The following is a 144179-nucleotide window of genomic DNA, read 5'->3' as shown; positions in this document are numbered from 1 at the left end:
CCTGACTGTATACCACGATGCTACCATCTCTGATGGGTCTGTTCTGCCAGTGGGACAGGGCATACCCAGGGATTGTGACTGAGCAGTCTGGGACCTTGGCTGCAAGGTATGACTCGGTGAGTATGACTACGTCAGGCTGTTACTTGACTATTCTGTGTGACAGCTCTCCCAATTTTGCCACAAGTCCCCAGACATTGGTGAGGAGAACGTTGCAGGGTCATCTGGGCTGGGTGTGCCATTGTCTCGTCCACTGCCTAGGTTGTTGCCAGGTGGTCAGTCTGGTTTTCTTATTTGACTTTCTTGTAGTGGTTTGATACAACTGAGTGGCTTGCTGGTGCATTTCAGACAGCAGTTAACACTCAACCTCACTACTGTGGGTCTGGAGTCACATTGGCCAGATCGGTTAAAGACAGATTTCCTTCAAGGAAATTAGTGAACCTGATGTTTTATTTTTACGATAACTCTGTGGTTTCATGGTCACCATTACCGATACTAGCTTTTATTCCAGCTTTATTTAATTAACTGAATTTAAATTCTCCAGCTGCCATGGTGTGATCTGGAGTCATGTCTCTGGTTCATTAGTCCAGGCCTCTGGATTACTTGTTCAGTAACATAACCACTATATTACTGTTCACTTACCAAAAAAAACTGATTGTGGCATCGCAAAGAACTCTACTTTCTGGGTCCCCTTTTTGGTTTCTTATACCTTTCATAAAGCTATTTACATAAAGTAAACAAAGCTTTTCCTGACATTATCTGATGATAAAGTACATTTAGCTCTCTAACAGGTTTGGTCATTATTCTATTACGATTGAAACATTTTAATTGAGCAACTTGAGCTTTTAGTCAAAACTATATTCAAATGCAATTGATCATATCTAACACAATATCAACAAACTGATTCTGCGCCCTGGTAAGAGCCTCTGTATGTGCTTCCAACAGCTGACTGAAGAACACTGCAAGATTTTGAAAGGCCATGCAACTGAATGTCAATATTACGATAATTCAAAATAATTTGCATCAGACCATAAACACAGGATAAAACCATTTTACTGATGCATCTTTATTTTTTTTAAATTTTGGAGCAACAAAAGAAATAAACGCTAAATACTACTTACCGTGGGCTAGCATCGTTGATTTATATATGCAAAGATAACTGCCATTGGAAGCTGCAGAATGGAATATAAGCCTTGAAAGGATAAAAACATTGTTATATCAATATTTATTAAACAAGATGTGCTCACACTTTCTCCTCTAATTATATATAATCGTGATGAAAATACATGCATTAGATTAACTGTTTACTGGATCCCCAAATTAGATCCACCTTTAATGAGGTGATTATTTGTGAATATATTTACCAAAGTAAAATTTTTATTCAGTTTATTTTTTAAACCCTTTATCCACTTTGCAGCAACAGTCCACCATTGCAGAAATATCAATGTGTGGTGCTCTGTAAAAATACTCAAAGTAAATAGATACGTGCAGAAATTTATTTGACCAATTCCCTTTGTGTATGCTCCAACTGCATGAATAGCACATGCAAGAACTACCTAGGTACAAAAAAGCCTAGCATTTGCTGAACTAGCAAATGGAAAACTTAAATACGAATGTGCATACAGATCAGGAGCAGGAGTAGACCAGTCAGCCCCTCAAACCTACTCTGCCATTTGTCCTCAATGGTGAAATTAATCACCTTGTGAACACATATTAGCTTTCATTAGTACTTCCTATGTTGTCAGCAACAAAGTCACTATTCTGGTGAGTCCGAGTAGATATTTTTCACTGAGAATTTCCCCTGCTGTGATATAATAATTGAGAGGAATGGGAGTTCAGCAGTCCACAAGGTTGGCACCCTGCCACTAGACTCAGTATCTAGCCACTCCACCACTAGTACACCCAATGGCTGCAGTATGTACTATTTATAGGTGCTGTGCAGCAACTCAACAAGCTAATTTCAACAGTACCTCACAGGGCCTCTACCATCAAAATGTACCAGATCAAATAACAGCAGAAATATTATGGGAAAGGCATTATCAATGAGTTACAGACCGACTTGGATAGAATTGTCATTCTTTAATCATCGCTGAATCAAAATCCTGGAATCTGCTACTATACTCCAATGTAGGAGCACCACTACCACAAGGTCTGCTGTCGTTCAAGTACCCCCATCTTCTCCAGGTAAATCGCCAATAAAGCAGCTGTGTCAACATTGCATACAAACCACGAACTAGTATCTTTTTTAAATTTGGGAGGTGGAAATACTCCTTGCAATGTTACATACTGAAAATAACAATTAAATTCTTCTCTGCAAAGCAACCATGCTAATACTATTAGGAAAGCTCCCAGTTTGTGATCTTTTGATAAATCCAACTGTCTTGTGCTGGGTACTTCTTTTCCATTCATCACTTACATGTGTGATTACTGGAGTTCTCTTTTGTTGCAAGTCTGGCTTCTTTTCCTAAAAAACAAAGTCCTTTACTCTCTTGTTAATAAATTACTTAGTTTCGAACGCAAAACAAAATGCAAGTTATACAATAAATACTTGGATAATTTTTTTTTAAATTTGCACTCCCAGTATTGGTGTGCATGACTGGGAATTCAGATGTAGAGTTAATGGATATGTTGCGTGGAGTCCGTTGACCTCCATCCATGCCCAAATTCACAATATGCACTTCCAACAGGTGAAGCTCCCACATTTGTAACATTACCCCAAATCGCAAAGCTTGGCAAGAATAACAGTTCAATTTTTAAATGATCAGAAAGGCTCACTTACCTTGAAAATCTATTCTTTTTTCCAAAATCTGCGAAAGAATTGAAAGCCATCATGTTAACAAAATCAGAGTTAGAGCTCACATATCTTCAGTGAATCTGTTAACAGCATAAAGCAACACCCCCACACCCCACCCAAACTTATTTTCTAAACCCCAAAAGTACTTCCTTGAATAAACACACCATCATGTCCATGACTCCAACTAGCCTGGGAGGGGGAAGAGGCTAGATAGTTGTCCCAGTGCACTGCTAACCTAACAAAATACTTTAACGTACACTTAAACAGATGGGAGCAAATTCTCAATTTAGTCTCAAGTATATATCAGGAATTCTGGTGCAGAATTCGGCATATCCAATTTAGAGTCATAGAGTCAGAGTTATATAGCACAGAAACAGACCCTTCGACCCATCATGTCTGTGCCGGCCATCAAGCACCTAACTATTCTAATCCCATTTTCCAGCACTTGGCCTGTAGCCTTGTATGCTATGGCATTTCAAGTACTCATCTAAATACTTCAATGTTGAGGGTTCCTGCCTCTACCATCTCTTCAGGCAGTGCGTTCCAGATTCCAACCACCCTCTGGGTAAAAAGAATTTTCCTCAAATCCCCTCTAAAGCTCCTGCCCCTTACCTTAAATCTATGCCCCCTGGTTATTGACCCCTCTGCTAAGGGAAAAAGTTTCTTCCTATCTAACCTATCAAGCCCCTCATAATTTTGTATATCTCAATCATGTCCCCCCTCAGCCTTCTCTGCTCTAAGGAAAACAACCCTAGCCTTTCCAGTCTCTCTTCATAGCTGATATGCTCCAGCCCAGGCAACATCCTGGTGAATCTCCTCTGCACCCTCTCCAGTGCAATCACATCCTTCCTATTGTGTGGTGCCCAGAACTGTACAGAGTACTCCAGCTGTGACCTAACTGGCATTTTATACAGCTCCATCATAACCTCCCTGCTCTTATATTCTATGCCTCGGCTAATAAAGGCAATGTAAACCGTGGCGCGGAGTCAACTCCCCCCCCTTGGCCCCTTTATTCCCTTCACCCACTTGATCCTGGCCGTCATGTGGGACTAAGTCCTCTTAATTCAGGCTCAGGCTGGGTGTTTGGGATATCGGGGTTACAGGAGAGCTACCCTCCACCTAATCCACCGGCTACAGTTAATGGCTTAGTACAAAGAGGAGGAAACTCAGTCCTTTCTTTAACTATCAATTTACTTTATTCACTTTGTTGTACAATGTAAGAATAAGGCTTATACACTTGGTTAGACAAAAGCATGCAACTCAAATTGGGTTATACAGTTAATAACAAAGCTAGCTAGAATCGATAAGCACACCCACTAGGTTCCTCTGACCTTTCCCTGACCTAGTCACAGAAAACAAAGGATAATACCCGAAAAAGGGGAGAGCCGACGCTGGCCAGGCGTTCCGTTCTCTCCCTCTTTTATGTCGTCGCCGCGTTGCTCATGCAGGGTCTTCCACTTCCACGATGGTTGGTCTCCGGAGTTTCTCGCTGGCTCTATGCCCGAGATTCTCCATGCTTATTCTCTTTCTTATCTCTTCAAAACTGCTGGTTTCCAGTTGGTTTAGGCTTGCTCACCTTGTTCGTATCTTCTCCTTATTGGCCCAGGCCCAAAGACCCCAGTATCACACCGTGTCCAAATAGGGCTCTATTCCTGTGATCTCTCTCCTTGTTTTGTCACATAAATTAATTAGTTCAAACTGGTTTTCACCAGCACAGGCCAGTGTCTGAGCTCCGGTTACTTTAATTCATGAACTATCCAGCAGTTTGTAACAGATTCTGTACTTCTTGCAGCCCCTGGCCAACAGCAAGTATTCCATATGCCTTCCTAACCAACTTATCTACCTGTGCTGCTGCCTTCAGTGATCTATGGACAAGTACACCAAGCTTCCTCTGACCCTGTACTTCCTAGGGTCCTACCATCCATTGTATATTCCCTTGCCTTGTTGGTCCTCTCAAAATGCATCACCTCACACTTCTCAGGATTAAATTCCATTTGCCACTGCTCCGCCCATCTATATCGTCCTGTAATCTAAGGCTTTCCTCCTCATTATTTATGACACCACCAATTTTCGTGTCATCTGCGAACTTACTGATCATACCTCCTATATTCACATCTAAATCATTAATGTACACTGCAAACAGCAAGTGTCTCTGTGGTACAACACTGGTCACAGGCTTCCACTCGCAAAAACAACCCTCAACCGTTACCCTCTGCCTCCAGCCACTAAGACAATATTGGATCCAATTTTCCCAATTGTCCTCGATCCCATGGGCTCTTACCTTCTTAACCAATCTCCCATGCGGGACCTTATCAAAAGCCTTACTGTAGTCCATGTAGACTACATCAACTGCTTTACCCTCATCTACACATCTAGTCACCTCCTCGAAAAATTCAATCAAGTTAGACACAATCTCCCCCTGACAAAGCCATGCTGACTATCCCGGCCTGTAATTACCTGGTTTATCCCTACTACCCTTCTTGAATAATGGTACCACATTCGTTGTCCTCCAATCTTCTGGTACCTCTCCTGCAGCCAGAGAGGATTTGAAAATTTGTGTCAGAGCCCCTATCTCCTCCCTTGCCTCACATAACAGCCTGGGATACATTTCATCAGGGCCTGGGGATTTATCCACTTTTAAGCCTGCTAAAACAAGTAAATTCCTCCCTTTCAATACTAATATGTTCAAGTATATCACAATCCCCCTCCCTAATTTCTACACCTACATCATCCTTCTCTATAGTGAACACAGATGAAAAGTAATCATTTAAAATGTCACCTATGTCCTCCAGCTCCACACGCAGATTGCCACTTTGGTCCCTAATGGGTGCTATTCTTTCCCTGGTTATCCTCTTACCCCTAATATACTTATAAAACGCCTTGGGATTTTTCTTTATCTTGCCCACCAGGTGTTTTTTCATGTTCCCTCTTCGCTCTAATTACTTTTTTTATTACCCCCCTACACTTTCTATACTCCTCTAGGGCCTCCGCTGTTTTCAGCGCTCCGAATCTGCCATAGGCCTCCTTTTTTTTTCCCCCCTCATCAAATGCTCTATATCCCTTGACATCCAGGGTTCCCTGGACTTGTCGGTCCTCCCCTTCACCTTAACGGGTACATGTTGGTTTGTGGTCTGTATGATTTGCTGCAGATTCATTTTAATGGAGAGAAAATCTCAGCCTGTAAATCGGGCACACTGACCTCCACACTTGAATTTTTATTATATTCATTCATGGTATATAGGCACCATTAGGAAAGCCAGCATTTATTGCCCATTCTTAATGGCCCTCGAGAAGGTGGTGGTAAGTTGCATTCCCAGTGCATAAAGCTCTGTGCTGGGACAGCGAAAGTATAAAATTTTTCAGACCATAACTAACCTTAATTCCTATTAACTATCATTCAAACAATAAAAGTTAATCATACAACTCCCTAGAATCATAAAATAAAAACAGAAAATGCAGGAAACACTCAGCAGGTCAGACAACATCTATGAAGAGAGACACAAAGTTAACGTTTCAGGTCGATGACCTTTCATCAGAACTGCCACAAGTCTCCTCCATTCATCAAAACACCCCTGATATGAAGCTTTTCCCAATCAATGGAGAGAATCTCATGCTATTTACGCAGGACATAAGCATTCATACCATCCCCAGCCAGCAACACTCAATCTGACATAATGGCCTTGTGCATCTCTCCTTTGTCTCTTTCCTTTATTCACAAGGCCGTGCCTTCAGCTGTCTAGGCCACAATCTCGTTACCTCCCGAAATCTCTCTGCCTTCCACCTAGCTCTTTGACCAAGTTTTCGTGTAAGATTGTGTGGCTTGGTGGAAGATTTTGTCTACTAAATGCTACGGTGAAACGAATTGGGTTGCTTTACTACATTAAAGGTGCTTTATAAACGTAAGTTGTAGAAGCAGAATTTATTTAAAGAATGACTTGTACTTTACTTTGATATGTAGGCAGCTGATGCAAACAGCTGTTTTGCAGTCACAGCATCCTTGTTTATCAATGCTGGAGGTGCATCAAGCACATAGTTAAAATAGTCATAAATTCTTTGTGCAGCTTCAGGTAGCTGTGGCAGCAATATAATTCACCTGAAATCCTCAGCTTGGAATGTAGTGCAACATTGTAGAAAGAACGATTGTTATTTTTACCTTCAGAGCATTGTTATTATGTTTTCTTTTTAATCAAGAGTTTGGTAAGTAGCATTAATCTTTATGCACACACAAATAAAGAATGTAACACTGACATAAAAAACAAAAGCTTGAATTCCAAAGAATTCTGCCATGATCATCAAATGAACAATTTCAACAGCACAAGTCATAGGTATAGTCAGCAGTTAGACAAGGAGTACAAATTTGTGATATCACCTTATTCCGCTCTTCACCAATAACAGCAATTAATGTTTACTTAGTAAATATCAATGAGTCCACTTACCTTGATACCATCACCACAAACAACAGTAAGCTGTACTTTTGAACATTCACTGAGAATTAGCTCTCTGTGAGACACCTGAACACAGGGTCGGTGGCACTGTAGTTTTGAATGAGTTGCAACTGATGCTATTGGGATTTTCTGGGGGGAAAAAACAGAAAAGTACTTAGTTTAAGACAAAAGGGAGAGTATAAAGTATATGCAAAATTTAAACAATTACACAAATATATGTACATTTTACACTTAAAGGAGATACTTCATGTAAATATATTTTATTGCTGCCTATAAAATGCTGAAGGAAAACATACCTCAGGTAATTTAGTCCATTCTTGTTCACAACTCTTACTGAAGTTAAAACGCAGAGGCACATGTACAACTACGTGACGCACTGATAAATCACAGCTATACGTGTCATTCTGGATCTCAATGCTGTAACCACTAACAACTGAAACAAAAGAGTTAATATTCCAAGACTTAATAATTTCCAATAATATGGAGTCCTCATTATTTTCCAAAAATATACTTTATTCATAAAAATCTGTAAAAATTATATTACAAAACAGTTCAAATTTGACATTTCAGAAAGTGCGAGATATCAGATTCCTCTGATACAGAACATGAGTTGCCTCACAACTCTTGCCATTCCATTTTATATGCAATGTACATCTGCATTACACAGCAAAAACATATTTTGGTGCATACAGCCCGAGGGTTTTTACACGGGTTCCAGCCTGTCGGTTTACTATGGTGGGAGGGCCTTACACAGTAGCCTTTCCCCACAGCCCTCTGGGGTAGTGAATTCCAAAAATCCACAACTTTTGAATGAAATTTCCTCTCATCTTAGTCCTAAATAGCCGATCCCTTATTCTGAGACCTCTTTGTTTCACCTCTAATATTTTGCCTGCATCTTATCTCTCCCTAGTACTGATGTTCAATTCACTTCTGAGATGTTAGTTCTTTAATGCTCTACCTCTGAATTCCACAAATTACAACTTATTCAGAATGCAATAGACTCTACAGCCAGGGGAAACATTCTCCTAGCATCTACCATGTTAAACCCTTGAAGAATTTTATGTTTCAATTAGATCACCTTTCATTCTCCTAAATTCCAGGAAATATAGTCCCAGTCTACTCAATCTCCCCTCATCCCAGGAATTAGTCAAGAGAACCTTTCTGTACTCCATCTAAGGTTAGTATATCCTTCCTTAGGTAGACACACTAAAACAGTACACAGTATTCTAGAAATAAAAACAAGAAATGCTGGAACCACTCAGCAGGTCTGGCAGCATCTGTGGAAAGAGAAGCAAAGTTAACATTTCGGGTCAGTGACCCTTCTTCGGAACTAGCAAATATTAGAAATGTCAACGGTTATAAGCAATTGAGGCAGGGGTGGGGCAAGAGATAACAAAGGAGAAGGTGTAGATTGGACAAGGCCACATAGCTGACCAAAAGGTCATGGAGCAAAGGCAAACAAGATGTTAATGGTGTGTTGAAAGACAAAAGGGCGGCACAGTGGCGCAGTGGTTAGCACTGCAGCCTCACAGCTCCAGGGACCCGGGTTCGATTCTGGGTGCTGCCTGTGTGGAGTTTGCAAGTTCTCCCTGTGTCTGCGTGGGTTTTCTCCGGGTGCTCCGGTTTCCTCCCACAAGCCAAAAAGGACTTGCAGGTTGATAGGTAAATTGGCCATTATAAATTGTCACTAGTATAGGTAGGTGGTAGGGAAATATAGGGACAGGTGGGGATGTTTGGTAGGAATGTGGGATTAGTGTAGGATTAGTATAAATGGGTGGTTGATGGTCGGCACTGACTCGGTGGGCCGAAGGGCCTGTTTCAGTGCTGTATCTCTAATCTAAAAACCTAATCTAAACAAAGCATTAGTACAAATAGGGTGTTAATGGACTGAGGGTTGAACAGCAAGTACAAACATGAAAAAAAAGTGGGTAAGCAAACTGAACAAACGAAGATGAAATGAAATAAACATGAAAAAAATAGTAAAAAATGTAAAAGAAAAAAAAGGAAAAAACGAAAAAATAACTAAAAATAAAAGTAAAATGGGGGGCCCATCATGCTCTGAAATGATTGAACTCAACGTTCAGTCCGGCAGGCTGTAGTGTGCCTAATCGGTAAATGAGATGCTGTTCCTCGAGCTTGCGTTGATGTTCACTGGAACATTGCAGCAATCCCAGGACAGAGATGTGAGCATGAGAGCAGGGGGGAGTGCTGAAATGGCAAGCAACCGGAAGCTCAGGGTCCTGCTTGCGGACTGAGCGGAGGTGTTCCGCAAAGCGGTCACCCAGTCTGCATTCGGTCTCCCCAATGTAGAGGAGACCACATTGCGAGCAGCGAATACAGTATACTACATTGAAAGTACAAGTAAATCGCTGCTTCACCTGAAAGGAGTGTTTGGGGCCTGGGATAGTGAGGAGATAGTGACAGTATTCTAGATGTGGTCTCACTAAGGTCTTATACAATTGCAGTAATACCTCTTCACTCTTATACTCCAATCCTTTGTAAATAAAAGCTAACATTCCATTTGTTTTACTAATTGGTTGCTGTACTTATTTGGTAACTCTGATTCATGTACAAGGACACCCATGTTCCTTAGTATGCAAAGCTTCCCGTTAAACATTGGGAGAGATCAAAATCATCATCTTCAGCCCCTCCCACAAACTCCAGGCAATAAATCCATCCCCCTTCGTGGCCACGATCTCAGATTGAAGTTGATTGTAACCTTTGCATTCTATTTGACTCCAAGCTGAGCTTCTGATGCCATATACTCTCCATCAAACACAGTGTACTTCCACCTCCATTCCTGCCTTAGCCCATTTCATGTTGAAACTCTCAAACATGCTTTTGCTACTTCCAGACTCACCTATTCCAATGTTCTCCTCCTCAGCCTCCAATCGTCCACAAATATCTTCTGCCCTTTCCTAACCTGTACCAAGTTCTGCTCACCCATTAATCTCGGTGCTTGTTGAACTACATTTGTTCTCATTCCCCCACCCAACTTCCCTGCAACATCTCCAGTTTAAAGTTCTCTACCTGTATTCAAATCTTTTCATGGCTCCTCCCCATCTTCGAAACCTCCTCCAGCCGTATAACCCTCCAAAAACTTTGCGATCCTCCAAATCTGGACTCTGGTTCACCTCCTACTCCCTTCAATCTACCATTGGCAGCTATGTTTTCAGCCCCAAGCTCAGGAATTCCATCCCTAAATCTCACCACCTCTCTCATCCTTAAAGCCTACCTCTAATCAAGCTTTTATCACTGTTCCCAAGATCTCTTTCCTCGATGTCAAATTGTGTCTGACATTTCTGTGAAGCGCCGTGCAACATTTTTCTACAGTGCTGCGATATAAATGGGGGAAAACACTATACTTACGTTGACTTCAATGCAGAAAGCAACCCTGCATAATGAATGTCACAATGGGCGGCACAGTGGTTAGCACTGCAGCCTCACAGCGGCGCAGTAGTTAGCACCGCAGCCTCACAGCTCCAGTGATCCGGGTTCAGTTCTGGGTATTGCCTGTGTGGAGTTTGCAAGTTCTCCCTGTGACTGCGTGGGTTTCCGCCGCGTGCTCTGGTTTTCTCCCACAGCCGAAGACTTGCAGGTTGATAGGTAAATTGGCCATTATAAATTGCCCCTAGTGTAGGTAGGTGGTAGAAGAATGGTGGGGATGCGGCAGGGATTATGGGATTAATGTAGGATTAGTATAAATGGATGGTTGTTGGTTGGCACAGACTTGGTGGGCCGAAGGGCCTGTTTGAGTGCTGTATCTCTCTGACTCTAAAAAAAAGATAGCAGAAACTCCAACTTTTTAAAAAGGAATACACGCTGTGCAGTAAGAACCTACAGTAGCTTTATTCTCTGATAGATAAAACGATTGTTAGAAAGACTTGCATTTATATAGCACCTTTCACAAACTCAGGGCAAAGAGCTTTACAGCCAATAAGGTACTTTTCAAAGTGGTCACTGATGTAAAGTAGGAAAGGCATCAGCCAGTTTGTACACAGCAAGCTCCCACAATCAGCAATGTGAAAATAATCAGATAATTTGTTATTGTGTTGTCAATTAAGGGATAAATATTGGTCTGAAAACCCCTGCTCTTCTTCAAAACAGTGCCTGGGATCTTTTACGCCCACCTGAAAGTGCAGACAAGGGCGGCACAGTGGTTAGCACTGCAGCCTCACAGCTCCAGTGACCCGGGTTCAATTCCGGGTACTGCCTGTGTGGAGTTTGCAAGTTCTCCCTGTGTCTGCGTGGGTTTCCTCCGGGTGCTCCGGTTTCCTCCCACATGCCAAAGACTTGCAGATTGATAGGTAAATTGGCCATTAGCAATTGCCCCTAGTATAGGTAGGTGGTAGGGAAATATAGGGACAGGTGGGGATGTGGTAGGAATATGGAATTAGTGTAGTGTAAATGGGTGGGTGGTTGATGGTCGGCACAGACTTGGTGGGCCGAAGGGCCTGTTTCAGTGCTGTATCTCTAAACTAAACAGGGCCTTGATTTAACGTTTCATTCGAAAGTCAGCACCTCCGACAATGCAGTGCTCCCACAGTACTAGGCTGGGGTGTCGGCCTACATTTTGTACTCCGGAGTGGGGCTTGGTCTAATAACTACGTGACTTGGAGGGGAGTACTACCCACTGAGTCACAGCCGACACATATATGGATATATCTAGAGGAAATACTTAATGTAACTCACAAAAACATAGAAGTGAAAACATTTGGTTCAAAACTCACCAAAACAAAAATGTAACTGGCATTTGTTTATATGACAGAAACGAACCTAGTTCGCAATGCTCATGCATTCTCTTTCTCTAACTTCTTCCACTAGCCCCAAAGTTATGAGAAATGATAGTAAGAATTTAGCACCTGGCGACGAGTCATAGAGTTATATAGCACAGAAACAGGCCCTTCGGCCCACTGTGTGCGCCGGCCATCAAGCACCTAACTATTCTAGTCCCATTTTCCAGCACTTGGACCATAGCCTTGTATGCTATGGCGTTTCAAGTGCTAATCTAAAATATTTCTTAAATGTTGTGAGGGTTCCTGCCTCAACAACCTCGTCAGGCAGTGTATTCCAGATTCCAACCACCCTCTGGGTGAAAATTGTTTTCCTCAAATCCCCTCTAAACCTCCTACCCCCTTACCTTAAATCTATGCCCCTGGTTATTGACCCCTCCGCTAAGGGAAAAAGTCTCTTCCTATCTAACCTATCAATGCCCCTCATAATTTTGTATACCTCAATCATGTCCCTCCCTAATTCTTCCCTGTTCTAAGGAAAACAACCCTAGCCTTTTCAGTCTCTCTTCATAGCTGAAATGCTCCAGCCCAGGCAACATCCTGGTGAATCTCCTCTGCACTCTCTCCAGTGTAATCACATCCTTCCTATAGTGTGGTGCCCAGAACTGTACACAGTACTCCAGCTGTGGCCTAACTAGCATTTTATATAGCTCCATCATAACCTCCCTGCTCTTATATTCTATGTCTCAGCTGATAAAGGCAAGTATCCCATATGCCTTCCTAACTACCTTATCTACCTGCGCTGCTGCCTTCAGTGATCAATGGACAAGTACACCAAGGTCCCTCTAACCTTCTGTACTTCCTAGGGTGCTACCATCTATTGTATATTCCCTTGCCTTGTCAGTCCTCCCAAAATGCATCACCTCACACTTCTCAGGATTAAATTCCATTTACCACAGCTCCGCCCATCTTACCAGCCCATCTATATCGTCCTGTAATCTAAGGCTTTCCTCCTATTTACGACACCAATTTTCGCGTCATCTGCGAACTTATTTATCATACCCCCTATATTCAGGTCTAAATCATTAATGTACAGTGCAAACAGCAAGGGTCCCAGCACCAATGCCTGTGGTACAACACTGGTCACAGGCTTCCACTCGCAAAAACAACCCTCAACCATTACCCTCTGGTTCCTGCCACCAAGCCAATTTTGGATCCAATTTGCCCTGGATCCCATGACTCTTACCTTCTTAACCAATCTCCCATGCGGGACCTTATCAAAAGCCTCACTGAAGTCCATGTAGACTACATCAACTGCTTTACCCTCATCTACACATCTAGTCACCTCCTCGAAAAATTCAATCAAGTTAAACAGACACGATCTCCCCGACAAAGCCGTGCTGACTATCCCTGATTATTCCCTGCCTCTCCAAGTGGAGATTAATCCTGTCCCTCAGAAATTTTTTCCAATAGTTTCCCAACCACTGATGTTAGACTCACCGGCCTGTAATTACCTGGGTCTATCCCTGCTACCCTTCTTGAATAATGGTACCACATTCGCTGTCCTCCAGTCCTCTGGCACCTCTGCCATGGCCATACAGGATCTGAAAATTTGTGTCAGAGCCACTGCTATCACCTCCCTTGCCTCACATAACAGCCTGGGATACATCTCATCTGGGCCTGGGGATTTATCCACTTTTAAGCTCACTAAAACATCTAATACTTCCTCCCTTTCAATGTTAATATGTTCAAGTATATTGCAATCCCCCTCCCTGATCTCTACACCTGCAGCTTCGTTCTCCACAGTGAAAACAGATGAAAAGCAATCATTTAAAACCTCACCTATGTACACCGGCTCTACACACATATTACCACTTTGGTCCTTAATGGGCCCCACTCTTTCCCTGGTTATCCTCTTGCTCTTAACATACTTATAAAACACCTTAGGATTTTCCTTTATATTGATCGCCAATTGTTTTTTCATGTCCCCTCTTCGCTCTCCTAATAACTTTTTTTTTTAGTACCCCCCTACACTTTCTGTACTCCTCTAATGCCTCTGCTGTTTTCAGTGCTCCCAATCTGCCATAAGCCTCCTTTTTTTCCCTGATCCAATCCTCTATATCCCTTGACATCCAGGGTTCCCTGGACTTGATGGTCCTACCCTTCACCTTAACGGGTACATGTTGGCTCTGAATCCTCACTATTTCCTCTTTGAATGGCTCCCACTGGCCTGTTGTAGACTTTCCTACAAGTAGATGCTCCCAGTCCACTTTGGCCAGATTCTGTTTTATCAAATTGAAATCGGCCTTTCCCCAATTCAGTACCTTTATTTCTGGCCTGTCTTTGTCCTTTTCCATAACTACCTTAAATCTTACAGAGTTATGGTCACTATCCCTGAAATGCTCCCCCACTGATACTTCTACCACTTGTCCAGCTTCATTTCCTAAGATTAGGTCCAGTACTGCCCCTTCTCTTGCAGGACTTTCTACGTACTGACTCAAAAAGCTCTCCTGTACGCATTTTAAGAATTTCCCCCCCTTTAAGCCTTTTGCACCAAGACTATCCCAGTTGATATTAGGCAAGTTGAAACCCCCTACTATTACTACCCTATTATTTTTTCACCTCTCAGATTTGTGTACATCTGTTCATCTATCTCTCCCTGACTGTTTGGAGGCCTGTTGTACACGCCCAGCCAAGTGATTGCCCCCCTTTTGTTCTCAAGTTCTACCCATATGGCCTCATTTGAGGAACCTTCTAAAGATATCATCCCTCCTTACTGCAGTAATTGTCTCTAATCAACAGTGCAATACCACCTCCTCTTTTATCCCCTCCCCTATCACGCCTGAAGATTCTATACCCTGGAATATTGAGTTGCCAGTCCTGCCCCCCTCTCAGCCATGTCTCTGTGATAGCAATATCATAATCCCATGTGCCAATCAATGCCCTCAATTCATCTGCCTCATTAGTAAGACTCCTTGCATTAAAGTATATGCAATCCAGCCTTGCATTTTTCATTTATGCCTCAACAGGTCTATATTTGCTCTGCCTTCCAGACTGACTCAGTTTCTCTTCTATATTTGGCTGTGCCTCACCCATACTGTACCTCCACTCTGTATCCCATCCCCCTGCCAAATTAGTTTAAACCCCCCCCCCACCCCCAACAACACTAGCAAACCTCCCAGCAAGGATGTTGGTCCCGTTCTGGTTCAGGTGCAACCCGCCCAACTTGTACAGGACCCACCTTTGCCAGAAACAGACCTAGTGATCCAGGAACCTAAAGCCCTTCCTCCTGCACCATCTCCTCAGCCACACATTTATCTCCTCTATCCCCCTATTCCTATACTCACTAGCACATGGCACAGTGAGTAATCCAGAGGTCCTGCTTTTTAATCTGCTACCTAGCTCCCTAAATTCTTGTTGCAGGACCTCATCCCTCTTTCTACCTATGTCGCTGGTACCAATGTGCATCACAACCTCTGACTGCTCACCCTCCCCCTTTAGAATGTCCTAGAGCCGCTCCGAGACATCCTCAATCCTAGCAATAGGGAGGCAACATACCATCCTGGAATCCCATTTGTGGCCACAGAAACACCTATCTGCACCCCTTACGATAGAATCCCCTATCACTATAACTCTTCCACCCCTTTTCCTTCCCTGCAGTGCAGCCGGGCCCTCCGTGGTGCCACGAACTTGGCTATTGCTGCTTTCCCCTGGGAGGTCATCCCCCTCAACAGTATCCAAAGTGTTTGAGGGGTGAGATGGCCACAGTATCTGTTTGAGGGGTGGGATGGTCACAGGGCGCAGTGGTTAGCACTGCAGCCTCACAGCTCCAGGGACCCGGGTTCAATTCCGGGTACTGCCTGTGTGGAGTTTGCAAGTTCTCCCTGTGTCTGCGTGGGTTTCCTCCGGGTGCTCCGGTTTCCTCCCACATGCCAAAGACTTGCAGGTTGATAGGTAAATTGGCCATTAGCAATTGCCCCTAGTATAGGTAGGGAAAAATATAGGGACAGGTGGGGATGTGGTAGGAATATGAAATTAGTGTAGGATTAGTATAAATGGGTGGTTGATGGTCGGCACAGACTCAGTGGGCCGAAGGGCCTGTTTCAGTGCTGTATCTCTAAACTAAATAGGGGACTGCTGCACTACCTGCCTGCGCCTACTACTTCACCTGGTGGTCACTCATCCCTTTTCTGCCTGTGCAGCCATTACCTGCAGTGTGACCACCTCGCTAAACGTGCTATCCACAATGTTCTCAGCTTCGCGGATGCTCCACAGTGAATCCACCCGCAGCTCCAGCTCCATAATGCGGGTAGCCAGTAGCTGCAGATGGATACACTTCCTGCACACACGGTCGTTGGGGGAGCATATCACGGGGCTGAGCTCTCCTGCCATGACTTACCCTTAGATTAATTAGCTACTCCCTTAATTAAAAAACACTAATTACACTAGAGGCCTTATTCTACCCATTACAATCTAAAGTCCTTAATAAGTTACACTGAATAAAAAAGAAACACTTCAGTTGTATTCACCTTATCACTAGAGACTTTTTTTAAACAAAAAAAACTTTCCTTTTTTTAAGCTATTTAAATGCACTAGCAGCTGCTACTCACCCAACCAATCGACGAGTCTTAAAAATGGCAAATAATGATCAGTATAAATTAAACTATCGCCAGTAACCTGCCTCTTGATGCAGAATTCAACAAGCGCATTGGAAAGGCGTCCACTGCTATGTCCAGACTGGGCAAGAGAGTGTGGGAAAATGGGGCACTGACACGGAACATGAAAGTCGAAGTGTATCAAGCCTGTGTCCTCAGTACCTTACTCTACGGCAGCAAGGCCTGGGCAACGTATGTCAGCCAAAAGCGACGTCTCAATTCATTCCATTTTTGCTGCCTCCGGAGAATTATTGGATCAGGTGACAGGACCGTATCTCCAACGCCGAAGTCCTCGAAGCGGCCAACATCCCCAGCATATACACCCTACTGAGCCAGCGGCGCCCGAGATGGCTTGGCCATGTGAGCCGCATGAAAGATGGCAGGATCCCCAAGGACGCATTGTACAGCGAACTCATCACTGGTATCAGACCCACCGGCCGCCCATGTCTCCTCTTTAAAGACGTCTGCAAATGCGACATGAAGTCCTGTGACATAGACCACAAGTCGCAAGAGTCAGTTGCCAGTGATCGCCAGAGCTGGCGGACAGCCAATAAAGGCAGGGCTAAAGAGTGGCGGCTTGGAGAGACTTGGCAACCAGCAGGAAAAAAGATAGAAGTGCAAGGAGAGAGCCAACTTTGAAACAGCCCCGACAACCAACTTTATCTGCAGCGTTGGTGAAAGTCGGTCACTTTTCACAAACTACTTACCACCTCTAGGCGCTTAACCATTGTCCCTCGAGACAAGGAGGCCAAAGAAGAAGAAATAATTAAATAAAATATCGTATTAAAACAGGTCACTAATAATCGGTTAAAACACAAAAAAAAAGTGCAAAGTTTTATCACATTAGAAAACGCGACAAGTAAATTAGAGGCAAACTACCTGCGAACTGTTGTGACAATTAACGATAAAGCTCGCCTGATGATGAAACAAAGTGGAAAAAAATCACGCAGAAGAGCTAATCTACGGAGAAGCAAACTGTTTCCACTCACTTTTACCTGGGGGTGGGGGACCTTTAACGCTTTATTAAAACCCAACAGTAAAGTTGGAGAGCCCACTTTATATACTTACCCCAAACCAACAACAAGAGCAACATGACCTACAACCTCCTCCGTCCAACCCCTCTCCACAATGAAGAAGTTCCCCACCCCCGGCCCCTGAGCAATGAATGAAAGTTTGCGCCGCGCGGTGCGCACCGCAGCACCGCCTCACGCAACAAAAATAAATATCTCCGCAAATCATAACTAATTCTAGTCGGGCACTGGAGACTTTCCCTTCGAGAAAACACCGAATCTTCATTCAATAATAAAAAAACAACGGGATGAAATTCGTTGTTAGCTGTTGGGGAAATATTGAATTTTACCGCCTTTCGGGGTTTATTTTCGCGCCGTGAACAGGAAATGAGCCACCCCAACCGTTGGCAGTTGTCTCGGGAGGCCTGAGTTTCAGCGCGATCGGGCAAGAAACTTACTGCTTCTCCACATGGTACTTTAACACTTCGTCTGAAAGACGATGTTTCACCATGTGCAACATCCTGGTTCTCTCCTGGTTCTTCAAAGTAAGTGTTTTATTCTGGTTAAGAAAATGGCTGCGCTTTATGCCTTGGTGAATTCGAAACTGATTGAACCATGAATCCACTTTTAGTTCAGTATATTATGCATTTTTGAACGTCTGCTGTTTTTCGGCGAGTAGCAGCATTTGACAATGAGTTTATGTCCGTCATTTTCGATATTCCTTCTTTTGTAGGCCTGCTGTTTGTGGGCGTGGTATCCACCCGAAAAGTTGTTGTAAAATGTGGAGAAGCAGCAATGTTGCCCTGTCAAGCTGAGCCGACACTTGGAATCCAGTATAGAGCGATCAGCTGGTACAAGGTGAAGATATGTGTTAGCGTCAAATTTTCTCTGATAACGTTCATGTGAAGCGCCTTGGGATGTTTTACTAGGTGCTACATAAACACAAGTCGTCGTTTAAACTCACAGGATACAGGGCCTATAACTAGATGGAGATATAATTAATTCCAAACATGTGTAATATCAGTGTTGAGTCAAAACATCAAAATTTAATCTATTATTTTTTGCTAGCCTATTTATTATGTGCTATATAAATACCAATTGTTGTTTGTCAGATGGAACATGGAAATAAAATGTGGTGTACCAGGAAAAAACATATGGTAGTAAATTGGGGAAATTCCTTTCGAGCTGCTTCACTTCCGTAACGTTTACGAGATTTTCGCCACGCCAGCTGGTGGAGCTAGAACAACTAAGTCATGGCCAGAAATTGTCGTCTCCGCATGGCTGATCGTGTAGTTGAGGGGGTTACTTGACTGTTATCGAATGGAGTTGAAAATTGGATGGGTTCTATAATAGGCAGGTGATACCCCTGTTCCGGGTTACTGCCCATGTAGTGAAGACAAACATTTACCCCAAGTAATCCAAAAAAACCAGACCACAATCTGAGACAGGAGGGACTTGCCCAAACCGAACAGGTGGTAGCTGAGCAGGGCTGGGATAAATGTCCGTGTAGGGAGGTTAACTAGTGCTATGGGGAGGGCACCAGGACGTAGCAGCAGAGAGACGAGATGCACAGGAAACTAGGGGAGGCAAATGGCAACGATGCCAAGAGTAGTGCAGAAAGACAGGAAGTAGTAGGAGGTAAAAAAGCAAGGCAGACTAGAATATGTGTGTTTTTGTGTTACAAATAAGGTTGATGAGTTACAGGTGCAGATTATCATATGAGGGGTATGATTTCGTAGCTATAGGGAGGGAGACCTGGCTTAAAGAAGGGCAAGAATGGAAACTAAACATTCCTAACTACAGTGTTTTCAGGAGGGATAGAGAAGGGGAAAAGACAGGAGAGAGTGGCAATATCGATCAAGGATAATATTGCAGTTCAACAGAGGGACAATATACTATGGGTTCAAAGAGTGAATCTATTTGGGTAGAGTTCAGAGACAGAAAAGAAGCTGATATATTGCTGGGTATTTACTATAGACTCAGTGAGAAGGAGATAGAAGAACAAACCTGTAGGCAAATTTCAGAGAAATTTAAAAAATTCAGAGTAGTAATAGGGGATTACCCTTATATAGCCTGGGGAGGAGAGGGAACGGGGACAGAGTACAAGGCAAAGAAGGTGAAGAATTCCTAAGAGCACCTTCTTAATTGGCACATTTCTAACCCAACAAGGAATGAAGCAGAGATGGATCTATTTCTGGGGGAATGAAATAGAACTGAATGCAACTGGAGGGTGTTTCAGTGAGAGAACATATGGGTAATTGAGATCATGTAATTAGGCATTAAGTAGTTATGGAACAGGACAAAGGAATATCTATAGTGAAAATCCCCAACTGGATTTGAGAAAGGAGCTAGCACAGGTGGACTGGAAACTAAGATTGACCAGAAAAACATTAAATGAGCAATAGCAGACCTTCAGGGTAGAGATAATTCAGGTACAAACCAAGCAGATTACCAGTGCGAGGAAAGATGGGCAACCAAAACCAGAACTCCATTGATGATGAAGAAAATCAAGGTTAAAATGAAACATAGGCGGTGGTGTAGTGCTATTATCGCTGGACGAGTAACCCAGAGACCCAGGGTATCTCTCTGGGGACATAGGTTCGAATCCCACCACAGCAGAAGGTGGAATTTGAATTTAATAAATCTGGAATTAAAAGCTAGTCTAATGATGGCCATGAAACCATTGTCGATTGTTGTAAAAACCCATCTGGTTCACTAATGTCCTTTAGGGAAGGAAATCTTCTGTCCTTACCTGTTCTGGCCTACATGTGACTCCAGACCCACAGCAATGTGGTTAACTCTTACATGCCCTCTGAAATGACCTAGCAAGCCACTGAGTTCTACCTAACCACTACAAAGTCAATAAAAAAGAATGAAACGGGTTGGACTACCCGGCATCGACCTAGGCACCGGAAACGACAACGGCAAACCCAGCCCTGTCGACCCTGCAAAGTCCTCCTTACTAACATCTGGGGGCTTGTGCCAAAGTTGGGAGAGCTGTCCCACAGACTCGTCAAGCAACAGCCTGACATAGTCATACTCACGGAATCATACCTTACAGACAATGTCCCAGACACTGCCATCACCATCCCCGGGTATGTCCTGTCCCACCGGCAGGACAGACCCACCAGAGGTGGTGGCACAGTGGTATACAGTAGGGAGGGAGTTGCCCTGGGAGTCCTCAACATCGACTCCGGACCCCATGAAGTCTCATGGCATCAGGTCAAACATGGGCAAGGTAACCTCCTACTGATTACCACCTACCGCCCTCCCTCAGCTGATGACTCAGTACTCATCCATGTTGAGCACCACTTGGAGGAAGCACTGAGGGTGGCAAGGGCACAAAATGTACTCTGGGTGGGGGACGTCAATGTCCAGCACCAAGAGTGGCTCGGTAGCACCACTACTGACCGAGCTAGCCGAGTCCTAAAGGACATAGCTGCTAGACTGGGTCTGCGGCAGGTGGTGGGGGAACCAACACAAGGGAAAAACATACTTGACCTCGTCCTCACCAGTCTGCCTGCCGCAGATGCTTCTGTCCATGACAGAAGGAGTGACCACCGCACAGTCCTTGTGGAGACAAAATCCCGCCTTCACATTGAGGATACCCTTCATCGTGTTGTGTGACACTATCACCATGCTAAATGGGATAGATTTTGAACAGATCGAGCAATGCAAAATTGGGCATCCATGAGGTGCTGTGGGCCATCAGCAGCAGCAGAATTGTACTCAACCACAATCTGTAACCCCATGGCCCGGCATATCCCCCACTCTACCATTACCATCAAGCCAAGAGACCAACCCTGGTTCAATGAAGAGTGCAGGAGGGCATACCAAGAGCAGCACCAGGCATACCTCAAAATGAGGTGTCAACCTGGTTAAGTTACAACCCAGGACTACTTGCATGCCAAACTGCGTAAGCAGCATGCAATAGACAGAGTTAAGCGATCCCATAACCAACGGATCAGATCTAAGTTCTGCAGTCCTGCCACATCCAGCCGTGAATGGTGGTGGACAATGAAACAACTAACTGGAGGAGGTGGCTCCACAAATATCCCCATTCTCAATGATGGGGGAGCCCAGCACATCACTGCGAAAGATAACGCTGAAGCATTTGCAACAATCTTCAGCCAGAAGTGCCGAGTTGATGATCCATCTCGGCCTCCTCCTGAAGTCCCCAGCATCACAAATGCCAGACTTCAGCCTATTCAATTCACTCCGCGTGATATCAAGAAACGACTGAAGGCACTGGATACTGCAAAGGCTATGGGCCCTGACAATATTCCGGCAATAGTACTGAAGACCTGTGCTCCAGAACTTGCTGCACCCCTAGCCAAGCTGTTTCAGTACAGCTACAACACTGGCATCTACCCTGCAATGTGGAAAATTGCCCAGATATGTCCTGTACACAAAAAGCAGAACAAGTCCAACCCGGCCAATTACCGCCCTATCGGCTTACTCTCAATCATCAGTAAAGTGATGGAAGGTGTCATCAACAGTGCCATCAAGCGGCACTTGCTTAGCAATAACCTGCTCAGTGACGCTCAGTTTGGGTTCCGCCAGGGCCACTCAGCTCCTGACCTCATTACAGCCTTGGTTCAAACATGGACAAGAGAGCTGAACTCAAGAGATGAGGTGAGAGTGACTGCCCTTGACATCAAGGCAGCATTTGACCGAGTATCATGGCATCATAGAGCCCTAGCAAAACTGAGGTCAATGGGAATCAGGGGGAAAACCCTCCACTGGCTGGAGTCATGCCTAGCACAAAGGAAGATGGTTGTGGTTGTTGGAGGTCAATCATCTGAGCTCCAGGACATCACTGCAGGAGTTCCTCAGGGTAGTGTCGGAGGCCCAACTATCTTCAGCTGCTTCATCAATGACCTTCCTGCAATCATAAGGTCAGAAGTGGGGATGTTCGCTGATGATTGCACAATGTTCAGCACCATTTGTGACACCTCAGATACTGAAGCAGTCCGTGTAGAAATGCAGCAAGACCTGGACAATATCCAGGCTTGGGCTGATAAGTGGCAAGTAACATTGGCGCCACACAAGTGCCAGGCAATGACCATCTCCGACAAGAGAGAATCTAACCATCTCCCCTTGACATTCAATGGCATTACCATCGCTGAATCCCCCATTATCAACATCCTAGGGGCTACCATTGACCAGAAACTGAACTGGAGTAGCCATATAAATACCGTGGCTACAAGAGCAGGTCAGAGGCTAGGAATCCTGCAGCGAGTAACTCACCTCCTGACTCCCCAAAGCCTGTCCACCATCTACAAGGCACAAGCCAGGAGTGTGATGGAATACTCTTCACTTGCCTGGATGGGTGCAGCTCCAACAACACTCAAGAAGCTCGACACCATCCAGGACAAAGCAGCCCGCTTGATTGGCACCCCATCTACAAACATTCACTCCCTCCACCACCAACACACAGTGGCAGCAGTGTGTACCATCTACAAGATGCACTGCAGCAATGCACCAAGGCTTCTTAGACAGCACCTTCCAAACCCGCGACCTCTACCAACTAGAAGGACAAGGGCAGCAAATACATGGGAGCACCACCACCTGCAAGTTCCCCTCCAAGTCACACACCATCCTGACTTGGAACTATATCGCCGTTCCTTCACTGTCGCTGGGCCAAAATTCTGGAACTCCCTTCGTAACAGCACTGTGGGTGTACCTACCCCACATGGACTGCAGCAGTTCAAGAAGGCAGCTCACCACCACCTTCTCAAGGGCAATTAAGGATGGGCATTAAATGCTGGCCTGGCCAGTGACGCCTACATCCCATGAATGAATAAAAATAAATAAATAAAAAGGAGGTTTGACAAATGCTAGGTACAGAATTTGATCAAAAACCAGGCAGAGTGCAAGGGGAAATTGCAAAGGGTTGTAAGAAGGGCAAAGAGAGTATGAGGAAAAAATTAGCAGGCAACATAAAAGGGAACCCAAAAATCTTTTCGAAACATGTAAAAAGTGGCAGAATAGTTAGAGGAATGGTGGGGCTGGTAAAGGACAAGAAAGGAAATCTTGTGGAGGCAGAGGGTACTGAATGAGTACATTGTATCTATCTTCACAACAGACCAGGATGAAGTTACTGGCCCAGTAGAGGAGGAGGATTAGAGATATTGTGTAGGATTAAAATAAATAGAAAAGAGTTGCCAAATAGGTTGAAATCACTCAAAGTTTAAAAAGTCACTGGTCAGAGACTAGGAATTCCACAACAAGTAACTCACCTGACTCCCCAGAGCCTGCCCACCATCTAGGTGGCACAAGTCAGGAGTGTGATGGAATTAGCCCCTGTAACCACCACCACCCCCCCCCTGCCAACTTGCCTGGATGACTGCAGCTCAAACAACCCTGAAGCAGCTTGACACCATCCAGGACAAAGCAGCCTGCTTGTTTGACACTCAGTCCACCATCTTAAACATTCATTCCCTACATCACCGGCACACTTTGGCAGCAGTATGTACCATCTGCAAGACGCACTGCAGCAAGTTTCCAAGGCTGCTTCAACAACATCTTCCAAACCCGCGACCTTTACTGCCTAGAAGAACAAGGACAGCAGGTGCGTGGAAACACCATCACCTGCAAGTTCTTCAAGTCACAAACCATCCTGTCTTAGAACTATATTGCATTCCTTCAGTGTTGCTGGACCAAAATCCTGGTACTCCCTCCCTAACAGCACTGTGGGTGTACCTACATGGACCGCAGTGGTTCACCACCTCCTTCTCTAGGACAATTAGGGATAGGCAATAAATGTTGGTCTTGTGAGAGATCACCACATCACATAAATGAATAAACAAGAAATCTTTCGTCTTCCTTGGCTATGGGAGTCGAACAGAGGACAGGAAGATTGCAAATGTTACACCCATATTCGAAAAAGGGGAGAGGGATAAACCTATTAAATACAGACGAATCAGTATAACATCAGTGCTAGGATGAACATCAGGGCTGTTTCCAGTGGCGTTCCGCGGGGCTCAGTACTGGTTCCCCTACATTTTGTGATGTATATTAACGATTTGGATATAAATGTAGAGGGCATGATCAAGAAGTTTGCGGACGACACAAAGATTAGCCATGTGGTGGATAGCTGTAGGCTGCAGGAAGATATTGATGGTCTGGTCAGATGGGCAGAAAAGTGGCAAATGGAATTCAACCTGGAGAAGTGTGAGGTAATGCATTTGGGGGGGGTCAAACAAGGCAAAGGAATACATGATTAATGGGAAAATACTGAGAAGTGTAGAGGAAGTAAGGGACCTTGGAGTGAATGTCCATATATGCCTGAAGGTAGCAGGACAGGTCGATAAGTTAGTTAAGAAGGCATATGGAATCCTTCTCTTTATTAGCTGAGGAATAGCATACAAGAGCAGGGAGGTTATGCTGGAACTGTGTAACTTATTGGTCAGGCCACAACTTGAGTACTGCGTGCAGTTCTGGTCACCTCATTACAGAAAGGATGTAATTGCACTAGAGAGGGTACAGAGGAGATTGACGAGAATGTCGGCAGGACTGGAAAAATGCAGCTATGAGGGAAGATTGGATAGGCTGGGGTTGTTCTCCTTGGAACAGAGAAGGCTGAGGGCAGATCTGATTGAAATATACAACATTTTGAGGGGCCTGGATAGATTGGAGGTGAAGGGTCTATTCACCTTAGCAGGGAGGTCAGTGATGAGGGGGCATAGATTTAAAATGATTAGCAGAAAAATTAGAGGGGAGATGAGGGAAAAGCTTTTTCACCCAGAGGATGGCGATGTTCTGGAACTCACTGCCTGAAAGGGTAGTTGAGAAAGAAACCCTCAACTCATTCAAAAGGAGTCTGGATATGCACCTCAAGTGCTGTAAGCTGCAGAGCTAGGTACCAAATGCTGGAAAGTGGGATTAGAATAGGTGGATCGTTTTTTGGCCGGCACAGACACAATGGGCCAAGTGGCCTGTTGCTGTGCCTTAAACCTTCGATGATTCTAAAAATTCTAGACCAATGTCAGTGACAAAATTAATTCTCACTTGGAGATGCATGGGTTTATATGGATAGCCAGCACTGATTTGTTAAAGGCAAATTTGCCTGAATAACCTGATCAAGTTCTTTGATGAAATAACAGACAGGGTTGCTGAAGGTAGTACAGTAAATCTTGTACTTATGGACTTTAAAAGGCATTTGATAAAGTACCACATAACATTCATATGAAAAATAGAAGCACATGGTATTAAAGGGACAGTGGTAGCTTGAGTATGTAAAGGATAGGAGGCATAGAGTGGTAGTGAACAGATGTTTTTCTGACTGGAGAGAAGTATGCAGTGGTGTTGCCCAGGGATCGGTATTGGGACTGTTGCTTTTCTGTATATAAATGTTGGGTATATGGAGTACAATTTTGATGTTTTCGGATGATACAAAATTTGGCAACATAGTAAATAGCAAGCAGGATCGTAGCAGACTTCGGGAGGACATAGACAGACTGGCAAAATAGGCAGGCATGTGAGAGGTGAAATTTAATGCAGAGAAGTGTGAAGTGATGCACTTTGGGAGATAAAACGTGTAGAGGCCGTAAAATCTAATTGTGTTATTTTGAGGAGCTGCAAGAGCAGAAGGACCTGGGGGTGCATATTCACAAATTTTTGAAAGTGGCAGGACAAGTTATAAGATGGTTAAGAAAGCATATGAGATCAGGGAATTGAATACAAAAGCAAAGTGGTCATGCTAAACCGTTACAAATTTCTGGTTAGGCATCAGCTGGAGTATTGTGAACAATTCTGGGCACCACATCTCAAGCAGGATGTCAAGGTCTTGGAGAAGGTACAGTGAGGATTTACCAGGACGAAACCAAGGATGAGGAACTTCAGTTATGTGGAAAAGCTGGGATTGTTCTCCTTAGAGCAGAGAAAGTTAAGGGGAGATGGGGAGTTAATCAAATTGTTTTTCTGGCAAGTGCGTCAGTAACCAGAGGTCATAGATTTAGAATAATTGGCAGAAGGACCAGAGGTAAAATGAACAGAAATTTCTTCACACAGAGGGTTCAGATCTGGAACATACTACCTGAAAGGCTGGTGGAATCAGATTTCATTGGAATTTTCAAAAGGAATTGGACATATACTTGAAGAGGACTAATTTGCAAGAGTTATGAGGAAAAAAGTAGGATGTGGGACTAAATTGAACAGCTCTTTCAAACAGCCAGCACAGGTGAGATGGTCCAAATGGCCTACTTTTGTGCTGCAAGATTCTATGAAAGAGAGCCAGTGCGGACACGATGAACCGATAGCCTCCTTCTACACTGTAACGATTCTGTGATTCTATGAGCATCATTATATTCTAAAGTAACTGAAAACCTTTTTGTAATTTGATGTGCTGACTTCATTCCTTTCTCAGATGCTGGGGTGAACATGTTGAAATAGTCACACACACCATACTTTTCAAGTGAAAGCCTTTTTCTTCAGAGTACAGAATCAACCTCACATGAAGAGGCCAGGCAACTGCAGCTTCAATGCGCATAACACAATTATCTATTTTTATACCTTCGCTGTGGATCCAAAACTACCAAATCCATTTACCAATCACTGACTTACAACCAAAATCCCACCATCCAATCATACAGGTCTTATTGTAACCGGGTTTTATTTTTAAACACACTGTGTTTTGAGCTCCCCCCCACCCCCCTTTGTGAATCCTTGTTCACAGCTTTCCAATTATAAGACAAAGAAACCAATTCACACAGATTTTCTGAGGTTTAAATAAGAAAGATGAAATTTTATTAAAACTTAAACTTAACCTCTAATATGGTTAACGCCTACCTATATATGATGTGCCCACGCTAGCATGCACATGCGATACACACATGCAAATAGGGACAGAAAAGAGGAAGAAAATGTAGTAGAGGGGATTGAGGCAATATCAGGAGTTTCTTGTTTACTGGCTTCAAGCTCACTTAATTGTAGGTAGTCTTGCTGTCCGTCGGGGCCCAGTGTTCTTCTTAAACCTTGTTCACATAGGAGACTTTTCACTCTTTGAGGTTCACGTGTTTTCACAAGATTCAGTTCTGTGGTAAAGAGATGGACGCAGGCAGGACTGGAGAGGAGGTTCTGGTCCAACCGGGAGCACACAGCTTTCCAAGTTCAAATCCTCTGTTGGAAGTTCAAATTCAAAACTTCCAACAGTCAGTCAGTCATGTGACCAAAAATGGTCTAACCACTTCTTCTGCGTATTGGGAAAGCAACGACTGGGTCCCCATTGTTCCAACACTGTCGGTTACTATGCAAATGTCTTTCCAGTCAGGGGCTTGCAATTTTTAAGTTTTAATATTCATGTGGCAAAATCATGTGTGCCTCAGTCTTGGCAGGTGGGGGATTTGCCTGACAAAGACACAAAACCTGTCTCCCTAGCAAGAAAACATTACACTCCTCGCCCCTGAGAGGTGCCCATTATCCTGCCTCTCAGTAGATAATGACCCTGCATTATGTGTTCACCACATTCCAAGGCACATCCAACAATTCACTGCCCCCTCCTGTATATGTCTGATATTCATCCCCAGCTTGCTGCCAGGGTCTCATTAACACTTTACTAGCCTCAATACCCAACACCAAACAATTATCTTAGTAGCCTAGCTGTAAGAGATCCATTTCCCCCCTCTCTGATGATTCTTGACTTTAGGATTTTATAAAGGACAAATTGCACGGACACGGTTGGGCTGAACCACAAATTTCTTTATTTATAAAAAACAACATCCCTCCTAAAACCCTGTTACAAAGACCTCTAATCTAAAGGACACCACGCAACACCTTGATTGGTTAGTCCGATTTAAATCCCTCCACGATTTAACCTCGGCGATCACCCAAACACAAGTCACCATGACTTAGAAAATAAACCTTTTGAAGAACCACGGGCAAAACCCCAAATTCACTCAATTCGAAACCCAAACCCTCCCAGGATTTGGTTGCTACATTAAAAATTGTTTTAAAACTCTTAGCCCCAAATACCCCTTGGATTTGGCTGATCACTTACAATCCCTCCCCGCAGTTGGTCCTTCCGGTGCAAATTGTAGGTCCATGAGCCAGGTTGACCGTTCCTGACCCTCCTTCTCAACTGCAGCACCCACAGAACAAACCCCTTCAAGATTTGACTGAAAAAACTTACAATCACCCACACGGCTGGTCGTTACCAATGTTGATTGTAGGCCTGGACCTGATAAGACCTGTCCTTCTTCACATAACTGCAGCGCCAAACCCTTCGATCCTGTCCCTTTTATGATGCTCCTTATCGAAATATCATAATCACATCTCCTGAAGTCATCCTGCCGAATGGTCAGCACTTAGCACCCTTTAATCTCTTTCCTCTGTTACCTGCCTGGTCCAGACAGATCCATTTAGTGCTGATGTGATTTCCCTGACCGGGAACAATGAACTCCACCAAGGTGAGGTAATCCAGGCTCCAAAGCTAATATCCATGAAAGGTTTCTCTCCTGTCTTGACAGAAGTGAATGCTGTGCTCTGGGGCCAGTTAGTTGGAGGAATGGCCTCTCCAATCACTTAACATGATGGCAGTTATGCTGTGTCACTGTTATGATAATGTCCCAAATTCCAGTCCTTTAACAGTATCCGTTCTGTTGTGATGTTGGGATGTTTGAAAATTGACTCATCGGAATGCAGCCTGTCTCAGTGTGCTTTGTGTTAAGGTTCAGATCTTATTCACAGTACTAGAGTCCGTAGGGGTTGGGGTTCCTTCCCCATACGCCACCAAGCCCAGTTTGGGGGGGGGGGGGGGAGTCTGATCCCACATCCCCCCCCTTTAATATCTTTTTTTTACAAGAGATATTGCCTCCGAGGAAATCTTCTGTTGCGTTACAAGAATTGTGAGCCGCAGCCAAATCACTATCTATACATCAGAATCCATTATCAAAACCCCTTCTTAATCATTTTCCCATGTTTTGCCTTTTTGTTTTTCGTTTCAGTTTACAGGACAATCTTCTTCTTTGGCCTCCTTGTCTCGAGAGACAATGGGGAAGCGCCTGGAGGTGGTCAGTGGTTTGTGAAGCGCCTGGAATGGCTATAAAGGCCAATTCTAGAGTGACAGACTCTTGCACAAATGCTGCAGATAAAATTGGTTGTCAGGGTTGTTACACAGTTGGCTCTCCCCTTGCGCTTCTGTCTTTTTTCCTGCCAACTGCTAAGTCTCTTTGACTTGCCACACTTTAGCCCCGTCTTTATGGCTGCCCGCCAGCTCTGGCGGTCGCTGGCAAATGACTCCCACGACTTGTGATCAATGTCACAGGACTTCATGTCGTGTTTACAGACATCTTTAAAGCGGAGACATGGACGGCCGGTGGGTCTGATACCAGTGACGAGCTCGCTGTACAATGTGTCGTTGGGGATCCTGCCATCTTCTATGCGGCTCACATGGCCAAGCCATCTCAAGCGCCACTGGCTCAGTAGGGTGTATATGCTGGGGATGTTGGCCGCCTCGAGGACTTCTGTGTTGGAGATACGGTCCTGCCACCTGATGCCAAGGATTCTCCGGAGGCAACAAAGATGGAATGAATTGAGACGTCGCTCTTGGCTGACATACGTTGTCCAGGCCTCGCTGCCATAGAGCAAGGTACTGAGGAAACAGGCTTGATACACCCGGACTTTGTGTTCCGTATCAGTGCGCTATTTTCCCACACTCTGTTGGCCAGTCTGGACATAGCAGTGGAAGCCTTTCCCATGCGCTTGTTGATTTCTGCATCAAGAGACAGGTTACTGGTGATAGTTGAGCCTAGGTAGATGAACTCTTGTACTACTTCCAGAGCGTGGTCGCCGATATTGATGGATGGAGCATTTCTGACGTCCTGTCCCATGATGTTCGTTTTCTTGAGGCTGATGGTTAGGCCAAATTCGTTGCAGGCAGCCGCAATCCTGTCGACAAGTCTCTGCCGACACTCTTCAGTGTGAGATGTTAATGCAGCATCGTCAGCAAAGAGGAGTTCCCTGATGACGACTTTCCGCACTTTGGTCTTCGCTCTTAGACGGGCAAGGTTGAACAACCTGCCACCTGAACTTGTGTGGAGGAAAATTCCTTCTTCTGAAGACTTGAACGCATGTGACAGCAGCAGTGAGAAGAAGATCCCAAACAGTGTAGGTGCGAGAACACAGCCCTGTTTCACAACACTCAGGATATGAAAGGGGTCTGATGTGGCGCCACTATGCTGAATTGTGCCTTTCATATTGTCATGGAATGAGCTGATGATACTTAGTAGCTTTGGTGGACCACCGCCCTCAATGCAGCCCAGCCTCTGCTAGTCATGGATGAGCTGTACGTACAGTCAACAAAACCGGAACTCAGTGATGCCATTGATTCTCTAGCCAGCAGAAAAGCCCCTGGGAAGTCTGATGCGATCACGTCTGCTGACGAGGTCAAAGGCTTTGGTGAGATCAATGAAAGCAACGTAGAGGGGCATCTATTGTTCGCGGCATTTCTCCTGTAGCTGGCGAAGGGAGAACAGCATGTCAGTGGTGGATCTCTCTGCTCGAAAGCCACACTGTGCCTCAGGGTAGACATGCTCAGCCAGCTCTGGAGCCTGTTTAAAGTGACTCGAGCGAAGACTTTCCCCACAATGCTGAGCAGGGAGGTTCCACCGCGGTCACCCTTGTTCTTGTAGAGGGTGATAATATTGGCATCGCGCATGTCCTGTGGTACTGCTCCCTTGTCCCAGCACAGGCAAAGCAGTTCGTAGAGTGCTGAAAGTATAGCAGGCTTGGCACTCTTGATTATTTCAGGGGTAATGCCATCCTTCCCAGGGGCTTTTCCGCTGGCTGGAGAATCAATGGCATCACTGAGTTCCGGTTTTGTTGGCTGTACGTCCAGCTCAACCATGACTAGCAGAGACTGGGCTGCATTGAGGGTGGTCTCAGTGACAACATTTTCCCTGGAGTATAGTTCTAGGTAGTGCTTCACCCAGCGGTCCATTTGCTTGCGTTGCTCAGTGATTGTGTCCCCTGATTTAAATTTGATGGGGGCGATCTTCTTGATGGTTGGCCCAAAAGCTCTCTTAATGCCATCATACATTCCTCTGATGTTTCCGGTGTCGGAGGCCAGCTGAATATGACTGCATAGGTGTTGCCAGTAGTCATTTGCGAGACGCCTGGTTGTTCTTTGTGCAGCGCTTCTGGCTGCTTTAAGTGCTACGGATGTTAACTCGCTGGGGGCTTTCTTGTACTTCAACAGTGCAATGCGCTTAGCAGCTATGACAGATTCCAGCTCTTCGAAGTGAGATTGAAACCAGTCTGCATTCTGCTTCACACGTTTGCCATAGGTGGATAAGGAGCATCATAAAAGGGACAAGATCGAAGGGTTTGGCGCTGCAGTTATGTGAAGAAGGACAGGGACTGGTCTTCTCAGGTCCAGGTCTACAATCAACATTGGCAACGACCAGCCATGTGGGTGATTGTAAGTTTTTTCAGTCAAATCTTGAAGGGGTTTGTTCTGTGGGTGCTGCAGTTGAGAAGGAGGGTCAGGAACGGTCAACCTGGCTCATGGACCTACAATTTGCACCGGAAGGACCAACTGCGGGGAGGGATTGTAAGTGATCAGCCAAATCCAAGGGGTATTTGGGGCTAAGAGTTTTAAAACAAGTGCAGCAACCAAATCCTGGGAGGGTTTGGGTTTCGAATTGAGTGAATTTGGGGTTTTGCCTGTGGTTTTTCAAAAGGTTTCTTTTATAAGTCATGGTGACTTGTGTTTGGGTGATTGCCGAGGTTAAATCGTGGAGGGATTTAAATCGGACTAACCAATCAAGGTGTTGCGTGGTGTCCTTTAGATTAGAGGTCTTTGTAACAGGGTTTTAGGAGGGATGTTGTTTTTTTAAAATAAAGAAATTTGTGGTTCAGCCCAACCGTGTCCGTGCAATTTGTCCTTTATAAAATCCTAAAGTCAAGAATCATCAGTCAGAGGGGAAAGGGACCTCTTACATAATTGGCGACCACAAAGGGGCTTTAAGGTCAAGGACAAATTATGGACGGGACCAAGGGCAAAAAATCCTCAATGGGGGATAGGATATCCAAGTATGTGGGAAGCAAGTTAAACTTTTCTGCATCATGGGTGCAGAAACTGATGTGTGCTGACTGTCCGGAGGAGCTGGCAATGGAACGGGCGGGTAGTAGCACACACAAGAAATCAAAAGGAAAAGGCTGTCTGGCTACTGTATATGCAAAGGCAGATTCAGATTTTAACAGAGAAACACAAGCAGGTACAGGAGGAAAAGGTGGAATTAGAGAACAGAGCAGGTGATAGAGAAGCCGTGCCGGATCAACTGGTGGCAGATTTAAGCAGTGAAAGGCAGGAGAGAAAAGCGCAGGAGGAGACTTCAAGAAGTGCAATTGAGTATTTACAGTGTTGGGTTATGGAGAGTAGGAGAGAGTGCCAGGTACAACGTGAAGAAAGTACCAGGAATCTGGAGAGGGCTGGCAAGGCTGAGGGGTGATTGAAAGATGTTAAGGCAGCTTACAGGGTAGCTCAGAGTCGGGCCTACGAAGAGGGTGACCATGGATCCTGTAGGGAAGAGATTCGGAAGCTAACTCTAGCATTATCAAATACAAGGGGTATGGTTTGTCTCATGGCGCCAGAAGGTGGTATAGACTGGGATGAAGAGGGGAAAGAGTCCGATGACGGGATCCAGTGCAGCGGGAGTTGGCCAGCTCCCAAGGCACCAGGTCCACCAAGACTGATGTGCTGCCAGTGACAGGAGTCCGGCCCACCCCCATCAGGCGGCGGTCCAGTGCCATTGCAGAGTGACTATGTGGTTCCCTATGCTACCCTACAGTTACAGGAAATGCTAGCTGGCGTGCTGAAGCATGGAGGGGACGTTGACACCACTGTCAGCCAATGACCTTTAGGTGCAGAGGACTTGTGGTTTTATTTCAGATATTCCAAACCCATGATTAAACTACAGCAGAGTCTCCAGAGTAGAGCAGGATTATTTCTCCAACAAAATGCAATGAGTGGAAGATAGTTACATAATGCACAAAATCAATTACAGTTACATACAGCAGTGTAGTCTCGTGGCATGAATGACGGAGCGAATTACGCAATCGTCTCCATTCTGGCTAGGACTCAAGTTGAATTTGTGCCTGAAATTCATTCTTCACTATTAGTCCTTTGCTTGTCTTCAGTTCTCTCCCAATTAACAACTGCGGCACAGTGGCGCAGTGGTTACCACCACAGCCTCACAGCTCCAGCGACCCGGATTCAATTCTGGGTACTGCCTGTGTGTTTGCAAGTTCTCCCTGTGTCTGCGTGGGTTTCCTCCGGGTACTCCGGTTTCCTCCCACATGCCAAAGACTTGCAGGTTGATAGGTAAATTGGCCATTATAAATTGTCCCTAGTATAGGTTATTGATAGGGAAATATAGGGACAGGTGGGGATGTGGTAGGAATATGGAATTAGTGTAGGATTAGTATAAATGAGTGGTTGATGGTCGGCACAGACTCGGTGGGCCGAAGGGTCTGTTTCAGTGCTGTATCTCTAAATAAATAAATAAAAAGGACTTGTAGTGTCATTATATGCAGCCCTATTAAATAGAACCTGCGAACTACTTGTCCCAAATGGGCAATCTGATGTAGCATTATGAATTCAGGCCAGCGCAATATTGCAGCAAGATAAATCTGAGACGATTGCCAACATAGGGAGAAGCCCAGGGCTGCAGTATCCCAGATTTTTTTTATGACACTTGCAGTGGACTCCTGCTGCTCCCAGCCCCTCAAGTATAATTTGAAACTTACTTTTCAAGGCCTCTTCAGCTGTATTGGCAGTAAAAGTGGGTTGTAGAGTGCAAGACACACATTCTATCTAGTTACATAAAAAGCAATCGGGGTCCTATATACGTCACATTAAAAGGGGCCTGCTGTCTGATATGGACATATGCTTTGATAGCCTTTCGGTAGGCTCCTGTCAATATGGTGGTCAGAAAGTTGGTGTTATCGGGGCGGTAAATCTACTGAACCCATTTTGAGGCTGTTTCTGCCCCATTAACAAGTTTGGCAAGTTAAAATCATTCCAATTTAGTTTACTATAAATAGCACTGGAATACAATGACCTCAGTAAAACTTGCCAAATCTAGCTGTGTTTGACTTATTGTAGATTGATTGTGTGATATGGGAGATTTCCCTTCCAGGCATTTTCAATAAATGGAATCAAAATGCTATTTAACTGGCTTGGTGCATGATCAGTTTGCACCCAATTGATCAATTTATCTCTCAGCAACGCACTACTAATTGCTGAAAATGGGATGCTGGAGTTGGACTGTTTTTCCTCCAGAATTATTTTCCGACATCTGTCCACTATTAACAATTTTAATTTCTTACTGCTAACACTAACTATATTGCAATGTTTGGAAATTTAATGCAATTTGAGAAAATACATATTAAAAACATATCAGTCTCCAGTCGTGTTGCACAGAGCAGGTCAAGACCAAATGTATTTTTCAGGTTAGTAGGGTAGGGCATATCAGATCTGTGGTATTGCTTAATTAAATGCTCATCTATAAGAACAAGATTAACATTCCATGCAATGTACACTGCATTATTTTGAATGCAGTGGTTTATGTTGATTGAACTTGTGTTTTTATTAAATGGTACTCTGATTCCTAAAGTTTGTCACCACAATCTCCCAAGGATCTGTTCTTGGCCTTCTATTCCTTCAATGGAAAATAAAATTGGGCGGAATGTAAAATGGTTACTCAATCTGATTCTGGCTGTGTGAGTTAAGTTAAAATTACTCACATGGCCTCAGCACAGGCCCCTGGATACACCACTAGTACATTTTGACTATCAAAAAACTTTCACTTAATCCTGCCCTCTGCTGCCCATTCTTCAACTATCTATCCATGGGCTACTTTAAGAACATAATGTTAAAATAATGGAGAGAGGAATTTGATACAAGTGCATTAAATGTTGACAGTCTCTGCACTGTAGTTACTGGCTTCCAAATATTCAAAAGCCTTTTTTTTGTTAGCGTTTCCATCGAATTTCCAGTTATATTAATTGTTTTACTTTTACAGGTAGATGATGATGGAGTTGGTTTAACAGGAATTGTGCGAAAGGATTTCCAAGAGAATATTACCAGGAAGTATCTGGGTTTCAATGGATCGGTTGAGTTAGCTTCTGCCCGTCCCTATTTCTTGACTATTCACAATGTTTCCAATGAAGACTTTGGAACATACCAGTGTTCCTTATGGGCGCCGCTTGGAGAACGAAACAAACAGGCAGATGTGGGACTCCGAGAAGAGGGTCAGTATATATATTATTGTTGCTGTGTTACTAAGTAGTCCTGTCCTGACTTGTAGTTTTCGCAACTTTTGCATTTATCATCAGTTGCCTGATCTTCATGACATTTTAAAGATTTAGACAATATTATGTGATAATTTAAGATTTCAAAATAATCCACAGTATTGCATATCTTTTAAAAACCTTTGTTCTTTGGATGTGGGCAGTGCTGGCAAGGCCACATTTATTGCCAACTCTACTGCCCAAGAAGGTGGTGGGCTTTCATCTTGTACTGCTGATGGTCCTTCTGCAAAGGTGTTAGGCACAAATTTAGTTTAGTTTAGTTTAGAGATACAGCACTGAAACAGGCCCTTCGGCCCACCGAGTCTGTGCCGACCATCAACCACCCATTTATACTAATCCTACACTAATCCCAATATTCCTACCACATCCCCACCTGTCCCTATATTTCCCTACCACCTACCTATACTAGGGGCAATTTATAATGGCCAATTTACCTACCAACCTGCAAGTCTTTTGGCTTGTGGGAGGAAACCGGAGCACCCGGAGAAAACCCACGCAGACACAGGGAGAACTTGCAAACTCCACACAGGCAGTACCCAGAATTGAACCCAGGTCGCTGGAGCTGTGAGGCTGCAGTGCTAACCACTGCGCCACTGTGCCGCCCAATGTTTGTAAATAAATTTTCTGATAAATAGCAACATAAACTAGCAACAATTTAGTGACTTGGTAATGGGGAGGAGGGTAGTGAGAAATGGAAAAAAGTAAGACTTCCATTTATATAGCGCCTTTCAGCACTTCCCAAAGCATTTACATCTAATGAAGTACTTTTGAAATTTAGTCACCGTTGTAATGTAGGAAACGTGGCAGTCAATTTGAGCACAGTGTCATGCAGGCCCCCACCTGCCAAGAATGAGACACATTAATTTTGCCACATGAACATTGATTTTTAAACTGTTACGTGTTTAAAAACAAACACCCGACCCTTGACTGGAAAGACATTTGCATAGTAACTGACAGTACTTAGAAAGGACAGAGGGGCCACTCCCTGCTCCAGTTTAATCCACAATGGACTTTTGATTACCATGCCTTGAAGGTGGAGAAGCTAGCATTCCAGGTTAACTGCTAAGATGGCCGAATACACAAACAGACATGGTCAGACCAGTTGAGTCACATGACTAACTATAATACAGTGGCCATAACAGAAATCTAGCTCAAACATGGGGATGATTGAGCACTTAATATTCCTGGCTACAATTGATTCAGCAAAGATGGGGAAGGGAAAAAAAGAGGGGTGTGGCAGCATTGATACAAGATACTGGTACATTATTAGAACAGTAAGATGTGCTTGAGGGTTCAAAGAATCTATTTGGTTAGAATTAAGGAACAATAGAGGAACTATTACATGGCTGGATGTATACAATAGGCCAACAAATAGTGGGAAGGAGATAGAGGAGCAAATTTGGATGCAAATTACAGAAAAATGCGAAAATATAGAGTAATGATAACGGGGACTTCATTTATCCTAATATAGACTGGTCTAAAAGCCGTCGAAAGGGTAAAGAGTGGGAGCAATTCCTTAAATGTGTACAAGAGAATTTCTTTATTAGTATGTTTCCAACCCAACAAGGAGAGAAGCAGTGCTAGATTTGGTTCTGGAGAATGAAGTGGGGCGAGTTGAGCATGTTTCCGTGGGAGAGCATTTAGGAAACCACGATCAAAATATCATTAGGTTCCGAGTAGTTATGGAAAAGAACTAGGAAAAATCAACTGGAAGAAGGCTAATTTCAATGAGTTGAAACAGTAAATGAGCATTGGGAGGTTTTCAAAGAGCATTGTCCTTCGAGGGGAAAGAAAGGGCATTCAAAGCTGGGACCCACTGGATGAATAACAATACAGAGATTAATATGAAACTGAAAAAGGAGGTTCATGATAAATATTGGGTTCATAACTCAGTAGAGAACCAAGCTGACTACAAAAAGTACAGGGAGAACTGATAAAGGAAATAAAGAGCAGAAAATGCTGGAAATACTCAGCAGGTCAGGTAGCACCTGTGGAGAGAAAAACAGTGTTAACGTTTCAGGTCTGTGTGATCTTTCATCTGAAACATTGACTGGAATTTTACAGTGGGCAGATGGGAGCCGGATTCCGATGTAAATGTCGGTGCCGAAACCGCTTCTGCCCAGCCTGGGGATCCGTCGCATATTTTATGGATCCCCAGGCTTTAATTGGCCCGAGGCGAGACTTCCACCCACTTGAGGGAGGAGGTCCTGTCTCAGTGAGCTGCCAGCCAATCAGCGGGCCGGCAGCTCTTTGTCTCAGCAGCGCCACCGGGAGCGGTGGTCACTGCTGGGACTGCAGCCCAGCAGACCGAGGAGGATACCAAGGAGGCGGGACTGAGGGTAAGTTTGGGTTGCCTCACCAGGGGAATTGGTCATGCCCTGGTGAGGCTAGGGTGGTCGTTTGGGGGGTGGAGGGCATCTTGGATCCCAGGGTTGGGTTGGGAGATGGGGGCGGCCCTCAATCGGGCAGCCTGTGCCCGATTGCCAAGCCCCCTCCCCACCACCCGGGGTGAGGAAAGGCCGGTAGCTACAGCTGGGCGACCTTTCACGTCCCCAGCACACCTGCTTGCCATGGGTAAAATTCCAAGGGTAAAATTGCAGAGGCTTTGAACACAATCTTTCAATCTTCCTTAGATGTGGGAGTGGTGCCAGAGGATTGGAGGGTTGCAAATGTTACATCCCTGTTCAAAAAAAATAGGAGAGGGATAAACTTGATGACTACAGTAAAGTTAGAGACATTAATCTGGGACAAATTTTTTTGGCACTTGGAAAATATGAATTTATTAATGAGAGCCAGTGTGAATTTGTTAAAGGCAAGTTGTGTTTGATCAACTTGATTTGACTTCTTTGATGAAGTAACAGAGTTGATAGTTTGTATATGGACTTAGAAAATGTATTTGATAAAGTGCCAGTAATAGATTTGTTAGAAAAATTGGTGCCCATGGATTAAAGGGACAGTGACTGCCTGGCTATGAAATTGATTAAGGGACAGGAAACAGAGAGTTTAGGTGAATGGTTGTTTTTCTGACTGGAGGGAAGTGTGCAGTGGTGTTTCCCAGAGGTTGGTTTTGGGACTACTGCTCTTTTTGATACATATTAATGACCTGGACTTTTGTACACAGGGCATAATTTCAAAGTTTGTAGATGACATAAAACTCAGAAATTTCAAAAACAAGGAGGAGGATAATAACAGGCTTCAAAAGGACATGGACAGGCTGGTGAAATAGACAGACATTTGGCGGATGAAATTTAATACAGAAAAGTCTGAAGAGATTCTTTTTGATTGGAAAAATGAGAAGAGGTAATATAAACTAAATGGTACAATTTTAAAGGGGTTGCAGGAACAGAAAGAGCTGAGGCTGTATGTACACAAATTTGTGAAAGTGGCAGGACAAATTGAGAAAGCTGTTAAAAAGCTATGGGATTTTTGATTTTATAAATAGAGGTATAGAGTACAAAAGCATCTATGTTATGCTAACTCTTTATAAAGCACTTGTTAGGCCTCAGCAGAAGTATTGTGTCCAATTCTAGGCATTACACTTTAGGAAGGATGTCAAGGCCTTAAAGAGATTTACTAGACTGGTACCAGTGATGAAAAGCTTCAGTTACCTGGAAAGACTAGAAAAACTGGGGTTGTTCTGCTTCGAGCAGAGAAGAATTTTAATACAAGTGTTCAAAATCCTGAAGGGTTTTGATAGAGTAAATAAGGAGAAGCTGTTTGCACTGGCAGTAAGGTCAGTAATCAGAGGACGCAGGTACAAAGTAATTAGCAAAAGAACTGGAAGCAACATGAGCGGGGTGGGGGAGGGGGGTGGTGGAAATATATGTAGTGAGTTGCTGTGAACGGGAATGCACTACCTGAACGGATGGTGCAAGTAGATTCAATAGTAACTTTCAAAAGAAAATCAGATAAACATTTGAAGTGGAAAAAATATTCAGGGCTGTGGGGAAAGAGCAGGACATTGAGAATAGTGGATAGCTCTTTCAAAGACCTGACACAGGCATAATGGGACGAATGGTCTCCTTCTGTGCTGTATCATTTTGTGATTCTTCAAGGGACTTCTGACAATGTAGCACTCTCTCAGCACTGCACTGAAGTGTCAGCCTAGATTATATGCTACTATCTATAGTGGGGCTTGAATTCAAGACCTTCTGATTTAGGTGTTACCAACTAAGCCAAGTGGCAGTTATGGAAAATAAAATGATTGTGGGGCATGTGGTAGGCCTGTAAGTGTATTAAGTATCTTTAAGGTAAATAATTCCATATCGTCATTTATTATAACTGAGCAGTAACCTTCAGATTGGACGCTGTCTGCCAGCCAGTGAATTGTGCCAGTGATTTTCAACACTAGAGACTGAATTTTCAGATTTAACATAATGTTTACGCTAGAAGTAATCACTTATTTCAAATGAGCTATCATCTTCAGATCATACCAAGTCCCAAGAGCAAGCATTGAATAACTGTGTGTGATCTCTGATTTTGTGAGCAAGGAATAGCCTGATACTATTCAGTAGACAATAAGCCCCCCACAAAGATGTATCATTTTGTTGGATGTTGGAGAGGCAGTTCTACCAATTGTTGTTTGATAATTGCTTTCTATTGAATGTTGTGACTGACAATACAACCTTTTGATGCAGGTATCTTTCAGCCATTAAAGTTTGGAGGACAGTTGACTATCTTGCCCATTGTTTTGACCATTCTAGGATCCGCACTCTTAATTTATATGGTTTTTGTATCCATTGTAAGTATTCAGAGAACATTGAACTATAAAGCAAGTATGGTTTCGTTTTTTTTTCACTAAAATATAGCCACTTTTATGCTAAACTATAATGGACAAAGAATTTATGTATAAGTATAACTGTAAGAACATAGAACATTACAGCGCAGTACAGGCCCTTCGGCCCTCGATGTTGCGCCGACCTGTGAAACCATCTGACCTAAACTATTCCATTTTCATCCATATGTCTATCCAATGACCACTTAAATGCCCTTAAAGTTGGCGCGTCTACTACTGTTGCAGGCAGGGCGTTCCACGCCCCTACTACTCTCTGAGTAAAGAAACTACCTCTGACATCTGTCCTATATCTATCACCCCTCAACTTAAAGCTATGTCCCCTCATGTTTGCCATCACCATCCGAGGAAAAAGACTCTCACTATTCACCCTATCTAACCCTCTGATTATCTTATATGTCTCTATTAAGTCACCTCTCCTCCTCCTTCTCTCTAACGAAAACAACCTCAAGTCCCTCAGCCTTTCCTCGTAAGACCTTCCCTCCATACCAGGGAACATCCTAGTAAATCTCCTCTGCACCCTTTCCAAAGCTTCCACATCCTTCCTATAATGCGGTGACCAGAACTGCACGCAATACTCCAGGTGCGGCCGCACCAGAGTTTTGTACAGCTGCAGCATGACCTCGTGGCTCCGAAACTCGATCCCCCTACTAATAAAAACTAACACACCATATGCCTTCTTAACAGCCCTATTAGCCTGGGTGGCAACTTTCAGGGATTTATGTACCTGGACACCAAGATCTCTCTGTTCATCTACACTACCAAGAATCTTCCCATTAGCCCAGTACTCTGCATTCCTGTTACTCCTTCCAAAGTGAATCACCTCACACTTTTCGGCATTATAATTTTTTATTTAATTATAATTATAATTTCCACATTGTAAGCAACTGGTTTCAAGTAGATTTTATTTTTTAAACTATCTTTCCCACAGTGTGGTGTGTTATGATATTTTCATATGTGTTGTCACAGAGAAGATGATACATAATTTATAAAATTTGTCTCTAGAATATTGTAATCAGAGCTACTTCTCAATCCTTATTTGCTGTAAATCTGAAATTGTAGTTTACAATATAGGATCAATATTACTTTTTGGGGATGGTGGCCAGACATATCTAGAGAGAGTTGAGAAGCATTTCATTGCAAAATGGTGCTAATTTCATGAGGTTGCATTGCTGGTATGGCATCCAACTAGTGGCTGATGCTAGTGGCATCAAAGAATGCAGGCCATAGTATTACAGTTCTGTCTATGACGCGGCCTGCATCTATTGGAGCCTCATGACATTACCAGATGATAATACAAGGTTTGTTACTTGGAGGCAAACCATACAGAGACATTTTTTTCCAAATTTTCACTTGCAGATGGGAGCTATGCCTGTCAGTTGCACATATTGGGAAATTGCAGGCACATTTTAATGAACAGAAAATAAGGCTACTGCACTTACAATTTTTTGCCATGCGCATGACTGGTGAGTGTGGCTCCCCACCAGTAGCGTGAACTCAAAATTATTCCATAAATAACAACAAAGGAGTACACTTATGATTAGACTCCAATAAGTATTTTTTTAAAAAAGAAGGTAGAACAGCAATCCAAATGGCTGACATCCAGTGCACTACACCATAGAGTGCCAGGATGTGAGTTCATTCTATGATGTCTCAAACATTAGATTTCTGATACCTGGCAAACAGGGACAAGATATGCACCCACAGGAAGAATGGGGACAGCAAAGTATCAGTATCACCTTCTAGTACCAGTTGTGGAGCGGCATGAATGAATTAACATTGGTGTAATGATCTCTATCAAAGATATTTTGCATTGTATGTTATTGTTGTGTTTTAAGATAATTTGATATTCATCGTTGATGGTTTTTGTTGTGATTTATATAGAAATGATAAGTCAATTTTAGCTCACAAGGAATTAAAATCCCCTTAGCAGCTAAGTGGTAGGGATGTGGATTATATTTTGATGGGCCAGTTCATGAAGTGGCACTTCTTGCCTACAACTTCAGTCTCAAACAATGGAAGTGCAGTTAGACTTCCAGTGACCTTTCATGCCAGTTATGTTGGGATGGCCTATTCAATTGGGAACAGCAGAGGAATGGCTTATAGAAGCCTTCACTCAAGGAAATAGTATCTGGTTTAATTGGCCAAGTCTCAGACATGGAGAGCTAAGAGTGGGTCAAAGGTCAAGCTCTTCATTTGCAAAAGACAAAGAAACACATGGGCTGGGGAATTGGGAAGAGCTAGTAAATTGGAGACGTATAGGGAGTGAGAACATCTTAAGGTAGTACTTCCCAGGTCAGATGAAATATTGCATGCTTGTTAATTTGTTATGAGGGCCGTTGTGAAATAAGCAGTAATTCATTGTAATTTTTACTTTGTTCATTATACTTATTGGTAAAATAAATCAATTGGGCAATTTTAATATTTGGCCTCATCTTACTAAAGCGCTAATCAGTCTGCCTTTCGAAGATTTAAGAGATGGCACATGCAGAGTATGGTATCTAAGTCATGAAATGAGGAAGGATTTCAGTATTTTGGCCCTCAGTCATGCTATCATATGCCTAGATATTGGACAGTAAACATAACTTCCTGATGAGAAATGTGGAATCTGCATACAAGAGAGACCAGTGACTGAACCCAAGAGAAAATCTAGAGCAGGTCTGAACTTTGTAACAATTAATCATCATGCTAACTTCTCTTTTATTTTCCCCCTCTAGACATGTGCAAGAAACCATAAAGTTCCCCTGGATTGTAAGAAATTTAACAATGCATAAGCTACCCAATGTTTCTCATGGGAACTGCCAAATGCCTAATAATGATGAATAAAAACAATAAAAGCTAGAAGTACATAGATCAGTTAAAAACTGTAAAAAGGAAAACAAACAGGTTAATGTTTCGCTGGTAAGCTTTTCAGCAGAGCTGTACACAACTGATTATTAATCTTTATTTTACAGATTGACGTGCATTTCCAATGTAGTAAAAACAAGCGGCACAGTGGCGCAGTGGTTAGCACTGCAGCCTCACAGCTCCAGGGACCTGGGTTCGATTCTGGGTACTGCCTGTGTGGAGTTTGCAAGTTCTCCCTGTGTCTGCGTGGGTTTTCTCCGGGTGCTCCGGTTTCCTCCCACAAGCCAAAAGACTTGCAGGTTGGTAGGTAAATTGGCCATTATAAATTGTCACTAGTATAGGTAGGTGGTAGGGAAATATAGGGACAGGTGGGGATGTTTGGTAGGAATATGGGATTAGTGTAGGATTAGTATAAATGGGTGGTTGATGGTCGGCACAGACTCGGTGGGCCGAAGGGCCTGTTTCAGTGCTGTATCTCTAATCTAAATGCTGGAAATACTTCACAGGTCTGGCAGCATCTGTGGAGAGAGAAGCAGAGTTAACATTTCAGGTCAGTAACTCTTCAGAACTAGCAGAGATTAGAAATGTGAAAGGTTTTAAGCAAGTAAAGCGGGGGTGGGGCAAGAGATAACAAAGGAGAAGGCGTAGATAGGATAAGGTCATGGAAAATAACTGACCAGAAGGTCATGGAGCAAAGGCAAACAATATGTTAATGGTGTTTTGAAAGACAAAGCACTAGTACAGATCGGGTGTTAATGGACTGAAAACTGAACAGTACACCCGATCTGTACTAGTGCTTTGTCTTTCAAAACACCATTAACATATTGTTTGCCTTTGCTCCATGACCTTCTGGTCAGTTATTTTCCATGACCTTATCCTATCAACGCCTTCTCCTTTGTTATCTCTTGCCCCACCCCCGCTTTACTTGCTTAAAACCTTTCACATTTCTAATCTCTGCTAGTTCTGAAGAGTTACTGACCTGAAATGCTAACTCTGCTTCTCTCTCCACAGATGCTGCCAGACCTGCTGAGTATTTCCAGCATTTCTTGTTTTTATTTCAGATTTCCAGCATCCGCAGTGTTTTGCTTTTATTTTAGTGTATTTCCAATGTGTTGTGTTTATACCAGAGTTCTAGCATTTGCAATTTTATCTGCATTTGTATACCATGGTTGGATTAGAACAACAAGTAACCATGATTCAATTTGGTATGACTTGTTGGGACTGAAGTCTGAGCATTTTCTGTTGGAAATCTACTGGAACAATTTTCACTTCTGTGATATTTTGAAAGCTGTGCCTCTTTCACATTCTGCAGGCACCAAGCGGCCATGCTGTGCAGCTTACCAGTTGTGGGAGGGCTCCCACTCTGAGCTGGTTGTCAGTGGGCGTGGGTGCTCAGATGGGCGGGAGTTTTTTGTTGGCCCAGATGGAGCGATCCTGACCCTACCAAAATCAAATTTAAACATTTCCAGGGCCATTTTCTGAGTAGTCTGCACTGATTCCTTTTTAGGGTTGTTGGTTAGGCTACTCATTGCCTGGTGTATGTCCCATCCATTATTACCTCAAAATTGCGATCAAGGTCTGGATGACCTCTCTGGACCTAAACCAGAGTGCAAGCAGAATCAGGTAAAAGTTCTAGTTTTTCTGTTATGCCCATCAAAGTGAGACATTCTTCAGACTTAAGTCCCAATCAGCACTGTATCTTTAACTGGTGTTTGATTGATAGGATCGGTACCAAAAATTGGAAGGATGCAGGTGTGCTCTCCAACTGAAATGGGGCAAGGGAGGGAAAAAGGGTGGTGGTAGTGGGGGGCAGGGGAAGAAAAACAGAAACGCAGTGAGGGCAATGAAGATGAATGTGGAGGGGAGGGGTGGGAAATGAGGAATGGGAAGACAGAAACGATTGAGAAGTGGCCAAAAGAATGCTCAGTGAATGCTCATTTGGGGAGTGAGATGTGGAGTGGGGAGGGTGCTTAGTAAAAATTACAGTGTGGGGGTTGGGGTGGAGGAATTGCAATGATTTTAGTCCAGAATTCTGATCAGTAGTACATATCCAAATATGGGAAGGTTATGGATCTGCTCCTCAGCTGAAATGAGGATGATGACATTTCTACTCGAAAGCAGCATTTCTCCCATGGCATCAAGCAGGGTTAAAAGACAAGGGGAATGGCTGAATCAAAGTAGAGGAAAGGGGACAGAGAGGGAGGAGAGAGGATGAAGGTGGGGGGGGGGGGGGATGGGGAGTGAATTGGGGATGAAATTAGGGTAATGGAGTGGAGGGTGGGAGAAGAGGAAAGGGTGAGGAGTAGCCAGGAAAGTGCTCAGTATATGGAGAGGAAGATGAGCAGGCTGGAATGCCCCTATTTTTGGGATGGGGTGCTGAGTGGAGAATGCACTTATTAAAAATAATGGGAGTGTGGAAAGGTGGCGCAGAGAATTCCAGTGATTTTAGTCCAGGATCCTGATCAGTGGTGGGTCTTCAGTGCAAAATTCTATGTTCCTTATTCAGAGACTTTTAGAATGTCTTCTTTGAATTATATTGTTGGTGTCCTGAGGGAATATGTTATGCATAGTTTTGCTGCAGTCTCCTGCCATATTTGATTTTGCTTGTTTTCAACAATTTACATCATTTCTCCAGGGGTTCTGCCAATCTCTGGCTGGAGATCAGGAGACCCCACCTCGCTGCAGAATTTCAGGGCCATAATGATTAAATTTAAAGGGAACTTTGCTCCACCTGATCTGTGACGGCTGGTGCCTGGTAGCCACTGAGCTGGCAAAATTCACTAGCAGGTAGGAGTGGAGAGAGGGATTTAATTATATGGTTTATTCACATTAATATGAAAAATAAAACTAAATTCCTAGTTTATTGTTGCTGCTTTAGATGTATAGAAACTAACAGTTGTGCAACAATGACCAATTTTATGCTGCTTAAGAGTGCATGTCTGGAAAAATTTAATGTTCAGGACATTGTGATGATCACATTCGTGATTTTCTGTTCTGCACTCCTGGTGGGTGAAGAGCAATGAATTCAGAAAATTGACCTTGGTGTATTTATGTTGAACCGACAAAGGCCTTTTGTCATCTGGTAAAAAGGGATATAAGATGCTTATTACCATGACAAACTATTGCATAAATAACCATGGTGTTACCATTCAGCACTTGATAGGATGTTCCAGTCCTGTGTAGTTTATTCATCAATATGCAGTGTACCTTATATGGACCTGATGCATTTGAATAAAACATATTTATATTCCTGATTCATTTTTAATAATAGGGATATGAGTTTTTTGTAAAAAAAGAAAGCAATTCGGGCAAAATCATGAATAGGGTACCGAAGATGTCATCATGAATTAGAAACATAGAAAAATAGGAACAGGAGTAGGCCAATCGGCCCTTTGAGCCTGCACTTCCACTCAATACGATCATGGCTGATCGTCCAAACTCATTGTCCTGTTCCGCTTTCTCCCCGTATCCCTTGATCCCTATAGCCCTAAGAACTATAACTCTTTCTTGAATATATTTAATGATTTTGCCTCAACTGCTTTCTGTGGTAGAGAATTCCACAGGTTCACCACTCTCTGGGTGAAGAAATCTCTCCTCATCTCAGTTCTAAATGGCTTACCCCTTATCCTTAGACTGTGACGCCTGGTCCTGGACTCCCCCATCCTGATTTGATTGCAAATGTAAGTTTTTCTTCATGTTGTGCCACCTCATTGCCCATTATATTCCTGCAACAGAATTTCCCAGTTGCCAATCAGATTATTTTTCACACAAGTAATGCATTATTTCTGCAGGAAACACATGTCTGCATGTATGACACACAACAAAGCGGCAGTTGCTGATGCTGGAAAGCAACACATTTGTTATGTTGATGGGGTTAGAAGAAGGGTGGGAGGGCGCTTATGTGGAGGATAAACGCCATCTTGGACCTGTTGGGCTAAATGGCCTGTTTCTGTGCTGTAAGTATTTTTATTATATTGCCTTCTAAACAGTTGACTCCTTGGCAATTGTGCAGTCAATAGGAATACAATGGTATAATAAAAGCAAAATACTGCGGATGCTGGAAATCTGAAATAGAAACAAGCAATGCTGGAACCACTGAGCAGGTCTGGCAGCATCTGTGGAAAGAGAAGCAGAGTTAACGTTTCGGGTCAGTGACCCTTCTTCGGAAGATTCAGAAGTTCCGAAGAAGGGTCACTGACCCGAAATGTTAACTCTGCTTTTCTTTCCACAGATGCTGCCAGACCTGCTCAGTGGTTCCAGGAATACAATGGTGTAAGGGTTCAGGTGCCATGGAACTGAAACCTGTATAGAAACAACATTCAACACTCGAAAATTAAATTTACAGCTTTACAATTATGGAATTATTTTTGTAGATAGGGTAATTTGACAAAATTGCATTGCTATGCACAGCCTTGCTGACAGTAAGGACATGCCTGGAATTTTGGCATCCATTCAGGAGCAAAACATTGTTCGTATACCCTATAATCTAATAATATGTGGAGGTTTTATTGAGCTTTGCATCATTTTATAGCAGCAGCAACTGCTGCTTCACTGTGCACCATACTTGGAAAATAATGTTTCTGCAAAATTATGCATCACCTGTGCGAAAAATAATCTATAATTGGTATCTAGGAAATTCTGTTGTAGGTATATGATGGGGGAATGAGATGGCACAATCTGAAGAAAAACTTGCTTTCATATATTGACTTATAATTAGCCAATGCATCACAGTGTAATTGTGATGGAATTTCAGTACACTATCTTGGTAGAGCATGATTTGAATCTCCAATTCTCTCAGCGATGTATTCCCAATACCAGACCTATATGTTTTAGAGGTGAGTGCAGGTCACAAAAATATGGGCTTTCATTGGCTAAAATCTGGCTTTAACAATTTTTGAGCACGTTTTAAAACCCAAAATGTAAAGATTGACAATCATGTCGTCAACATGATTATTTAGATTCAGGAGTCACAGATATCTAAAGGGGGTCGAGCTCATCATGTGATTTTAAAATAGTTTATTTAGAAGAAACAGTTTAAATATGATGTTGCATTAGTTAAATAGACAGGAAAAATATACAACTTGTGACACATGAGAACGGTATACTGATCCTCGAGAACAAGCGAGCGAGCGAATGTAGCTAATCTCTGTGGCTGGAAGTGACAGTCTCTCTGTAGCTGATCCTGCAACTGGAAGTGGCAGTTCCTGTCTGTTTGCCAACAGCTGTCATTTTCTCTCTCTCTGTCTCCTGCCTCCTCAAGTTGGCCAAACTGTTGGTCCTCGGGGTGCTCAGTCGTCTTCTGTTAAGCCGGAGCTAACGTGGATCCACCTTGAGAAGCTGTTTTCCGTCCAAAGCAGACTGAGGATTTCCCTCCTGAGCACCTGTTCATATACTTATTTCTGATGGCTGGTGAGCGTACCATGTCAATCACTTGTTCAGTATTCAAGGTAATCCCTCCTATTTCCGTCCGGAGGCCATGAAGTCATCTTGTGGCTCAACGCTTGCTAGGACATCCTGTTTAACCTTTACTCATGAGATCCCACCTTATCAGCTTTAGGAATGTCTTGTTTCAGATCCTCTGCCAGAATCATGTCCTTGGCAGAGATAACAGGCCTACACTGTTCTGGCCGCCTGCTATAGAATCTTTCTTAAGAGAGAGAGAGTAGAATAGCTTCCTTCTAGGCAATCACAATACCATGCCTATTAATTCCATCAGAATTATCATTTATTAAAGGTCCCATTTCTTAACACTAGATGAATCTTTTGACTTGTTTTTTGATGGAGCCTGATGATACTCAGCCAAGTCAATTTATTTGCAGCTTTGGAAAGATTAAAACTTATGTGAAGCAGAAAGACAACTTACTTGCTTAACAAAGATATGATTAAACCTTGACAAAGATATAAAGGATTAAAAATAATTAATTTAGCATATCAGATATTAAGGATAAATAATGCTGTGCCGATGGCTCAGCAAGTTTATTCAGAGATAACCTATACAGTGTAAGAGGATCCCCAGTTGATACTAGGCTGATCTAAACCAGGAAGGTTACAATGGTATTAAATTGGCAAAAATATTTCTGCATTAGAGAGATTGGTCATTATCCCTGCTGTTTGTTGCTGTTCAGTGACCCCTGTGGGAAATGCTTGTGTGAGCTTTAGGTGAGAATGGGTTCAGGCATCCATGTCCCAACACTCAATATGAAGGCTTACACAAGAAGATAGTCATTTGGAACATGAACTGGAGGGTTATCAGTGCCTTTTGGAATACCAGTAAGAAACCATGCTTTTAGGCGAGATGGGGAGGAAAAAGTTTGGCTGTGCAAGGAGCAAAAAAGGATAATTGGGGTCCTTTGGAATCGTTTGTACCTCATAACTAGGATGATCTGGTACTTAACGAGTGATAAATTCATGAGTAAGTTATAGTTGGGAGGTAGATTTACCCAAATAGTTTGAATGTGTAGATGTGGCTTCAAATTGTTGAACAGCCAAATATGAACATAGCTTTACTGCACTAAGATCTAAGATATTCTTGTTAGAAATTTAAAATACTTACTCGAAACATAATTTCCAAGCATATAGCTTTCCTATATTTACTAATAATAACTTAATTAATAAACAAAAATCTTCATGCATGAAGTGTAATTTCTGTCAAAATATATTTTAGTTCTTGTTGTACCACTTGTCCATGAACCATTGATGATCAAAGTATGTTCTAGACAGCTACCTGCTCACAAACACCTTATTATGTAATCTTCTTGCTAATGCCAATGCTGTAAGTACTATTGACTCCTGATTTCAATTTAAAAAAATTAAATTTACAATCTGTATCACCATGAACACTTCTTGTCTGATTAAATGGCTGTTTGTAACACACCATTTCTAGTTTGTTTTACTTCCTAAAACAGCTGGACACAAGAAAATATATTGGCAGCTTCATTAATTCATCAGATTTTGAATAGTGACATGAAACTTTGATTTTGCAAGTCAGGCAATAATGAGTTTGTGTTGAACCATAGTACAGGCAGACCTGGGCTACTGGCAAAGGCTGCCAAATTTTGCAAGAAGCTAGGATCGGGAGTAGGCTATTTAGCCCATCAAGCCTGTTTTGCCATTCAGTTAGATCATGGCTGATCTATATCCTAATTTCCATCAATCTGTCTTGTTTCCATAATCCATAACATCCATTCATAAGAAAAAACTATTAATCTGCATTTTGAAACTGTTGATTGACCTAGCGTCAACAGCTTTTTGGGGGGGCATGAGGCAGGGGAGAGTTCTGGATTTCCACTACCCCTTGTGTGAAGGATTGCTTGCTAACATCAATCCAAATGGCTTGGCTCTAATTTTCAGGCTATGGCTCCTTGTTCTCGACACTCCCACCAGAGAAAATAGGAAATAGTTTATCTACCCTATTAACTCTATTCATCTTGAACACTTCAATTAGATCACCCCTTAATCTTACATACTCAAGGGAATTCAAGCCTAGTCTATGCAACTTTCTTCATAACTTAACCCTTTGTGTTCCAGCATCATTCTGGCAAATTGGCACTGCAACACCTCCAAAGCCAAAAGTGTAGTTCCTAGAACTGAATGTAGTATTCTAAACGGGGTCTAATCAGAGCTTTATATAACTGTAGCATAATTTCTATAATTTTGCATTCCAGCTGTCTTGAGATGAAAGCCAGTACTCCACTAGCCTTTTTCATTTTTTTTGTACCTGTCCACTAACTTTTAATGATTTCTGTACTTGGACCCCTAAATCTCTCTCAATCTTTCTGCAGCCTTTGACACAGTTGACCACACCATCCTCCACCAATGCCTCTCCTCTGTCATCCAGCTGAGTGGAACTGCACTCACTTGGTTCCATTCCTTCCTATCCAGTTGTAGTCAGAGAGTCACCTGCAATGGCTTCTCTTCCTTCTCCCGCTCCTTGACCAATGGAGTCCCCCAAGGGTCTATACTTGGCCCCCTCCTATTTCTCATCTTCATACTGCCCCTTGGCAACATTATCTGAAAATACAATGTCAATTTCCACTTGAACGCCAATGACACCCAACTCTACCTCATCACCAACTCTCTAAACCCTTCCGTTGCCTCTGATTTGTTACACCGCTTGTCTGACATCCAGTACTAGATGTGCAGAAATCTTCTGCAACTAAATTGCCATTGTCTTCAATCGCCACCACAAACTCTGTTCCCTAATCACCAGTCCTGCTCCCTGGCAACTGTCTGAGGCTGAACCTTGGTGTTGTATTTGACACAATGATGAGCTTCCAACCACATATCCATTCCATCACCAAGACTGTTGCCTTCTACCTCTGTAACATTGCCCAACTCTGCCCCTGCCTCAGCTCATTAGTTGCTGAAACCCTCACCCATACCAATGTTACCTCTAGACTAGTCTATTCTATTGCTCTGCTGGCTGACCTCCCATCTTCCAACTTCGATAAACTGAAGCTCATCCAGAACTCTGCTGTCTGTATCGTAGCTCGTATCAAAGTCCTGTTCACCCATCACCCCCGTGCTCACTGACCTACATTGGCTCCCAGGATGACAACGGCTCAACTTTAAAATTCTCATTTTTGTTTTCAAATCCCTCCATGGCCTTGCCCGCCACCTCCATCCTTAACTTCCTCCAGCCCTACAACCCTCTGAGATTTCTGCTGTCCTCCAATTCTGGCCTCTTGCACATCCTTGATTTTAATTACACCACTATGATGCAGCTGTACAAAACTCTGGTGAGGCCGCACCTGGAGTATTGCGTGCAGTTCTGGTCACCGCATTATAGGAAGGATGTGGAAGCTTTGGAAAGGGTGCAGAGGAGATTTACTAGGATGTTGCCTGGTATGGAAGGAAGGTCTTACGAGGAAAGGCTGAGAGACTTGGGGTTGTTTTCGTTAGAGAGAAGGAGGAGGAGAGGTGACTTAATAGAGACATACAAGATAATCAGAGGGTTAGATAGGATGGATAGTGAGAGTCTTTTTCCTCGGATGAGGATGGCAAACACGAGGGGACATAGCTTTAAGTTGAGGGGTGAAAGATATAGGACAGATGTCAGAGGTAGTTTCTTTACGCAGAGAGTAGTAGGGGCGTGGAACGCCCTGCCTGCAACAGTAGTAGACTCGCCAACTTTAAGGGCATTTAAGTGGTCATTGGATAGACATATGGATGAAAATGGAATAGTGTAGGTCAGATGATCGGCGCAACATCGAGGGCCGAAGGGCCTGTACTGCGCTGTAATATTCTAATTCTAATTCTAATTCTAATTCTAACTATTGGTGGCTGTGTCTTCAGTTACCTCAGCCCTAAGCTCTGGAATTCCTTCCCTAAACGTCATTGTGTCTCATTTCTTTACGATGCTCCTTAAAACCTACCTCTTTGACCAAGCTTTTGGTCATCAGCTATAATATCTCTTGTGGCTTAGAGTTAGATTTTGTTTGATAACACTCCTGTGAAGTACCTTGACACACTTTACTACATTAAAGGTGCTATATAAATGCAAGTTTTTGTTGTTGCTCATCCACAGTTCCAAGCTTCTTGCCATTTAGAAAATACTCTGATCTATCTTCCTTAGGTGTAAAGTGGCTGACCTCACATTTCCTCAATTTGAACTTATCTGCGACAGTTTTATCCCCTCACTTAATCTATTAATGTCCCTTTGTTAGCCGTGGCTTGGTTAGTAGCACTCTCGCGTCCCAAGTCAGAAGGTTGTGGATTCAAATCCAACCCCAGAGATTTGAGCACAACGATCTAGGCTGACATTCCAGTGCAGTACTGAGGGAGAGCTGCACTGTTGGAGGTGCTGTCTTTCGTTTGCGACATTAAAACAAGGCCCTGTTAAGAGAACCCTTGACACTATTTCGAAGAAGAGCAGGGGACTTCACCTCAGAGTCTTGGCCAATATTTATCCCTCAATCAAAATTAATAAAAACACAATGATCTGGTCATTATCATGTTGCTGTTTGTGGGAGCTTGCTGTGCACACATTTGGCTACTACATTTTTCACAATAGTGATTATACTTCAGAAAAGAACTTCATTAGCTGTAAAGTGCTTTGGGATGTCATGAAAGTTGATTTATAAATGAAAGTCTTTTTCTCTCGGCAGTTTCCTGTTCCCATTTAACTATTTACTGTGCCATTTAACTTAGCATTGCCAAATAGCTCACCAAAAGAAAACACTAAAGAAAGCATACTCCCTTTAAACTTGCTTATGGTACCAGTAAACCACCTCATTTGCAGTGAGTCATTGACTCCACTTATTCAGTCTATGACCTTCCTACGTTCAGCTGACATCTGTGCTTTTGATGTACCACATATAGTAGCACCTCCAACTTTACAGCATAAAAGTGAGCAGTGTTTCCTATATGTCTCTACTGTGTCATTGTGACCAAGTGGTTTGTTTTTCTGTCACCATCATAAACTCACCAGTTTGTGTTTCCCATCCAAATGTCCTCTAGAAATGGAACAGACTTGGTCGAGGGCCCTGTCTATCACAGTGGAGAGGAATACTGATCGAAGGAAAAATGAGACCGTTCCGGAAACTGGTGTAGAAAGTGCACCTGCTTTGATAATGATAATGGAGACAGATAAACTGAAGTAGGGAATGCAATCATTTCAGGTGCCCTGCTGTAGAAGGTGTCAGAGTGGGACAAAAGATGGCAACCGAACCCGAACTTGTAATGTTCAGGTAACATCGTGATTATCACTAAAGTCAGGTGCCATATCAATTAGGCTACATAGCTGCAAGATGTGTCTCTTAACTGTCTTACAACTCCAACAGCCGTCTTTCTCTACAGATATTGCCTGAGCTGTAGAATTGTAAATTGTAGAATTTTCTATTTTCACTTCAGATTTCCAGCATCTGCAGTATTCTAATTTTTGCCATCTAGCCAATGTTTTTGTGTCCTTTGAATAATGCAGGCATCACAGAATGTTACACAATGAAGATATTAGGATCTTTCTCTTTACAGCAGAGAAGGTTACAGGGAGACTTAATAGAAGTGTTCAATATTAAGATAGGCTTTTATAGAATAGATGAGAAAACATTGATGAGGGTTGATAATGAGAGGAAATAGATTTAAGATAAATGGCAAAAGAACCAAGGGAGAGACGAGATTTTTTTTTTATGCAATGTGATGTTATGATCTGAAATCCATTACATGACATGGTGATTGAAGCAGATTCAATTGTATCTTTCAAAAGGGAATTGGAGGTATATTAAAAAGGGAAGATTTGCAGGGCAATTGGGAAAGAGCTGGGAGTAAGATCAATTGGATAGTCTTTAGACATAGTTGACAGAGGTACTATTGGCTGAATGGCTTTGTTCTGTGCTGTAAGATTCCATAATATGAAAGCTGCTCCCTGGATAACATGTAGAATTATGTTTCTGTTGTTAGGAACTGCCTGACCATTAATTGAGCACTAACCCTAATTATTCGTGCAAGTGTGGTGTTAATATGGACCACCCTCCTGTGCATATTCACACCATGTGAGATACTTTGCACTCAAGGGAACCCTGTCACCTGGTGAAAACTGTTTCCTGTTCAGCTGATACCTCCTCTCCAGAAGAAGAGTGAGGAAGCTGTTGTCTCTCATAATCATAGAAATTTCCATTTGCTTGATAAGTGTGGGCAATGCAGACAGTCTGGTGTTGCAGATGTCTCTTGGGGTAGTTTGGAAAGATACAGTAATATGAAAGCTTCCATGTTATAGGGTCATAGAGAGATACAGCACTGAAACAGGCCCTTCGGCCCACCGAGTCTGTGCCAACCAACAACCACCCATTTATACTAATCCTACATTAATCCCATATTCCCTACCACATCCCCACCATTTTCCTACCACCTACCGACACTAGGGGCAATTTACAATGGCCAATTTACCTAACAACTTGCAAGACTTTGGCTGTGGGAGGAAACCGGAGCACCCGGTGGAAACCCACGCGGTCACAGGGAGAACTTGCAAACTCCGCACAGGCAGTACCCAGAATCGAACCCGGGTCGCTGGAGCTGTGAGGCTGCAGTGCTAACCACTGCACCACCCATGTTGTGGTAATCTTCAGGACCTTCTACAGGAAAAGACATTCCTGGCCCATATCCTGCTTGCAGAACAATTTGCAGAAAATGGTAAACTCTGTTGCAACCTGCTTTATGGAGCAGATGTAACAAAAACAAGTCTCCTCTGACATATCCAGGTATATATGGAGGGATTTATTAATGCAAGTCCTGGAGTAGCCAAAATCTCTGAAGATTTGTTGCACATGCATTTTAGACCTTCATAAAATTCTCTTCCTCATCTCAATAATGCAGCATATGCAGAGTGCGTGAGGGGAGCAGAGAAATTGAGATGGTTAGTGTCACACTAGCAGTTCCCACTGAAAAGATCTAGAGAGGGTAAGAGACCAGAAGAGGAGTTCAAGTGGAACAAGAATTCTGAAGACGCGACAAGAGACCACTATGCAAGGTGAAGACTCTTGACCAAAGAAGTGGGTGTGGAAGCGAAGTCAATAGGGGAAGAGCTCAAAATTCATTGAAGTGGGAGCATAAAGGTATGAAGCTGAGGCATTCTGAACTTGCAGCACTCAATTCTCTAAGTTCCAACCTTAATATTCTCATTAAACCCTCTGACAAGGGTGGTGCTATTGATATTTAGAGAACCAATCTCTCTTCTGGAGGCTGAAAGCCAACTCTTTGATACCTTCTACCTTCCCTGGACTGTCACCTCACCACTGGACATGAAACCATCGTTTCCAAGACTGTCACTGACCTCATCTCTTCTGGAGATCTTCCCTGCACAGCCTCCAACCTCATAGTACCCAAAACCTCATTCCCAGGATTCACAAACAGGATTGCTTTGGCAAACCCATCATTTCAGCCTGCTCTTGCAGAAACTGATTTCTTTCGATCTCACATATTTTTTCTCCACTTGTCCAGTCTCTTCCCACCTGCATTCCAACTCTTCCAATGCCCTCTGACACGTTAACAGTTTGTAGCTTTCTAACCCTGTCTCCTTTTCACCATAGAAATCCAGTACCTCCACAACTCTATCACCACCAGAACAACCTAAGGGTTCTCTCCCTCTTCCTTGAACGGACGACTACCCAGTCTCCATCCACCATCACCTTCCTTCATCTGGCTGAGCTTGGTCTCACATGGAACAACTTCTCCTTTGACTCCACTCACTTTCTCCAAATAAAACATGTTGCTATGGGAATCCATATGGATCCTGCTATGCCAGCTTTTTCATGGGACATGTGGAACATTCTTTATTCCAGTCCTATTCAGATCTCCTCTCTCACCACTTTGTCCAATACATTAATAACTGCATTGGTGCCATTTCCTGCTCTCATCCCAACTTGGAAAATTTCATCAAGTTTGCTTCCAATTTCCACCTTTCCCTTTCACATGGTCCATTTCTGACTCTTCTGTTCCCTTACTTGGCTTCTTTGTCTCCATTGCTGGGGATAGGCTTTCGACCAATATCGACTAGAAGTCCACTGACTCTCACAGCTACCTTGATCACACGTCCACCTACCCCACTTCCTGTAAGGACTCTTCTATTCTCCAGTTTCTCCATCTTTGTTGCATCTGTTCTGATGATGCCACATTCCATACCAGCATTTCTGCTATGTCTTCCTTTTCCTTCAACTGATGATTCCCCACCACCATGAAGGCCCTTGACTCTGTCTGTTTCATTTCCCACACTTCTGCTCTCACCCCTTCCCATCCCTCCCAGAACCATGATAGGGTTCTCCTTGACCTAACCTTCAACCCCACCAGCCTCCATATTCAAGAGATCACCCTCTACCATTTCTGCCACATCCAGCATGATGCCACCACAAAACCTATCTTCTCCCCTTTCAGCAATCCAAAGGAACTGTTCCTTCTGCAACACCTTGGTCCATTTCTCAAACATCCCCTCCCCTTCCTTCGACACCTTCCCATGCAACCACAGGAGATGCATCACCTGCCCTTTTACCTCTTTTCTCCCCATTATCAAGAGTCCCAAATACTCCTTCTCGGTGAAATAGCAATTTACTTATAGATTAGATTAGAGATACAGCACTGAAACAGGCCCTTCGGCCCACCGAGTCTGTGCCGAACATCAACCACCCATTTATACTAATCCTACAATCCCATATTCCTACCAAACATCCCCACCTGTCCCTATATTTCCCTACCACCTACCTATACTAGTGACAATTTTATAATGGCCAATTTACCTATCAACCTGCAAGTCTTTCTGCTATGTCTTCCTTTTCCTTCAACTGATGATTCCCCACCACCATGAAGGCCCTTGTGGGAGGAAACCGGAGCACCCGGAGAAAACCCACGCAGACACGGGGAGAACTTGCAAACTCCACACAGGCAGTACCCAGAATTGAACCCGGGTCCCTGGAGCTGTGAGGCTGCGGTGCTAACCACTACGCCACTGTGCCACCCTGTCAATACTTTCAATTTAGTATGCTGCATTTGGCATTCATGATGCGGTCTCCTCTACACTGGGGAGACCAAATACAGATTGGGTGACCATTTTGTTGAACACCTCCATTCACTCTGCAAACATGACCCTGAGTTTCCAGTCACTTGTCATTTTAATTCTCTGCCCCACTTCCACTCTGACCTCTCTGTCCTCAGTCCCCTACACTGTTCCAATAAAGCTCAACATAAGATCACTAAACAGCACCTTATCTTTCGATTAGACACTTTACAGCTTTCCAGACTCAACATTGAGTTCAACAATTTCAGATCATAACCTTTGTCTACAATTTTTCAGACAGCAGCTGTTGGCAATTGTTCTACTATTTTCATCTCCTCTAGATCCATGTTTTGTTCCCTTCCTTTCCCATTTCCTTTCGCCTTGCACAATCATCCCTTTTGTTATTTAATCTCTCCTGCCTTCCATCCTATCACAGACCTTCGCTTCCTTCCACTTTTCTTTGCCTCTTTACTTGCTGAAAATTTGTGGCCTCTCAAACTTTTTCCTGATCTTGAAGGTAGGAAAAAGCCTACTATGTTTAATGTATCTCTTATATTTTTTTCATGGTCTAGTTCCGACTGATTTCAACACCTTTGGTGTTTTATGACCTTTAGTTCTTTAATAAATTGCTAAACAGGAATGATAGGCGCCAGATCATACTGTCATTTCTAATAGGTATTTTGCGCGAGCCATGGACTTTGTTATACAAACCTTTGGTGTTATGCTCGATACTAACAGGAGCATTTTTTTTTATTTTGCAGTAATTCCCTCTGTCTCTCCCCCCAGCTGTGATCATAAGCCTGTCTTTTAACATAACAACCCTATTATATACATATTATCCAACTAGCTTACTTAATTAATAATCTATATGGATATGTGCCTATCCTTACACTAACAATGTCTTCGACGTTGAAATTTATCCAATGTTATCAATGTCATTGAGGGAACAGGACAGGAATTGTGAGCATAGTTTAAAGCAATTCTGCTATATAAGCCGTTCTGTCTTTGCTCCGTATTAGAATGACGTAAAACATATCTGTAGTCTTAGAAAAATACTTTATAGTATTTTTGACACCATCCAATCAAAAAAGATAACCTGAACTCATAGAAACCAACACGAATTACGTCCATTGTGACTCACTGACTGGGAAAAGATACTGATGAACATTTTGGACACTAAGGGAATCCCTGAGTATGGGGATAGGTCGGAAAAGTGGAGTTAAGGTAGATTAGTTCTGATCTAATTGAATAACTCAAGGATGCCCCAGGGGCCTGCTCCTAGTTATGTCTTTTTAGCAACACAGTTAAATAGGTACTAATGAATAAATTAATGGAGAGTCTTCAGCGATTATGTAGTAACATAATTTAGTTTTACAAGTTTCCGTTCATTGGTGGGGGAGAAGGGTTATTTATTTTATTTTATTTAGATATACGGCACTGAAACAGGCCCTTCGGCCCACCGAGTCTGTACCGACCATCAACCACCCATTTATACTAATCCTACACTAATTCCATATTCCTACCACGTCCCCACATTTCCCTACCACCTACCTATACTAGGGGCAATTTATAATGGCCAATTTACCTATCAACCTGCAAGTCTTTGGCATGTGGGAGGAAACCGGAGCACCCAGAGGAAACCCACGCAGACACAGGGAGAACTTGCAAGCTCCACACAGGCAGTACCCAGAATTGAACCCGGGTTGCTGGAGCTGTGAGGCTGCAGTGCTAACCACTGCGCCACTGTGCGCCCAGGTTAATGATTCCTGAAACATTAGAGTTATTTGAGGATGTAACTAGTAGGGTAGATAGAGGGGAACCAGTAGATGTAGTATACCTGGATTTTCAAAAGGCATTCGATAAGGTACCACATTAAAGATTAATAGGCAAGAAAAGGGCTCATGGTGTTGGGGGTAATATATTAGTGTGGATAGAGGACTGGTTAACAGACATGAAGCAGAGAGTGAGCATAAATGGGGCATTTTCAAGTTGGCAGGCAGTAAATAGTGGGGTGCCACAAGGCTCAGTGCTGGGGCCTTAGCTATTTACATTCTATATTAATGACTTGGATGAAGAGACAGAGAATAATGTATCTAAGTTTGCTGATGATACAAAGCTCGGTGGAAAAGTAAGCTGCGGGGAAGATGTAGAGAGGCTGCAAGAGATATAGACAGGTTAAGGGCAACAAGATGGCAAATGGAGTATAATGTAGGGAAGTGTGAAGTTGTTCACTTTGGTCATAAAAATAGAAAAGCAGAATCTTTTTTAAATGTGTGAAACTGATAAGTGTTGATGTTCAGAGAGAGTTGGGGGTACTCATACAAGGAACGCACAAGGTTCAGCAGGCTATTAGGAAGGCAAATGGCATGTTGGCCTTTATTGCAAGGGAATTGGAGTACAGGAATAAAGAATTCTTACTAAAATTGTACAGGGCTTTGGTAAGACCACACCTGGAATACTGTGTGCAGTTTTGATCTCCACATTTAAGAGAGGATATACTTGCACTGGAGACAGAGCAGTGAAGATTTACTAAGTTGGTCCCTGGAATGAGGGGGCCGTCCTATGATGAAAGGCTGAGTAAATTGGGCCTATATTCTCTGGAGTTTAGAAGAATGAGAGACAATCTAATTGAGACATACAAGATTCTGAAAGGACTTGATAGGGTAGAAGCTGAGAAATTGTTCCCACTGGTCAGGAAATCTAGAACACGGGGACACAGTCTCAGGATAAGGAGCTAATCATTCAGGACTGAGATGAGGAGAAATTACTACACTCAAAGGGTTATGAATCTTTGGAATTCTCTACTCGAGAGGGCTGTGGATGCTCCATCATTGAATACATTTAAGGCTGGTATAGATAGATTTTTGGTCTCTTAGGGAGTCAAGGGATATGGGGAGCAGGCAGGAAAGTGGAATTGAAGCCCAAGATAAGCCATGATCATATTGAAAGGTGGAGCAGGCTCAATGGGCCATATGATCTACTCCTGCTCCTGTTTCTTGTGTTCTTGTATTAACTCCTGCTGAGTATTTCTAGAATATTTGCTTTTATTTTAGATTTCCAGCATCCATTGTATTTTTTCATTTGGTCCTTTATAAGATTTATGATGTTAGAGTCATAGAGTCGTACAGCATAGAAACAGGCCCTTCGGCCCACCTCATCCATGCCAACCATAATGCCTATCTATACTAATCCCACCTGCCTGCATTAATTCCATATTCCTCTACGCCTTGCTCATTCAAATACCTGTCCAGATGCCTCTTAAATTTTGCTACTGTTCCTGCCTCCACCACCTCCTGAGGCAGCTCATTCCAGATACCCACGATTCTTTGTGTGAAAAATTTACCCCTTTGATCCCCTTTAAACCTCCTCCCTCTCACCTTAAATCTATGCCCTCTAGTTTTAGTCACCCCTACCTTGAGAAACAGACTCTGGCTATCTACCCTATCTATGCCTCTCATAATTTTATTTATTTATTTTTATTTAGAGATACAGCACTGAAACAGGCCCTTCGGCCCACCGAGTCTTTGCCAACCATCAACCACCCATGTATACCAATGCTACACTAATCCCATATTCCTACCACATCCCCACCTGTCCCTATCACCTACCTATACTAGGGGCAATTTATAATGGCCAATTTACTTATCAACCTACAAGTCTTTGGCTGTGGGAGGAAACCAGAACACCCAGCGAAAACCCACGCGGTCACAGGGAGAACTTGCAAACTCCCCACAGGCAATACACAGAATTGAACCCGGGTCGCTGGAGCTGTGAGGCTGTGGTGCTAACCACTGCACCACTATACCTCTATCATGCCCCTCTCAGCCTCCTTCGCTCCAGGGAAAACAGACCCAGCTTATCCAATCTCTCGTTATAACTCAAGCCCTCCAAACCAGGCAACATCCTTGTGAATCGTTTCTGCACCCTCTCTAGCTTAATCACATCTTTCCTGTAGTGCGGTGACCAGAACTGCACACAGTACTCCAAATGTGGCCTAACCAACATTATGTACAACTGTAACATGAGGTCCCAACTCTTGTACTCAATGCCTCGGCCGATGAAGGCAAGCACGCCATACGTCTTCTTCACCACCCTGTCTACCTGTGTTGCCATTTACAGGGAACTATGTACTTGCACCCCAAAGTCTCTCTGCTCAACAACACTCCCCAGGGCCCTGCTATTCACTGTATATGTCCTGCCCTGGTTTAACTTCCCAAAATGCATCACTTCACACTTGTCTGCGTTAAATTCCATTTACCAATCCCTTGCCCACTTTCCCAGTTGATCTATATCCTATTGTAACCTTAGACAACCTTCTTCATTGTCCACTATACCACCAATTTTGGTGTCATCTGCAAACTTACTAATCATGCCCCTTACATTCACATCCAAGTCATTAATATATATGACAAACAACAGAGGGCCCAGCACTGATCACCGGTCTCCAATCTGAAAAACAACCCTCCAATGTTCGAGTACTAAAATTAAAAGAAATTAAATTAAAACTTTTTTCTGCCACCCTGCGCGCGCCGCCGCGGTCTCTCAATGACGTCACCCCATGCGCGCCGTCACGGCCTCAATGATGTCACCCCGCGCGCGCCGCTGTCTCCGTGACGTCACCCAAACGCCGCCGCGGCCTGTCAATGACATCACTCCGCCATGTTTCCGGCTCAGCTGCCGTCCAGAGGTGCTGGAGTGTGCGGTTGATCCTGGCCGTCATTGACATAGTAAGGTGCTAGCAGCGTCAAAGCCGGTACATGTAGGCCGTAACATGTAATCTGATGTGTGGGGGCGATCGATATAGAGAAAGCGATAGTTAAAGAGCTACACTGCAGCGAGAGGGGTTACACTGGAGACCGTGCATCAACGAGTTTACTTAGTGTCCCTGTACTGATGCGAGTTGCAGCGTCAATTTGAGGATGAAGGATCCCGACTTGGAAAGAGTGAGTTCCATTCCCACTTTATTCCGAAGTCCAACCGGCTCCTGACTCATGGATTTGGCCTGGTTTACAAGTGAAACTGCTTTGCACCAAAGCTGCAGTTGTGTGTAAATGTGCCCGTTAACACGTGGAGTCGTTCTTCAAGTACAAGTTCCTCGCTGCTGGTAAACTTCTGCTCTGAGCTCGAGCGTCAGGTTTTAAATGTCCTGGGATGTGGGAGTGATCGGTGGTTTTTCAATTACACAGTCGATTGTTGCAGTGTTTTACTGGTGTTTAACAATTAATGCAATGTTTTTATATATTTCTCAAGGTAAGTCCATATGGTTAACATTACTTTTAAATGTAACTGCCTTTAAACATATCACCTGGCTCCTGAAGGGTCTGCCATATGTTTTGCAGTCTTGGTAAGATGGGTACTGTGAAATTAACTTTAGTATTAGAATAAATTTATTTACATTAAATATCTAATGGTTCATTTATATTTATTATATTGCTTGATCAAAAATCATAATGGTTGTTCCTGACTTGGAGATTGTGACTTTTTTTAGATTGTGACTCTTGAGGTGTTATGTGATATGCCAGCAGTGACTGACTAATGTAGCATACTATAGTATCTTGACATTGTTTTAATTTTTGTTTGTGAGCAACTGCACATGAGATAAAATAATTGTTTTTCTATTACATTTTGATAGTTCACAATGTCTAGAGATGAACTTTGTTTTTATTTTCAAAATGTAGGTTGCATAGTGCCACACCTTCTATCCTAAACTAAAAGAAAGATTGTTTCAAATTTCACACTTTGGAGGAGACATTTTTGGCACACTGTACTACTGTCAGAGAACTTGTAATGATAATCCGAGGGGTACAAAAATAACCGTTTAGTATTGCTAGAATATGCCTAACAACTATGTTCTGTCTTCCAATAAATACTTCTACTGAAACCACTTGTACTGAATCTGTAAAACACCATGTCTATATGATGATCTTGTATGTTTCTGTAATCTCACACTCATCACATAGCAAGTGGGCAAAAAATGGTTGTGTGGTCAAATAACCACGATCTCTAAAGGAATAGGTTGGCAGATTCCCTTCTCAGCATTTATTAAGGCGGGGAAGGTATTGTTCAACAAATCTTAACATTTTGGCATTATATTTAAAATAGTGGAAATTGTATATTATGACAACATGCCCAAATCAGGGCGGTGGGTAACTTGCAGGAGAACCTGGAGGCGATGGTGTTCCCACAACATTGCTGCTTAGAATTCAGCAAAGGAGGACCGAGGGAATGATTAAGAAGGGGAAAATAGAGTACAAGAGCAAGCTTGTGGGGAACATAAAAACTGAAAAAGTTTCTATAGGTATGTGAAGAGAAAAAGATAGGTGAAGACAAATGTAGGTCCCTTACAGTCAGAAACAGGGGAATTTATTATGAGGAACAAAGAAATGGCTGACCAACGAAATGCATACTTTGGTTCTGTCTTCACAAAGGAGGACACAAATATCATACCAGAAATGTTAGGGAACACAGGGCTTAGTGAGAGAGAGGAACTGAAGGAAATCAGTATGAGTAGAGAAATGGTATTGGGGAAATTGTTGGGATTGAAGGCCGATAAATCCCCAAGGCCTGATGGTATGCATCCCAAAGTACTTAAGGAAATGGCCCTAGAAATAGTGGATGCATTGGTGGTCATCTTCCAAGATTCTATAGACTCAGGAACAGTTCCTACAGATTGGAGGGTAGCTAATGTAACCCCACTATTTAAAAAGGGAGGTAGAGAGAAAGCAGGGAATTATAGACCAGTCAGCCTGATGTCGGTAGTGGGGAAAATTCTAGAGTCCATTATCAAAGATTTTATAGCAGAGCCCTTAGAGAACATTGGTAGAATCGGGCAGAGTCAGCATGGATTTACGAAAGGGAAATCATCTTTGGCCTCCTTGTCTTGAGAGACAAGAGGTGCCTAGAGGTGGTCAGTGGTTTGTGGAGCAGCACCTGGAGTGGCTATAAAGGCCAATTCTAGAGTGACAGACTCTTCCACAGGTGCTGCAGATAAAATTGGTTGTCGGGTCGGTTACACAGTTGGCTCTCTCCTTGCACTTCTGTCTTTTTCCTGCCAACTGCTAAGTCTCTTCGACTCGCCACTCTTTAGTCCTGCCTTTATGGCTGTCCGCCAGCTCTGGCTATCACTGGCAACTGACTCCCACGACTTGTGGTCAATGTCACAGGACTTCATGTCGTGTTTGCAGACGTCTTTAAAGCGGAGACATGGACAGCAGGTAGGTCTGATACCCATGACGAGCTCGCTGTACAATGCGTCCTTGGGGATCTGGCCATCTTCCATGCGGCTCACATGGCCAAGCCATCTCAAGCACCGCTGGCTCAGTAGGGCGTATATGCTGGGGATGTTGGCTGCCTCGAGGACTTCTGTGTTGGAGATACGGTCCTGCCGCCCGATGGCAAGGATTCTCTGGAGGCAGTGAAGATGGAATGAATTGAGACCTCACTCTTGGCTGAACATACGTTGTCCAGGCCTCGCTGCTGTCGAGCAAGGTACTGAGGACACAGGCTTGAAACACTCGGACTTTTGTGTTCCGTGTCAGTGCGCCATTTTCCCACACCCTCTTGGCCAGTCAGGACATCGCAGCGGACGCCTTTCCCATGCAGTTGTTGATTTCTGCATTGAGAGAAAGGTTACTGGTGATAGTTGAGCGTAGATAGGTGAACTCTTGAACCACTTGCAGAGTGTGGTCGCCGATATTGATGGATGGAGCATTTCTGACATCCTGTCCCATGATGTTCGTTTTCTTGAGGCTGATGGTTAGGCCAAATTCGTTGCAGGCAGCCTCAATCCTGTCAAAAGGGAATTCATGCATGACAAATCTACTAGAATTCTTAGAGGATGTAACTAGTACAGTTGATGAGAGGGATCCAGTGGATGTGGTTTATTTGGACTTTCAGAAGGCTTTCAACAAAGTCCCAGATAAGAGATTAGCGTGTAAAATTAAAGCGCATGGGATTATTGCGATGGATAGAAAATTGGTTGGCAGACAGGAAACAAGAAGTAGGGATAAATGGGTCTTTTTCCGAATGGCAGGCTGTGACTAATGGGGTACCGCAGGGATCGGTGCTAGGACCCCAGCTATTCACAATATATATTAATGATTTAGATGAGGGAACTAAATGTAATATCTTCAAATTTGCAGATGACACAAAACTGGGTGGGAGGGTGAGTTGTGAGGAGAATGCAGAGAGGCTTCAGGGTGATTTGGACAAGTTGAGTGAGTGGGCTAATGCATGGCAGATGCAGTTTAATGTGGATATATGTGAGTTTATCCACTTTGGTAGCAAAAACAGGAAGGCAAATTATTATCTGAACGGCTATAAACCGAGAGAGGGGGATATGCAGCGAGACCTCGGTGTTCTCGTACACCAGTCGCTGAAGGTAAGCATGCAGGTCCAACAGGTGGTAAAAAAGGCAAATGGTATGTTGGCCTTCATAGCGAGAGGATTTGAGTACAGGAGCAGGGATGTCTTGCTGCAATTATACAGGGCCTTGGTGAGGCCACACCTGGAATATTGTGTGCAGTTTTGGTCTCCTTATCTGAGGAAGGATGTTCTTGCTATAGAGGGAGTGCAACAAAGGTTTACCAGACTGATTCCTGGGATGGCGGGACTGACGTATGAGGAGAGATTGAGTCGGTTAGGGTTATATTCGCTGGAGTTCCAAAGAGTGAAGGGGGATCTCATAGAAGCCTATAAAGTTCTAATGGGACTTGACAGGGTAGATGCAGGAAGGATGTTCCTGATGATGGGGGAGTCCAGAACCAGGGGTCATAATCTAAGGACACGGGGTAAAGCTTTCAGGACTGAGACGAGAAGAAATTTCTTCACCCAGAGAGTGGTGAGCCTGTGGAATTCACTACCACAGAAAGCAGTTGAGGACAAAACATTGTATGTTTTCAAGAAGGAGTTAGATATACCTCTTGGGTCTAAAGGGATCAAAGGATATGGGGGCGAAAGCGGGAACAGGTTACTGAGTTGGATGATCAGCCATGATCGTATTGAATGGCGGAGCAGGCTCGAAGGACCGAATGGCATATTCCTGCTCCTATTTTCTGTTTCTATGTTCTTCTTAATGGTAGAGCTTGTAGAAGAGAGAGGTGCTGTTGAACATCTAGTAAGATGCTACAGTGTTTCTTGTAGGTCATATATACTGTAGGAATGGTAGAAAGTAAGTCCACTGATGGGCACCAATCAAGCCAACTACCTGTTCTGGATGGTGTCAAACTTTTTAAATTGCTTTTGTGGTTGCACTTATCCAGACAGCTGGTGAGTATTCCATCACACTCCTGACTTAAGTTTTGTGGATGGTGCAGCAACTTTGAAGGGTCAGGAGGTTGAGTCTGTTATGACCAGGTGAGAAGGGGTCCAGGGGTTCCCTCTCAGCCTTTGCCTGGTTTAACCGTAACAGGGTTTAATTTTAGAAGAACCGTGTTTTTAGCTCCCCCTCTGAATCCTTGTTCACTGCTCCAATTGTAAGGCAAAGAAATCAGACAGGTTTTCTTAGATTTAAACAAGAAAGGTAGAAGTTTATTCATTTTAAACTCTAATCCGGTTAACGACTACAAATATGCGACATGACCATGCTAGCATGCATACGCGATAAACACAAATGCAGATAGAGACAGAAAAAGTGGAAAGAATAAAGGGGAAAAGTTTGAGGCGATATCTGTTAGTTGTTTACTGTCCTTTGAGTTCAATGTGGAGTCTTTGGTTGCTGGTAAGTCCTGCTATTCGTTGGGGCCCAGTTCACACTTCAACTTGTTTCGATGTAGGAGTCTTTTCTCTCTTGAGGTTTATGTGTCTTCCGCAGATCTGGTGGCTTGGGAGAAAGCGAAAGAGAGAGAGACAGCCAGGAGAGAGGCTTGCTTGTTCTAGCTTCAGTTGCAAAATTGCCTTCTGAATTCTTTTCTGTGTGGCACAAATAAAAAACCAAGTTGGCCAGCAGGTCAGTGATGTGATTAACTGGCTTAACCACTTCTGTGTTTTCGTAGCAGACCCTGGAATGCGCTACCTTACACCTTCGATGTCTGGTGATCAAAATCCTTTTGGGTTAATTGGATCAGGGAATAGTCCTTTGTCTCCACAAGCAGCATTTCTTAGTATGCAAATGTCCTTCCAGCCCAAATGTCTGGTGATCTCTTTATAAGTTATTTCTTCAGTCCAGCAACAGTTTAAAATTGATGTTCATATGACAAAATTAATATACCTCATTCTTGGCAGGTGCAGGTCTGCATGACCGGTCACATATCACAGAATATCTTAGCTTCTGCACTGCACTTGTATCCACAGTATAGATATGGCTGCTGCTGTTGAGTTTCTAGTTAATGGTGATTGATAGATTCTGCATTTATCATGCCATTGAAGGTCATGAGATGTCTTTGCTTTTGCTTATTTGATATGGCCATTACTGGCACTTTTATGGCATGAATATTAACTGCCACTGAGGACTTAATCAGCCAGTTTGGGATGTTATCCAGCTCCCGGTGTAAGCTGGCAAGAGGTGCTTCGTAATCAGAGATATGAAATGGCCTGAATACTGGAATCATCAGCACATAGCTCCATGCCTGGCCTTTTGGTGGGTGGTTGAGGGGAGGCGGCGGGGTGCTGGAGGTGGGAATGGGGGTGTAACAAGGTTATTAATGAAGCAGTTAAAGCTGTTTCAGCCTCTGCAGTGCTGCCCCAAGCTTTGCTGTCTGATATCCGCAACCAACATCCTTTGCACCATGGACTCCAATCACTGGACAATTTTCTTTTTGACCGACCCTCTCCCAACAACCCCACTGACTGCTTGTACTTGTCGAATGCTACCGAGATTTTCAGGGCAGTTGCTTTCACCTCTCTGGCATTCATCTCTTGCATCCCAGGCTGTATCAACACTTTGAGGTCTGGAGCCAATTTGAGATTAGATTTTTCTTTTTTCTTAGGTGGATAGAACATATTTTGATAGTCTTTCACATTTTCAGATGCCAGTATCATGACTGCACCGGAACAGTCTGGTGAGCAGCCAACTCTGGTACACATGTTTTCAACGCAGTAGCTGGAATATTGTCAACGTGCTGTTTTAAGGCCAATGGGAAATAGCTGGACTTCCTCTTATTCGATAATGTCTTTATGTGGCACTTTTGTAGCATGAATGTTGTCTGCGACTTATTAGCTCAAACCTGAATGTTACTTGTAGGCTGGCACAGCCTGTTATAGTTTATTTGAACATCCCGAAAGCCTTTGACAAACTTTCAATTGTCAAAGCTAAAATCTATAAGACTAGGTAGAATCTGGGACTGAATATGAAATTAAAAGATTTGAAATATAGTTTTGAATTGCAGTGAGGTGCTGAGTGGAATATCACAGGGGTCACTGCTTAGACCCTTACAGATAAAAAGCAACCTAGATGCAACTGACTCTAAGCGGCATTGTAAGCAGTGTAGATGGAAGCATAGAATTACAAAGATTATTGATAGATTAAGTGAGACAAGAGGGTGTGGGAAAATGGCGCACTGACACAGAACACAAAAGTCCAAGTGTTTCAAGCCTGTGTCCTCAGTACCTTGCTCTATGGCAACGAGGCCTGGACAACGTCTGTCAGCCAAGAGCGATGTCTCAACTCTTTCCATCTTCGCTGCCTCCGGAGAATCCTTGGCATCAGGTGGCAGGACTGTATCTCCAACGCAGAAGTCCTCGAGGCGGCCAACATCCCCAGCATATACACCCTACTGAGCCAGCGGCGCTTGAGATGGCTTGGCCATGTGAGCCGCATGGAAGATGGCAGGATTCCCAAGGACGCATTGTACAGCAAGCTCATCACTGGTATCAGACCCACCAGTCGTCCATGTCTCCGCTTTAAAGACGTCTGCTAACGCGACATGAAGTCCTGTGACATTGACCACAAGTCGTGGGAGTCAGTTGCCAGTGATCGCCAGAGCTGGCGGACAGCCATAAAGTCGGGGCTAAAGAGTGACAAGTCAAAGAGACTTAGAAGTTGGCAGCAAAAAAGACAGAAGTGCAAGGAGCGAGCCAACTGTGTAACAGCCCCGACAACCAATTTTATCTGCAGCGCCTGTGGAAGAGTCTGTCACTCTACAATTGGACTTTATAGCCACTCCAGGTGCTGTTCCACAAACCACTGACCACCTCCAGGCGCTTACCCATTGTCTGTCAAGACAAGGAGGCCAAAGGAGAAGTGAGTAGAGCAGTGTTTTGGGTAAAAATAAGCAGAGTAGGTCAGGATGGGACAGTGAAACTAACAAAGTTGATAGGGCATTAGTGACTAAGGTGACATCAGAGAAAATTAGAAAAAAGGCACTATATCTGTTGCAACAAGCTAGATGCATTAATCGCACAAATCAAACCTATTAATTTCTAACCCCCATTACGGAGACATGGTTGCAAAGCGACCAAGGCCGGGAACTAACTTTTCTAAAAGATAGGCAAAATGGAGGGGTAGCCTGATAAAGGATGGGATAAAGACAGTAGAGAGAAAGGATCTTGGCTCAGAAAATGAAGTTGTTTATAGGCTCCCTAAAAGTGGTTGTAATGTAGAGCGGAGTATAAATCAGGAAATTAGAAGTGCATGCACTAAGGATAATACAGTAATCATGAGGATCTTTAACCTTCTCATAGACTGGGGAAACCAAATTTGCAGTCATAGTGTAAGGGACAAGTTCCTGCAATGTATACAAGATAGTTTTCTAGATCAGTATGTCGAACATATGAATTAGGTGCAGGAGTAGGCATTTGGCCCCTTGACTCTGCTATGCCATTTGATAAGATCATGGCTGACCTGATTGTGCCCTCAACTCTACTTTTATGTCTATCTCCTATAACTTTTGACTCCCTTGTAAATCAAGCATCAATCTAGCTTATCCTTAAAAATATTCAGTGACCTTGCCTCCACTGCTGTCTGGGAAGAGAATTTCACAGACTAACGACCCTCTGAGAGAAAACATTTGTCCTTATCTCTGTCTTAAATAGGACACCCCTTATTTTTAAACTATGTCCTGTAGTTCTAGTGAATTCCATAAGGGGGAAACATCCTCTCAGCATCCACTCTGTCAAGTCCCCTCAGGATCTTATGTTTCAATAAAATCACCTCTCTTTGGTCTAAACTCCAATGGATATAGGCCCAACCTATCCAACCTTTCCTCATAAGATAACCCCTTCATCCCAGGAATCAGTCGAGTGAACCTTTTTTTAAATTTTTTATTTTTTTTTATTTTTAGAGATACAGCACTGAATCAGGCCCTTCGGCCCACCGAGTCTGTGCCGACCAACAACCACCCATTTATACTAACCCTACAGTAATCCCATATTCCCTACCACCTACCTACAGTAGGGGCAATTTACAACAGCCAATTTACCTATCATCTGCAAGTCTTTGGCTGTGGGAGGAAACCGGAGCACCCGGCGCAAACCCACGCAGTCACAGGGAGAACTTGCAAACTCCGCACAGGCAGTATCCAGAATTGAACCCGGGTCCCTGGAGCTGTGAGGCTGCGGTGCTAACCACTGCGCCTTCTCTGAACTTCTAATGCAATTACAACCTTTCCTAAATAAAGAGACCAAAACTGTACATGGTACCCCAGATGTGCCCTGCATAACTGTAACAGAATTTCCCTACTTTTATACTCGATTCCCCTTGCGATAAACAACCACATTCCATTTGCTTTCTGAATCATTTGCTGTACCTGCATGTTAACTTTTTGTGAATCATGTACCAGGGCACCCAGATTCCTCTGTACCGCAGAGTTCTGCAATCTCTCTCCATTTAAATAGTATACAGCTTTTCTATTCTACCTGCCAAACTGGACAAGTTCACATTTTCCCACATTATACTCCATCTGATTTTTTTTTCCCACTCACTTAACCTATCTATATCTCTTTGCCGACTCTTTATGTCCTTTTCGCAATTTACTCTTTGACCTATCTTGGTGTCATAAACAAATTTAGCAACCATACATTCTGTCCCTTCATCCAAGTCATTGATGTAGATTGTCAATAGTTGAGGCGCCAGCACTGATCCCTGTGGCACTCCCCAAGTTGCTGCTTGCCAACCTGAAAATGCCTCATTTATCCCTACTGTCTGCTTCCTGTTAGCTAATGGGGCATGACAGGATACATGCTGAGAAAATGTTTCCCCAGAACATGGAGTCACAGTTTCAGAGTAAAGGATTGGCTGTTTAGGACTGTGATGAGAAATTTCTTCAAAGGTTTGTGAATGTTTGGAATTGTCTGCTCTAGAGATCAAGACAGAAGTACTAATGGAGTTAAAGGATATGGGGATAGTGTGGGAAAGTGGAGTTGAGGTAGAAGATCAGCCAATATTGTTGAATTGCGGAGCAGGCTCAAAGGGCCAAATGACCTACTCCAGCTCCTATTTCTTATGTTCTCGTGAAGGATTTTGGTTTACTGTGCAACTCCCTACGTGTGCACATGGGTAGTCAAGACGAATCTGAGTAGTCGTTTGGTAGTACAGAGCTTGAGTATTGCTGAAAATAGACATGTTGTAGAAGCTTTTTGTCTTGCACTCATCAAGACAATCCACAAGAATACCAATGTAAGGGAAAATAATGACTTTATACTGTATGACGAGAGTGTTGATTAGTTGGCAGGTGAACTCTGATTTGTAGAGGCGTTGTAATGGAGAATGCACCAGTTTACAATGACTGACAGTTAACGGCCAAGCTTTGTTTGAAATTTAAACCAGGCAGCTTGACTCTGATTAGTCAAGGCATTGCCCTGAGGAATGAACCAGTGACTGGCTGTCACTTATTTTGTTTAGCTGAAACAGGCGCAATGTTTGTACATGTTCTTTCTGTCTGTAAAGAGCAGGATCCTGTGTACTACTATATGTAGCTCGCAGTATGTGCAAATGCGGCACACTGCGAGCTCCACTGACGATTTCAAATTGGTTGTCGGTGTAATTCTGAGCACACTGTCGATTATTTAGCAAGTATTGTCCAATCGTGGAATCACATCTAATGTTGGACACTGTGTTTTGAGTTTTGCAAGCATGGGCTGGTTGGGTATGGCCTGTACCTTGCCCGTTTTGAACAGCGGAAGGGTCATGCTGTTTGATATGATCTGCCAGTCTCTGGGATATATGGCCTATATACCTAGCATCGCACTGGCATTGAAATGCATGTATCACATTACTCATTTGTGTAATAGGCAGGATCCTGTTAGTGGTGAACACGACACGTGTTGCTACTGCATAGTAGCAGTATGAAATGGCTAGCTTCACCTGTTGCTCAAATTTTTGGTATACATTACCCTTCCAGAGTAATTTGAGGTAGACTGGGCACTTTTCAGGGCTGGAAATGATGGCCTTAGGCCCATTCATAAGTTTGCATGATATACAGTGAGAAATGATCTGATCAAGGTAGCCATTGTCACGCAATGTGTATTTTTAACAAAATAAGTGACAGCCATTCACTGGTTCATTCCTCAGGGCAATGCCTTGACCAATCAGAGTCAAGCTGCCTGATTTAAATTTCAAACAAAGCTTGGCAGTTAATTGTCAGTCACTGTAAACTGGTGCATTCTCCATGGCAACGCCTCTACCAATCAGAGTTCACTAGCCAACCAATCAGCACTCTCTTCTCACAGTATAAAGATGCTTTCTCTTGCATTGGTATTCTTGCAGATTGTCCTGATGAGTGCAAGACAAAAAGCTTTGACAACATGTCGCTATTTTCAGCAATACACAAATCTGAATCTTTAACATCCAGCCAGATTAGAGGGTGGTGGATAAAAGAACCAATACTGGGGTGTGAAGGCATGGAGGAAGAGAGAAAAGCTAAGTAGAGTGTTGAACAGGAAAGGAGAAGGGGCAAGAGGGGCAGGGAAGTGAAGAGACAGGACAGTGGGAGAGAGGAAGGGGAAGGTCAGTGGTGAAGAAATGGACTTCAGATCAGCTAGTATAGGCAGACAGAGGCATTAGGCAGCCAGCCACTTAGTTAAGAAAAGCACAGCTAGATGGGTGGATTTGGAAAATGCAGTCAGATGGGCAGTTACTATAAAAGGAAAATGGGATTGGTGTAGCCTATGAATGGGGAACTGCAGCTAATAGTTTGGTGAAGAATGTGGGAGGTATTGCCAAGTAGTGGATGGTTTGGAAGGAGAGGTGCAACCAGCAGTGAGTGAATAGGTACAGGGTTGGGGAAGGTTGCGTAATTCCTGCACAGTGATTGGGTGTATGGTGTGTTTATGGTTTTGTTTCTCAATTTGCTTTGAGATGGGAATTCCACTGGTGCTTCAAAATTCTTGATACTCACCGGCTATTTGGATTTGCTATTTTCCAGCTATCATTCTCCAGGAATTTTTGAAGGTGCTTTGTGTCAGTTTCTTCATTTTTATGTGGTGGGGGTTCCTTATTCTTGTTCTGTGGGGAGAAGAGGGGTCATTGTTCTTATTTGTTGGAGATGAGGAGGGGACCAAAATTTTGCTCATTGGAGGGGTTTGACTTGCTATCTGGGACATCCCACATACACCACTTTGCTATGGAGATAGATGATGCAGGGGGTGCCTGTTGGGTTTTTGATTTGTGTGCTTGCTGACAGTCAGTTGGCTTTTGGAAAGCTGTTGGCTTCAGACAAGCAGTTGATTTTTGGATGTCAGCTGGGCTCGGGAGCAAAGAGGCCTTTAGGAGCCAGGGGTGTTTCAGTTTTGAGTAAGGCCTATGCTGAGGCTGGGAAGTCCATATCTGGGAGGTCTGATACGTCAGAAGACAGCTGAGAAATTAAGGAAATAGAAGTGAATTCTTAAGAGCTGCAGTACACTTTGGATTGGTCCCAGGAGAAGTGATCCTGTAACATATAGGGGATTCTTGGAGTAGAAATAACAGTCAAACAGGGATGTGCTGTTGAGACTTAGAGTTTATAAGTCTTTATGCTCAGTTCAGATTTTAAGTTTAAAATATATATGTTCCCAAATTGTAGTGTTAATAGTGGTTTTTGTTTAAAACATGAAATCTTGTGGCGTAATTTTTTTCAGTAACAACTGAAAATTTGACTTTCTGTTTTTAAAAGTTAATGGTCCCTAACAGGATCGGAACACTACCCCTGATGATGAGCGGCTCTTGTCAAATGATATTACTGTGGCCCCGTTCTGCTCTGGCCAGCACCGTCAAAATTTACTGCCCTCCTGTTCATAATGGTCTGGTGTGTGTTACTCCTGGAGGCCTTCAGCTTGCATTGCCACTTGAGATTGATCTGGTGAAGCCATTGTGTAGCATTCAGGGAGGGATGTTGTGAAGACTTGCTGTCTCTCGCTGCTAATGTTGCTTTCTTGGGCTATATGGCTTTCCTAGCAGTGAAGAATCTGTTTGTTTGTATGAGTTACATATCCATTACTTGTCTTTAAAAAGATGTCTGCTGTGCCCAGTAAATAAATAGGTGCACTGCTATCCAGTGGCAAGTGTAGGACAGTGCACTGAATTCGGATAAGCAGCTCAACAGCAGTTGATAGTCACTTTACTGTAGGTGCTCTCCCACTATAATTCACAAATTATGTAACATTTACACTCGTAGCTCCATCTAAAAGTATTTGGAATCGTGAGACCACTCTCAGCTTTTAATGTATAAATAGATTGGGGAGACAGATGTTAAATAAGGTCTCCTTTAACACCTTTCTCTCTCGACTGCAAAACTTCAGCGATTCTAATCTTCAAGGCTTATCCGCTCCACATTTGGCTTCAGTCTTTATTACTCTCCTCTGCATATCCCTGAATAGAATATTCAGGACAATTTAGATCCTAGGAGATTATATAAAATGAGATCTGCCTTAATTTAACAAGCACATGGAAGGCTGGATTAACAACAGGCATCTGTTACAGACTTCGTGTACAGGACATGGATGGTGGCAACAAATAATACAATCTAACAAGAGTACACTAAAGCAATAGTATTTTATTAATGAGTGACTTTTATCTCAAGTTTGAAGACAAAAATAACAAGGCACATTATATGCAAAGTTCAGTTCACAAAGCTTTTGTTGACATTACAATATAGTACATTGATTAAACATGATTGGCAAAGCTATGGGAAATGATTCAGCAAACTGAATAACAACTTGTATTAATATAGAGCCTTTAATGTAGAAAAACGGCCAAAGGTGCTTTACAGGAGCTTAATCAGACAAAAATAAATTGACAACTTGCCAAAGAAGGAGGGGTGACTAAAAGCTTGGTCAAATATCATACGTATGACAATTTAAGAAAAATATTCTCCAATAAGGGCCTTAAAATGAACAGTAGTTCCGAACTGCAGCTTCTGAAATGTTAACCTGGAATTTGAAAATACAGCTAATGTATAAAAATTACCCAAAAGAGGTTATTCATTTTGGAGGGGGAAAAAAACTACTGATTTAACAGCAGTCCATTTGAGTGTGAAGGGCAAACAGAGCACTATTACTGAAACATGGAGAGTTCAATAAAGAACAGTACAATTAATTTTAATTAACTAAGCACTGAGCTAAGTCTGTATTCTTAATTGAATGGGATTTCTAATGATTGCAATTAACAACTTTGAGAAATTAAAGCTGGGTATGTGAAATTAGTCAATGAAGCAATCAACACTTGACCACCTGAGCTTCTGATTAATTGGGATCACATGGGATTCATATTGTCCCATTTTCAAATTAGATATCGTGTGGACATTGTTGCCCTAGATAATCAAAGGCAAGTCACTGCAGTTGAAGCTGGCTCTATTGTAACAGAAGTAATTTAAATAAAAGCAAAATACTGCGGATGCTGGAAATCTGAAACAAAAACAAGAAATGCTGGATTCACTCAGCAGGTCTGGCAGCATCTGTGGAAAGAGAAGCAGAGTTAACGTTTCGGGTCAGTGACCCTTCTTCGGAACTGACAAATATTAGAAAAGTCACAGATTATAAACAAGTGAGGTGGGGGTTGGGCAAGAGATAACAAAGGAGAAGGTGCAGATTGGACCAGGCCACATAGCTGACCAAAAGGTCACGGAGCAAAGGCAAACAATATGTTAATGGTGTTTTGAAAGACAAAGCATTAGTACAGATTAGGTGTGAATATACTGAATATAGAACATCAGCAAGTGCAAACCTGAAGAAAAACAACCTGAAAAAAACAGTGGGTAAGCAAACTGAACAAACTAAGATGAAATGAAATAAATGCAAAAAAAAGATTGTAAAAAATGTAAAAAGGAATGCAAAAAAAAGGAAGAAAAAATAACTAAAAATGACTAAAAATGAAAGTAAAGTGGGGGGCTGTCATGCTCTGAAATTATTGAACTCAATGTTCAGTCCGGCAGGCTGTAGTGTGCCTAATCGGTAGATGAGATGCTGTTCCTCGAGCTTGCGTTGATGTTCACTGGAACACTGCAGCAATCCCAGGACAGAGATGTGAGCATGAGAGCAGGGGGGAGTGTTGAAATGGCAAGCAACCGGAAGCTCAGGGTCCTGCTTGCGGACTGAGCGGAGATGTTCCGCAAAGCGGTCACCCAGTCTGCGCTTGGTCTCCCCAATGTAGAGGAGACCACACTGTGAGCAGCGAATACAGTATACTACATTGAAAGAAGTACAAGTAAATCGCTGCTTCACCTGAAAGGAGTGTTTGGGGCCTGGGATAGTGAGGAGAGAGGAGGTAAATGGGCAGGTATTACACCTCCTGCGATTGCAAGGGAAGGTGCCCTGGGACGGGGACGAGGTGGTGGGGGTAATGGAGGAGTGGACCAGGGTGTCGCGGAGGGAACGATCCCTTCGGAATGCTGACAGGGGAAGGGAGGGGAAGATGCGACTGGTAGTGGCATCACGCTGGAGGTGGCGAAAATGGCGGAGGATGATCCTTTGGATATGGAGGCTGGTGGGATGAAAAGTGAGGACAAGGGGAACCCTGTCACGGTTCTGGGAGGGAGGGGAAGGGGTGAGGGTAGAGGTGCGGGGAATGGGTCGGACACGGTTGAGGGCCCTGTCAACCACAGTGGGGGGAAATCCTCGATTGAGGAAAAAGGAGGTCATATCAGAAGCACCGTCATGGAAGGTAGCATCATCAGAGCAGATGCGTCGGAGACGGAGAAACTGGGAGAATGGAATGGAGTCCTTACAGGAGGTAGGGTGTGAAGAAGTGTAGTCGAGGTAGCTGTGGGAGTCAGTGGGCTTATAATGGATATTGGTAGACAACCTATCCCCAGAGATGGAGACAGAGAAGTCGAGGAAGGGAAGGGAAGTGTCAGAGATGGACCATGTAAAGGTGAGAGAAGGGTGGAAATTGGAAGCAAAGTTGATAAAGTTTTCTAGTTCGGGGCGGGAGCAGGAAACGGCACCGATACAGTCATCAATGTACCGGAAAAAGAGTTGGGGGAGGGGGCCTGAGTAGGACTGGAACAAAGAATGCTCGACATATCCCACAAAAAGACAGGCATAACTAGGACCCATGCGGGTACCCATAGCGACACCTTTTACTTGAAGGAAGTGCGTGGAGCTGAAGGAGAAGTTGTTCAATGTGAGAGCAAGTTCAGCCAGGCGGAGGAGGGTGGTGGTGGATGGGGACTGGTTGGGCCTCTGTTCCAGGAAGAAGCGGAGAGCCCTCAAACCATCCTGGTGGGGGATGGAGGTGTAGAGCGATTGGACGTCCATAGTGAAGAGGAGGCGGTTGGGACCAGGAAACTGGAAATTGTCAAAATGACGTAGGGCATCAGAAGAGTCACGGATGTAGGTGGGAAGAGACTGGACCAGCGGAGAAAAGATAGAGTCTAGATAGGAAGAAATAAGTTCAGTTGGGCAGGAGCAGGCTGACACAATGGGTCTGCCGGGACAGTCCCGTTTGTGGATTTTGGGAAGGAGGTAGAAGCGGGCTGTCCGGGGTTGCGGGACTATGAGGTTGGAAGCTGTAGAGGGAAGATCTCCAGAGGAGATGAGGTCAGTGACAGTCCTTTGGACGGTGGCTTGATGTTCGGTGGTGGGGTCATGGTCCAGAGGGAGGTAGGAAGAGGTGTCTGTGAGTTGGCGTTGAGCTTCTGCAAGGTAGAGGTCGGTACGCCATACAACAACAGCACCACCCTTGTCTGCAGGTTTGATGACCATGTCGGGGTTAGACCTGAGAGAACGGAGTGCCTCAAGTTCAGAGGGGGACAGGTTAGAGTGAGTGAGGGGGGCAGAGAAATTGAGACGACCAATGTCTCGCCGACAGTTTTCAATGAAGAGATCAAGAGCGGGTAAGAGGCCAGGGTGAGGGGTCCAGGTAGAGGGAGAATGCTGGAGGCGGGTGAATGGGTCTGCTGGTCGGGGGGAGGACTCCTGGTCAAAGAAGTGAGCCCGGAGGCGGAGGCGACGGAGGAAGAGCTCAACGTCATGCCGAGCGCGAAATTCATTGAGGTGGGGGCGTAAGGGGATAAAACTGAGTCCTTTGCTGAGTACAGAACGCTCAGCATCAGAGAGGGGGAGGTCATAGGGTATAGTGAATACACGGCAAGGGGTCAGATCAGAAGGGGTGGGGTCAGAGGGAAGTGAAGCGGAAGGAGGATCTGGAGGGGCATTTGTCCCCATCAGCTGCTGGAGCTTGCGTTCCTTAACACCTGAAAGGAAGAAAAAAAGTTTTTTGTTAAGTAATTTAAACCTGCTTTTCTGTGGTGTGAGGTCTACTGCCCTAAGCAGATCCAGGTACATTTACTTAAGGGTTGCAACCAGCTGCCCTTTGGGATGTCACTCATTCAGATGGTCAGATTGTAAAACTATGGGTGGGCTAAATAGGCTGCTGTTGTTTGGTGTCCCAAGAAAGGGTCTGAAATGTTGACGGACGTTTGTTTTTTCACAGATGTTACCTGACTTCCAGAATATAGACAGCTTTTTCTGTTTTAGTTTGCATATTTAGAATACCTGTAATTTAGATTTTTGACATTTCATGCTGTTGTAACTGGCCCAGTCAGTTTACAGTCACATGCAATGCCTGGGAGATCTATCTGCCCTCTCCATTAATGTTTAAACTTGGAAAACTCTGGGGAATCAGAAGGTCGACAGATCGTAAAAGGATAAAAGACTGGGCCTTTAGAATTCATAAATGATAATATGTGTGATCTGTTTCATTGTGAACGCATCAGTAACAGTCCCACTCCTACCTTACGATGGAGGAAAGGTTATTGATGAATCGGTTAAAGATGACTCCTCCTTTCCACCCAGAACTTGTGCAGCGATGTCCTGGTGCTGTGAAGGTTGGTCCTGTGGTAACTTTAAGCCATCTTTCTCTATGTCAAGCATAACTCAGCCGTCATAAAATATTGCCTTGAAGTAATATGCTTTTGAGTAGTTTAACATTTGCGTTGTCATTGAAACATGAGTGAATCAGTTGGTGAAAAGATGGACAGTGACGTAACATCAAATGAAGACTCCAATGTGGTTTTCATCTATTATTGGAATTAGCAGGACACTTGCACTTCCTTATTGGTCTTTTGCAAATACCAGCAACTGGTACTTAAAATCTACTTAAAGTGGTGTTTTAAACCAGGGTCTGCGGAGGCAACAATGTCAGAGGAAGGACATTTATTTGGGATACAAGTGACCTGCCACCAATGCAATTTTCCCATTGCTGCATTGTGCGGATTTTCTTCAGTCAAAAGTATTTGGGACATAAATCAACATATTAGTATAGTTTAGCTACAATAGGCTCTATATAATTTAACATTAAATACAAATGTATAATTTCTGACTTTATATGTATGCAAAATATATATATATATAATCTCAGCACTGCTGAGGGCACATTTTTGAAAAATATAAAATACCTCATCAGTAAGGCATTGATCTACTGCAGGGGATTCATGGTGTGACAGGAGCTAGAGCTGTAGAATATGAGGAGAGGACTGAAATCAAACTTGCTTTCATTGATGAAAAGAAAACTGGAGGACAGAGAGATTTGTATAATGTGATCAATGTAGGTTATCTGGCTGACAGAGTACGGAACTAGGGGACACAGTTCAAAATTAACCAGCAAAACAAGACTAGAGATCAGAAAATTGGTTCTATTTCCTCCAACCCAGTGTAATAGAAATGTGACATAAACTTTTAGCTTGATCAAATATGCCATTGTTGATTATTGCCTTAAGACAATCTGGGATAAATAGCTAGAAATTGAATTAAAGATTAAAAGGAAAAATATAGATAGAATGCTCCTTTTAAGGCAGGCTGATCCATGCAGGGTTGGTTTGGATCAAGGAAGGTTGTTTGGAGAATGAAACCTGCTAAGGATCAATGAAAGGAATGTTTAGATATTTCAGAGATTTTCAGGATTACTTTTGAGGCCAAGGGATTGTGTTCAGAATTTTTAACATTGAGAATTTGGGGATACAGTTCAAAATATTGTTAAATGTACATTGTTTCGCCTTCCAACATCTGTCCCTCCACTGTGAGGGAGAGGTTTAACTGGGTTCATCACGAGAAGGGGTGATAGGATTAGATGTGAGAGGATGTAGGTGCAGAGAGGGCTTCCAATCACAGAATAGCCTCCTTTTCGCTAATGAAGAATTAGCTTTGACACATCTAATAAACAAGATGAGAGTCACCCCACAACCTTTGAAGCAAAGCAACAGTAACAGGGCAAAAATAGGTTAGCAAAATAGGAAGAGAAGTGACAGAATTTAATACAGGGGAGTGTGAGGTGATGTATTTTGGCAGAAGGGATAGGGAGAGGCAATATAGACGAAATAGCACAGTTCTAATAAGTTTGCAGGGGCTAAAGGACCTGGCGGTCCATGTGCATAGATCCTTGAAACTGACAGAACATACTGAGAGAGTAGTTAGCAAATCATGTGGGATCTTGGTCTTCATAAATAGAGGTAATGAGTAGAAAAGCAATGAAGTCATAGTGAACCTTTTATAAATTTCTGGTTAGGTTACAACTAGAGTATTGTGTCCAGTTCTGGTCACCACATTTCAGGAAGGATGCGAGTCCGAGAGGCTGCAGAGGAGATTTACCAGAATGGTTCCAGGGATAAGGGATTTTAGCAACAAGGTTAGTTTGGAGAAGCTGGGGAGTTCTCAAAAGAGCAAAGAAGATTGAGGGCAGATTTGATAGAGGTGTACAAGATTGACAGGCTTAGATAAGGTAGACAAAGCTAAGCTGTTCCTATTAGCTGATGGTACAAGGACTACGGATCACAGATTTAAGGTTTTGGGCAAGAGGTGCAGGGAGATGTGAGGAAGAACTTGATTACGCAGCGAGTGGTAATGACTTGGAACTCGCTGCCTACGAGGGTGGTGGAAGCAGAGATGATTGATTTCAAAAGGAAATTGGATGGGCACTTGAGGGAAATACACTTGCAGGGTTACAGGGATAAAGCAGGGGAATAGGACTGACATTGCTCTTCAGAGAGCTGGCATAGAGTAGATGGGCTGCCTCTGTGCCGTAATGATTTTCTGACTGTAACTCTACTGACTGAGCTGGCTGAGTCCTGAACGGCATAGCTGCCAGTCTGGGCCTGTGGAAGGTGGTAAAAGAACCAACACGAGGGGAAAAACCTTGACCTCATCCTCACCAATCTACCTGTCACAGATGCATCTATCCATGGCACTATTTGTAAGAGTGACAACCTTGTTCTTGTGGAGAACAGACTCCGTCGTGTGTGGCACTATCACCGTGCTAATGGGATAAATTCAGATCTAGCAGCTCAAAACTGGGCATCCATAAGGCATTGTGGGGCATCAGCAGCAAAGTTGTATTCCACAGCAATCTGTAATCTCATGGCCTGACATATTCTTTACTCTACCATTACCATCAAGCCGGAATAGTAACCCTGGCTTAATAAGGAGTGTAGCAGAGCATGCCAGGAGCAGGCATGGCAACCTGGTGAAGGTGAAGAGCAGAAGCAGAAAGCTATAGATAGAGCTAAGCAACCCAGAACCAGTGAATGAGATCAAAGCTCTGGAGTCCTGCCACATCCAATCATGAATTGTGGACGATTAAGCAACCAACTGGAGGAGGAGGAGGCTCCAAAAACATCCCCATCCTTAATGGTGGAGCGCAGTGCATGATTGCAAAAGACAAGGCTGAAGCATTGGCAACTGTTTTCTCCTGAGATCCCTTCTATCAGAGATGCCAGTCTTCAACCAATTCAGTTTGTCCCACATAACATCAAAAAATGGCTGAGGCCACTGGATATGTCAAAGGCCCCAACAACATCCTGGCTGTTAGCACTGAAGACTTGTGCTCTGGAACTAGTCATGCCTCTAGCCAAGCTGTTCCAGGACAGCTACGTCACTGGCATCTACCCGACAAAGTAGAAAATTGTACAGCTACATATGTCCTGACCACAAAAAGCAGGACAAATCCAAACTCAAACTTGAGCAAAGTGATGGCTGTTGTCATTGGCCGTACTACCAAATGGTAGCTACTCGCCAATAACCTCATAGATGTCCGTTTGGGTTGCCAGGACCACTTGGCTCCAGACCTCATTACAGCCTTGCTCCAAATATGGACAGAAGAGCTGAATTTCAGAGGTGAGGTGAGTGTGACTGCCATTGATGCCACACTCTTTTCAAATGCTGCCTTGATGTTAAACGTTAGTTAAATTTAAGTTAATGGGAATCTGGGGGTGATGGGGCTCTCCACTGGTCTGAGTCATACCTAGCGCAAAGAAAGATGGCTGGGTGTTTAGAGGCCAATCACCTAAGAAATTGCTGCAGGAGTTCTTTGAGGCAGTGTCCTAGGCCCAACCATTTTCATCAATAGCCTTGCCTCCATCATAAGGTCAGAAGTGGGGATGTTCACTCATTATTTCATAGTGTTCAATTCCATTCACAATTTCCTCTGATAATGAAACAGTCCATGCCTGCAAGGAGCAATACCTGGTCCAGATTCAGGATTGGACTGATGAGTGGTGGGCAGCATTTGCGCCACATAACTGCCAGGCAGTGAGCATCTCCAAAAGGAGAGAGTCTAATCGCCTCCCCTTGACATATAACGGCATTGCCATCGCCGAATCCCTCCATATCAGCCTGGGGGTCACCATTGACCCGAAACTGCACAGCCACAAAAGTACTGTGATTATAAGAGCAAGCCAGAGGCTGAGATTTCTGCGGTAAAGGCCTGCTCGGGTATAAAATTGAAACCTGATCTGGGTCCAACCTGATCACAGCCAACCCAGGCCTGAGTCCTTTTTAATATTTTTTCGCACCCGACCCAAATATCGTTCATGTTCTGGCAGCAGGCTATTCCTGCGGATGGAGTTGTGGTGAATCATGGGTAAGCCTGATCCCGTAACTTCCCGGAATCAACGCTGTCCAGCCCGACCTGGCCCGACCCGAGCCCGAATGCTGGACTTGGAATATAGACCCGACCCAAACCTGACGCATGTAGTCTGGTTCGGGTTGGATTGTCAGGCTTTATTCTGCGGTGAATAACTCACCATCATCAAGGCACAAGTCAGGAGTGTGATGGAATACCTGCCTGGATGAATGCAGCTCCAACAATGCTGAAGGAGCTTGCCACCATCCAGGACAAAGCAGCCCGCTTGATCAGCATACCATCCACAACATTAAACATTCACTCCCTCCACCATTGACACACTGTAGCTACAGTATTTACCATCTACAAGATGTAATGCAGCAACTCGCTATAGCTTCTTTAGCAGCACCCTCCAACACAGTGACCTCTTACCATCTTGAAGGATAAGGGCAGCAGGTGCATGGGATCACCTCCACCTGCAAGTTGCACTCTATCCTGACTCGGAACTATATCACTGGTTCTTGATTGCTGGGTTAAAATTCTGGAACTCCCTACCTAACAGCACTGGATGTACCTTCACCTCACAATCTGCAGTGGTTCAAGAAGCTGACTTGCCACCGCCTTCTCAAGGGCAATTGGGGACAGGCAACAGATATTGGTGCTGCCCGCATCCCATGAACGAGTAAAAGAAAATCATCTGACTGCAAAGTGAAATGAGATTCTGTGGAGGGATAGTCTCATACCATTTCAATTTAACAATGCATGCAGTATAAATCCAATGTAGTGTCAAACCTGGTTTACAAAGTTGAATCCATTAGCATTTTTAATTAGTTTTTGTACCTGTTCACTAGCTTTTAGTCATTTTGGTACTTGGACTCCTAAATCTCATTCATCCACAGTTCCTAGCTTCTTGCCATTTAGAAAATGCTCTCTATTTTTCTTAGGTCCAGAGTGGATGACCTCACACGTTTCCACATTGAGTTCCATCTGCCTCAGTTTGTCCACTTGTTTAATCTATCAGTCCCCCTTTTCAAATTTCTGCACCCATCTACTCTATTTACTGTGCCACCTAACTTAGTGTTGTCACCAAAGTTAGATATACAGCTCTCTGTTTCTTCATCTAAGTAATTTATAAAAAGAGAAACTCTGTGGCCCAGTACAGATCCTTGGGGATATCACTAGTCACATCCTGCAAATTTGAGTACATACCCATTATATTAACTTTGTCTCTTACCTGCTAACCAATTCCCTACCTGTGTCAACAGGTTGCCTCCAATTCCATGTTCACTTTTCTTTTGTTAAGTCTTTTTTGAGGAATCTTATAGAATGTTTTCTGGAAGTTCATGTAAATAACATCAATAGATATCCCCTTATATGCCATGTTAGTTATTTCCTCACAAATTTAACAAGGTTTGTTAGACATAACATGCCCTTTACAAATCCATATTTCTCCAAAAGCAGGGATTCTCTCCCTTCACCCATGATCTCTAAACATTTCAATTTCTGTGGTTTGGAGCCAACTATGTCCAGGCAAGTAGAGCTCTCTCTAATACAGGACAGTTAAAGTTCCAACCAGGCAGGAGCCATGCAAGGAAAACTAAATTTATCCTAACTCAGACTCCTAGATTGAATATTCGGAAGCTGCTGTTGTATTGGGAAGAGCGTCTTCACCTGGGTGTCTGCAACTATCTTGCCCATCATTAATCACTGATATTCCTGGTGTTGCTCTGTTGAGCTGTTGGAGTTTTGAGCAGGGGCAATGTTGCTTCCTCATGGGGTGGGAAAACTGGTGTAACGCTGTGGAAGTCCAATGTCCATGGAGCCTAGGATTTGAACTGTGGATTCTTCGTGAAAAATTCACCACTGAAGCAATATTATCGCAAGGCATACTTTTTCTTGTTCACATGGCATTCCTTGTATGTAAGTAACCTTTTGATAATCAATAATTGATACTTATTATTATACTTGTTAATTTGTCTAGCTCTTTATTTCCTTCTGATGCTGCAACATGGCCGACGTTGTCAAAAGGCTGCAATTTCTCAAGAATTCAGCTTTTCAGCTGAAGGAAACATGTCCAGCAGAAGCACGCTACCTCTTGTAAGTAATGTACAATTTGATCGTTTTAAACAATTTCTTTGCTGCTGTTACCATGTTGCTGATCAATTGAACTTGGAGTGTAATGTGGAGATTATCTCCTGCCAAACTAAGATAGTAGATGGATCCACCATTGTGGGTGACCAGATACTTTACAAATAGATATATTTATTGTAACATATGACTAGTCATGCAAGTCTGTTCACAACATTTGTATTTAATATTTCTAGCAGTTTAAAAACCCTAAAATATGAATAGAAACTGATTTGTGTTGGCATTATGTGATTGTGATGTTGTTTCTACCTTCATTTCCCCATCTGAATCCTTTATTAGGATTTTTAGTGGTCAATTGCATTTGAGGGAGGGAGTTCATAGTACAAAATGTAAGCAACCTCGACTCTTGTAATTATCCTTTAGTTTTAAATGGTGATTTAAGTAGTTTCAAACACAATCTTGATCACAGTCATACAGGGGGAACAGGGAAAACCCAACTTGCTCTATTTGTGAGGAATGTCTTCAGAATTCAATCATGAGTATGTTAATTGTCCCCACCGTGACCTCTATTAATGCTCTTAGCTGCAACGTATTTTAAAATGCTACTTCACTTATATGGGGATTTTGGAAGCTGTTTGCAGAGAATTTTTTTTAGTCTGACATGAAAGGGACAGTAGGGACTGACTGGGGATTCTAGTTCTGAGTGAACCCTCAAGAATCAACTTCTGATGTCTGTTCTGATTTACTCAGACTATAAGAAAAGTGAAACTCTCAAAACTGCCTCGGGGAATGGAAACAAATGCTGTTCCATTTCTGGTGCATGGTACTTCTTCCCCAGATTTGTGTGTTGTTGGATGCTGGTCAGCTGAAGATGTGCACATTGTTTTTCACGAGGCTGAGTTAATAACAGCTCTTGCTGCTACTTTTCAAAGTAACTTTTTCTTTTCATCTGAAGGGGAAATTTAGTGGAGTAATTATTACTGGTAAATCCTATTTGGATAAATTGTAACTCCCAGTCTGCAGTATTCAATGCTATAATCAAAGCTTCATTAAGTCTTTCTAAATCAAAGCTTTTCAAAGTGATGTCTTAAGAGCTTATATTGTCCTCATTTCTGGATTTTTCTATAATTGATGACTTATTAGGACATGATTTCTGTTGTATAATAATGCAACATATATTCTGCAATGACCGCACTATTGTTTCCTCTGGGTAGGTGACCCTGTCTTAGAGTTCTGAGAATGTGCCTATATGGGCAGTGGTTTCTGAGGTTGTCAGTGTTACAAAAAGTCAACAGGAGTGTGTCAAAGTTTGCAGAGAGGCCAAGAGGTCTATAGGAGCATGTCAAGGAGGTTTTCTGGAATGTGCCAATATTTGCAGGTATCTCCAGGAATGTATGATGTATATGTAAGATTTCTGGGAGTGTATCAATGACATGAAGGGGATTCCACCACGCAATATTGAAAAAAAAATCCAGTGTTTTAAACCAAACTCATCACTGTACCTGTGCTATTGTTTTCAATAGGCAGAAATTTTATAAATTATTTTTAAAAATAAACGTGCAAGTAAATAATGGATTTAGCACAGTAACACGTTCTGATACTTCAGTTGTTTGTATATAATATTCAAAAAACAATTTTTCCAAAATAATTGCCAAGGAACAAGGGAGAGAATAGGTCAGTGTAACGTAGTTTAAATATTACAACAGAACATGAGCCAGTTCCCTTTGTGCCAAATTTTCCACCTTTATATTGTGGTGTCGATTTAGCAATATTAGAATAGCTGTTACTCAAATGTGCTCAAAAATCATTGACCTCCGATTCTGGCAGTGGACCTTCCCCATGTGTCACGGGATGATTACAAGGCAGCAATACAGAAGTTGTATTGCTAGGTTTTAAGGGCCAGCCTAAAGCTCAGTCCACCTACATCTTGAATATAAGAGTACCACTGAGGACCAACTTTGTTGGCACTGCCAGCACTTTGCCTCCAGGGTCAGGGAATTAGTCGATGGTGTTTCCGCTGCCTCTGGAGACTGGGTTATAATATTACCATATGCAAAAGAAAACTAATGTTGATTATTCAGATTTTGGACTTTGAAATCTCTTTATATATTTGTATCTTAAGCTTTTCTGTAACTTATTTTGTGAAATTATATTTACATCATTCTTTGTAGTGTTATGGCCAGGTGAGAAAGGTGTCTAGGGGTCTCTCTCAGCCTTCACCTGGTCTTACTGTAACACAGTGTTTTTAACTCCCCCTTGGTGAATCCTTGTTCACCACTTTCCAATTATAAAGCAAAGAAACCAGCACAAATAGGCTTTCTTAGGTTTAAAGAAGAAAAGTTGAAATTTATTAAACTTAAACTTTAACTCTAATTTGGTTAACTTCTACAGATACATTGCATGCTAGCATGGGGCATGTCTACGCAATATACACATGCAAATAGAGACAGAAAAAAGCAGAAGATAATAAAGTGGAAAAGTTTGAGACAATATCTGAAGAGTTTTTGTTATAGTTCTTTTAGCTCACTGTAGAGTCCTTGTAAATCTTGCTTTTTGTTGGGGCCTAATATTCTTCTTAAACCTTGTTTGCTGTGAGAGACTTTTCTCTCTTGGGGTTCATGTGTCTTCATTGGATTCAGAGGCTTGTGAGAAAGAGATGGGAGCAGACAGGAGAGATCTTCTCAGTCCTGGAGCAAAAACCCTCTTTGTTCAAACTGTTTGTACAATTTCGAAAACAAAGTGATTATTGTCAATGTAGCCGGCAGCTGATGTCATCAGACTGCGCACACACGCAGATTGGCTCCTACTCTCTGTGCGTGTGCTGCTTTCCGCATTGCCAGGACTGGTTGGTGCGTGCGCAGGTGACGTCATCGCATAACGTGGGCAGAGATCGGGGGTGGGGGAAGTGGGGAGAGCCTGGCTGAAGACAATGGTGATGGCGGGTGCGCTCTCCTTCTGCCCCCCACCTCCCCCACTTCATGCCCACTTGCTCACCCCACCCAAGCCCACTTTCTCCCTACGGCCATTGTGTGCAGCCATGTGTTTAGGTTGCCTTCATGTGATTATTTGAGCAGCACCATATTTAGTCCTGGCAGCTGCCTGATGTCGCAGACTGTGACATTTTAGTGGCACAGGCTGCATTTGCGCATGTGCCACTGCAGCGCCACCTAGTCAGCAAATGCAGCCTTCATAAAAACCCAGGTTGCCAAGCAGGTTAGATTAGATTAGATTAGAGATACAGCACTGAAACAGGCCCTTCGGCCCACCGAGTCTGTGCCGAACATCAACCACCCATTTATACTAATCCTACACTAATCCCATATTCCTACCAAACATCCCCACCTGTCCCTATATTTCCCTACCACCTACCTATACTAGTGCCAATTTATAATGGCCAATTTACCTATCAACCTGCAAGTCTTTTGGCTTGTGGGAGGAAACCGGAGCACCCGGAGAAAACCCACGCAGACACAGGGAGAACTTGCAAACTCCACACAGGCAGTACCCGGAATCGAACCCGGGTCCCTGGAGCTGTGAGGCTGCAGTGCTAACCACTGCGCCACTGTGCCGCCCCAGTTGTGTGACTAACTGGGCTAACCACGTCTTGGATTGTATCACCTTAGCAGTCTCTGGAATGCTCTTCTTACACACAATACCTTGTGATCAAGGTCCATTGTGGGTTGAATGTGTCAGGGAATGGTCCTTTGTCCTTCCATTCACCGTCTGTTAATATGCAAATGTATTTTTCAGCCATGGCTGATCTGTTTAACAATTCCTTTCTTCACTCCAGTAACAGTTTAAAATCAATGTTCATGACAAAATTAATGTGCCTCATTCTTGGCAGGTGGGGGCCTAGCAGTACAGTAGAATATGTTCTTAAAGTGATGCATGGGCAAAGTACTGTGGATGCAGAAAATCTGAAATAAAAACAAAACTGGAATTACTCAGGTCCGGCAGCATCTATGGAGAGAGAAAAACAGAGTTTACATTTTACGTTGATAACCATTCGTCAGTCGTTGCTCTTTCCATAGATGCTGCCAGACCTGCTGAGTGTTTACAGCATTTTCTATTTTTAAATTGGTGTTGGTTTAATTAATTTTAGATTGTAAAACGTTTATTTTTTTTCTTTTCAGATGGACATGCCATTCTGTAACAGGTCAGTGTAAAACATGGTGTTGCGTCGTTGTTTGGATCAATTTGCAGATTTTGGACCAGATTTTGTTAAGCGTGCACTTTCTTTGCAGACATGAAAGTTAAACCAGAAGGAGTATGTAGCCACTGCTTCCAGTGCTTTCTTCCTGGAAACCACAGAGTGCGACTGAAATCCAAAATGAAGATGACGGTGCAGATAAAAAAGCTGCTGCAACGTGAAGCAACTAATTGGAAACTTAATCTCAAACAAGTACGGCAGCTGCAGAAATACAGAAACTCTAGAAGCACATTGGTAAGGTTTGAGACAATCCTGTGAATGTATAGAGTCAAAGAGAGATACAGCACTGAAACAGGCCCTTCGGCCCACCAAGTCTATGCTGACCAATAACCACCCATTTATACTAATCCTACATTAATCCCATATTCCCTACCACATGCCCACCATTCTCCTACCACCTACCTACACTAGGGACAATTTACAATGGCCAATTTACCTATCAACCTGCAAGTCTTTGGCTGTGGGAGGAAACCGGAGCACCCGGCGGAAATCTACGCAGACACAGGGAGAACTTGCAAACTCTGCACAGGAAGTACTGCTCTAATATTTACCTTTTTTTCCTCTCCCTTTTCATTGAATGCTCTGCGCTTCAACATCCGAGAGCAAAAATGTTCAAACTGTGGCCTCCAAGCCCTGACTGTCTGTCTGATTAACAAAGCCCAGGCAACTTGTACTTATTTGCGCCAATACAGTGAAACCTGTAAATTAGGGACACCTAAGGGACTTGCATCAAGTGTCCTTATTTTCAAAATGGTTATTATATGTACAGTAAACGGGATTGACTTTAGCTCCTGCAGTGCTACTTTTTTTTTTTTGGGGTCTCATCTGGGATTGTGCCTAATTCTGGAGCTCTGCCAGTGGTATGTTATTTCAATTCATTTTCTGTTCAATGGGTTTCCCATATTACCATCCCTGGTGTCCTTTTCCATTAAGGGACGGATGTCCTGATCCTGGAATTTGCTATGTTGGTAGCCTGCACCAGGAGAGGTGGCTGCTGTGTGCCTGGGAGATCCCAGCAAAAGTGAAGGGGGAATTAATGTCCTGCAGAGCCCTTCCAGGACCCTTTTCCTCCATACGCTGCAGCCGTGAAATGTTTGAAGTGCTGGGTGTTGGTAAGGGGCTGTTAGCAGCTCATCTGTGCCTAACATTCTGGTGGAGTGGGGTTGCTAACTATGGTTGAAGGCATTCCTGGAGATTTGATCACATGATGTTCTGACCATATGACATCAGATCACTATATCTGCCACATGGCTTCTACAAATGTTTTTGGATTTACTTTATAATGCTTGGGTTCCCCTGTAGTTGAGAATCATTATTTGTAGTTTCGTGCCAGCAGATTGTGCGAGAAGTAACAAGAACCAGGCGGCCATCTGTCAGCAGGTGAGAAGGGGAAACTGAGGGTGGGGATAAGGGAAACCATTCTTTCCATTTCTTCTCCCCCGCCCCCTATGTCTCCAGCTCTCCCCTTCTCCTGTCACCATTCCACAGTCTCTATCTCTTTCTCACATCCCCGCCCAGCTTTATTTCATAGTTTCCCTCTCCTCTCAATTCTTGAACCCCCTGTGATTTCAGACCTCGTCCTGGTGATTTCAGGGCCTGCGGCCGGTGGTTTGCAGGTTTTGTGCAATGAGTGTTCTTTACCAAGTATCCATAGGCGCAGAGATCTCCATTCCACAAAAAACATTTTTTTCATTTAATGCACTTCCACCTACCTGCATGTCCCACATTTTAAGTAGCAAGTGGACTTGGTGCATTGAAGGCTGTTTTTCGTTTGTAATTTGTGAGTGTCCAAGGTTTTGACGTTTAGTTTATTCTATCTATTACAGTGTAAGTTATTTGTGACTTTCAGTAACTGTCTTTTTTGGGGGAGTCCATTTGTACAGGTTTCACTTTCTTATTGGCTTGTTCCACCTGTTCAATTTTTCTTTTGGCCTGGAAGTTTGGAAAAGACTATTCATCTTGTTACTTAATTGAGAGGCAAATACTACTTTGGATCAGCAGTGTGAAATAGATGCAAATTAGTGGGAAATTGAACTTAAACTGTATATGTGGCCCTCAAGACTTAAGGTACACATATATACAGCCCACAAACACAAAAAGTCTGATGCATAGAGAGAAGGAATAGGTCTTGCAGTCTTCATGTAGGGGACTAGGCGACTTGTGTGATTGATGTAAGAATGTTTAATTATATTTTTTTGTTATCGATATGCTGCCTTTCTCACTTATGCTGTTGATTTGTTCTAGTTGTCACACAGAACTGTCAGACATTGAATTAGGATAATGTCCAATAACATATCCTTATATGTACTAGAAAGCCATGTGCCTTTTGCAAACACTGCAGAATTCAGTGATTGCAATTGTGGACAAGTGGGTCGAGACCACAAATTTTGTTGGAGGGATTTTCTTTCTGAAGCAGCAGGGACTTTGCACTATTCATATGTATGACACTGATGGTCACAGTGCTGTCCTACCATAGGAGGGATTTTGAACAAATTCACTTGGGGAGCTATATTTGTGTAATTTTTTTATTCGCTCATAGGATATGGGCAACGTTGGCAAGGCCAGCATTTATTGCCCTCCCTGATTACCCTTGAGAAAGTGATGGTGAGCCGCCTCCTTGAACCACTGCAGTCTGAGGGCCGTTGGTGCACCTACAGTGCTGTTAGTTTGGAAGTTCCAAGATTTTGACCCAGCGACAGTGAAGGAACATTTGATCTATTTCCACATCATTTTGATGTGTGACTTCGAGGGAAACTTGCAGATGGTAGTGTTCCCATAAGCCTGCTGCCTTGTTCTAGGTTTCACAAGAGGAATCAGAGAAATTTTAAAAGATGTATAAATACGTAGAAACGAAAGATGAATACAAATTCCAGAATCTGAATGAATGTGCAATGATGGAGACCAGCTCCCTTTGTTTTTTATCCCTTGCTGCAACAGGGATGTCTTAGTCAACTGGATTTGTAGCTATCATGGGTCTTCAATGCTGTTAGATTCTGAGGAATCCAGTTGACTGTAGCAGACTGCATGCCTGTTGTCGACTGTCCCCTATTTTTTGCCTGTATAACAATAGTGATTACACTGTTAAAAGTAATTTATTGGACATGAAGTGCTTTGGGACCTGAAGACATGATATGGTGTTTTATAAATGCAAGTTCTTTATTTATCCTGTCACAAGTGTAACAAATGACATCAGACCTGTTATAACTTTTTCTGTTGTGAAAATACTGTGAGGTGTATATATAAAGTAATTTTCAACCTCACATTTGACATGAAGAACCTATCAGATATTCAGGCGTATGATTTTCCCAACCGTTATCTTAAATAGTCAGGAAAGTATTCTTTTTATATTATGTCATAAAGAGATACAGCAGTACATTTTTCTTCTGGACTCAGCTCTTGTGACTACAGTAAAGTGGAAGGGGAAAGAATTGTCAATTTCCACTATTTCCAGGAGGTATGATCTATAAAATCTTTCAATTCCAATTTTCTGATATTTACTGCCTCCAGGCAATCTAGTGCACCTGGGTACAAACTGAGTAATACGGTCCTACTATCTGAACATCTAGCTTAACAGATACTTGGGTCCATGAGATTAGGGTTGACCAATCTTTTATTCTTTTACTTTTCCTGACCTGGTATACTCTGCCTTTCTGGATCCTCTTTCATTGCCTGATGTGATCCACCCCACATCTGCTCCCTACTGAGGTCTCCAGCATCACGGATGCCAGTCTTCAGCCAATTTGATTCACTCTATATGATAAGAAATGGCTGAAGGCACTGGATACAGCAAAGGCTATCGACCCTGACAACATCCAGGCTGTAGTACTGAAGACTTGTACTCCAGAACTAGCCGGGCTTCTAGCCAAGCTTTTCCAGTGCAGCTACAACACTGGCATCTACCCAACAATGTGGAATATTGCCCATGTATATCCCATCCACAAACAGCAGGACAAATCCAATCTGGCTAATTATTGCCCTATCGGCCTACTCCGGCCTGGATCCGGCCCGCCAAAGATTTCCTCCAGCCCACAGATGTAAACTGTACCCGGCAGTTCCTCATCCTCGCCGGGGTCAGCAATGTGTCCATAAACTGATATCAGTGTCCGTGGTAAAAAAAATTTGAGGTCCGTGACTGGTAATTTCAAGGTTGAGAAGTTCCCTATTGGCCTCTTCTTTCCGACCAGATTGGCTTGAAAAAAATTGCACTGTCCTTTTCACAGCTGAACTGGAATTTCTAAGCTCAGATCTTTATCTAATGCTCATTAACGCTTCTTTCCATATTCACAGATGACAGGCGCTGAGAGCGGGAACAGCGGTTTCTGAACTTTGGACAGATTCATGGTTTTCCTGCAGGCTTTTAAAAATTAATTGGAACCCACCGGAAAACCTCAAAGTTGTCCAAAGTTTGGAAATCTCTGTTCGCGCTCGCAGCACCTGTCAGGAGAGCTTGGGGATTTTCTGGTGGGTTCTGTTTTTTTTTTAAAAAGCTTGCCGGAAACCACAAATCTGTCCAAGGTTCAGAAACTGCAGTTCCCGCTCCCGGCAACCAGAGAGAGAGAGGGGGGTTGGAGGGTGCTTGGAGAGGGGCAGTGAGACGCGAGGGGGCCAGTGGGGTGGAGGGGCAGAGACGGGGGTGGGCTAGCAGGGTGTTGGGCAGAGATGGGATGGGAGGGGAGGCAGAGAGGCGTGGTTGGAGGCGGGCAGAGAGACGGGGCGGAGGGGTGAAAGAGAGACAGACGGGACGGGGGGCAGAGAGAGAGGGAGACAGACGGGACGGGGGTGGGGGGGGAGGGCGGGATGCAGAGAGAGAGGGAGACAGACGGGGCGTGGGGGCAGAGAGGGCGACAGAGGGGGCGGGGGGGTGGCCAGAGAGAGCGACGGGGGGGGCGGAGAGGGCGACAGAGGGGGCGGGGGGCCAGAGAGGGCGACAGAGGGGGCGGTGGGCCAGGGAGAGCGACGGGGGGGGGGGGCGCGACAGAGAGGGCGGGGGGCGGAGAGGGCGATGGAGGGGCGGGGGGCAGAGAGGGCGATGGAGGGGGTGAGGGGCCGGAGGGGGCGGGGGGCAGAGAGAACGATGGACGGGACGAGAGAGATGGGGGGAGCGAGAGACGGACGGACGGGGCGGGGGGGGTGAGAGAGATTGGGGGAATGAGAGAGACGGACAGGGTGGGGGGAGCGAGAGACAGACCGAGACAGATGGGGCTTGGGGGCAGAGAGGGAGAGACAGAAGGGGCGGGGGGCAGAGGGAGTGGGACAGTGAAAGACAGATCGGAGGGGGGTGCAGAGAGAGACACAGACAGACAGACCGGGCAGAGAGAGACAGACAGATAGACGGACGGGGCAGGGGGCAGAGAGAGAGAGGGAGACAGACTGGGCGGGGGGCACAGGGAGAGAGACGGACGTTGCGGGGGGCAGGGAGAGAGTGTCGTACGGGGACGGGGGCACAGGGAGAGAGAGATGGGTGGGGGTGAGAGAGAGACTGAGACAGGTGGGGCGAGGGCAGAGGGAGTGGGACAGAGAAACACAGACATATGGAGGGGGGGGGGCAGAGGGAGAGAGCAAACGAGACAGACATGGCGAGGGGCAGAGAGTGAGAGAGAGAGAGATGGGGCAGGGGGTAGAGGGAGGGACCGACAGGTTGGGGCAGAAGGAGCGACAGGAAGAGAGACAGACAGACGGGGCAGAGAGAAAGGGGGAGGGAGAGAAAGACAGACCGACTGGACAGAGTGGGGGAGAGAGAGACAGAGACAGACGGTAGTGGGCAGAGGGAGACAGACAGACAGACAGACAGGGTGGGAGGCAGATAGATAGAGAGAGGGAGAGACAGATTGGGGGCAGGGAGAGAGAGGGCGTGATGGCAGGGGGCAGAGAGCCAGACAGACGGGCAGAGAGGGGGAGAGAGCCAGACAGGCGGGCAGGGGCCGGGGGGCAGAGACAGAGATGTCAGGGCGGGGGGGAGGGGATGGGAAAGGGGGTGGGGAGAAAGAGAGAGGGGGTGGGGGGAAGAGAGGCAGAGGGGGGTGGTTGGGGGCGAGGCAGCGGCAAGAAAACGCTATCAGGATCACTCCTGACAGATGGCCATCTATCTGAAATACTCCATCACTACGTCAAGTGTGTGGGCAGATATTGAGTACTAATGCAAGCAAAAACAGTGCCAGGCATGTCACTAAATCCGTGTTCAACGTCGTGTTGAGGAATTAAGACAATAAATTAGTTTTCTCATTTAAAGCTTCACAAAAAATGTACACTTGTTGTCTAGCTAGTAAGATAAATTATTAATGTCGTAATGTTTCTGAAATTTTCTCACCAGCCTCCTATGTTGTACAAAATTGTAATGTGCCCCCCTCCCCACCCCGGTCCTCCCGCACGTGAAAAGGTTGGACACCTCTGGTCTACTCTCAATCGTCGGTAAAGTGATGGAAGGTGTCATTGAAAGTGCTATCAAGCGGCATTTGCTTAGCAATAACCTGTTTACCGATATAATAAAAGCAAAATACTGCGGATGCTGGAAATACTCAGGAGGTCTGGCAGCATCAGTGGAGAGAGATGCAGAGTTAACGTTTCATGTCTGTGACCTTTCATCAGAACTGGCAAAGGTTAGAAATGTAATAGGTTTTAAGCAAATGAAGTGGGGGGGGGGGGGTGGGGGAGGAGAACAAATGGGAAGATGTGTGATAGATCAGAGGGCAGGAGAGATTAACTGACAAGATCATGGGGCAAAGGGTGTGCGCTTATGGTGTAGTGAAAGACACTGCATTAGTGCAGAGACAGTATTAATGATGGAATAATGAACAGCTCTGCCAAAAGCACAAACGTGCAAAACCAAGTTTAAGGCAGTCACATGGGTTAAAATAAAAATGATAAAATAAAATAATAAATAGGGCCAGTCTGAAATTGTTCAACTCCATGTTCAGTGCGGAAGGCTGTAGAGTACCTAATCGGAAAATGAGGTGTTGCTCCTTGAGCTTGCGTTGCTGTTTACTGGAACACTGCAGCAGGCTGAGGACAGAAATGTGGGCATGGGAGCAGGGTGGTGAATTGAAATGGCAAGCAACCAGAAGCTCGGGGTCATGCTGGCGGACTGAGCGGAGGTGTTATGCAAAGCGGTCACCCAATCTATGTTTGTTCTTCCCAATGTGGATGAGACTGCACTGTGAGCAGCGAATACAGTACACTAAATTGAAAGAGGTACAAGTAAATCGCTGCTTCACCTGGTCGGAGTGTTTGGGGCCTCGAATGATGAGAAAGGAGATAAAAGGGCAGGTATTACACCTCCTGCAATTGCAGGAGAAGGTGCTGTGGAAAGGGGACAAGGTATCGGGGTGATGGAGGAGTTGTCCAGGGTATCACGGAGGGAACGATCCTTTTGGAATGCTGCCAGGGGAGGGAAAGAAGCATTTGGTGGTGGTATCACACTGAAGGTGGCAGAAATGGCAGAGGATGATCCTTTAGTTGTGTAGGCTGGTGGGGTGGAAAGTGACTCGTGATTCTGGGAGGGAGCGGAAGGGGTGAAGGCAGAAGTACAGGAAATGAGTTGGACATGGTTGAGGGCCCTGTCAAACACAGTCGGGTGAATCTTTGGTTGAGGAAAAAGGAAGACATATCAGAAGCACTGTTGTGGAAGGTCGCATCATCGGAGACGAAGAAACTGGGAGAATGGAATGGAGTCCTTCGAGGAAGCCAGGTGTGAGCCTGTGTAGTCGAGGTAGCTGTGGGAGTCAATGGGCTTATAATGAATATTAGTGGACAGTCTATCCACAGAGATGGAGACAGAAGTCGAGGAAGGGAGGTGTCTGAGATGGACCATGTAAAGGTGGGAGAAGGGTGGAAATTGGAAGCAAAATTGATAAAGTTCTCCAGTTCGGGACGAGAGCAGGAAATGGCATCGATAACAGTCATCAATGTACCGGAAAAAGAGTTGGGGGAGGGGGCCTGAGTGGGACTGGAACAAGGAATGTTCGACATACCCCACAAAAAGACAGGCATAACAAGGACCCATGTGGGTACCCATAGCAACACCTTTTTATTTGAAGGAAGTCAGTGGAGTTAAAGGAGAAGTTGTTCAATGTGAGAACAAGTTCAGCCAGGCGGAGGAGGGTGGTGGTAGATAGGGACTGGTTGGGCCTCTGCTCAATCAAGAAGCAGAGAGCCCTCAGACCATCCTTACGAGGGATGGAGGTGTAGAGAGATTGGACGTCCATAGTGAAGAGCGGGCAGTTAGGTCCAAGAAACTGGAAATTGTCGAAAAGACGTAGAGTGTCCGAAGAGTCATGGATGTAGGTGGGAAGAGACTGGACCGGGGAGAAAAGATAGGAAGAAATAAGTTCAGCGGGGCAGGAACGGGCTGAAACAATGGGTTTACCAGGACAGTCCTGTTTGTGGATTTTGGGAAGGAGGTAGGTGGGCTGTCCGGGGTTGTGGTACTATGAGGTTGGAAACTGTAGAGGGAAGATCTCTGGAGGAGATGAGGTCAGTGACAGTCCTGTAGACAGTAGCTTCACGTTCGGTGGTGGGGTCATGTTCTGGGGGCCACTTGACTCCAGACCTTATTACATCATTTGTTCAAATGTGGACAGAAGAGCTGAATTGCAGAGGTGAGAGTGACTGCCCATGACATCAAGGCAGTATTTGACCGATTGGCATCAAGCAGTCCTAGCAAAATTAAAGTCAGTGGGAATCGGGGAGGAAAACTCTCCACTGGTGGGAGTAAAACCTAGCACAAAGGAAGATGGTTGTTGGAAGTCAATCATCTCAGCTCCAGGACATCACTGTAGGAGTTCCTCAGGGTAGTGTCCAACCATATTCAGCTCCAATGACTGTCCCGCACCTCCTTCCCCACCACCCCCCACCCCCAATCAATAGGTCAGAAGTGGGGATGTTTGCTCATAATTTTTTTTTTTATTCGTTCATGGTATGTGGGTGTCGCTGGCTAGGCCAGCATTTATTGCCATCCCTAATTGCCCTTGAGAAGGTGGTGGTGAGCTGCCTTCTTGAACCGCTGCAGTTCTTAGGGTGAAAGTATACCCACAGTGCTGTTAGGAAGGGAGTTCCAGGTTTTTGACCCAGTGACTTAAGGAACGGTGATATAATTCAACGTCAGGATGGTGTGTGGCTTGGAAGGAAACTTGCGGATGGTGGTATTCCCATGCAACTGCTGCCTTTGTACTTCTATGTGGTAAAGGTCATGGGTTTGGAAGGTGCTGTCGAAGGAGTCTTAGTGCGTTGCTGCAGTGCATCTTGTAGATGGTGCAAACTGCTGCCACTGAGTGCCAGTGAAGGGAGTGAATGTTGAAGGTGAGGGATGGGGCGCCAGTCAAGCCTTTGTCTTGGATGGTGTCAAGCTTCTTGAGTGTTGTTGGAGCTGCACCCGTCCAGTCAAGTGGAGAGTATTCCATCACACTCCTGACTTGTGCCATGTAGACGGTGGACAGGCATTGGGGAGTCGGGATGTGTTACTTGCCACTGAATTTTCAGTCTCTGACCTGCTCTTGTAGCCACAGTATTTATGTGGTTGGTCCAGTTCAGTTTCTGCACAATGATAACTCCCAGAATGTTGATAGTGGGAGATTCAGCAATGGTAATGCCATTGAACATTAAGGTTCTAAGAATTAACAGTTAAGATTGTAAGATTGTCTCTTTCTGGAGATGGTCATAGCCTGGCACTTGTGTGACACGAATGTTACTTGCCACTCATCAGCCCAAGCATGGATGTTGTCCAGGTCTTGCTGCACTGGACATGGGCGACTTCAGTATCTGAGGAGTCACGAATGGTGCGGAATATTGTGCAATCATCAGCGAACATCCCCACTTCTGACTTTGATGGAGGAAAGGTTATTGATGAAGCAGCTGAAGGTGGTTGGGCTGAGGACACTATCCTGAGGAACTCCTGCAGTAATGTCCTGGGATGGAGATGATTGACCTCCAACAACAACAACAACAACAACGATCATCCTTTGTGCTAGGTATGACTCCAACCAGCAAAGAGTTCCCCCCCCCCCCCCCCCCCCCACCCCTCCCAATTCTCATTGACGTCAGCTTTGCTAGGGCTCCTTGATGCCACACTCAGTCAAATGCTGCCTTGATGTGAAGAGCAATCATTCTCACCTCGCCCCTGGAGTTCAGTTCTTCTGTCCATGTTTGGACCAAGGTTGTAATTGGGTCAGGAGCTGAGTGGCCCTGACAGAACTCAAACTGAGTGTCAGTGCGCAAGCTATTGCTGAGCAAGTGCAGTTTGATAGCACCGTCAATGACCCCTTCCATCACTTTGCTGTTGATCGAGAGTAGACTGATAGGGCGGTAATTGGCCGGGTTGGATTTGTCCTGATTTTGGTGTACAGGACATATCTGGGCAATTTTCCACATTGTCGGGTAGATGCCAGTGCTGCAGTCATACTGGAACGGCTTGGCTAGGGCCTTAGCTAGTTCTGGAGCACAAGTCTTCAGTACTATTGCCGGAATGTTGTCAGGGCCCATAGCCTTTGCAGTATCCAGTGCTTTCAGGCGTTTCTTGATATCGCGTGGAATGAATCGGGTTGGCCGAAGACTGGCATCTGTGATGTTGGAGATCTCAGAAGGAGGTCGAGATGGATCATCCACTCATCACTTGTGATTGAAGATGGATGAAAAGGCTTCAGCCTTGTCTTTTGCACTGATGTGCTGGACTCCCCCATCATTGAAGAACTTCTGTTAGTTGTTTAATTGTCCACCACCATTCACGATTGGATGTGACAGGATTACAGAGCTTAGATCTGATCCGTTGGTTGTGGGATTGCTTAGCTCTGTCTATCACATACTGCTTCTGCTGTTTGGCATGCAAGTAGTCCTGTGTTGTAGCTTCATCAGGCTGACACCTCATGTTTAGGTATGCCTGGTGCTGCTCCCGGCATGCTGTCCTGCTCTCTTCATTGAATCAGGGCTGGTCCCCTGGCTTGATGGTAATGGTAGAGTGGGGGATATGCTGGGCCATGAGTTTACAGATTGTGGTTGAATAAAATTTTGTTGCTGCTGATGGCCCACAGCACTTCTGGATGCCCAGTTATGAGTTGCTAATCTGTTCGCATTCTGTCCCATTTAGCCCAGTGATAGTGTCACACATCATGATGGTGGGTATCTTCAGTGTGAAGACTGATTGCACAGTGTTCAGTACCATTCACAGCTCCTCAGATACTGATGCAGTCTGTTCCCACATGCAGCAAGACCTAGATGACATTCAACATTCAGGCTTGGGCTGATCAGTAGCAAGTGTCATTTGTGTCATGCAAGTGCCAGCCAATGACCATCTCCCCGTGACATTCAAAGGCATTACCATCACTGAATCCCCCACCGTCAACATTCTGAGGGTTATCATTGACCAGCAACTGAACTGGAACAGTCATATAAATACTGTGGCTACAAGAGCAGGTCAGAGGCTGTGAACTCTGGTGAGTAACTCACCTCCTGACTCCCCAAAACCGATCACCATCTATGAGACACAAGTCAGGAGTGTGATGGAATACTCTCCACTTGCCTGGATGAGTGCGGCTCTAACAACACTCAAGAAGCTCGACACCTTCCAGCATAAAGCATCCTGCATGATCAGCCCCTATCTACCACCTTAAACATTCACTCCTTCCACAACGGGCAGACAGTGGCAGTATTACAAGATGCACTACAGCATGCCAAGCCTCTTTCGGCAGTACCTTCCAAACCCGTGTCCTCTACCACCTAGAAGGAGGAGGGCAGCAAATATAAGGGATCACCACCACCTGCAAGTTCCCCTCCAAGTCACATACACCATCCTGACTTGGAACTATATTGCTTTTCCTTCACTGTCGCTGGATCAAAATCCTGGAACTCCCTTCCTAACAGCACTGTGGGTGTACCTGCACCCAAGGCCGCAGTGGTTCAAGAAGGCAGCTGCTCAAGGGCATTAGGGATGGGCAATAAATAATGGGCTTGCCAGCAACGGCTTACCTATCAAGCCTCTCCATATTTGCTGATGATACCAAATTTGGAGGTGTGCTGGACAATGAGGATGATACCAGTCGACTACAACTGAACATCAGCCAACAGAGTGGCAGATGGAATTTAATACAGAGAAGTGTGAGATGATGCATTTTGGCAGAAGGGATAGGAAGAGGCAATATAGACTGAAGTGTATACAGGGACAGAGGAACCTAGGGGGTTCGTGTGCATAGATTCTTGAAGCTGGCAGGACATATTGCGAGGGTAGTTTGCAAATAGTATGGGGTATTGGGCTTCATAAAGAGAGGTATTGAGTACAAAAGCAGGGAAGTTATGCTGAACCTTTATAAAGCTCTAGTTAAGCCACAACTAGAATATTGCTTGCACACTTTAGAAAGGATGTGAGGATCCTTGAGAGGGTGGAGAGGAGATTTACCAGAATGGTTCCAGGGTGAGGAAGTTTAGCTACATGGTTAGTTGGAGAAGCTGGGGTTGTTCTCCTTGGAGCAAAGGAGATTGAAGGGAGATCTGATGGAAATGTGACAGGTTTAGATGAGGTAGACAAAGAAAAGCTGTACTAATCAGTTGATGGTACAAGGACTAGGTGATACAGATTTAGGCAAAAGATGCAAGGGGGATGTGAGGAAAAACTCTTTTAAGCAGCGAGCAGTAATGACCTGGAACTCACTGCCTACGTGGATGGTGGAAGCAGAGATGATTGATTCAAAAGGAAATTGGCTGGGCACTTGAGGGAAATAAACTTGCAGTGCTACTGGGATAGAATGGGATGTGGGACTGATTGGATTGCTGTTTAGAGGGCTGGGATGGAGCAGATGGCCCAAATGGCCACCTCCTGTGCCGAAATGACTCTGACTCTATATTGACGTAATTACAATTTCAGCAGCTGCATCGTGAATCCTAATTTTGTTCTTAGGTGTTCTGACACAGTTACAGATGTTGCCTGTTAATCCCTGCTGTCACTGCTTCATTGCTTGTCAAGATTTAGAAGTCAAAAGAATATTACTAGCAAGCATATATGTACATTTAAAAAGTTAGTGGTGAGCCCTTACAATTTTCTTTTGGAAAAGAAAATGTGTACTCATGTTCAGAATTCTCTCTTGCCCCTTTTGGCTCCTGTCTCGGGAGGGCACTGACATTCACGGAGGGTGTTGACCTTGGGTACTAGTGGCCTTCCAGTACTTTAATCGAGATGCTATTCTTCACCTGTGAGTCCAGACAGCAAGTGTCAGCAGACCTATGTAACTGTGGAGGACATCATATCTGAGCCTGAGTTTGATCTCATCTGATCATAAAATTTTAACTTTCCAGGAGAGGTCACTGGTCAGCTATTCTGTGATCTTGTCCTATCAACACCTATTTTGTTATCTCTTGCCCCACACCCACTTTACTTGCTTAAAATCTTTTACATTTCTTATATCTGCCAGTTCTGAAGAAGGGTCACTGACCTGAAACGTTAACTCTGCTTCTCTCTCCACAGATGCTGCCAGACCTGCTGAGTATTTCCAGCATTTCTTGTTTTTATTTCAGATTTCCAGCATCCGCAGTATTTTGCTTTTATTACACTGGTATAGTGATCAGGCGTGAAAATTCTCTTTGTTTTCTTTTCATCATACTCTCCTTCCCCCTTCCTTGTCTAGAGATACCGAGGCCATTGGGTCAGTTATGGTGGTCGAGGGGTGCGGGTTGCTTGCTGAATGGTTGGAACCAGCATTCCCTCGAAGCTTGCGAGAATGCGCAGTGTTATGACCAGGTGAGGAATGGAGTCTCAGGCTCCCCTTTTTCCCCTTCTCTGGTTTGACTGCAACAGGGTTTATCCCTTTAACAGTGATTTAGCTGACCACCTCAGTGAGCACTTGCTCAACTGTTTCTCTAATTATAATTGTAAATGAACCAACTGTGGACAGGTTTTCTTGAGTTTAAACAAGAAAGATGTAACTTTATTAACCTTATCACTCTAAACCGGTTACACTAAAATACGCAACACTTCCACACTCACATTCATATGAGAGAGAGAGACACACACACACACAAAGATACAGAGGGGAAAAAAAGAGTTGGGAGGTTAAAGTCTGTAATAAGTCTGGGCAGCGCAGTGGTTAGCACCGCAGCCTCATAGCTCCAGCGACCTGGGTTCAATTCTGGGTACTGCCTGTGCGGAGTTTGCAAGTTCTCCCTGTGACTGCAGTTTCCTCCCACAGCCAAAGACTTGCAGGTTGATAGGTAAACTGGCCATTATAAATTGCCCCTAGTATAGGTAGGTGGTAGGGGAATATAGGGAAGGTGGGGATGTGGTAGGAATATGGGATTAGTGTAGGATTAGTATAAATGGGTGGTTGATGGTCGGCACAGACTCGGTGAGCCGAAGGGCCTGTTTCAGTGCAGTATCTCTAAATAAATAAATAAATGGAATTCAAATACTGAGTTTGTGTCCTTAGTTGAAGTTAAAGTCTTGAAGTCGTCGCTGGATCATGCATAATTTGGGCTTGCTTCTCTGGTTCCAGAAGGCTGAAGAGAGACTTTATCCATCCTCTTGGTTGTTGCCTGAGAGTCTGTGGATTTGCAATTTAGCTGCAGCTGAGGCTTCCCTGGGACTTTGCTGGAGAGGAAGATAGGAGAGAGAGATAGTCCTTCCTTGGTGTCAGTCATTGTCTGTTTTCCGTCTGAGGCACAATTCACAAACTCAGAGTTACACAGGCAGGTATGTCATGGAACCACCTCTTTGTTTGAAAGCAGAAGTTTCTGGAAGGTTTTTTGAAATTCAAAGTTCTTCACACATTCCTGGGAGGGGGGTGGGGTGGTGTCAGAGTTTGGCTCTTTCAAAGTCAAAAGGTGTCGATGGCTTTTGACCACCACTATTGACAAAAACCTTTCTAGGTAATTGCATCAGAGTGCACCCCTGTTGTTCTGGCTAGACTAGGTAATTACTTCTGTCTCCCAGCTGGCCTTTGGCTTCTCATATGCAAATTGTGAGTGGCCATCTTTAGCTGTTGTGTTCTGCTTTTTAATAGTTATTTGTAGTAATGTCCAGTAAAAAGTCTCAGGCAAAGTTTCATATGACAAAATTCATCTTTTCCGTTTGGCATGTGCGTTTTCCGTCACAGCAGCAAGGTGCCATGCAGGCCGCTCTCAAGTTGTACCGTTTAAGATGACGCATGTACGTGGTTATTGAAAAATTTTAAAGATACCATGCATTGAAATGAGCAGACATGCACAACAACAAAAAAAATAGCTGTTGGAGTCCTAGTGAATTCCTCTATTTACGTTTGGAGAGCTGCAGATGTTATTTGATATATTGCTGTGGAAAGCTCTGAAGATCACTCAGATATAAGGACTTTATTTTTAATATTAGAGGCATAATATTAGTTACCGCTTTCTCTTGGCCTTTCCAACAGCATGCAGAATTTTAAATTTGTTTACCAAATTCAGTATATAAATATTTAATATACTGTTACTTTTTCACAGCCAGTATTATGAATCTTGATAATTGTGCTCTTGTAACATATATTGATCGGAGAGCTATGAGTAATCAGTAACTGCCCCTAAAATCTTTTCATTTTTTTTTATTGCTTCATAATCTTCAGTTAACTTGTGGTCTTTATATATTTTACAATCATTGCAAGCATATACTGCAGGCCACGGTGGCAACACTCTGCTCCACAAGCTATCCACAAGTCCTGGCAATCCAACCATAGTAATTCAGTCCTATTGTGCTTATATATTTCATATTTGCTGCATTGCCCTTTTGTATTTTGCAGACTGAGGCTTGGAAAGGACTGTTGTTACCACTGTTGCCTCATAAATCCTAAATAAGAACACCAAGATCTGTTGGAATCAACAACTTGAGACATTGCAAATTAATGGGTTTGTGTGGCTCTCAAGGCTCTGTTACACACACGAGTAGTCTCAGACAAAAAGTTTAGGCACCCTTACTGCGGGTAACCTTTATGAAGGAATCTATTCCAAGATGAAGCCTCACAGACATGATGATTTTACCTTTTGATTGCTTTTGGAGAAGATGCCACACATTCCATCCCATATCAATTTTAATGTCAAAGTGTGGCTAACCTCCCATTTGAATACTTTCAAGATGGAGAAATATGATGCTTAATCTCTTAGCCTCAGATTCTAGCCACTCCCTGCACTTCCCAAATCAATGGCCATCCATGGTCCGTGTATAAGGCTCAATAAGAATGTCAAATCTCATTTCTGCATCTGTAGTTGATGACCTTCACACTTAGTAAAGCACATTCATTTATTCAAACTGATTTTTAACTACAAAAACAGTGTGTTTATTTGGATGCAAAAACAAGAAATGCTGGATTCACTCAGCAGGTCTGGCAGCATCTGTGGAAAGAGAAGCAGAGTTAACGTTTCGGGTCAGTGACCCTTCTTCGGAACTGACAAATATTAGAAAAGTCACAGATTATAAACAAGTGAGGTGGGGGTTGGGCAAGAGATAACAAAGGAGAAGGTGCAGATTGGACCAGGCCACATAGCTGACCAAAAGGTCACGGAGCAAAGGCAAACAATATGTTAATGGTGTGTTGAAAGACAAAGCATTAGTACAGATTAGGTGTGAATATACTGAATATTGAACATCAGCAAGTGCAAACCTGAAGAAAAACAACCTGAAAAAAACAGTGGGTAAGCAAACTGAACAAACTAAGATGAAATGAAATAAATGCAAAAAAAGATTGTAAAAAATGTAAAAAGGAATGCAAAAAAAAGGAAGAAGAAATAACTAAAAATGACTAAAAATGAAAGTAAAGTATTTTAGTGTTTATTTGGATGTCCTGATTTTCCCTGTTTATTTATTTAGAGATACAGTACTATTTGGGTCTGATGACCTACCTTTTGAAGTTGGAGTCTGCTGACACATACATTCACACATGAATAATTGCCATTTGGGTCAGATACCTCGGGCAGCTCTGGCACTAAACCCCTGTATGAAGTGAATAATTGGTGAAAGGAGAAAATTAACAGATTTTTTTTGTGTTGCTTGGTTTTTAAAGTTTGGGCTCAATGAGATGTAATAAAAGGAAGGAAAGAATTTGGATTTGCATACCACCATACCACATCCTTGGGACGTCCCAAAGCACTTTACAACCAGTGGTACTTTTGAAGCTGTTACATAGGCAAATAGGGCAGCAATTTATGCATGACAAAGTCCCACTAACAATGAGATAAAACACACAATTAAATGACCTGATCTGTTTATGGCGGTACAGGTTGAGGAAGAATGTTTGAGAACTCTCTGCTGTTTGAATATCACCCTGGAAGCTTGTACATTGATTCTGATCTGGAAGATGGAGTCTTTGTTTAATATGTCATCTGAAAAATGGCACCTCCAACACTGCACCAGTCCCTCAGTAATACATTGAAGTGTCTTTCTAGATTGTGTTCAAGTCTGTGGTGACACTTGAATCTTCAACCTTCTGGCTCAAGAGCGCTACCAACTAATTCAAGTTCACATATTGAAAATATTGGGTGATCATTATTGCCCTTAATCCTTTACTTTTGCAGTCTGGTTTCTTCTGTAAATTTGTCTTTCTCATCAGTTTTCTCTTTCCTGCACTCCTAAGAGATATCTTGCAATGTTACAGTTTCATGGATGCAAAGGAGCATCACATCTAAGCCCAACTTCTTGTTCCCTGCTGTATTATTTAATGTTGAAAAGCCAAGAACAGTGGAGGACAAAGAGACTTAGAGGTTCGTGTACATAAATTACTAAAATGTAGCAATCTGGTACAAAAATAATCTAAAGGGCTAATGGAATTTTAACCTTTATAACCTGGAGGGCTAGCTTATATTGGAGAGTAAGTTTTGTTATAGCTGTACAGAGTCCTGGTTAGACCACATCTTTTAGCACTGTGTGTAGTTCTAGGCACCGTGCCTTGGACAAAGTTCACTGCAGATTCACCAGAATGTTACCAGGGCTGCAAGGTTTAGATTTTAGGAGAGATTACATGAACGAGGCTTGTATTCCCTTGATTATGGAAGCTTAAGCGACTTGCCAGCAATGGAATAAAAGGGATAGCATGGATACAAAGTTGCCTGAGTGACCGGAAACAGAGAGCGGTGATGAACAATTGTTTTTGGGGACTGGGAGAAGGTATACATTGGGGTTCCCTGGGGATTGGTACTAGGACCATTGCTTTTCCTGATTTATTAATGACCTAGGCTTAGTCATCAGGGCACAATTTCAAAATTTGAAGATGAGACAAAACTTAGATGTATAGTGAACTATGAGGAGGATAGTGATGCACTTCAAGAGTACTTAGGCTGCTGAAATGGGCAAACACATTACCACTACGCCACCATCTCCTCCTTGTTGAAGATGAAGCCTATTATCCAAGTCAGAATTAGCTTTGGGGAAAATACATTGAAATGGAAAACAGTCCATTCCAAGCTACCAACTCCTATCTTCAGGAATGGAGCTTTCAAACATTTTTGCAGGCAGACTGAATCCAAAGCCAAGACCAAATTAATAAGTGTGAAATAATACCTAATTATCAAAATGGACAACATTCAAACGCCATCAGGTAACAATTGTTCCCATATACTGGAACATTATATGAATCGCCCCAGGTGAGAGAACCCTTAGTCACCTGACTGACATCCCAACCTGAGAAGATTCTACCTTTTAGGATATTTCTCTGAAGAGAGGGGGCAGAACAGCCAGAGAAGGTCTTTTCCATCTAGAACAGCTGTGAGACAGTTCCAGCTAAGGTAGGAACTGTGCTGATAACATTTTTTAACAACAGCAGAGATATTGCAAGGTAACTTTGGAACTCCCCCCATTTGTGAAATTGAACCAGTATTTCCACCATCGACTGCAGATTGAGGCTTAACCACAAGGAGCCTGCAACACTTTCTTGAAAGGATACAATGGACATTCAAGCCTGCACTGCTGCAAGATTTCCTCCCAAAAAGCTTCTAAAGGTTTTTATAAAAGATGGAACTCTTTTGCAACAATTGGACTCTAATTGCATGCTACGAATCTACTTTCTATCTTTTTGTGTGTGTATCTGAATGAGAGTGGGTGAAGTCGCGAATATTTTTTGATTATTTTTTTAAAAACAAATTTTTTAGGCTACGAAAAAAACCTGATATTTATTTATTTGACCCTTAAAAACACTCGGACTAAACACTTTTTAAAACACTATGTGTGGTCAGTTGAGAGGTGAGAAGTGGAAATCACCCACACCACTTCCCAGCTGTCTGTAACAGAGTACAATTCTAAAGTGGGTGCAGGAACGGAGACACCTAGAGATACATGTGCACAAATGTTGAAGGTGGCAGAGCAGGTTGAGAAAGTGGTTCAAAAGGCACAGGGGATCCTAGGCTTTATAAATCGGGGCATAGAACATAAAAGCAAGTGTGGTATGATGAATCTTTATAAAACACTGTTTCAGCCTCAACTCTGGAGTATTGTGTCCAATTTTGGGCACTGCACTTGAAGAATGTGAAGGCTTTAGAGAGGGTGCAGAAAAGATTTACGAGAATTGTTCCATGGATGAGGGACTTCAGTTAACTACATAGATTGGAAAAGCTAGAGTTGTGGTTGTTAAAGCAGAGAAGGTTGAGAGGTGATTTGATGGAGGTGCTCAAAATCATGAGGGGTCTGGTCAGATAGGGAGAAACTGTTCCCATTGGTAGAAGAGTCAAGAACCAGAGGACACCAATTTAAGATGATTGCTGGAAGAACCAATGGTGACATGAGAAAAAAACTTTTTTCTACGCACTGGTTAGGATCTGGAATGCACTGCCTGAGAATGTGATGGCAGATTCAATTATGGCTTTCAAAAGGGTGTTGATAATAAACTGTAGAGAGTAAATTTGCAGGGCTGTAGGGGAGTGGGACTAGCTAAGTTGCTCGTGCAAGGAGCCGGCTCAGACACAACAGGCCAGATAGTTGCCTGCTGTGCTGTAACCATTCTATGATTCTATGCTGAGTTTTATGAAATAGTCCTGTTGTAATACTACAATCAGACCCTATTTTCCATTCTTAACGTTTATTTACAGCTTAGTTTTCTTTTTAGTTTAATTTTTTAGTTGAGATACAGCACTGAAACAGGCCCTTCGGCCCACCGAGTCTGTGCCGACCATCAACCACCCATTTATACTAATCCTACGCTAATTCCATATTCCTACCACATCCCCACCTGTCCCTATATTTCCCTACCACCTACCTATACTAGGGGCAATTGCTAATGGCCAATTTACCTATCAACCTGCAAGTCTTTGGCATGTGGGAGGAAACCGGAGCACCCGGAGGAAACCCACACAGACACAGGGAGAACTTGCAAACTCCACACAGGCAGTACCCAGAATTGAACCCGGGTCGCTGGAGCTGTGAGGCTGCGGTGCTAACCACTGCGCCACTGTGCTGCCTTTAGGTAGAGTTTCAAAGCATGATAAATTAAGCTAATACTAGAGTACCAGGTAAATATACATACAACGCAATAAAGATCTGAGAAGGTAAATGCCCTTAAAAGCAATTTGCAGCAGATAGGATATGAAGTCCTACTGACATAATGTAAACAAACCATTAATTCCACTTGTCCTACTTTCAGTGGTAGATTATTGATTTCTTCAGCCTTGCTCGGGTGGGGATCATCATATAAAATATATTAGTCTCTATAAACCCTTTCACCTGATCAGATTTTCAACAAAAAAATGAAGAACCACAGAGGGAATCATTTTTATTTTAATCTATTTATATTCCTAGAAATGGGTTAACAGGTGAATTTTAATTATAATCAACTTCCAAAAGTACATTGGAGCAACGCTTGTAGATTGGGAACAGCTCATCAGCTCCATTTTGCAGATGCCTGACAGGTATCTTCAGTTTGTAAGAATGGCAAAACCACAATGGAGCCTTTCCTCTCAATGGTGAAATTCGTGTAAACGGTCCCCAACATTTAAATTGAATGCAACACTCATTTGGCAAATGCAGAATATAGGACTTTGCACTTTCATTGAAAGCTGCCATTGGTATTTTAATTTCGCAAGAACAAACTTAACAAACCACCTTTTTAACCCTAGTTTGTCTAAAAAGAAATCTTTTTATTTTCTATATAATGTTCTGAATGTAGTTGACTTTTCTGCTTTTCATTGGTGAATAAATCCTTGAGTGTTTTCTGATTTGGTTATCATTGCTCCGTATCTCCAAATTAAAAATTTTTTTGCAATATAATTAATAAGATTGATTGTCATTTACCTACCCATCACATTTCCTTCTAAAGGTTCAGGTGGTATCACAGTTCCCCACTATCTTAATTATATCTTGAAATTTCACAAATTTCCCATCTCGACTTTCAATTCTGAGTCTTCCTGGCACCTCCTCTCAGCATATGTTACAATGTACTTCACCAGACCTGATCATAATCCCCAGATTCACCTTCACTTATAACAGCACCATACTTGCTTACACTCCCGTAATCAACAACAGCCGAACCAAAATGAAGTTCAATAGGAATGCATAATCTGTGTCCTGCTATATATCATACTGTTTCAATGGGACAGAAACACAAACATTTTGAGGATCTCAGTATAAATGTCAGCTTCACCACCTGTAGCAGGGAGAGATAGAGGCTTTGTTATATATGTTCAGGAGCAATACCACAAGAAATCCTTTTGCCTATACTGAAAATAATATGGCACAAATTTCACAATCTGTGACCCAAGATTTGTCAGGCAAGCCCCCCCACCCCCACGCCAAGACTGAGGCGTACATTATTTCGCCCCATGAAGAAAAACTTTACTTTGCAAGCCCTGACTGGAAGGATATTTGCGTAGTACCAGACAATGTTGAAACAATAGGGACCCCAGCAGTTGCTTCTCTAGTACGCAGAAGTGGTCAAGCTAGTTTTAGTCACATGACTAGCTGGCTGGACTTTTGAATTTGAACTTCCAACAAAGGATTGGAACTGAGAACGCCGTTTGCTCATCGACTGACAACATCTCCTCTCCTCCTGTCTGTCTGTTTCATCTTTTCCCACGGAACTGCATCTTGTGAAGACACGTAAACTCTTATGTGAACAAGGTTTAAGACGAATACTGGGCCCCAACGAAACACAAGACCATATCTTTAATGAAGAACTACGAGTTCAAGAAACTGTAACAAAATATTGCCTCAAAACTGTTCCACTTATCTTTTCTTCTCTGTTCTGCCCCAATTTGCATGTGTGTATCGCATGTGCATGCTAGCATAGGCGCATCGTATATCCGTAGGCGTGAACGTTTTACAGTTTAATAAATTTCATCTTTCTGCTTGAAACCAAAGAAAGCCAGTTTATGCTCATTTCTTTGCCTTATAATTGGAAAGTTGTGAACAAGGATTTACAAAGGAGGAGCTCAAAACACAGTATGTTTAAAATTACAATAAGACCAGGTGAAGACAACAAAAGACCCCTAGACACATTGCTCATCTGGTTGTAACATTTGTGTTTCCTTCATTTTGAAGAGAGTATTGAAACATCCTTTGATTAAATTTGGTGCTGTATCCACTAACCGGACTGGCAAAAAATGAATTTTTTTGTCCTGTGATGTAACCGCTCTTGGCTTCTTTTGGTCGTGGCCTGTTTTAAGGCTTTCAAAACTAGGATCACTTGCACAAACTGACCCAGCTATTTTGATGTGCTACAAGTATAACATAAATGTTCTGTCAGTTCAGGAACCTGAGAGAAGAAGCTATTCCATACACACACATTTGATTTTTCGGAATAACTTTTCTTTGCCCCAGTCATTTTTTTCAGCCTATCTTGTTCCTATTGAGGGCACTAGAAAGCAGAGAGGCTATGGATGGCCAACAAAAAAAAACTGCCACGTGAAGATTAATTTCAGGGATCTTGTCTGCCAGTTTACATTATAGTTTAGTGCAGCAGATGAAACTTACTTTCTGACATCTGAGCCAGGATATTTGAGCCTGTAACTACTGTAAATTTATAGCATGTCATGTTACTGTTCACTTCATTTACTGTAATATACTAAATCACTTATGTTAATATATGAATCACTGACAGTTTTATAACCAAAGCTACAGTCTAATGAGGCATTTATTTTGCTTGGCAAAGTCGAGTACTAACGCATGATATAACCAAAAAGCCAAAGTCCAGTAACGAGCGACTTTCTGTCTGACCACACAGCTTGCTAGATATTGGACGGGTAAAAGCACATCCTCGTTCATAGGAGGTACTAGCTGACTGATGGAAGTAGCATGTGACACTGTACCCAAAAAATGTAACCTTGCAACTCATGATTAGCGATGGTCATTCCTGCCTTCAAGTACTTCAATTATTCATTTTAAAAAAAAACTAGAAACCAGCGCTTTAGTCTTGAAAATATCTTAGTGTGAAATATTTGAGCCGTGGTCAAGAGAGAAACATTTTTGTGGGATTATTTTTTCTAAAGTTGGCTTTAGTTTCAATGATGTGTATTATTGGATTAGGTTCTTCGGTAAATCTATGCTTTGTATTTAAAAACTCTTGCCCTGATTTGAATTACTCTCTTTGTTTATGGTGGCTGAATCATTATCACGGTTACGTAAACTTGTCACTTTGAGTAAATCTGCTCAAAGCTGATGTACTGCACAGTTCTTTGTATCCCTCTTTGCTAATTAGAATACAGAACACCATGAATGAATTGATGACCCTCCCTTGTAGCAGGGGATTGGTTCAAAATTCTGTGAAGAGCCAACAGTGGCTACAACTAGCCCCACCCAAATCGGTACTCCAGTCTGACTAGAAGCTAGTGCGTTTATCTGCTTTCGTCAGAACCAACGTTCAGTACAATTCAGCTGTACAGTTTGTAAATCGTAAATGTCAAGTTTCTTTTGTTATGGCTGCATTTGTGTCAGTAAGTATTCAATCTTTTTAAAACTAGTATTTAGTTATTTACAATTACCTGTAGACATTATGGTATTTATATGAGCTAGCACTATAATTAACAAGACGCCAAGTAGAAATATATATTTTAAACTGATCATTTTAATTCTGCATGAAAAGATTCAAGTAGAATCTGATTCAAGTGGTTAAAATGGTAATTTGCTATTCTGTGCTACTAAATAAAATTGAACTGACCTTCAGATGTAAGCATGCAGTGCACGTCTGTTCATCCAAAGCACTTCAGAGAAACCCATTGGGTTTAGATAACAAGAAGTGCTTCAAAGAGTTCGACAGGCTGTCGGTAACATGCTGTGTTCAATAGGTTCTTTGCCAGAAATACTAAAAAGCTGCCTGCAGGAATATTTATAGGATTTTTATACGATTGTGTTTGTGCAGTGTTTAGGAGCTTGTGTTTAAATAAAACTGAATTTTAAAAAAATCTCTGGATTAAGCTATGTAATGCCAGTCCTCAGGGCCATTTAATAAATGCCGCATATTTAGACTGGTAACCTAGATAGACTGTACTTTGATTCACTACCAGTTGGCAATGAGTTTAGTAACTGATCCTTGCTTTACAGTAATATATTGCTTAATATGACATCTGTACATTGGAGCTGTTTAGTATGTATGCTGCATGGCGTGTATAAGTAATTGTTTCCCAGCATCAAGATCTGTCTAATTCACTCTCTGTTTGGAAAGGAGCAATGATGAATGTTATGTCATAAAATAGTCATGGAATATGATAAACACAGAAACAGGTCACTCGGTTTATCAAATCCGCATCATTATTTCTCCCCATGAGCCACCCAATATAATCTCACTATCCTGCTGTATCTCTATATCCTCTAATATTTCCCCTTTTAAAACATTTCCCCTTTAAAATGGAATCAGCTTTAACAATGGTTTGTGTCGAGAGAATTCCACATTTATGTTTTAAATCTATAAACATTTTTTCCCTATCTTCTCTGAATAAATCTAAAATGTGATGATCCTAATTGACATTTTACTTCAAGCTGCTGTATGGGTGTTATTCATTGACCATCAAAATCTATCACAATTTCCTATCTAATAATATTTTATTCCTTTCACTTTTGTTCTAGCACACTGCACAAATCATACTCCACTGTGTTATGAGTACTGTATTTGGTTATGCAACAAATCTTGTATGCTGGGAGTGCAGCTGCACAGGGGTTATTAACAAAGGAACAGTTATAAGCTTGAAATCATTTCATGACATCTAATACTGTTAGATCAAAAAATACATGCACAAAAGGAAAATTGTCTTCCAGATCCTTATGATTTTTTTTTCCTGGCTAATTTTTTGGCAGTGGTTCTTTGTTGATGTACAGTTTTTGTGCTCTGATCACCCTTTGGTGCCACAATTTATTCATGCGTGAGACTTGGCAGTGTTTCAGCAGGCTATACGAATATAAAGAGTATCACCATTGACTACTAATGCCCACACACCTGCATTTCCAAGTATTTTTGGGTAGCCAAAAGTAACCAATTGCCCCCTCCCTACCCAGGATGTGGTGAGGCCTGTTTGTAGCAGTCCTACTATCCCCCCCACCTTGGTTGAGATCCGTTGATTCAGAAGACTTTGTACTGAACCTGGGGCCTCCCTGACCTGTGTGATTCAGGCAAGCATTGGCTAAGCTTATTGAGCCATTCAGGAAGTTATCATGAACATTAAATTTGGAGATACAAAAGCATATTTTTCTCTACTATTTGCAGTTAGTTGAAGTCCCTACTCCACATGTCTGCGTTGTCAGAGATGCTGTCTTTTGGATGAGGCAATAAAACCACAGAATGAGGCTGTTCAGCCCATTGTCTCTCTACTGGCACTTTGAGAGAGCAATCCAAAAGTGATCACACTGTCCTCGCTGTCTCCCTCTCCACTGCCCATAGTCTGATATCTTTATCTGGTTCAAATGTTTATGTAATTTTCCCTTAAAAGAAGTAATGGGCTCTTTCTCAACCACACCCTGTGGCAAGGCATTCCATGCTTCAGCCGCCCTTTGTTTAAAGACATTTTTCCATCTCTCCATCCTATTAAAGCCCTGTTCAGTTGGATGTAAAAGTCTTCATGGCACTTTTTCCAGAGAAATTCTGGATTTCTCCTGGTGTCTTGGCCAAATATTTTCTTCAACCAACATCACCAACAACAGATTAGCTGGGTATTCATTAATTGATGTTTATGGAATCTTCCTGTGTGTATGCTGCCCTATCAATAGTGCTTACAGTACAACAAAAATACTTGCATTTATATAGTACCTTTCACGACCACTGTTGATGTCTCAAAGTGCTTTACAGCCAATTAAGTACTTTTGAAGTATAGTCACTGTTGTAATGTAGGAACCGTATTATTGGCTGTAAAATGTGTTGGGACATCCTGAGTTCAAGAAAGTTACTGTACAAATGCAAGTTCTTTCTTTCTCCGACATTGTGGTCAATTTTTTTCTTTAGTGCTACCAGCACAGAGCTTCACAAGTTGGAAACAGATATTGGGAATTTGGGCACCCCCAATCACCACTGACCACGTCCAGGCGCTTACCCATTGTCTCTCGAGATAAGGAGGCCAAAGAAGTCCCCAACATACATGCACAGTGCACAAAGCTCTGCTGAAGTACTAAAGATAAAAATGTGTGCTGTATTGTTTCTTGGTAACAAGTTGTGTGTTTCACCTGGAATTAACTATATTAGAAAATGAAGACTCAATGGGGAAAAACTCAGCAATAGTCCAATTTATAATGGAAACATGAATTCAGCGGTACTTCAAAATTATTCAGTTATTTGAAGGACTTGTATTAAATTGAGCTGGTGCTAAAATGTTTATGAATTCTCAATGTACAGTTCAGGTTCAACACTGAGTTTTTCTTTGATAAAAGAAATTTCCAGTTGAGGAATGTGGGTGTTGCTGGCCAGGCCAGCATTTATTGCCTATCCCTCATTGCCCTTGAGAAGATGCTGGTGAACCATGGCCTTGGATTGCTGCAGTCTGTGTGATGAAGGTATTCCCACAGCACTAACATAGAAACATAAGAAATAGGAACAGGAATAGGCCATAAGAGTCAGCTTCACCATTCAATAAGATCATTGACTGGAGGTAGGTGCTCCTGAGGGGTTGGTACTAGGACCACTGCATCACTTGCTGAAAGACGAGGCTGAAACTTTTGCAACCATCTTCAGCCGGAGATGCTGAATGGATGATCCATCTTGGTCTCCTCCTGAGGTCCCCAGCATCGCCGGTGCAAGTCTTCAGCCAATTCAATTCACTCCATCTGATATTAAGAAACTGCTGAAAGCAGTGGATATGGCAAAGGCTCTGGGCCCTGACAACATCCAGGCTGTAGTTACTGAGACTTGTGCTCTAGAACTAGCCATGCCCCTAGTCAAGCTGTTTCAATACAGCTACAATGCCGGCATCCACCTGACAATGTGGAAAATTGCCCAACTGTGTCCTGTCCACTCAAAGTAGGATAAATCCAGTCGGGCCAATTATTGCCCCATCGGTCTATTCTCAGTCATCAGTAAAGTGATGGAAGGTGTCACTGACCATGCTGTCATATGGCACTTAGCAATAACCTGCTCACTGATGCTGTTTGGGTTCTGCCAGGGGCACTTGACTCCAGACTTCATTGCAGCCTTGGTCCAAATGTGGTTAAAAAGGGTAATTTCCAGAGGTGAGTTGAGAGTGACTGCCCTTGACATCACGGCAGCATTAGACTGAGTGTGACATCAAGGAGCCCTAGCAAAATTGAAAGCAGTGGGAATCGGGCTCATCTCTTCACTGGTTCGAGTCATACCTAGCACAAAGGAAGATGATTGTGGTTGTTCAAGGCATTCAAAGCAAATCCGAGTCAGAGATAGGACTATGCTGTTGTCCAGATTCTCCAACCTATGCTCCCTGCAAACACTGCTTCCCATTAGAAATGTAGAATTAACCCTATACTGCACATGACCAAAAATGGATATTGTTTGTCCTTTGGCATTGAAGAAGTCATAAAACAATCTCATTTTAATGTAATTCTATTGTGGCAGCATACACAAAGCCATAGAAACCAAAAACCAATGCACCACATGTATTTTGTTGTCAAAAGTGTATAGCTGCTGAATATAACTGGTGAGGAAAAATGCAAATTATGTTGTAAGGTTCTCCGGATTCCTTGGATGAACCTACAGGTCACCTCTGTTGATTTCTGCTGTCCTGCAGTAGTTTGGAGAATGCTTGTCACTTGCTATGAAGTGAATGTATGAGTCTGAGCACACCTGTGTATTAGCTATACGATTTTTAAAAATCCCTACAGTTGGTTACGTGCTACACGTGTAACGAAACTTCAAGATTATATGGAGCGAATAGGGCATCTCTACCTGCAAGGCCCCGCATCCCCAGAAGCTTAAGTAAGACAAAAACAGACATGAAGACACTTGAAGCAAGAATGCCACAGTCCACTGGGCAAGACACCAGCTATTCCCCACATCTGAATAAATCAGGTTCTAAAACCAAGAGCCCAGCTACAACTCCAAGGTAATTATATATTTTTTTAAATTTCCTATGGATTTGTATCTGGTTCTTAACTGTTGTTGTACCCTATTCACCAAGTCAACTAATATTCTGAAGAAGCATTGAGTTAATTGTTGTCAAAACCTTTTCTCTCTTTTTATGGTAATGTTATAATTGTGGAAAAGTCCCTGTAGACTCCACCTGTTTTATGTGTGCTCAATTTACAAAGTCATGCTGTTGCAGAATGTTACCAACTGCACAAAAAAATCAAAGATGGGGTGCACATGGAAATGTAGGTCAGTGGCACCTAAGAGGCATTTTCAACAAACCCGTTTGTAGGTTTTTGTTGTTTTAACGGACATCTGGGGCGTCCAAGCCTTTTGTCTTCAAAGGCTGCACAGATACATATTGTGGACCTTTGCATTTTCATTAATTTGCATATTTGCTGGGAGGATATACAGATAAGGTTAGATAAATAGGGTGCGAGGAGGCTCAGGTGGAACATAAAGCCATAGTCTAGTTGGGCCAAATTTTTCTGTTCTATAAATTCTATGTAATTCTCAATTTCAAGTTGCTGGTACTGACAGATCTGGAGTTCTGATTGAGGATTTATCCAGCAATGAGGCAACAGTGCTAAAAACAGCAAATAAGAAATTTAAGTCAAATAGGCTGTAGTTAACTGGGCTTTGATGGTCAGATTGGGAGCTAAATATTCCCAAAGTTCTGATCTTTCTTGCTATCATGCCAATCATCACACCAACAGCCGGCATTTTGGGGATCTAATTAGCATGGCAGTATTTGCTGGCATACGTCACTACTAACAGGGCTCACTTGCCTCCAGCACCTAGCCCACTTTTCATCGAGTCCAGCAGTAAATATACTGGACTAGATCACACTCTTCTGTCTATGCTGCTGCTTTTGCTAAGGCAGGAATTGCCAGGTCTTTGTATAGTATAGACGAGAACTCTTAAAACAGTAGGAGTCCAGACTCTCATGGGTAATCAACGACCCACTAACCCCTGCCCATAGTGCTAGCAGCAGCTCAGAGAAGAGCAAGCAACCCAGTCCTTTTACATGAGCAGCAGGAATGAGGTAGGGGTAGGGCAACGGAGGAGTGGATGGCAGAAAGAGTGCCTGCAGGGTCGAGTGCCAATTTTTTTTTTTATTTGTTCATGGAATGCGGGCGTCGTTAGCTAGGCCAGCATTTATTGCCCAAGCCTAATTGCCCTTGAGAAGGTGGTGGTAAGCTGCCTTCTTGAACCACTGCAGTCCTTGGAGTGTAGGTACACCAACAGTGCTATTAGGAAGGAGGTTCCAGGATTTTGACCCAGCAACAGTGAAGGAACGGCGATGTAGTTCCAAGTCATGATGTGGTGTATGGCTTGGTGGGGAACTTGCAGATGGTGGTGTTCCCATTGCATCTGCTGCCCTTGTCTTTCAAGGTGGTAGAGGTCATGGGTTTGGAAGGTGCTGTCAAAGGAGCCTTGGCGAGTTTCTGCACTGTATCTTGTAGATAGTACACACTGCTGCCACTGTGCGTCGGTGGTGAAGGGAGTGAATGTTTAAGTTGCTGGATGGGGTTCCGATCAAGAGGGCTGCTTTGTGCTAGTTGGTGTTGAGCTTCTTGAGTGTTGTTTGAGCTGTACCCATCCAGGCAACATTCCTGACTTGTCCTTGTAGATGGTGGACAGGATTTGGGGAGTCAGGTGGTGAGTTATTTGCCGCAGAATTTCCAGCCTCAGACCAGCTCTTGTAGCCACAGTATTTATGTGGCTGGTCCAGTTCAGTTTCTGGTCAATGGTAACCCCCAGGATGTTGATAGTGGGGGATTCAGCGATGGTAATGCCATTGAACATCAAGGGGAGATGATTCTCTCTTGTTGGAGATGATCATTGTCTGGTACTTGTGTGGCATAAATGTTACTTGCCACTCATCAGCCCAAGTTTGGAGATTGTCCAAATCTTGCTGCATCTGCACACGGGCTGCTTCAGAATCTGGGGAATTGTGAATGGAACTGAACATTGTGCAATCATCAGTGAACATCCCCACTTCTGACATTATGATGTAGAAAAGGTCATTGATGAAGCAGCTGAAGATGGTTGGGCCTAGGACACTATACTGAGGAACTCCTGCAGTGATGTCCTGGGACTGAGAAGATTGATCTCCAACAACCACAACCATCTTCCTTTGCATTAGGTATGACTCCAACCAGCAGAGAGTTTGCCCTCTGATTCCCATTAACTCCAGTTTTGCTAGGGCTCCTTGATGCCATACTCAGTCAAATGCTGCCTTGATGTCAAGGGCTGTCGCACTCACCTCGCGTTTAGCTCTTTTGTCGATGTTTGGACCAAGGCTGTAATGAGGTCAGGAGCTGAGTGGCCCTGGTGGAACCCAAACTGACCGTGAGTGAGCAGGTTACTATTGAGCAAGTGCTGCTTGATTGCACTGTTGACGACCCCTTCCATCACTTTGCTGATGATCAAGAGTAGACTGATAGGACAGTAATTGGCTGGGTTGGATTTGTCCTGCTTTTTATGCACAGGACATACCTGGGCAATTTTCCACATTGTCAGGTAGATGCTCGTGTTGTAGCTGTACCGGAACAGCTTGGCTAGGGACGCGGCTAGTTCTGGAGCACAAGTCTTCAGTACTATTGCCGGAATGTCGTGGGGGCCCATAGTGGAATGAATCGGATTGGCTGAAGACTGGCATCTGTGATGCTCGGGACTTCAGGAGGAGGCCGAGATGCATCGTCCACTTGGCACTTCTGGCTGAATATGGATGCAAATGCTTTAGCCTTGTCTTTTGCACTGATGTGCTGGGCTCCCCCATCGTTGAGGATGGGGTTATTTGTGGAGCCTCCTCCTCCTGTCAGTTGTTTAAGTGTCCACCATCATTCACGACTGGATGTGACAGGACTGCAGAGCTTAGATCTGATCCATTGATTGTGCAATCACTTAGCCCTGTCTATTGCATGCTGCTTCCGCTGTTTGGCATGCAGGTAGTCCTGTGTTGTAGCTTCACCAGGCTGACACCTCATTTTTAGGTATGCCCCGTGCTGCTGCTAGCATGCCCTCCTGCACTTTTCATTGAGCCAGGGTTGGACCTCCGGCTTGATGGTAATGGTGGAGTGGGGGATATGCCGGGCCATGAGATTACAAATTGTGGTTGAATACAATCCTGCTGCTGCTGATGGCCCACAGCACCTCCTGGATGCCCAGTTTTGAGTTGCTAGATCTGTTCAAAATCTATTCCATTTAGCAAGGCGATCATGTCACACAACATGATGGTGGATATCCTCAATGTGAAGACGGGACATCGTCTCCATAAGGACTGTGCAGTGATCACTTCTTCCAGTACTGTCATGGACAGATGCATCTGTGACAGGTAGATTGGTGAGGACGAGATCAAGTAGGTTTTTCCCATTGTTGGTTCCCTCACCACTTGCCACAGGCCCATCTAGTAGTTATGTCCTTTATGACTCAGCCACCTCGGTCAGTACTGGTACTACTGAGCCACTCTTGGTGATGGACATTGAAGTCCCCTGCCCAGAGTACATTTTGTGCCCTTGCTACCCCCAGTGCTTCTTCCAGTTGTTGTTCAATATGGAGAAGCACTGATTCATCAGCTGAGGGGGATGTAGGTGGTAATCATCAGGAAGTTTCCTTGCCCATGTTTGACCTGATGCCATGAGACGTCATGGGGTCCAGAGTCAATGTTGAGGACTCCCAGGGCAACTCCTCCTGACTGTATACCACAGTAACACCACCTCTGGTGGGTCTGTCCTGCTATTGCTTGACTAGGCTGTGGGACAGTTCTCTCAGTTTTAGCACAAGCCCCCAGATGTTAATTAGGAGGACCTTGCAGGGTTGACAGGGCTGGGTTTGCTTTTGTCGTTTCCAGTGCCTAGGTCGATGCCAGGTGGCCTGCCCAGTTTCATTCCTCCTCTTAGACTTTGTAGCGGTTTTGATACAACTAAGTGGCTCACTAGGCCATTTCAGAGGGCAGTTAAGAGTCAACCACATTGCTGTGGCTCTGGAGTCACATGTACATTAGTGAACCAGATACGTTTTAACAACAGTTGACAGTGATTTCATGGTCACCAGTATACTAGCTTTTAATTCCAGATTTATCAATTGAATTCAAATTTCATGGGATTCGAACCCATGTTCCTAGAGCATTAGCCTAGGCCTCTGGATTACTAGTCCAGTGACATTACCGCTACGCCACTGCCTCCTGCTTTGAACTTGGGGAGCTGGATAACAGCTTAACTGGGTTGTAGGGAAAGAAAAGAGCTCCAGGTTGAGTTCCTGATCGAGAGAGGAGTGCTAGTGTGAACTTGGGATTTTGGAGAAGTGTCTTGATTGAGGGATGGGGACGTAGATAGGGTACCATTTCACAGAACTGAGTCTGGAATGAGTGGCCACTTTATGACCTTGTGTTTAGGGAGTTGGATGTGGGAAAATGAATGTTACGGTAACCTTTGGGTAAGTGATGGTCTGGTTGGTCTGTTGCAAATTCAAATTTCACCTTTTTTCCTTTAAGATTAAAATGAAACAGAATGCTTGATATTTAATGGAAAGATTTACACTGTTCCCATTCAACATGTCGCCATGGTGAAACTTTATAATGTCACAAAAGAGGAAGAAATTTCTTTCCAAATCACCTCAGTCTAAGTGTTTAAAAGCATAACATTGGACAAAGAGGTAGCTGAGAGCTGCTGATAATTGTACAGGTAGTTGAGCCAGAGGGCCATGGACAATTTTAATAGATAATTTAATTCCCTTTTTAACAACAATAAGATGCATTTATATTACACTTTTAAGGTAGAAAGACATTCCAAGGGGGATGTAAGGAGAAAAATAGACACTGGGCTACAAGAGGAGATATTAGGGGTGGCCATAAACTTGGACAAAAAGATGAATTTTAAGTATAGTCTTAAAGGAGAGAAGCAAAGGAGTTATAAAGGGAAATCAGGGCATGGGGTCTTGATGGCTGAAGGCTGATGGTGGAATAAAGGAATCGAGTGTTTCACAAAAATCCACAGTCAGGTAGGGAGAGTTCGGGGTGGGGGATACAGAGAAAGAGAGGGGTGAAGCAATGGGGCAATTTAACATAAGCAGGTGAATTTTACGTTTTGAAGTATTGGGGCACTGGGAGCCATGTAGGTCAGTGAGGATAAGGGTGATGGGCATTTGGGATTTGGCTAATATTGGGCAGCATGGTTTTGAATGAACTGAAATTTAGAGGTTGTAAATTGGGAGGCTGGTCAGTAGTCAATTCCTATCCATCATATTGCACTTTCTTTGCCACTGTTCTGTGACATTTATAGGCAAACTTCTTGCAGCTGATTGTTTCATATACAAATTTTTAATTATTGTAAAGCAAGATTTCAGAAATACCAAATGTCCTTGTAACTTTAACATGGAAAATTAATCAATTTTAAATTGCATCTTATTTCTACTTGTACACTTACTGTGCAAAGTTATATAAATCATTGTCAAAGTTTTTAGTCTGTAATGCCTTACTCCTATATCAAGAGCCAAGCCATCAAGTTTTTGTCTCCAGTTTGGGGTGTGTTTCTACCAGACAAACGTACTAACTGCCCTTTTAAGTAGCAGAAAGAGACAGATTGGTACAGACAGGGGTCGGTGTGTGTGACAGGTTAGTGGCTAGATGAAGAGAAAGGCAAAATGGAAGCAAGGACAGTGCATGGGGAGCATTTCACACTTAGCTTGATCAGAGTCCAATCAGATGGGCACTGGGTAAACAAAAAGTGGGTCCTGCCCTGAACCTCTTAAAACAGTCAATGGAAAAAGTATTCATCTCCAGTGATTTATTTTCATTTCTCCCACCTCCCTCAATTCTTGACTGACTCAGTAACCATACATCCACACTTCACTGCTTTAACCACTGGACCTATTTTTTGTCTACCCAGTGCCCATCTGATTGGACTCTGATCAAGCTAAGTATGAAATGCTTCCCATGCACTGTCCTTGCTTCCATTTTGCCTTTCTCTTCATCTAGCCATGAACCTGTCACACACACTGACCCTTCTGCACCAATCTCTCTCTTTCTGACACTTAAAAGCTTTCGGCACAACAGCAAATTACATACTGGACACTGCCACCCTGTGGTGGAAAGTACAATTATACTTCACTAATCTGAGGAAAGCAATGGTTCAATGCTGATTACAACAGCAGCAGCAGTACTGAACTCAAAACACATTTCCCCAAACAGCAAAACACAAACCTAGTGCCCCAAATTATCAACAGCTCTATTCAAATTCCACCCGGAAGAATAAATATATTGATCTTTCCCAATGTAACCAATTCCTTTCTGATTTACCACAAGCAATGATCAGAAATTCCATTTTACATTTCCAGAGAAAGAGCCAGTACAAGAAGATCACAGGATAGTGGCATTTGGTATAGTCACTTGTTCCCTTCTATTGCCATATACAATAGATGATTATATTCTTCAGTCATCATTCACATCTTACCCTATGGTGGATTCCCACTTATAAGTTGAGAGTGGAATGTACAAGATAGGCTCGATCAGGGCTGTTCAATCTTTTGGAGAAGGGTCACAACCAGTAAGTCGGCTGCATATAATAACAGAAAAGGAAGTCTCCTGTAGAAAAATAAATCTGAATTCCCATGCATAAACATAGAAGCATAGAAAATTTACAGCACAGCAGCATACCATTCAGCGCATCGTGTCTGTACTAACCGAAAGAGAGAGATCCAGCTTAATCCCACTTTCAAGTTCTTGGTCCTGTAGGTTACAGCACTTCAAGTGCATGCCCAAATAATTTTAAAAAGCAATGGTGGTTTCTACCTGTACCGCCATTTCAAGCAGTGAGTTCCAGAACCCCTCTGGGTGAAAAGAAATTCTCCTCATCTCCCCTCTAATCCTTCTGCCAATTACTTGAAATCTATTCCCCCTGGTTATTGACCTCTCTGCTAAAGGAAATAGGTCCATCCTTTCCACTCTATCTAGGCCCCTCATAATTTTACACACCTCAGTAAATCTCCCCTCAATCTCCTCTGTTCCAAAGAAAACAACCCCAGCCTATCCAATCTTTCATCATAGCTAAAATTCTCCTTTCCTGGCAACATCCTTGTAAATCTCCTCTGTCCTCTCTAGTGCAATCACATTCTTCCTGTAATGGGGTGACCAGTACTGTACACAGAACTCTAGCTGTGGCCTAACTAGTGTTTTGTACAGTTGTAACATAACCTCCCTGCTGTTATATTCTGTGCCTTGGCTAAAAAAGGAATGTATCCCATATGCAGCCTTAACCACCTTATCTACGTGTCCTGCTACCTTCAGGGATCTGTGGACATGCGCTCCAAGGTCCCTCTGTTCATGTACACTACTCGGTATCCTACTATTTATTCTGTATTGCCTTTCCTTATTTGTCTTCTCCAGATGCATTACCTCACAAATCTCTGGATTTTCTCCATGGCTGGGATTTTTCCCTCAGCAGATGGGAGCTGTCCACCAACTGAAAAGTCGGCGGTGAACCCCCCTCCGCTTGGCCTGGGGATCCGCTCCCAGCCTTTAATTGGTCTGAGGCAGGACTTCCACCCACTTGAGGCAGGAAGTCCTGCCTAATAGAGCTGCCGGCCAATCAGCGGGCCGGCAGCTCTTAGTCCCAGCAGCACCACTGGGAGTGATGGCCACTGCTGGGACTGCAACCCAGGCACCGCAAAGAAGATGGCACGGAGCCCAGAACAAAGGTAAGTTTTTGGGGCCTCACCGGGGGTGATCGGTCGGGTCCCGGCAAGGCAATGGGAGGATGGGGGTGATGTGTTGAGGGTGGTTGGGGCAGCGGGGGCGACCCTCTGTTGGGCACGATGCCTGATGATGAGGGTCCCCCCTCCAGACCGTCAGAGAGCCGTCTGCTTTTGTCAGGTGGCTTCTCTCGCGCCTGGGCTGCCCCACCGGCCACAGGTAAAACTTTGTGGCAGCGGGCGGAGGCCCTTAAGTGGCCATTTAAGGGCCTTGATTGGCCTGAGGTAGGCATGCCATTTTTCGCCGCCCCCACCCTGCATAAAGTGGCAGTAGGAGCGGGCAGGGAAGGGCCCCCCGAGCCTCTCGCTCCATTTTACGCCCCCCCTCCATCACCTTCCCAGTTTTTTGGGAGGGGCTGGGGGGACGTAAAATTCCGTCCCACTTTTTTGCCCATCGTACTAGTCCATTGATATCTTGCTACAGTCTGCAGCATTTTTAGCCACTAGCAACCACAAAACCAATTTTCTGTATCATCTGCAAACTTTTTAATCACACCCCTACATTTAGGTCTAAATCATTGTATGCCACAAAGGGACGTACTACCGAGCCCTGTGCAAACAGCCTTCCGTCACAAAAATACTTGTCAACCATTAACCCTTTTGCTTCCTGCCACTGAGCCAATTTTTGATCCAACTTGCCACTTGACCTTGGACCCCATGGGCTCTTTTCAAATCAATGTGCCATGTGGGAAACTTGTCAAAAGCCTTGCTGCAATCCATGTCGAAAAACATGAAACTCCAAACACAAAATCCAAGCCCCTCTTTCCCCCCCAACCACTCCAAAGCCTGAAAATGTGTGAGAGCTTCAGTATCAGCTCGTGAAACTTCTCAAGCCTGAAGCACTGGCAAAGCCTGATTCTTGATTGGTGCAAAAAATACTGCACTCTGATCGGAATTCGCCAATCAGAGGCCTGAAGTGTTTCACCGAATTGAAGACGAAATGCACTAGCAACATCTTTGTTGATGAAAAGAGGTTGTGAGCTGGACTTGGCCGAGTTCATTACATAAGTTTTATTTTTCAAATCCCAGGGTTGGACTGTTAAAAGAAAACCAGCAAAAAAATTTCAGTTCAGCTTAATTACCAAGCCGGCGTTACTTAGTTGGAAAACAGCTTCCTTGTCAAACATAAATTGTATAGATTAGTCATTTATGTTCTGCGAAGAATACTTTCACATGGGGAGTAAGGATGTTTACTTGTTTAAAATGTCTGTTGAGGCGTTTTTTATGGTCGGGACATTTGATTCAGTGCATACACTATGAAGATTTGATTAATCAATTTGTAGGTGTAGGAAAGCAATTACATATTTTTGGCAAATGTTTATGAAGTGTTTGTGAATAAATTTACAGTTTGACAGGCACATCCAGTACTCAAATTTTATATTTGCAGATTTCACAAGTAGAGAGAGGGAAATACATAGAGTAGATTAATGAATATGAATGGTTGCATGAATAAATTTATGTATCAATATTTTTGGGGTCGTAGTGGTTGAATTATTTATTTTGAAGTTAGCATGTAGGGCGGAGACATAATTGTACATTTCCCATGGTATGGCCCACAGCTAGTTAGAGTCATAGAGAAATACAGCACTGAAACAGGCCCTTCGGCCCACCGAGTCTCTGCCGACCATCAACCACCCATTTATACTAATCCTACATTAATCCCATATTCCCTACCACATCCCCACCTTCCCTCAATTCTCCTACCACCTACCTATACTAGGGGCAATTTACAATGGTCAATTTACCTATCAACCTGCAAGTCTTTGGCTGTGGGAGGAAACTGGAGCACCCGGCGGAAACCCAGGCGGTCACAGAGAGAACTTGCAAACTCCGCACAGGCAGTACCCAGAACCGAACCCGGGTCGTTGGAGCTGTGAGGCTGCGGTGCTAACAACTGTGCCGCCCTAGTTCATTAATATAATTTTCATTTCCCTTCTAAATGTTTACAAAGGAAGTTTTGGTGTTTAATTACATGAAAACAGTCAATTGTGTTGACAGGCAACATGTACATATACAGGGTTTTAATAATCTGTAGACAGAGGACTAATGTTGCAAATAGTATTGACAGGAATTATAAAATCAGGTGAATAAAAGTTGGCAGATTGGAGGGATTAATATCCAGCATAGAGACAAGATGCAATCTGACAGTTGGAGTATAATGCGGAAAAATGTGAAGTTGTTTTCTTTGGCAGGAAGAATAAAAAAGCAGAGTATTACTTAAACCAAGTACGACTGCAGAATTCCAAAGTGCAGAGGGATCTCGGTGAGAGGAATTGAAAATAAAAGTAAGGATGTTATGCTTCAGTTTTACAGAGCATTGGTGAGACCACATCTCGAATACTGTGTGCAGTTTTAGTCTCCTTATTTAAGGAAAGATGTAAATGCGTTGGAGGTGGTTAAGAGGAGGTTTGCTAGATTGATACCTGGAATGAGCGGGTTGTCTTACGAGGAAAGGTTGGACAGACTGGGCTTGTTTTCGCTGGAGTTTAGAAGAGTGAGGGGAGACTTGATTGAAGTATATAAGATCCAGAATGGTCTTGACAAGGTGGATGTGGAAAGAATGTTTCCTCTTGTGGGTGAGTGCAGAACTAGGGGGCACTGTTTTAAAATTAGGGGCCGACCTTTTAGGACAGAGATGAGGAGAATTTTTTTTCTCTCAGAGGGTTGTGCGACTTTGGAACTCTCTGCCTCAGAAGGTGGTGGAGGTAGGGTCTTTGAATATTTTTAAGGCAGAAGTAGATAGATTTTTGTTAGGCAAGGGAATCAAAGGTTTACAGGGGTAGATGGGAGTGTGGAATTCGAGACACAAACAGATCAGCCATGATCTTGTTGAATGGCAGAGCAGCTTGAGGGGCCTAATGGCCTACTTCTGCTCCTAATTTGTATGTTCGTATGTAATTTGAACACCACCTACTGGTGTTATAGGGAGAGATCACACGGAAGCTGAAAATATTTCCTGACAAAATATTTATTCTAATCTTAACATGAAATTTCCCACCAAATGTTTATATAATATTTTCAATGGAATATGTGACCCATGTACTAATTTTAAAATATAGATTTAAGTTTTCCATGACACTACTCATGGCGTGTTGAAGGAATAGCAGTTTTATAAAGGACAGGAATGTTATGTAAAAAAAAAAACAGTGGGCTGATTTTCTTCTGTTTTGTTGCCTGGGTGACAGTTATTTTTCAGTTACAAAGCAAAGAAAAAAAGAACAGACACGTGGCACCAAATCCCCACTTCTTTTGTGCTGCATGCTTACTTCTGAGAGTCTCCCTATGGAGCACCAGTGCCTGGAGCATGTGCAAGAATTTAGATGAAATGATAATAGGCCAAGAGTAAAAGCGTAACAGGAGAAATAGGAACAGAAGTAGGCCATACTGCCCCTCAAGTCTGCTCTGCCATTCAATAAGATCATGACTGAACTTCAACCTCAAAGATATACTTGCCTTGTGGGTCCAATGAAGGTTTACCAGGTTGATTCCCCGGGATGAGAGGGTTATTCCACGAGAAGAGATTGAGTAGAATGGGCCTATATTCTCTGGACTTTAGAAGAGTGAGAGATGATCTCATTGAAATATAGAAGATTCTTGGAGGTCTTGTCAGAGTAGATGCTGAGAGGCTGTTTTCCCTGGCTGGCAGGTCTAGAACCAGGGGCATAGTCTCAGGATAATGGATCGGGCATTTAGGACTGAGATGATGAATTTCTTCAGCGTTGGCACCATTCCTCTCACCTCATTATCCAGGGTCTCCCAATGATAGACATCCGCAGTAGTATCCATGAGAAATGGGGCTTGCTGCTTGTGCCTAGCTCTTTCAGATTAGAGGATTTGAGTAGATGCAGACAGCAAGCACATGGCTGCACAATCTCTTTTTCAGCTATAGCACCCAGGATCTTTGGGTCTTGACACTTCTGGCTACTGATTTTGGGTAACAACCAGAATAACATGAAGCCAATGGCCTTTAATGTTGCTACAGGCCTTTCAGGCATGTACTAGCAGTTGACTTTCCTGCCCACCTCTGGCATAGGCTCGCATCAGGCAGTGATTTTGTAATTACAAATCAGAAAATGGCATTATACTAAATACTTAATTTATATTGGTCTTCACAGTAGAAGGTAGGGATAAAGTTTGAGATAGGAGGAAAAAAATCAAGGGTGGGTCTTATAGATTTAAAATAAGTTTTAAAGAAAAAGGTAATGGAGAAAATATAAGACTAAACATTGACAAAACACCAGTTTCTGATGGTTTCCATCCAAGGGTATTAAAAGAAGTAAATTAGGAAATTGCAGACGCCCTAATAATCTTCTAAAATTCTTGATTCAGAAATTGTCCCCTTGGATCAGAAAGTTGCCAATGCCACTCCGCTATTTAAGAGATGGATAAGAGAGATAAACTATGGAGGTATAGGCCTATTAGTCTAGCCTCTATTTTGGGGATGTTACTAGATTCTGTTATTAAGGATAGAGTAACTGACCACTTGCATAAACATGAACTGATCAAAGCCAGCATGGCTTTGTAAAGGGTAAGTTATGTCTAATGAAGCTTGTTAATCTTTTGAATAGGTAATTAACGAAGTAGATAAGGGATGTCTATTGATATTTATATAGCTTTCCAGAAGGCATTGGATAAGATTCCACAGAAGACGTTGTTAACAAAAATGAGAATACATGGAATTGGAAACGGCATGGGTATGGGAATTGATTAGGAGGTAGGGATCAGAGTAGGGTTAGTGGGTATGTACTCAAATTGGCAGGATGTGACTAGTCCTCCAAGGATCTTTATTGGGACCTCAGCTTTTCACCATATTTATAAATGAAATGAATGAAGTAATAGAGAGCTGTATATTGCTAATTAGGTAAGCAGAAAGTTGCTAAGGAACATTGATAGATCAAGAGAGCAGACAAAACTGTAGCAGGTGGAATTCAAATTGGAGAAGTATGAGGTCATGCACTTTGGACCTATGACAAATAGATCAGAGTATTTTCTAAATAACAAGGAACTCTGAGCTGTGGAGGAGCAGAGATTTAGGGGTTCAATTACAGAAAACACTAAAAGCTAATAGACAAGTAGAAAAAATAATTAAAATGTTACTGGAATGTTGGCATTTATCCCAAAGGGATGGGAGTTATGTTAGCTATTAAAGCTTTGATTCCCAGTACTGGGAAAAGAGGGAGCTGTTCCGTCGGATGGGTTCCATTTAAATTGAGCTGGGACCAGTGTCCTGGCGAATCAAGTAACGAGGGCAGTAGCTAGGGCTTCAAACTAATGGGATGGGAGGATTCAGGGAAGGGTAAATTCAAAAGCAATAAGAGAAATGTTAAGGCTATAGAACAGAGTACCAATTTGAGTAAAAATAAGCAGAGTGGGTCAGGAAGGGACAGGAAGCTTAAAGGTAATGGGACCTTCATGATTAAGGTGACATAAGGGAAAAAGAAAAAAAATTACAGCTAAAGGCATTATGTTTGTTTGAAGCAGTTGCAATAAAATACATGCTTAATAGCACAGAGAGAAATTAATGGGTTTGATTTAATAGCCATTGCAGAGATGTGGGCCGGAATTTATCGCAGTCCCAACGAGCGGGATGGTGGCGGGAGCATGGCGTAAAATGGTATGGGAGGCTTTCCCGACACGCTGCCACCTCCGCCGCCCCATATGTAGGGTGGTGGTGGGGGAGGGGGGGAGAATGGCTTGCCTGCCCCAGGCCAATCAAGGCCCTTAAGCGCCCGCTTAAGGGCCTTCACCCGTTTCCATGTGGATTTTTCGCGTGGCAAGTGGGCGTCCGGGAGCCGGGAAAAGCCACCTGGGAAAACTAAACAGCTGCCAATCGTCTGTGGGGGAGGGGGGGGGGGTTGGGGGGAAGCCTGCTCATCAGGCACAGGGTGCCCGATGGAGAGCCGCCCCCATTACCCTGACCACTCACAGCACCCAACACGCCCCCCAAACCTACCACCCTTGCCTCGCCGGGGCCAAACCAATTACCCCTAGCGAGGCAACCAAAATTTACCTTCCCTCCTGGCTCCACGTCTTCTATTTTTGGCTGGGCTGCAGTCCCAGCAGTGGCCTCCACTCCCAGTGGCGCTGCTGGGACTAAGAGCTGCCAGCCCTCTGGCCGGCAGCTCAATGAGGTGGGACTTCCTACCTCAAGTGGATGGACGTACCGCCTCGGAACAATTAAAGCCTGGGGACCTGTAAAATATGGAATGGATCCCCAGGCAAGGCGGAAGCGGGTTTGCCACCGGCTTTTACGTTGGAGGCCGGCTCCCGTCCGCCCACCGTAAAATTCCGGCCATGGTTGCAGAGTGATCAAGGTTGGGAATTAAATATTCCACGATTCTTCATTTTCAGAACAGATAGGCTCGATGGAAAAGGACGCAGTGTTGCTCCGATAAAGGGTGGGATAAAGACAGTAGAGAGAAAAAAGATCTTAGCTCAGAAAATCACAATATATAGAATCAGTTTGGGTGGAGCTAAGAAACAACTAAGGGCAGAAAATTGCTACCATAGTAGTTTATCAGCCTCCTAACAGTAGTTGTAGAGCCAAATAGAGTCTGAATCAGGAAATTAGACGTGCATGTATCAAGGGTAATATATACAGTAATCATGGGGATCTTAATCTCCATTTAGACTGGGCAAACCAAATTTGCAGTGACAGTGTAGCAGATGAATTCATGGAATGCTTTCAAGATAGTTTTCTAGATCAGTATGCCAAAGAACCAACTACGGAACAGGCTATTTAGACTTACTGTTGTGCAATGAGACAAGTTAATTAATAACCTAGTAGTAAAGGAGCTAGTTGGAAAGAATGATCATAATATGCTCAAATTTTACATTGAGTTTGAGAGTGATTTTGTTAAGCCTGAAGGAAGCAAACTACATAGGCATGAGGGGCGAGTTGGCCAAGGGAGATGGGAAACTGGCTTAAAAAATATGACCGTAGATAGGCAGTGGCAAACATTTAAATAGTTAATTCACAATGATTCTACATTCCCTTAAGGAATAAAAATCCCATGAGAGAAGTGCATGAACTGTGGCTAGCAAATTAAGTTAAAGGTAGTATTAGATTAAAGGAAGAGGCTCAAAATGTTATCAAAAAGAGTAGCAAGTCTGAGGATTTTAAAATTCAGCAAAGTATGACCAAGAAATTGATAGAGAAAATAGGGTATGAGAGTAAACAAGCAAGAGACATAAAAACAGATTGTAGAAGTTTCTATTGATTTGTAACAGGGAAGATATCAGCAAGAGTAAACATGGGTCTCTTGGAGGCAGAGAGAGGAGAAATTATAATGGGGAATAAGGAAATTGCAAGACTATTAAATAATACTTTGTATCTGCCTTCATGGTAGAAGACACAACAAACAAAATTCTGGAACCAAGTGGGCAACTAAAGTGTCTAGTAAAAATAAGAAACTTAAGGGTATTAGTATTAGTAAAGCAATACTAAAAGCTAAAAAATAAAAGCCAAAAAATCCCTGGATCTGATGGCTTATACCCTAGAATTTTCAAAGACGTGGCTACAGAGATAGTGAATGCATTGGTTTTGATCTTCCAAATTTTCTAGATTATAGAACAGTCAGTGTGATTTGGAAGGTAGTAAACGTAACCGCGCTATCAGTGCTAGGGGACCAAGTGTAATGTATTCAAGTCTGCTGATAATACAAAGTTAGGTGGAAAAGTAAGCTGTGAGGAGGATGTAAAAAGTCTGCAAAAGGATTTATACAGGTTAAATGAGTGGGCAAGAACATGGCAGATGGAATATAATGTGGAGAAATGTGAAGTTATCCACTTTGGTAGGAAAAGTAGAAACGTTTTTTTTTCAGTAAGGAGACACTGGGAAATGTTGGTATTCAGAGGGGCCTGGGTGTGTTGTGGTAAGGGGAGTACTCGCAACCGACTTTTATTAACTTGTGCACAAGGAGAACAAACACAGTAGAGCTCACATTGAGACTCAGTGCGATGTTCTGAAGAATTTCAGTAAAACAATGGCAATTATACTATTCTGCAACCAATAATCTTACAACAATAGTTCAATCCTTAATTTGCATTCTAAAGCACCAATAATATTACAATTCAGTTTTTGCTCTAAACGAATAAGATACAGTAATTTTCAATCCTTCGTTTACATATCTATCTCACCATTGGCCTTGCAGCTGGTACAGCGCAATAACAGAAAGAGACATTATGCTTCAACAACACTCTTCTTATCTCATCACCCAGACATGACACATTCCTAAGGAACAGTTAGTGTGAGAAACATACTGACCAGGCAAACCCACACCCTTGTCCGAGGGTGGCTCACCTCAGGTTCCACAGGTGTCCTTGTACACGAATCACAGAAAGTTAGCATGCAGGTACAGCAATAATTAGGAAAGCCAAATGGTCTGTTGCCCTTTATTACAAAGGGAAAGAAGAGTTACTGCAATTGTATAGGGCCTTGGTGAGACCACACTTGGAGTCCTGTGCACTGTTTTAATTTCCTTACGTAAGGAAGGATATACTTAGAGGGAGCGCAACAAAGGTTCACTAGACTGATTGCTTTGAGGGGATTATCCTATGAGGAAAGATTGAAGAAACTAGGCCTAAATTCCCCAGAGTTTAGAAGAATGAGAGCTGATCTCATTGAAACATATAAAATTCCTAAAATGCTTGACAAGGTAGATGTTGGGATGCTGTTTCCCCTGGCTGGGAGTCTAGAACTAGAGGTCACAGTCTCAGAATAAGGGGTTGGCCATTTAGGATTGAGGCAAGGAGAAATTTCTTTCAAATGGTTGTGAGCTTTTGGAATTCTCTACCACAGAGGGCTGTGGATGCTCTGATATTGAGTACATTCAAATCAGAGATCAATAGATTTTAGGATACTAAGGGAGTCGAGAGATAATGGGATAGTGTGGGAGGGTGTAGCTGAAGTCGGTCATCATCCATGCTCTTATTGAATGGTGGAGCAGGCTCGAAGGGCTAAATAGCCTACTTCTGCTCCTAACTCAACAGTGAGTTAGAGATAATGGTGTCACTTACTTGCCTGTGACATCTTTGTGTTATTGCTTCTCATCTCTCTGTTTTTGTCATCTTTGTTTATTTCGCTGATCTCTCTCGATCTAAAAATGGGAAAGCTGGTGATAGCATGTGGGAACCCTCCCCCCTGGAAAATTTCAACTGCCCACACACACTGCCTGGTTCCCACTGTCCAGGGAATCTACTTTAACTTTAAATGTTTTGAGCCCTTTTAAAAATATTAAATGTTATTCAATTTTTTAAGAAGTAATTAAGAAACTTAAAATATTGTCAGCCTCATATGGGTGGCTCTGTGTCCACACCACCTAGCTTAAAGACACAATCTTGGGAGCTAGAAGGACTGTAAGGTATGTTAAAGTACACAGGAAATTTAAACCTCACCAACTCAAATCATAACCAATCTGTGACAGAAGTAGTATAATGTAACCTTCCTTTAAGCACAGTAGTGCTGTTTTATATATAAAATTATATGTTAAAGTGAGATATCCAGCTTTTTTCTTCATCATTTAAGTTTTATTGGTTGTTTAGCAAAGGTATTTTTGTACTAAATGCTGGTTTCAGATTAAGGAATTTAACAAGTGTAGAGTTAGAAACATTTCAAATGTCTCCGATATAAAGGTCCCTGATTTAAGGAATGCTTTAATATTACTGCTTTTATAACTTTCACATTTTATCTTTTTAGAACATCTGTCTCTGCACCTTCCACATCATCGCCCTCATTGAAATCAGTTAAAGGAAAGAAACTGCACTGCTCTCGTCTAAAGATGCTTTTGAATTGTGAGCAGAAACAGCAGAGCAATAAAGGAACTCTTCGAGATTTCCTATCTTCAGTGTAAACTGCAATTTATGTGATCTTATCTTGTAATGCTTAAACTTTGTGTCTATGCAAGTGAGAGCAAGAAAAAGTAAGTGGCAAACAATGAATTGTCTATCAATTCGCGTAATCAGTTGGGTGTACGACCGTACACTGTATATAGCTTTATGTAAATTTGAGTTTTGCGATGTTGTCAGAAATAAGTGTTTCTTTGCTGTTTATAAATGAATTGTCAGAAACGTTACAAGAGCAAGCATGTTGTAGCTCTGTTGCCTGTGGTACTGCAGAATAAACAGAAGCATGTGCACAGCCTGGTGAGTGGTAAGCTAAGCTGCCATCTGGTTTTCTCTGAAACATTCTGCTGTCTGCAGAAGGATGCAAATGCATTATACTTCTGGATATTGAGGTTCAAATGGCAGAAGCTACCAGGACATAAACAAATCGAGAAGTAAAGAATTTTTGTTTTTCCATGTTACCACAAATCAGTTTTGTTACTGTTAAAATCTCTAAGAAAGGAATGATATATTTTATTATCTTAACATCCTCAGCTTCTCTAATTGTGTATAGTGTTCATGGGAATGTGATTTCCACCCCGCCTCCAGTTCCCCTGAATACAGTCTCGAGCAGAGACTGCATTTGGGAGAGACCAGAAAGGAGGCTTATGTTTGGCCAGCTACAGTGGGAAATAACAATGACCTGGGGGAATGGTTGGAGTTAGGCTGCAGAGGGGCAGGACAAGGTAAGAGATTAAGATTGCAGATAAACAGGAAATGTATTCAAAAATGTATCCATTAATAGATGCTACATAATTAAATGAATACTCTATTCTAAAGGTTATATGTATACATTAGTGAAAATGTACTTAAATGAACATCATGGTTGAAAATGTAATTTATTAAAATACTGTTAAGCCACAACTATATGGTGTTTTGGTTTAAACAAAAATTGATGCTTATAGAGGAAAAAGATGGTCATGCTGGGAAATGTAATAATTTCTTAATCCAGTACCCAGGCCAGATATAATACAACTTTATTCTTTCCCCACTCTACTATGCCAGTGTGGTCTTTTCATTTCCCAAACCAGTTTGAGTGAGATTACCAACTAGTGTTACAACATCTAAGCCCATGCAGTTTCGATGCAGGCCGAGCACAAGTCAGCCCCTTTAAGTTAGCCTGCATGCATAGCACACAAACAAATTTAAAGCTCCCTTGCACTTAAATGAATAGGTTGCGCATAACCAAAAAAAATTAGAGGGGGCATCAGTTATAATAGTTGCATGTTTGCCAGAATTAATTTAACAAAGGACTCTAGCAGCTAGCAGAGAGAAACTTGTATCCCATTAGTCTTGGCTGAATTTGAACCCAGATCGCAGAGTTGAAAAGGCAATGTGCTACCCAGTTGTCTGTAAAGCTCTTGTCAGTGTCAGAGACTCAGATGTATTTATAGAATCATAGAAAGTTTACGGCACAGAAAGAGGCCACTTGGTCCATTGTGTATGTGCCAGCCGAGAAACATTCCATCCATTCTAATCCCACTTTCCAGCATTTGGTCCGTAGCCCTGCAGATTACAGCACTTCAGGTGCATATGCAGACTTCTTTTGAATTAGTTGAGGGTTTCTGCCTCAACTAGACCCCCACCACCCTCTGTCTGAAAAATCGTTCCTTCATCTTCCCTCTAATCTTTCTACCAATCACTTTAAATCTATGCCCCCTAGTCACTGACCTCTCTGCTAAGGTAAATAGGCCCTTCACCTCCACTCTATCCAGGCCCCTCACAATTTTGTACATTTCAATCAGATCTCCCCTCAGCCTTCTCTGTTCCAAGGAGAACAACCCCCGCCTATCCTCATAGCTGCATTTTTCCAGTCCCAGCAACATCCTCGTAAATCTCCTCTGTACCCGTATTTACAAAGATCACAATCTCTGATGCGTTGCCTGGCTTGGCTTGGAAAACTGTTTTAGCATCCATGAAAAATAGATTTTTCCCTGTTTTTATTTTTGTTGATATCTTGCAGAACAGTGTTATTGACTGAACATTTGTGTAATCTTAGGTGTGCAGATTTCTTTTTTGTGTAAGGCACAGTATGATTCACATTTATACAGCAAGAGTCAATTGTGTATCTGGAAAAAGATGACCAAAAACTGTATAAAAAATATATAATATCTCCACAAACAATTCAAATGTTTCTGCCTTTCACTGCAGTACTGAGTGAGGTAGAGAGTGCTGCCTTTTGGATGAGACTTTAAACTGTAATACTTCGGTGGAAGCAGATTCAATAATAACCTTCAAAAGAGAATTGGATAAATACCTTTAAGGGAAAAAAATTGAAGTGCTATGGGGAAAGAGCAGGGGACTGGGACTAATTGAATAGCTGTTTCAAAGAGCCAGCACAAAAGCATAATAAAAGCAAAAAGTGCAGGAAATACTCAGCGGATCTGGCAGCATCTGTGGAGAGAGCAGCAGAGTTAATGTTTCATCATTAGATGAAAGGTCACTGACCTGAAAACATCAACTCTGCTGCTCGCTCCACTGATGCTGCCAGACCTGCTGAGTATTTCCTGCACTTTTTGCTTTTATGTCAGATTTCCAGCATCTGCAATATTTTGCTTTTATTACACCACAAAAGCATGATGGGCCAAATGGCCACTTGTGCTATGAACAGATTCAAGAGCACTATTTGAAGAGCGGTGAGTTCTCCCAGTATCTTGGTTAACATGACTCCCTCAAACATCATCAACAAAACAGGTTAACTGATCATTGATCTAATTTACTATTTGGGGACCTGGCTATGTGCAAATGGGCTACCATATTTGCCTGCATAATAGCACTGAAAAAAAAATATATATTGTACTTTAGGTTGTCTTGTGGACATAGTAGGCCATTCACCCATCGAGTCTTGTTGAGCCGAATCTGCACTTACTCTTAAAGAATCCACGGAAGCTGATTGGTGAAAGGTATATCAATATTTTATTCACACTAAATCTTCAAGTACAAGCTCTCACTAACTTGCACAGCATCAAGAATCATAAAAGTACAAGCGCTCAGTACTTGCACAGTATACTACCCGTCAAGGTACGAGGCGATCAATCTCGGACTTGCGGCTGCTCTTCTGTTCTCTGAGCCCTTGGCTCAGGGGTATCTTCTCGAGTGTTCTTCCCCGAGGTTCTCGTGCCTTCCCCAGTTTCAGTCAGAGGTTAAATCTGGTTTCCAAGACCTTCCCCTCTTTCTCACTCATAGGGATCTGGTATAATGACATAATGATAATTCCATATTTGGCTCAGTGAGAACCTGGTTCATTTCTTTATAGTTTCCCATTGTCTACTGAGAGTCTAATAATATCTCGTGTCCGTAGCGACACCTTTATCTGGTACATGCAAGGACACTGAGTTTGCTAGCATCTTTGCTGGTCCCCTTTCTACCCAACCCCCCCTATGTTTCGACACACTGTGTAATTATGTATAACTATCCCTTTGTTTCAACTAAGTTCTTGTATGTTTTTACTGTATGTGTTTTTACTGGGTCTGCAGTCTGCTCCGCCATTCAGTTATTATCATAGCTGATCATCTACCTCAACACCGCTTTCCTGTGCTATCCCCATATCCCTTGATGTCATTAGTATCCAGATATCTATCAATTTCCATCTTGAACATGCTCAATGATTGAGCTACCACAGCCCTCTGGGGTAGAGAATTCCAAAGATTCACCACCCTCTGAGTAAAGAAATTCCTCCTCATCTCAGTCTTAAATGGCCTACCCCTTATTCTGAGACTTTGTCCCCTGGTTCTAGACTCACCAGCCAGAGGAAACATCCTAGAATTTTGTAAGTTTCAATGAGATCACCTGTCTTTCTTTGAAACTCTAGAGAACAGAGACCCAGTTTCCTCAATCTCTCCTCATAAGACAATCCCGCCATCCCAGGGATTAGGCTTGTAAACAACCCATTACACTCCCGCTATGGCAAGTATGTCCTTCCTTAAATGAGGAGACCAAAATTGTACACAATACTTGAGGTGCGGTCTCACCAAGGCTCTATACAATTACAGCAAGACTTTTTTTATTCGTTCATGAGATGTGGTGTCGATGGCCATGCCAGCATTTATTGCCCATCCCTAATTGCCCTTGAGAAGCTGGTGGTGAGCTGCCTTCTTGAACCACTGCAATCCATGTGGAGTAGGTACACCCACAGTGCAGTTAGGAAGGGAGTTCCAGGATTTTGACCCAACGAAAGCAAAGGAATGGCGATATAGTTCCAAGTCAGCATGGCGTGTGGCTTTGAGGGAAAATTGCAGGTGGTGGTGTTCACATGCATCTTCTTTACTCCTGTACTCAAAACCCATTGCAATGAAGGCCAACATACCATTTGCCTTCCTAATTGCTTGCTGCACCTGCATTCTTGCTTTTAGTGACTCATGACCCAAGTCCCTTTGGACATCAACACTTCCCAACCTCTCACCATTTAAGAAATACTCTGTATTTCTGTTTTTTCTAACAAAGTGGATCACTTCACTCATATTAGATTCCATATGCCATGTTCTTGCCCATTCACAGCCTGTCCAAGTCCCCTTGAAGTCTCCTTGCATCCTCCTCACAACTTACATTCCCACCTAGTTTTGTGTCATCAGCAAATTTGGAAATATTACAATTGGTCCCCACATCCAAATCATTTATATAGATTGTGAACAGTTGTGCCCCCAGCAGTACCCCATTAGTAACAGCCTGCCATCCTGAGGATAACCCATTTATTCCTACTGTTTTCTGTCTGCTTACCAATTCTCAATCCATACCAGTATATTGCCCCCAATCCAATGTGCTCTAATTTTGTTTACTAACCTGTGTGGGACTTTATCTATGCTACAAGTAACATCTTCAAAAAAAACTCCAACATTTCCCTCTCAAAAATCCATGTTGACTCTGCCCAATCATATTATTTTCTAAGTGTTTAGTTATCACATCCTTTATAATAGATTCAAACATTTTCCATGAGACTGACATCATACGTAACTGGTCTGTAGTTCCCCATTTTCCCTGTCCCTCCTTTCTTAAATTGTGGGATTACATTTGCTACCTTCCAGTCTGCAGGAACCTTTACAGAATATATAGCATTTTGAAAGATAACCACCAATGCATCCACTATCTTTCTATAGCCACCTCCTTCAACACTGAGATGTAGCTCATCTGGTCCAGGGAATATATAAACTTTCAATCCAGTTAGCTTTTCGAGTACTACCTCTTTATTGAGACTAATTTATTTTAGTTCCTCATTTTCACAAGTCCCTTGGTTCCCTAGTATTTCTCAGAGATTTTCTGTATCTTCCTCCATGAAGTAATTGTTTAGTTTCTCCACCATTTCCCTATTCTCCATTATAAATTCTCCTGTCTCTGCCTCTAGTGGACCCACATTTGTGCTTGCTAATCTTTTCCTTTTTACATACCTAAAGAAGCTTTTACAGTTAGCCTTTATGTTTCTTGCTAGCTTGCATTCATATTCTCTCTTTCCCTTTCTTTATCATTTTCTTAGTCATCCCTTGCTGGATTCTAAATTGCTCCCAATCCTTGGGCTTAACACTTTTCCTGGCAACCTTATAAGCCACTTCCTTTGATCTAATGCAATCTTTAACTTCTTTTGTTAGCCACAGTTGATTCATCTTTCCTGTTGGGTTTTTGTGTCTTAGAGGAATGTATATTTTTTGTAGACCATGTAATACTACTTTAAATACTAGCCATTGCCTGTCTACTGTCAAATCTTTGTGTATTTTCCTAATCCACCGTAGCCAACTTGCCCTTCATACCTTCATCGTTTCCTTTGTTCAGATTTAAGCCCCTAGTTTCAGAATGTCACTTTCAAACTTAATGTAAAATTCTATCATATTATGGTCACTATTTCCCAAAGGCTCCTTTACAGCAAGGTTATTAATTAGCCCATTCTCATTACCTGATAAGTCTAAAATAACCGGATTCCTAATTGGTTCTTCAATGTACTGCTCCAGAAACCCATCTCGTACGCACTCCAGGAATTCATCCTCCACGACATTAGTGCTGATTAGGTTTACCCAGTCTATATGTAAATTGAAGATACCCATTATTACTGTATTACCCATGTTACATGCACCTTTAATTTCCTGATTTATACCATGTCCAACATTACCATTATTGTTTGGCCTATAAACAACTTGCACCAATACTTGCTGCCCCTTGCTGTTTCTTAGCTCCACCCAAATTGATTCTACATCTTGATCCTTTGATCTAAGATCCTGTCTCACTAATGTACTGATCTCGTCCCTTATTAAGAGCACTACCCCAACTCCTTTTCGTTTTTGCCTATATTTCCTAAATGACACATATCCTTGAATATTTAGTTCCTAGTCTTGGTCACCCTGTAACCACGTCTCTGTAATGGCAATTAAATCATAGCCATTTATCTCGATTTGTGTCTGCAATTCATCTACCTTGTTGCGAATGCTGCATGCATTCAGATAGAGTGCCCTTAACTTTGTCTTTTTAACATTATTCTGCATTTGGATCGTATTTGCTTGCCTTTGCTTCATATGTCTTCAAATTTTGCTTCTTACTTTTCTACTTCCTGTTACCAGTTTTGCTTCCCTCCAATCTTCCCTTCCTGCCACACTCAGATTATCAATTCCCTTATTGCTACCTTGCCCTATTGTCTTCTCCTCTCTCTCTAGATTATCACATCTTCCCTCACTTGATCCCTCACCCCCACTATTTAGTGTAAAGCCCTTTCTACTCCCCTCGTTATACGACTTGCCAGAACGCTGGTCCCAGCATGGTTCAGGTGAAGACTGTCCCAACAGTACAGCTCCCACTTCCCCAGTACTGGTGCCAGTGCCCCATAAATCGAAACCCATTTCTCCCACACATTTAAATTCTCTAATCTTATTTACCCTACTCCAATTTGCTCGTGGCTCAGGTAATAATCCGGAGATTATTATCTTTGAGGTTCTGCTCTTTAATTTAGCCCCTAGCTGCTCATACTCTCTATGCATAACCTCATTCCTAGCCCTATCTATGTCATTGGCACCCACGTGAACCACGACAACTGGATCCTCCTCCTCCCACTGCAAGTTCCTCTCCAGCCCCGAGCAGATGTCCCAAACCCTGGCACCCGACAGGCAATGCAGTCTTCTGAACTCTCGCTCTTGGCTGCAGAGAACTGTGTTTATCCCCTGACTATACTGTTTCCTATTACAACTACATTCCTATTTACTCTCCCCATGTGAATGGCTTCCTGTACCATGGTGCCAAGGTCAGTTTCCTTATCCACCCTGCAGCCCTCGCTCTCATCCATTGAAGCTGAAAGAACCTCAAATCTGATGGACAACTATAAAGGCTGAGGCTCCTCTACTACCTCTTTCTGGATCCCCTTACCTGCCTTACTTGCAGTCAAACGCTCCTGTCCCTGACCACATATCAGAAGACTCTATCCTATGGGGTATGATTGCTTTCTGGTACAAAGTGTCCAGGTAACTTTCCCTCTCCCTTATGCATTGGAGTGTCTGGAGCTTGGTCTCCAACTCATCCACTCTGATCCAAAGCTCCTTGAGCCATAGACGCTCAAGACAGATGTGGTTGCTGTGGATTACACTGGTGTCCACAAGCAATAGGAGAAGAAGTAGACTATATGGCCC

General features: G+C 43.3%; 2 protein-coding genes across 7 annotated transcripts; both read left to right on the top strand.

The window, feature by feature from the left end:
• The first annotated feature begins 17855 nt into the window (after positions 1-17855).
• LOC137384235 (CD83 antigen-like) lies at positions 17856-44134 on the top strand. Its single transcript, XM_068057954.1, has 5 exons — positions 17856-18179; positions 18368-18492; positions 35661-35889; positions 40587-40690; positions 43459-44134. The coding sequence occupies exons 1-5, from the start codon at positions 18134-18136 to the stop codon at positions 43513-43515; spliced, it is 561 nt and encodes a 186-aa protein (XP_067914055.1). The 5' UTR covers positions 17856-18133; the 3' UTR covers positions 43516-44134.
• A 9915-nt stretch (positions 44135-54049) lies between these two features.
• On the top strand, positions 54050-138684 carry c2h18orf21 (chromosome 2 C18orf21 homolog). Of its 6 annotated transcripts, XM_068057935.1 has the most exons (7): positions 54050-54276; positions 55898-56136; positions 86231-86346; positions 90471-90493; positions 90582-90781; positions 118707-118927; positions 136400-138684. In XM_068057935.1, the coding sequence occupies exons 3-7, from the start codon at positions 86258-86260 to the stop codon at positions 136551-136553; spliced, it is 687 nt and encodes a 228-aa protein (XP_067914036.1). In that variant the 5' UTR covers positions 54050-54276; positions 55898-56136; positions 86231-86257; the 3' UTR covers positions 136554-138684. The 6 variants fall into 6 exon arrangements, with proteins under 6 accessions (XP_067914036.1, XP_067914026.1, XP_067914017.1 ...); XM_068057925.1 differs by lacking the exon at positions 55898-56136; XM_068057916.1 differs by lacking the exon at positions 54050-54276 and having other exon boundaries at positions 54882-56136.
• The last annotated feature ends 5495 nt before the right edge of the window (positions 138685-144179 follow it).

The sequence above is a fragment of the Heterodontus francisci genome, chromosome 2 (genome assembly GCF_036365525.1).
Source record: "Heterodontus francisci isolate sHetFra1 chromosome 2, sHetFra1.hap1, whole genome shotgun sequence".
Taxonomy (NCBI): Eukaryota; Metazoa; Chordata; class Chondrichthyes; order Heterodontiformes; family Heterodontidae; genus Heterodontus; species Heterodontus francisci.
Note: the sequence above shows the minus strand (reverse complement) of the source record. Positions and strands in the feature narration are given on the sequence as shown.

Excerpts from the sequence above, each read along its gene's own strand:
- LOC137384235 (XM_068057954.1), top strand. The coding sequence starts at position 18,134 with ATGTTTCACCATGTGCAACATCCTGGTTCTCTCCTGGTTCTTCAAA. Across the intron at positions 18,180-18,367 it reads TTCTCTCCTGGTTCTTCAAA|GCCTGCTGTTTGTGGGCGTG; the intron begins GTAAGTGTTTTA and ends CTTCTTTTGTAG. Across the intron at positions 35,890-40,586 it reads TGTGGGACTCCGAGAAGAGG|GTATCTTTCAGCCATTAAAG; the intron begins GTCAGTATATAT and ends CTTTTGATGCAG.
- c2h18orf21 (XM_068057925.1), top strand. The coding sequence starts at position 86,258 with ATGGCCGACGTTGTCAAAAGGCTGCAATTTCTCAAGAATTCAGCTTTT. Across the intron at positions 90,494-90,581 it reads GACATGCCATTCTGTAACAG|ACATGAAAGTTAAACCAGAA; the intron begins GTCAGTGTAAAA and ends CTTTCTTTGCAG. Across the intron at positions 118,928-136,399 it reads AGCCCAGCTACAACTCCAAG|AACATCTGTCTCTGCACCTT; the intron begins GTAATTATATAT and ends TTATCTTTTTAG.